Raw genomic sequence first — 144,179 nt, forward strand, 5'->3', positions numbered from 1 at the left:
TGTGGCTTTGAGGGATGGAAACAGCCTAAGCAGCAGAACTTCAATCCGCTCCCATTCATCGTTGCTGCCGTGGCGATGCGGGGACAGACACAACTACCGCAAAACAGGAGACATTAAACTGAACATCTTCAGATTCCTTCTTTTAGACCTAAAATGTTAGGAAAATACAGCCCCGAGTTGAATTTGCCCGGAACTGTCCTTTAAAAATGCACTTTATTCCTTTGGCTTTAACTCTCTTTAACTTTCATGTTCTTATTGTTGTCCACTCGTTTTATTCAGATCACATCACCCCAGTTCTTCAGACCTTACATTGGCTCCCAGTCAGCTACAGAATAGATTTTAAAGTTCTGCTACTGGTTTACAAATCACTGAATGGTTTAGGTCCAGAATACATGAATGACATGTTAGTAGAGTATAAACCCAGTAGAGCTCTGAGATCTACTGACTCAGGTCAGATAGTGGAGCTCAGAGTTCAGACCAGACATGGTGAAGCAGCATTTAGCTGTTATGCTGCACACAAATGGAACAAACTACCAGCAGACCTGAGATCAGCCCCAACTGTCAGCACTTTTAAAGGGATAGTTCACCCTAGAATGATATTTCGCTCATTATCTACTCACCCTCATGTTGACTAAGGGCTGGAAGAATTATCAGAGTCCACCGTCCCTTCTCTGAGTTACAGGGGGTCTCGGCGTAGCAGTGAATTTCAATGCAACGGTTGCAAAGGGACACCGGAGCTCTTCGTAAAAAAACACACACAAAAAAACATCCAAATACCTCCATGATGCTCGTATGTAATGTCCGTCTTGTGCTGAAGCCCCAAATTGCGTAATTGTCCCGAAAAAAATTAAATAAGTCTATATTTTAAGCTTGTTTGTAGCGGAAGCTTCTCGTCTTCTTCTTCTTCTCCTCTTCCTGGTCCGTCCAAATATCGCGTGATTCGCAGTAACCGCAATGACGCCGGCGCAAATCACACGATATTTGGACGGACCAGGAATAGGAGAAGAAGAAGAAGACGAGAAGCTTCCGCTACAAACAAGCTTAAAATATAGACTTATTTAATTTTTTTTCGGGACAATTACGCAATTTGGGGCTTCAGCACAAGACGGACATTACATACGAGCATCATGGAGGTATTTGGATGTTTTTTTGTGTGTGTTTTTTTACGAAGAGCTCTGGTGTCCCTTTGCAACCGTTGCATTGAAATGCCCTGCTACGCCAAGACCCCCTGTAACTCAGAGAAGGGACGGTGGACTCTGACAATTCTTCCAGCCCTTAGTCAACATGAGGGTGAGTAGATAATGAGCGAAATATCATTCTAGGGTGAACTATCCCTTTAAGTCACGGTTAAAAACATATCTCTTTTCACGTGCTTATAGCTGAGAACTTAAAACTTTATCTATTTTCTTTTATTTTACTTTTATTTGCTCTTGCTTTTAACTCTGTTTTAGTGTTTTGTTTGTTTTTATTCTGTTTTATGCTTCTTTTTTTAATGTTTTGTCTTTATGTAAAGCACATTGAGTTGCCTTGGTATGAAATGCACTATATAAATACAGATGCCTTGCCTTTATTACTTTTATCTGGTGTGTTTTTATATTAAGATTGTATTTATTTATTGTATTTATTAAAGCACCTTGGTGAACAATGTGCATGATAAATAAAAAAGACTGAGACTCACGGGTATCCCAGGAAGAGCAGGTTGAGCACCGAGTGGTTCTTGCAGAGGTTGACCAGCGTCCAGCACAGAACCCATCCACACATGGTGAGCAGGCAGAGCCGCGCCGCGATCAGAACCACGTAGCGGAGCAGCGAGCCGCCGCCGCTCTGAGACACCTGGACCACAGAGACCAGAGAGACCGTTACATCACCAGGTCAGATAACACAGGTACAGGTAACAGGATACAGGTGTGTGTGTGTGTGTGTGTTAAAGATGTTATATGTTATTATGAAAATAAGAAGAACAGGTGTCTTCAGTATTTAGTTAATTTTTTCATTTTATTTGGTAAATACTTTATTCATAAGCAAAAGTTTGCAGCCTCCAAACCAACCTTTTCTCATTTTTTAATTGAATTCAATTCTCTCTATAAATCCCTCGCCTTAGTTAAAAATAAAAAGAACACAACTTTTTTAGAAAACTATGAAAAGATATTTATTGTACTTCCTGACATTTAATGGAATTTGTTAACAGTGATTATTACACACCTACTGTATGACAATTTTCACATTTTTGTTTTGTTTTGTTTGTTTAATTTTCTTCATTTTCTATTTATTTGAATGAGATCCTTGCTGTATTTATTTATTTTATTCATTGTCTTTCTGAATATGAAACAGCTCTCGTGTTGTGTTATGTGTCAGTGTTTGACACTTTTTGTACACTTTGAACACTTAAATAAAGATAAAAAAAAAAAAAAAGGGTGGGTGTGTGTGTGTGTGTGTTTACCTCTGACACGATGGTCCACACCAGCCTGCGGGCCAACATGACGGTGATGAAGATGGCCAGGTGGTAGTCCATCAGGTGGAAGTTCTGCACGAGGAAACACACACAGAGAAAAGTTCACATTCAGTTTTACATGAAAAGCTTTTTAACTTTTGAACTCTGCATCTTCCTGCTGGACGTAAAACACACGTTACACAACACGTGATGATGACAACCAGCAGGGTGTATACTGTACAGGAATCTTCAAGTTAATTTTAATAACTTGTTAAGACTTTTTCAAGACCTTCTCAATAGACCTTCTTCAAGCTGTAACCATTTACATCAGTGACACTTTTAACTTAAAGGTGTACAGAAATGGCCGTTTGTCCTGTTTGTCGCGCAGAGTTGTCACGAGCTGCAACACGAGTTTACCCGAGTAAGGAAAACGAATTTGATTGGTCGTTATCGAGCGGGCGGGATATTCAAAGCTTGGGGCGAGACCGAGCTCCGTGTGTGTGTGCGTGTCTCAGACGTTTGAATGACAGATCCAATATCAGTGGCTGGTGAATCGTGTACAGGCTGACGTATAATCCGTGCGCCTGCATTATCCAATGGGGAAAAAAAAAATACACACTTCCATCCCGGATTTACTCAAAAATAGAATTTTGCACAAAGTTTGGCCTACAACGTCTGAAAGATGAGTTATTACACTAATTTTATGACCCAGAGTGGGCTCAAATTCAATTTTCTTTTCTGTACAGCTTTAACGGTTTTAGTTTGTGATAAACCACTATGATACAACAGAATTCAAAATAGGCTGGGATAATAAATCAAAGGCAAGGTTTAGAAGAAAAAAAAAACATGTACCGGTTCATCTTTGTTTTTTAATAAAACAAATAAATTCAGACACTTTAACAATGTTTTTTTAGAACTCAAACTCTTGGACAGCTAATTCAGAAAAAAATACCTTCAAAATTTAAGACTTTATAAAGTCGTAAAAAGACTTTTTAATACTTTTTAAGAGTCTTAATTTTCCCAAAATTGATTTATCAGCTTTCAATACTTTTCAAGACCCCGTGTTACACAACATGTGATGATGAAAACACCAGAACAAGAACAAGAACAAGAACTCCTCAACGTGACCACGAGACAAATATAATACAATAAATACAAATAAACTAGTGCTGTCAAAGTGAACGCGGTCATTTTGGCGATTGAAACATTTAGCGCGAATTAACACAATTAACACCCGTAACCTTTGGTGACGTGTGCAGACAAAGTGATGTACCCGCTGTAGCACTGCTGCTATTCTTCACTTTATTAGGTTTTAATATTTTTTCATGCGAGTGAGGAACCGTTTAGATGACCAACAGGAAGATTATAGAGACTGAACTTCCATCCATGAACTCCAACTCAGAAGCGAGCAGAGAGGATCGTCAAAGACACACAACACGCAGCTCACTCCCTGCTCAAACACAAACACTGCACATACGACTTCAGACACAAACAACCAGACAGCATCATCACACACACATCACGCTTTTTCTATAGCTTCTACAGTCAGACTCTTAGCAAACACAAAATAACCCGGGCACATGGCAACACAACACGCACCTCCCTCAGTAGCACTTTGCACTTTTTACATCTACTTTTATTTCTACACTTTTATTTATATACAGATGTAGATATCTGGTCCTCTTAGAGAATGTTATGTCCTTGTCCTTCTTCTTAATCTCAAGCTCGAACCTTTTTAAAGTGTTTTTCCTTGTGTTTTGTATGTCCTTGTGTCTCTCCACCTGACAACCGCACAGAAGTTTCTACATGTGTATGCACAAATGGCTTGACTTGACAACATGCGGTGAGTTTATCCACATGACGCCTGTTTGGAAGACGACGCTTGTGGGAGACCGTAGCACGGCACCACAGAGGCTGCTGCCCGGTCTGCGTCGTCACCCCGGGGTAAGACAGAGCAGGTTAACTTATACCTGCAGGTCTTTAGAGGTTTACCGCTGCCTGGTTTAAAGGGATAGTTCACCCAAAATTTAAATTTCACTCATTATCTACTCCCCCTCATGTGGACTAAGGGCTGGGAGAAGTTTCAGAGTCCTCCGTGGCTTCTCTGAGTTACAGCGGGGCTCCGTGCAGCACTGCATGTCCATATGACGGTTGTGAATGGGCCTCACTTTTCTTTGTCCAAAAAGACACACCAGAAAGCATCCAAATACCTCCATGCTGCTCGTCTGTAATGTCCCTCTTGTATTGAAGCCCCGACATGAGAAACTGTTCCGAAAAAAATTAAATAAGTCTATGTTTTAAGCTTGTTTGTAGCGGAAGCTCCCAGTGTCTCAGTTCACTGCTCTTCCTGTGTCAGTGCAAATCTCTTGTGATTTGCACTGACCGGCGGAACAATTTCTCATGTCGGGGCTTCAATACAAGAGGGACATTACAGACGAGCAGCATGGAGGTATTTGGATGTTTTTTGGTGTGTCTTTTTGGACGAAGAAAAGTGAGCTCCGTTCTCAACCGTCATATGGACATGCAGTGCTGCACGGAGCCCCGCTGTAACTCAGAGAAGCCACGGAGGACTCTGAAACTTCTCCCAACACTTAGTCCACATGAGGGGGAGGAGATAATGAGAAATGAAATGAAATTTTAATTTTGGGTGAACTATCCCTTTAATTCTTTTTAGGAGATAAATGTTGGCTCTGAGTGCACACAAATCACCACCTATAGATCAATAAATAAAGGTTTTGCAATAAACCGATCGGTCTATAGCTGTTCAATTTACTTTACAGAGGGAAGTTCAGTGATGTGGTTGTTTTTTCGTGCACGTCCGCAGCGCAGAGCTTGGTGGGAAAAAAGGAAACACAAAATATGTTAGTGCATGCGCAGAAGCGGTTTTGATGGTTTTGATATGAAGAGAGGACACAGTCGGTTACAGAGCGACGCCTTCAACCACATCAGCACTATATATAAAACTCTTACGTTATAAAATGTAAGTAGAAGAAACATTTCTTTTACACTTTCAAGAGCTCAATGATCAAAAAGCTGCAAAAACTTTCACAGTCTGTTGCTGCAAAGACATTTCTTGAATCTTAAACAAAAGAAAAATCGATAAATAAATAAAATCTCCAGAGCAACAGCCCCCCAGCTTGGAGTCAAGTATTTTCCCACAGTCGCTGTTCTCTCTCTGTGGTTTATAGTAAAACAGCACGACAACACGCGCCTGTTTCCAATACTAAGTAAAAAGAAAACTGAAAGTGAAAAAATAATACAGCGACTGATTCTGACTCAGCAGCAGTGACTCGGAGAAAAAACCCAGAAGCTTCAGAGAATTCACTCTGCAGGATTAATGGAGGCCAATTTCACTCTGTTTTTACTTGTATAAATCCTAATTATTAAGAAAAAGAATTGATTTAAAGGGGTAGTTCAACATTTTGGAAAATTGGCCCATTGCCATAATCCCTATAGTCATAGCAGTAGGTTCGTTACCTTTAATTGTCGGTGCAAGCTGTTTTTAGAACGGCGGAGCAGAGCTGTGAGCTGCTCAGAGCTACGCTACGGAGGCTAATGGGATTTCTTAGGTTTCCCTAATCAAACTCATCAAATACACAATCCAACAACTCCACAACGCTCTGGTGGACAAGTTGTGACTTGCACATTCACCACGCTATGAGATAATAACACAACGTTACCACACAGAGTTGTTTTAGAGGGAAATTCAGAGACTGTTGATGAAAAACTGTCCCTGAACGCAACGCACATCAGTGGTTTTGCATGAATTTCCCTCTAAAACAACTCTGTCTGGTAACGTTGTGTTATTATCTCATAGTGTGGTGAATGTGCAGCTCACAACTTGTCCACCAGAGCGTTGTGGAGTTGTTGGATTGTGTATTTGATGAGTTTGATGAGTTGAAACCAAGAAATCCCATAATGAGCCTCCGTAGCGTAGCTCTGAGCAGCTCACGGCTCTGCTCCACCGTTCTAAAAATAGCTTTCACCAACAATTAAAGGTAACGAACCTACTGCTATGACTATAGGGGTTATGGCAATGGGCCAATTTACCACAATGTTGAACTATCCCTTTAACCTCTTAATTAAAAAGTAAAGAAACACTGCTCGGTGTGTGTGTAGTGTGTAGTGTGTGTGTTCACCAGCGAGGTGGAGGCGGCCGGGTGGCTGTAGGGATACCACCACACCGTCCTGTAGATGTTGATGTACTGGACGAACAGCGCCACCAGCAGGTAGAGGAAGAGCAGCAGCTCAAACAGCAGGCCGCTGTCCAACGGCAGCTCGGGGATCCTCGAGTGGCGCACCGGCTCCGGCGTGATGAGGGCCGACAGCGGGGGGGCCGACAGACCCACCGAGGTGCTGTTCCTGCAGGACCAACACACACATTAACACTCGGACACACACAAATATGTATATAGTATATATACTGTATATATAGTGTCATGCAACAGTTTGGGCCCCCTGGTCCAAATGTTTGTTACAGTTTATCTCAGTTGTTTAGGCACAAATCCTGGTACTTGAGACACAATGACCTCAACATCTAACTCATGCACCAACTCTGATAAACTAGAAGCACAGTTCAGCTTTACACTCAAACTGCAGCTCTAAAACACACTTTTTTTTCAATTCTCATGAAGAAGATAATGTGGATTAATGAACTTTCTTTTTGCTTAGCGATGGAAAGACTCGCATATACAATCAAACAAAAAAGCCACATTTTTCATGACATGGAATTAATTTATCATATTTTTGGAATCAAGACCTGATTTACTACTAACTCCTTAAATCAAACTCCTTCCAAGTAAGACGGTACCCTTTTAATTTAACTTTATTCATGTTGGTTTTGTATGATTATTTGCTTCTGTTGTCTTTTTAATGTTACATACATAAATACTATCCCTTTCTTTGTTTTACACATATGCATATGTATATTTTGAGTATATGGATGTTTCTCTCTTTTATTTATTTATTCATTTTTCTCTCTCACTCTCGCCTATTTATTTCAGTCGATTATGTAACTACTTTTAACTACAGTAGATGACATGCAGGTGTACTGTATATTGTTTCTGTTTTTCATTTTCCAAAGGATCAAAATATCATTGTTTTCTTAAACTGATGGCTCCAAGTTCAGGGTCGGGCTTGAATGATGTAACAAATATTTTTGGACAAATGATGTACCAAGTTTAAAAATCAACACTGACTCATCACATGGGCAAACACCTGTCACACAGTTTGACAATCAGCAATCAGAGCTTCGGCAAAAAAAGGGAAACATGGTGATGGGATGTGGATGAGGAGCCGTGGCCAGACACAAACACAAGAGAGGATGCAGCATTGTTTGATTTTTACTGTAACTGTACACAGTAAATTCTTCTGTTAGACCACTGTATGTGCAGCTTTGTGTTGGTTGGGTTGTACACCGTGTACATTTAATTGTTTTCAGCGCCGTAAGGTAAGCGTGCGGGGCCCCCCCGCGGGTGTGGGGGGTAGATGGCGGCGATCACACTGCAGAACAAGCCATGGTCACAAAGTCTCTTGAAATATCAAACAAAGAAGAGAACTATGGACTGTGGAATTTTGAATAGACAAAATACAGAAGTTATCATGACGTGAAGCTATGTTGCGGTGTGTAAAAAAAAAAAAAGACCATTGATTCGGTGGAAACCCGGCTTAACGGGCGGGGGCGGGGGCTGCGGGGGTATAGCCTACTTTACGGCCCAGATTGTTTTACAACAAACTTATGTATGCACTGTCTGTAAGTGTAACACTGAACAGAAAAAGGCCAAAGTCTTGGAGAAGAAGTGTTGTGTTTTACATTGAGCACATCAGTGTTAAACTGGTTCTTACAAATGTCTTTTCATATGATGGTTTGTGTTAGCCTGACAAGCCAGACTACATCATTTCTGTTTCTGTAGCACTTTGAGATTACTTTATGAAAAGTGCTTTACAAATAAAATGTATTATTATTATTATTATTATTATTATTATTATTATTATTATTATTATTATTATTATTAATATGTCTAGTCTGGCAACGAGCGGTAGACCTCGGCTCAATCCAGGGGGCGGGATGAAGGCTGTCTTTCAAACTGCCTCTGCACCAATAGGGTAGCGCTACGACCAATCAGAGCAAAGAGCTGGATGACGTTAGCCCGACAAGCCAATTAAAATGTATGTCGTCATGGCGTTATTAAGCCCACCCAACGACTCTCTAAACAGATAGAGCGCTGTGATTGGTCAACACAAACGGTGTTTGAGACTCAAAAAGTTCCTATGGCTCGTTTCTAGACCGATCTACGGAGCAGATAGATTTGCTGCTGCTAGGGGGCAGATAGAGTTCTAGGCTAGGTTTGTGTGTCATTTATAACAAAATACCATTTGGAGAAGAAATAACGTTGTTTTGAATGTAAAGTTTCATTTTGCAGAAGAATTGAGGGGTTTCGCCCATTGGTGTGTGTGAGTGCATGAGGCATGCTTTCAGAAAAGAGTAAGAATATTACTGTAATGTGAACAGTTCATCAAGTGGAAGATGAAATGATCTCCAAAAGACATAAAGTTAAACATGAAACACTCTTTTTCAATATTTTAATCAATATCAGTGTATTATTTTAGTTTTCTACAGTTTCAGAGTGAAAAGGGGAAACAAAGCAGCAGCCTGCAAAAGAACGGGAAACCCAGGAGACTTCTGCTCTCAGAGAACTTTGACCGAGGTATCAGACAAGATATTTACTATTTACACACTGGGATAGTAGCTAGTAGCAGCTCGAAGCTCCTCTTCCCAGTTCGTCCAAATTTGACGAACCGGGAAGAGGAGCTTCGAGAAGCTTCCACTACAAAGCTTGAAATATAGACTTTATTTAATTTTTTTCGGGACAATTTCTCATGTTGGGGCTTCAATACAAGACGGACATTACATACGAGCAGCATGGAGGTATTTGGATGTTTTTTGGTGTGTCTTTTTGTTACGAAGACAGTTGGTATCCATTTGCAACCGTTATAATGGACATGCACTGCTACGCCGAGAACCCCTGTAACTCAGAGAAGCCACGGAGGACGCCCTTAGTGAACATGAGGGTGAGTAGATAATGAGTGAAATTTCAATCTTGGGTGAACTATCCCTTTAAAGGTGGAGTCCTTTACCTCGAGGAATCCCTCCATACTCTACATTTTAAATCCAGTTTCCATTATTAAATATCATCTAAATATAAATATATTTTATCTTTCTACTCCCCAGTCACTTGTTATTGTTGTTTCTGTTCCTTTCATTTTGTCCTAATTGTGATCATGTCGTCGTTTGTACAACTTGTTGTTCAAAACCACAGACGCCACAGTGAATATGATTCATATTGAATATTATATAGTATAATATACTCCTGTTCCTTCTAGGTTGGCATGGTTGCACTTTATTGGCTGTTTTATCTATTTTATTAAAGCAGAAGTAAGCGATATTTTTGTGTTAATATAAGTCTTAAATAATTATATATTCCGACAGCAATCACTTATATAGAGTGTTTGGACCGAAACACGGGTCTGTCAGTCACTCTGCTCTGCTCTGAGCCCAGGAGAAAACTTGTATCCTACAACCTTTATCCAATGAGGAGAGAGAACGGCATAAAGGGGCAGTCCTCTCTGTGTGTGCAGCCAAGGGATGCGCGTGAATGTGGTGACGTAGGGACGAGGACCAATAGATCCATGACGAGGGCGGGGGCTGCTAACTCCATCGGCTGACAAGACGTTATGGTGCGTTCAAGGCAACTCGTAACTCGTGTTTTTCCGACCTGTGAAGTGGTACCAGTTCGATCTGGTACGAGTTCACGGGTCAGAAGTTAAGAGTGGCCGTTATAGTGACTTTCACAGGTAAAACAGGTCGGAGAAACACGAGTGGGTTGCCTGGAACGCTACAAAGTCGTAAGTTGTGACTTGAAGCTGTAATTTACGGTTTCAAAAGCCTGCCTGGAACGCAGCATTAGCCAAAACGACCGGATCGCTTACTTCTGCTTTAACTATTGCTAATTGTTGTCCTGTGTATGTATTTTATTGCTATTTTTTATTATTAGCGTATGTTGTGTCACTGTTGTGCTTTGGTTTTTATTGTTGTCTTATGCTGCTGGCTGCACTACAAATTACCCTCCGGGGACAATAAAGATCTCTTGACTTGACTTGACTATTAAAGTGACACTGTGTCAATATTAAACATCACATACAACTTTGACAGACTGTGACGGTGAGGTCATGATCTTGTGTGTGTGTGTGTGTGTGTGTGTGTGTGTGTGTGTGTACCTGTTCCTGAGGCCGGTGCCATTGCCCAGGTTTCCTCCGACCAGCGTCTGCAGGGACGGCAGCGCAGAGCGACTTAGCTGCTGTCTGCTGGGGCCCCTGCGGCCTCCCGGCATCGTCGCCAGTTACCTTGGCAACCACGGGCGACGCCCACCGACCGACAGCTGCTGGGACTCCTCCCCTTCCCCTCAGTGATGCACCATGAACAAACAGGCCACTGTGGAGCAAACACACACACAGAGAGAGAGAGTTAAAACAACACAACACCTGAGGCCTCATCAACATTTACATCAACAGGTTGAGAACAGTCACAGTTCACTGAAAACATCTGTAAACACCTGGAAACATCTGTAAACACCTGGAAACATCTGTTCACACCTGTCCTCAGGGCCCAGTTGTTCAAAAGTAGACTAATCTGATCGGATTTTGTATAATGGATGAGATCAAATCTTTAAAAGGGGTCGTTTTCAAAACCAAAACCGGATTCTGAGATCAGATTAGATCATGTAATCCAGTTTTGGTTTTCATTAAAACCTCAGTTTGTGTTGTTCAAAACCTTTTAGTAGGATCTGGAAAACTTTGATAAAAAAAACAGGATTATTCTGATCCCAGCAGTCGGGTGGATTCAGGAACAAAATGTGATTTAAATTAAATTCAAACTGGTCAAATAAACAATATTCATAATGTAGTATATATACATGTATTGATTTATATTTTGCACCTAATTTTATACCATAACAGTGATTAGTAAATAAAGTTAACTTTTTAATATTCTACAACTGAAAAACCTTTCCCCAAACTGAATTTAATGAAATTTTGGTACATTGTGTAGGAATTCCTCCCATCTAGTGTTGTGGTTGTATATCTCAAGCAACTCAATCGTATTTTTCATGCTGCATTCACCTGAAATTGGGCAGACGGCAGACGGACGACAGCCGCTGCAGGTAACGGCATAAACAAGCCTCTGTGTAAACAAGTGGTCCGTCAGCACGAGGCAAAACAATACACGTGACAATATGTTGTCATGGCGATGTGGTATTGTTTTACCGGCTTTCTCTGGACTTCTGTGACTAAAATGACATCTGGTTTGTTGGCGACGGCCGTCTGCCCGACTGCAGGTGAATGCAGCATCAGTGTAACGCTCCATTCCTCCTCACTGCGTTACCACATGGCAGCCAGCACCGAGCTTACCCGCTCCATGGAGATATGAATGATATGAACGGCTCATTCAGAGCTGAAAGGAACACTTCACTTTGTTGATGGGGGGGATTACTGGTTAATGAAAAACAGACTTTTTAATCAAATAATCGATTTTCATGAATAGATAACAGGAGAAGTTACACAATGTCCCTTTAAACATTCAATAAAGATCTACTAAAACATTAAAAGGCAATAAAAAGAAACTATAAATAGATCCAATAATCTAAGAATAATAAAATAAAAGGTAAATCTGGACTAGTTTAATTTTTATTTCCACTGCATTTGATGCCAAAATAAAGATAAACAGATGTTTAGTTATATTTAATTAAATGAGTCAGAGGAGTGTGTGATTGATCTGGTGTGACATCTGCTGCCACACACACACACACACACACACACACACACACACACACACACACACACACAAACACACACACACACACACACACAGACGCTGAAGCAGCCCAGACCAACAAACCCACAAACCAGCGCCTGTTTGACTCCATCTTGTTTCCTACTGCAGGTTAAAGACTTGATGTGTCATCATGACCTCTATCACCCCCCCTACACACACACACACACACACACACCCCTACACACACACACACACCCCAGGGACCTGCCAGGTTTCCCTTCAGGAAACGAGTGCACAGGTGTGAAGCTCCGCCCGTGACACCTGCTGTCATGTGATCGTCCAATCAGAGAGGAGCGGATTGAAACCACAACGACAGACACACTCAGACCCACAGAAACACACTTTACTATCTGTGATGTCATAAAGGAGGTTTGTCTTTATTTATCTAAATAATCAATACATAATTATAAGTAAATAATAAACCCCTGTTGGTTTTCTGCTCCGTCTGTCACACTGGACTGAACTGGACTGGACTTGGTTTGGGTTTTAAACAGAAAATCAAAGGTTTTGTTAAAAAGCTTTAAGAAAGACTCCAAATATGTTACTTACTAAAGAGTTAAGGTGGAAATACTAAAGAGAAATACTACAGAATTAAGGTGGAAATATTAAAGAGGTAAGGTGGACATACTACAGAGTTAAGGTGGAAATACTACAGAGTTAAAGGTATAATACGTAGGAATTCCCCCCATCTAGCGGTGCGGTTGCATATCTGAACGTATTCTTGATGTTGCATTCACGTGAAATTGGGCAGACATCAGACAGACAACAGACCAGCACGAGGCAAAACAATACAGGCGTGACAACATGTTGTCATGGTGATGTGGTACTGTTTTACCGTCTTTCTCTGGTGGAGTAAAATGACATCCGGTTGGTTTGCCGACGGCCGTCTGCCTGACTGCACCTGAATGCAACACCAGTGCCTCCGTCCTTCCTCACACTACACAGTGGTGACAGTTTTAACAGGCCGAGCCCACAGCTCCGCTGAGTTTCCGTGGTTACCTACGGTCACGATGCAACATGGCCGCCTCGGTTCGGTGCGTCGCCCACTTATGTCTTTGTAACGACTTGTAACAACTCATTCTAAGGAACCAGAAAGCTTTCATTTGTATGAGGCTGTGATTCACCTTCAGTCAAATACGGATTTATGAAAGACATGTTTGATTTTTGCTGATAAAAAGCCAAATAAGTTACATACTGGGGCTTTAAGGTGGAAATCCTACAGAGTTAAGGTGGAAATCCTACAGAGTTAAGGTGGAAATCCTACAGAGTTAAGGTGGACATACTAAAGAGTTAAGGTGGAAATACTACAGAGTTAAAGTGGAAATATTAAAGAGGTAAGGTGGAAATACTAAAGAGTTAAGGTGGACATACTAAAGAGTTAAGGTGGAAATCCTACAGAGTCAAAGCTACAGTTGGTAAGTTGACGAAAGTGAAAGTAAACTCCGCAAATTAGCCATAAACGCACCCACAGAAGACGTACCGTATCCATAGCAACCGGAGACTCCATAACGATCTCGCCTCTCTCTCACCCAACACAGGGGGAGGGGGGTTGACAGAAGTGAAAAGAGGGAGCTGAAGGTGTATCGTCTTGAAATTTCTGACCAAATCGCGGACTTTACTTTCACTTTCGTCAGCTTACTACGACGTGTACGAGCTGCGATTGGCCGCTCCTCCTGCTCCCTCTACCTGATTGGAGGAGAATCGTTGGTCGCGGTGGATTCTGGCAAATACGATTACAGGCTGTAGGTGGAGCCAGAGGAGTTGGATTTTGCCCTAAATTACCCATTTAATGTCCAACTATCAGAATATAGTGACAGTTCCAGCAAATATGACTGAATAATTGTTACCAACTGAAGCTTTAAGGTGGACATACTAAAGAGTTAAGGTGGACATACTACAGAGTTAAGGTGGAAATCCCACACAGTTCCTCTTTAAAGTCATTAACCAGCCAGGATGAGTCAGTTTGTGCTGCCACATTAGAGAGTCCTCCTGAACACAACAACACAACACAACAACCACAGACCTACACCTGCCCACATTTTCACATTGTGTCTCTCATTTTTTTTCCAAACACACCTGTGGAGGAGTTTAGTTTACACAGAGGTAACGACGACAACAACGACGACTACGACAACTTTCCATTGTGCGTCTGTGTGAAACGATCAGCGATGACGACGTCGTCAGTTGTTTAATTAACAGGTGCTGATCTGATAACAGCAAATATTGAGCTGGTCACATGAGGAACAGCAGCTGTTGAACGCACAACATCAACTCAACCACAACAACACTGATGCAAATGAATGGAAAGAAGCCACATTAACTATGTTATTATTAATTACACACACACACACACACACACAGGGATATAAATAACTGATTAGTGAAGACGATGCATTCATCATTTTCTTGTTTTTCTCTTCCTACAAACCTATTAAACTGTTATTTAGACATAATGTCGATCGGCTGATTTAATTAAAGTTCACTCTTCATATTCAAAGATGCAACTAACAATCTTCGTCACTAACGAGGTATAATTGTAGAGATTCATCATTTAGATAATCAAATCAAATAAATGAAATCTAAAGCTAAGGAGTTCTTTTCCATCTGAATTTCAAAAACAGCAGCAGATTAACAGAAAATGAAAATGAAACTAATTAGCCTATTACTTCCAGCCCTAGAAACACTTAAGTGAAAATTAACCTATAATGATTCGAGATGTAAAAAATGCATGCATTTAAGTGCTGCATCAATACTTTATCAATAATTGTTGGTGGTGACGGTGGTTTTGTGTTTTATCTGAGCCTTCTGCCACAAATTCTAATAATATCTCCGTTTATTAACGTTTATCTGAACGTTCCTTTTGCACATTTGTATCAAATATGATGTAGGATGTAACATAATGTAATATAAACACAATAACACATTATTATAATATAAATATATAGCACAGCTCCTACTGTTCTGAGTCTGGATGCATTAAAATTAACTGTATTTGTTTGTTCATTCTTCATATGATGAGAGTTTTTCTAAGAATTGCAACATCAGCTTTCTTATAGCCTATTATCGCCTGTAGTGTATATTGTAATCTATCACACAGGATGTGGAATGTATCACCAGAATATTATCAATTCGTGGTCATCATAATGACAGTGTGACTCTCTAAAATGATCTTACCGAGGTGAAACGGTACTGTTTCTGTTTGACATCATAATTCTTCAGTGGGCAAAGAATATATGTTATAAAATAAATAAAAAGTAAGTTTGCATCCGTATCCTAAAGCGAAACTCAGATTAATCTCATCATCATCCTCCTCTTCTTCTGCTTTTACACTGATGTGGCTCAGTAGGAAACACGATGGAGATAAAAACCCAACAGTCAACAACAGGCGGCAACAGTCTGCTTATATCAAACAATAATAAAGGTGAATGTTCAACAGGAAACAGACGTTGTCACACACACACACACACACACACACACTCACATGCACACACATAGACACACACACACACACACTGCAGCTGAAAGTCAAAAGTGAAAACAGGAACTGTGAGTTGGAGACATTAATGTGAGCGGAGGGATTGCTGCAGGGCGCTGTTGGGTAATTTTTGTGGAAGTGCAACACGTTTCTTGTTTTTATCTGAAGAGGAAAAAAAACTGAAAAACAAAAAAACAAAAAAAAACTTTTCCTTCTGAAAAGAGAAATGAAGAGATGATGCAGCTGTGCAGACATCCAGACTTCAGCTCTGACTAACTAACTAACACTTTGTAAGGAGGTGTGTGTGTCAATGTGTGTGTCTATGTGTGTGTCTGTGTGTATACTGTGTGTGTGTGTGTGTGTGTGTGTGTGCTCTCAGACTTGCTAAGACTTGCTCTGGAGCTCCTCTCATCAGAGCAGCGCTGTCATTTTGTTCCACAGCGGAAACTTGGAGCCTGACTTCAGCCCCCAAGAGACCCAGATGTTGGAGCCTGAAGCCCGGCTGCAGCTGGAGCCTTGAGCCGCTGCTGCTGCTGCTGGAGCTGCTACTGCTGGAGAGGCTCCATAATAATAAAACACACAAAGCACCATGAAGACTTTAAAAAACAAACAACAACTCACACGACATGGGTAACAGACGGAGGAGTGAGCCGGACCAGGATGCATCAGTCAGTCGGTCTGGAGACGGAGCATTCCTCCCCCCGCTCTGTCTCTCTCTCCCCGCCTCACAGCTTCTCTCTCCCGGGCTTCTCTGCTGCCGCGTCGCGCTGAGAACCGACGGCGCTGGAGGGTTTTTAACGGGGGTTTTTATTATTAAAAAGTAAGTTGTTATTGTTGCCCCCCCTCCTCAACCTCAACCTCAACCGACCAACCACCCGGTGCTGGAGGAGCAGCAGCAGCAGAGTAGCAGCAGGAGCAACAGTGTGGAGGAACCAACGCGTTGCACAGCAGAGACCGACGTGGCAAACCCGAACCTCCTCTCCATGGGACGTCATCAGAGCGCGACTTAAAGCCAGCAGACTGCACAGTCGCAGTTTGACACGACACACACACACACAAACACACAAACACACACAAACTTTTATCAATGAGTAAAGATATCATTCTCACCTATGATGAAAAAAAACGTAAGGGAAAGGAATTGTTTTTTGTTGAATCTTTTTATTTTACAAGGAAAATATTACAACCATAAATGCAAATGGTCATCCCAAAAAACTAATTTTTACAAAATATGAAAGACAGAAAAGCTATAAAAACCTTGGAATATTATAACATATTACAAACAACTATATGATTTAATAATACCTATAATATATAATATTAATACCCCTTATGTGTATTTGTTTGTTTATTTGTTAATTGTCTGTTCATTGTATGTAGCCTATGTATATGTGTATAAAATAAAATAATAATAAAATAAAATATCAGTGAGTAACTTTATTGTTCCTTCATTCATTATTGATTATATGAATTATTGATTGCACTCATTCATCATTTTATCATTAGTGTCTTTAGATATCAATACATTTGATCAGGGATCGTATTATTGATCATCTGAAACCTCAGTTATTAACGTATCACGTGTTCACGAACATATTTACTTGATCAATTATTCTGTTATTGGATATATTCATGCCCAACTATTTTATTAATACATTTGATCGTATTGTGAATCACTTTATTAACAGTATTCATTTAAATTAATGTTTTATATAGACCTAATTGTGTCTGAAATCACATCATCATCGTCATCATCATATTTTATTAATTATTATAGCACCGTGTTTATTCTTGAACATATTATTTTCTTTATCAATTATCAATTATATTGGATATATTCATGATTAATGTCTGTATTAATGATCCTATTGATAACTTTTATCCATCCATCCATCCAGTTTTGGTAAACTTTTATGTTTTGAATATGTGCTATATAAATAAAGTGGATTGGATTGGAAAGTTGAGTTCAGTTGATACCAGAAAATAATTTTGTCATGTAAATGTTTGATTATAACCTGCAGTGTTTCTTTTGTGTTCTGATATGTCCAGTTCTGCTCTAAACTAAAGGCACATACTGGTATTTAAAAGTAAAAATAGAATATTAATCTATTCTGATTGATGACGATTACTCTTAATGACTCGATGTTAAAGCCTTAATCGATTTGTCATGAGACTAATAGCACTGGATAATTAGTTATGACAGAACAATCTGTTCTACCCAAAAGGCAAAAAGTTTATTTTCCACATCACTAATAAACAGACAAACTCAAACTGACTGTACAGTGTAAAAATAGAAGAGAGGGAATAAACACGTAAAAGTATAACTGTATGGGGGTTTGTGGGCGTGGGGGTAAGGGTGGCAGGTTTCCACAGCTGTTCACTGAAAATAATATTATTACATTTTCACATTGTGCTCACAGCTGTAATTAAAAAAGGAGAAAAAAAACAACATCATCTGTAACATTAACATTGCTTCAATGCAAAATACTTTACATGCAGCTTTAAGTGTAAATGCTTCTTCATTTTATGTACAAACCACTAAATCCTAATCTGACACACACACACACACACCTTCAAAACATTAATTAATAACATTAACAAAAATGATAAAAACTACTAGCATTCATAATAATCTGTCATTCATATTCATGTGGGTTTATACATGTAACAGCAAGTGTCATGTGTTTGTTTACGGCCCTGAGATCATTAACAACAGCTTTACTGACTCAACTGAAGATTCACCTGCTGCTGCTGCTGCTGCCAAACTCATCTTCAGCTTCACCTGGAGAAACCGAATCAGTTCCCAAAGCAGCAGAAACTATAATAATCTGTAATCTATAATCTATAAATGGAAGAAATTGGAGGCTTCGAGACCAATTAAATCACCTCTGAACATTTTCACTACACTGTGGAACCAGCAGAGGGCGACAGCTCAGCAGCCTCAGTCAACACTTGTTGGGTTTTCTAAAAGGGATAGTTCAACATTTTTTGGCAAATTGGCCCATTGCCATAATCCCTATAGTCATAGCAGTAGGTTTGTTACCTTTAATTGTCGGTGCAAGCTGTTTTTAGAACGGTGGAGCAGCTACGTTAAGGAGACTCATGGGATTTCTTGGTTTCCCTCATCAAACTCATCAAACAACGCTCTGGTGGACAAGTTGTGAGCTGCACATTCACCACACTATGAGATAATAACACAACGTTACCACACAGAGTTGTTTTAGAGGAAAATACAGAGACTGCTTGATGAAAAACTGTCCCTGAAGGCAACGCACATCAGCGGTTTTACATGAATTTCCCTCTAAAACAACTCTGTGTGGTAACGTTGTGTTATTATCTCATAGCGTGGTGAATGTGCAGGTCACAACTTGTCCACCAGAGCGTTGTGGAGTTGTTGGATTGTGTATTTGATGAGGGAAACCAAGAAATCCCATGAGCCTCCGTAGCGTAGCTCTGAGCAGCTCACAGCTCTGCTCCGCCGTTCTAAAAACAGCTTGCACCGACAATTAAAGGTAACGAACCTACTGCTATGACTATAGGGATTATGGTACTGAACTATCCCTTTAAATCAAAAGGTTTTCACTAATTAAAAGGTAATTTAAAAAAAATTAAAATGAAAAATAAAAATGTTGGCATTTCAAAGTTTACCAGTAGCCAGACAACAGGGCTCCCAGTTCTACTGAGGTGTGCACGTTGTTTGGAACAGGTCGCAGGTCGTTTCTGAGCCGCAGCTGCAGGTTCTGGTTCTGGTTCTGGTTCAGATGACGATGCTGTTGCCGCTGCGGGAGCTCTTGTCCTATGAGAGACAAACTCACTTTAGATTCTTTCGCCTCCATCCGACCTTCCCAGATCCCCAATTCTTCTCCCCATCTTCCTTTTCTCCCAGTGTGTGGAACTACTTTATGCATGATTAATTGATATGGATGAATATCAAAATATAAAGCCCTAAGATTGGGGAGGTCATTTTTTGCTGATGTCATCAGCGTCTGTGTAAGAAACTGCCTGTTCATTTGCATCGTAGCGGAGGAGACCAGAGGTACACTGTAAAACTCAAAATCTTTCAGATTTATTTGTCTTATTTCTCGTCAAAATGTCTCATTTCTAGTCAAAACTAAACTCTTTCCACTTAAAATAAGACTCATCACCTAAAAATGTACTTGTTTTTAGATAATTTTCACTTGTTTCAAACAAATTTTCAATTGAAATAAGTAGAAAAATCTGCCAGTGAAAGCAGGTTTTTTGTGCTCGTAATAAGAAATAAAAACTTGCTCCACTATCAGATTTTTCAACTTAAAATATGCTTGAAAAAAGTTTTTAAAAAAAAGAAGAAAAAAAAAAAGCTACTTTTTAATGTGATGAGTCTTATTTTTAGTATAATTAGATTTGTTTGGACTAGAAATTACATTTTAACTAGAAATAAGACAAATATTCTTGGTAAGATTTTTGTGTTTTTGCAGTGTGGGATGTGGAGTCAGAAATAGATTTGTCAAACATTATTTGTTTCACCATTTCAATCATTTCTTTTTAGATGTGAATCTAAAATGTGAAGTCTGAAAATACATTTGTTCAATTCTGAATAATTTGGGGTATTTTTATTGGGGGGGGGACAATTCATGTTTTTCAGAAATTAGGGGGGACATGTCGGGATCTGCACCCACGTCAGCAGCACAACTGGACTGGACTGACTGTGCGTTCACACCAAAAGCTTACAAAGCGTCAAAACGCCGAAAGTCAATTCATTTTCAATGAGAGCCCGGCGACACTGAGCGTCCAAAGCGTCACCGCGCTTCCAAAGCTTCACCAGATGAGAAGTTGAGCCCTGGTTAACTTTAGGGTAGGTGTTACAGTCAATTTTGTACTGTCTCTATTGTCAATTAATGAGTCATGTTTCTTGGTTTTAACTTGTATTCTTGTTAAATAAACATTTGATCAAAAAATAGGGTAATTAGCTATGACCTGTCAGAATAGAGATGTCCGTCGGCTGCCTTTTTTTTCCTTTTTTTTGTCCTTCGGCTCCCCAATGACCAGCGCAATCAAACTTCAGTCACGTGACGAGCGACCAAAGCGGCTGAAAATATTTGCCGTTTTTGGAAGCTGTCTTGTCTGAAGCGCACGACCCTCGAGCGTTTTTGACGCTTTGGAAGCTTTTGGTGTGAACGCACAGTAAGTCAGAAGCAGCTAAAGCAGCGAGTGTCTTACGTTGTAGCGTTGTTTCTGCCCCGGTTCGTATTCGGTGTAGCTGGGGGGTTTTTCGCCCCAGCCCCCCCCTCCTCTCCTCCCCCCTCCTCCTCCTCCTCCTCCTCTCCGGCTGCTGGCGTCGTCGTCCACCGAGCCCCAGGAGCCTCGGCGGTGGCGGTGCGGGGCGGGGGGCGAGTAGTTTCCTCTGGACCGGCTGTCGAACAGGTCGTCTCTGGACCGGGAGCGCGGCATGCCCCCTCCTCCTCCTCCTCGCGGCCCCCCGCTGTGGTGGCTCCGCGCGTCCAGCGAGTCCTGGCTGTAGCTGCGATACATCCCTCTGGATCTGGCCGGCGAGGGGGGGCGCCTGCGGTCGTCACGGCGACCGACGCCGAAGCCGCTGCGGCTGCTCTCGCTGGAGCTGGGGGGCCGCGTCTTGGGCGCGGGCGGCGGCATCCGGCTCATGTGCTGCTCCTTTATCGGCGGCAGAGTGATGAGGCGACGCTCCACCGGGCCGTCGTCCAGCGCCGAGATCATGCTGGGGGGGCCGGGGGAGAACGGGACGTTGACGGGCATGTGCTGCCCGGGGGGGGGCATCTGCTGCATGTGCTGGGGGGGCATCTGCTGCATGTGCTGGTGGGGCGGAGGTTGGGACTGAGAGGGAGAAAAAACAAAGAAGAACAACACAGATGAAATAAATTCACAACCACACAGGAGCCAATCAGAGCGTCCGTCACTGTCCTGCAAAATAAACACATGAAACTACAAAGTCAAGAGTAAAAACTATATTATACATAATATATTATAACTAGAATATTTCCAAAAATTTTGAGAGGGCCACGGAAGCTATGGCCGGTTTTGCCATCTCTGTCAACATGGGAATCAAACCCACGATCTTAAGGTCAAGACAGAGCTGATCAGACAGACACATGATCATCTTTCTATAAGCACTGATATGGAGGAGCTGTAACCACATTAGGTTACCTGTGTGTGTGTGTGTGTGTGTGTGTGTGTGTGTGTGTGTGTGTGTGTGTGTGTGTGTGTGTGTGTGTGTGTGTGTGTGTGTGTGTGTGTGTGTGTGTGTGTGTGTGTGTGTGACTATGAGCTGCATCCTGTGTCGGTCTGATTTAGCTGTGTGTCTGTGTTTGTAAACATTTAAACGAGCGCCAGGTGGATTGTTTATGAAGTTAACGAGCTCTGGCCTGAGGATCAGACGTTACCACGGCAACTTGAGGTGGTTGCCAATGACGATAGGGCCCCCCCAGGCTGAGACAGACAGAAACGTCGAGAAAAAGAGCAATTTTCTGCCTCTGCACCGGTCTCACATTTAGGCTTACTGTGACAAAACGGTAACTCCTATCAGAAAAAAACACAGATCAACGTTGCTCTAAGGACTTACTGAAAAATTTGGTACGATTTGGTGTTTCTACAGTAAATATTTTGGAGACACTTGCGAGTTTAAAACAGGGGTCCGTTCTGCTTCTCTCAGAAAATCTTTGTATTGGAGTCAATGAGGAGTAGAGACAGACGTGGCCGCACTTAGAGGCTGATAATTCAAATTCTGTAAGTCTCTCTGATATTTTGAGCACATGGTGAGAGACAGAACAAGTTTGTCTACAAATCTTTGAAAAAATGATGTGTGTAGAGTGTAAATTGTGGCCGGGCCGAGTGTGGAAAGAGAAAAAATCTGGAATTTTACTGGGCTTTCTCCCACTCTAACCGATGATGTCACCCACTCTGACACGAACATTCCGTGCAATACACACCCATTATAATCTCATAATTTCTCCAAAAATGATCATGGTCATTGATCAGGGATTGATCAAAAACTATATGACCTATCAAAACGTGGAATAATACGCCAATACACAAGACTTGTGTCTACTGTTTAAAGTTCAAATGAAGTCTCTAGGTGAAAGTATGCCTGAGCAGTAGACGTTTGTAAAACTCCAATGATTGGTCTTTTTCGCTCTTTTTTTTCCCGCCCGTCCCATTGACTTCAATGCAAAATTCGTAAACTGTTGAGAAAAGTAATAGCACACCGATCCCGATCAGGATGCACGTTTTGATCATTTGCGAATCGAAAATCGTCCGAAAGATGAAAAAATAAATAAGTAGGAAAAAATCCACACAATAAGGGCCTCGATATACTTGCTGTAAAGTACGCGTACGCGAGCTGCCGCGCGTATCCTGCGTCCGTTTGATGCGTATCCTGCGACCGAACGCACATATCGACGCGAGGTGACGCGACGCAGGATACGCGCGGCAGCTCGCGTACGCGTACTTTACAGCAAGTATATCTCGGCCCTAACAGTAGTGCCCGGGCTTAAATCCCGCTAATTAATCAAGTATGTAGAGCTGATTCATAACCAATTCATAATAATGCTGATATTTCTGAGTTTTGACAGTTGTACATCCTCATCTAGACACACATCTGTCCCATATTCAACTGACTCTCCAGAGGGAAAAATATGTTTTTCACTAACCCAAAAGATTAATAATAATAAAAAATGCGTGCCTTATTCCAAAAAGATATTGTTGCAGTTGTTCATTTGTTCTGGCTTTGCTCTCACACAAAAAAAAACTATGGGCAGACCGTAACAAATTTATTATCGACTCTTTCACCATAGATTTTTATTTTACTTTGGGAAAATGTTGTTTTTGGTTTCCATAATTACCCTAAGAAAGAAGGAAAATGTTACTTTTTAATAAATCTGTTTTTATTTCTTGCAAAATGTCATATTCATAAAAGTAAATTTTCTAAGAAAACCCCTTGCTTTTATGTTTTTCAAAAAGAAATGGAACTTTACTTTAAGCTAAACACCAAATGAAAAGGCTTTTAAAACCATAGACTTTTGTAATATGTATAACCTTGTTGTATAATGAACATCACCCCTGGCACATGTTCTCTGTATTTTCCTTGTATACTGTTCCCTGTATACTATTTGTGTCTATGTCAACTCCTTTTAAATAAAGCTGTTGAGAAGAAAAAAAAAATCTGTGAGTTTTGGCCTTTTGTTTAAATGAAAACGGAGCTTCGAGTCACCGGAAACGATCGAAGTAGAGATTTGGAAAAACTCTCTGATTGGCTAGTGTGCCTTTACACCGCCTCCTACCGCCCTAACATGCTCAGCTCTTAACGGTTTTAACGGTTCGTGTAAATGAAGAGTTTTTTGAAAGCGATCTGGAAAAGGCAGCTGTGTAGACGTAGTTCGTACCTGCAGCAGAGGACTGGCCATGTCCATCCCCCTCACCTGGCCCTCCAGGTAATCCAGCATGTGATTGGAGGCCGGTATGTGGTTGCCGTGCATACTGGGAGCGGGCATGCTGTAGGCTGAGGACTGAGGCGGGGGGAGGGGCATCGGCTTCATGGGGAAGCTCTTTCCTGAAGCAGATCCTGGAGCAGCAGAAACAGAGTGGATGAAGTGTGAGGGTGTTAAAGGGAAATTGGCCCATTGCCATAATCCCTATAGTCATAGCAGTATAGGTTTGTTAACTTTATTTGTCAGTGCAAGCTATTTTTAGAACGGCGGAGCAGAGCCGTGAGCTGCTCAGAGCTACGCTACAGAGGCTCATGGGATTTCTTTTGTTTTAGAGGGAAATTCATGCAAAACCGCTGATGCACGTTGCCTTCAGGGACAGTTTTTCATCAACAGTCTCTGCATTTCCCTCTAAAACAACTCTGTGTGGTAACGTTGTGTTATTATCTCATAGCGTGGTGAATGTGCAGCTCACAACTTGTCCACCAGAGCGTTGTGGAGTTGTTGGATTGTGTATTTGATGAGTTTGATGAGGGAAACCAAGAAATCCCATGAGCCTCCGTAGCGTAGCTCTGAGCAGCTCACGGCTCTGCTCCGCCGTTCTAAAAACAGCTTGCACCGACAATTAAAGGTAACGAACCTACTGCTATGACTATAGGGATTATGGCCAATTTGCCAAAATGTTGAACTATCCCTTTAAAGCCACATGGTGTGTGTGTGTGTGTGTGTGTGTATGTGTGTTACCTGAGTAGAGCAGCGGGTTCATCTGGGAGGATGCGTTGCTCATGGGTCCGTAGACCGGCTGTCCTCCCATCCAGGGCGCCATGGCCCTCTGAGCCTCCTTCATCATACGATGCTGCATCACGGCTGAAAGACGAGGAAACAACATCATCATCATCATCATCTGGTTAAAGGACAATTCCAGGCGAATTCAACTCTGGGGTGTATTTTCATATCATTTTAGGTCTAAAAGAATGAATCTGAAGATTTTCAGTTTAATTGCTCCTGTTTAGCGGTAGTTGCGTCTGTCCCCGCATCCCCACGGCAACAATGAATGGGAGTGGATGTAAGTTCCGCTGTTTAGGCTGTTTCCATCCCTCAAAGCCGCAATTTTTTTCCACAGACAGCGTCAGATGGCTCCTCAAACATGCACCGAGAAGTTTATTTACTTCAAGCAAGCCGGCATGTTTGTAAAACTAGATCTAATTCAAAGTCTCCCGGAGTCTCGCGCGAGACCCAGTTGCCGTGCTGGTGTATTCAGGCGCAGTGGGAAAAGCTACCGTTTGTGTCATAAACACAGGAATATCAACTCTTGACTTGCTTCAAGTAAAAAAAACTTCTCGGCGCATGTTTGAGTAGCCACCTGACGCTGTCTGTGGAAAAAAATGTACACTTCAAGCAAGTAAAGAGTTGATATTCCTGTGTTTATGACACAAGCGGTAGCTCCTACTACGCCTGAATACACCAGCACTGCAACTTCGGGCTCGCGCGAGACTCCGGGAGACTTTGAATTAGATCTAGTTTTACAAACATGCCGGCTTGCTTGAAGTAAATAAACTTCTCGGTGCATGTTTGAGTCTCCACCTGACGCTGTCTGTGGAAAAAAATTGCGGCTTTGAGGGCTGGAAACAGCCTAAACAGCCTAAACAGCGGAACTTACATCCACTCCCATTCATTGCTGCCGTGGTGACGCGGGGACAGATGCAACTACCGTAAAACAGGAGCAATTAAACTGAAAATCTTCAGATTCATTCTTTTAGACCTAAAATGATAGGATAATACACCCCAGAGTTGAATTCGCCTGGAATTGTCCTTTAATCATGAAGCCTCACTTATTCATATGTATTTGTTATGTCCCAGTTTGGGAAAAATTCTGGAGAGAGGTTTTCCAAACTCTGTCCACAGTTCTCAACCTCGACCTTACACCTCCTGACCCTCTGATCGCTCTCTTTGGCCTAACCAGAAGAGATGATTCTCATTTGACTTCATATAAATCCCATGCATTGTGGTTTGCTTCTCTCCTGGCCAGAAGAAAATCCATTACTCAATCCATAACTCATACAAAAAGGTTTTGAATGTGTGAAGACCTTTCCTCGAACACTTTAAAAGTCTTGCTACACAATAGGATACCATTTGTGCTATCCTATCTACTCTCACATGTCATGTAAATCTCACTCACCTCGACAACTGATGACAGGAAAATTCTTTACTCTTATTCTATCCCTGCTTTCAACCGCTCCCTCTCATGCATGACTCACCCAGATAACTTTGGTGTCATTACAAGTGGTTGTGATGAAATGAGCTCCAGCCGAGAGGCGCGTATATCCGTATAATGGAGTCTACAGGGCAGCAGAATGCAGCCTCTAAATAACACATTATCTGCAGAGAAACTCCTTCATTTCACCAATATTTAGTTCTGATAGGCTAGTGCTATTCCCCTCTGAGTCCGGGGTTAGCTGTTATCAACATCCGGGGTCTGTAGGTTGACCTATTGTGTGTTTGCGACTTGTCAGAACAAAATGAGCAGCTGGATGAAGTTCAGCTTCCACAGGCTTCCTCTCCTCAACCTGGACTCACTAAAGCTCCGGCTAGTTGAGATTAAAATGGACCCGAATGCCGAAGCAGAATGATTATTATCAGAATGAGCCGCGCCACGGCGCTCAGAGATGACATCATCCAGGTCAGAGGTCATTGCACTGCAAAAACTCAAAATCTTTCCAAGAATATTTGTCTTATTTCTAGTCAAAAATAAACTCTTTCCACTTAAAATAAGACTCATCACCTAAAAATGATCTTGTTTTTAGATCATTTTCATTTGTTTCAAACGTATTTCACTTGAAATAAGTAGAAAAATCTGCCAGTGAAAGCAGGTTTTTTCTACTTATTTCAAGTGAAAATATGCTTGAAAGAAGTAAAAAGTGTCTAAAAACAAGCTATTTTTTAATGTGATGAGTCTTATTCTAAGTATAATGAGATTTGTTTTGACTAAAAATAAGACAAATATTCTTGGTAAGATTTTGAGTTTTTGCAGTGTAGGTCAACCTACAGACCCCAGATGTTGATAACAGCTAACCCCGGACTCAGAGGGGAATAGCACTAGCCTATCAGAACTAAATATTGGTGAAATGAAGGAGTTTCTCTGCAGATAATGTGTTATTTAGAGGCTGCATTCTGCTGCCCTGTAGACTCTATTATACGGATATAGTAATTTCGTCGGAAGTTCATCTGGTCACTTATGCGTCTTTTAACAACAACCTGTTTTCTACCTTTCTCTGGACAGCAGCACTGCTGTGGGCAGCAGGGGCAGCGGACGTAGCAGCAGCATTTCTGAGGGCAGCACTGGCAGCAGCAAACGCCCAAGAGGATGATGAGGAGAACGGCTCCGATGACGATGAGCAACACCGTCAACCAGTCTGACAGAGAGAGAGAGAGAGACAGTGAGTGTGTGTGGACGCACTGCAAAAACTCAATATGTTACCAAGAATATAATGTCAAGTGAAAATTAGCTTGGAAGAAGTACAAAGTGTCTAAAAACAAGCTACTTTTAAATGTGATGAGTCTTATTTTAAGTATAATGAGATTTGTTTTGACTAGAAATGACATTTTGACTAGAACCCTGAAAATGAGTTACACTCTGGAAAAATAACCCAAAAATGTAACCCAACAGGTTGGGTTATTCTTTTTTGACCCAACTCTTGGGTTGAATATTCAACCCAAGAGTTGGGTTGTGCTAACTACAACGCTGGGTTATTTTTAAACCCTTAACCCAACAAATGGGTTACTCAGTGGAGCAAGTTTTTCTTTCTTACAAGCACAACTGCCTTCACTGGCAGATTTTTCTACTTATTTCAAGTGAAATAAGTTTGAAACAAATGAAAATGATCTAAAAACAAGTTGATTTTTAGGTGATGAGTCTTATTTTAAGTGAAATGAGTTTAGTTTTGACTAGTAATGAAACATTTTGACAAGAAATAAGACAAATATTCTTGAAAAGATTTGGAGTTTTTGCAGTGCAGAGGGAGAAACTAGAGCTGGAGGAGAATGAATAGGAGAGTAGCTACGTTTGTTTCTTACGGTAGACGATGAGTTTGATTTCTTTGTCCGAGTCGCCGCTTGTGTCTCCTGCAGCGTCCACTTGGCAGAAGTAAACCCCGTTGTCGTCCCACATCAACTCAGTGATCGACAGGTCGGCGTCTACACAAACACACAGACACCACAGGTCAACCACAACCCTCTGGCTTTGTTTAAAACCACCGTCCACTCGGTCTGTTTGGTAGAAAACCAGGGAAACCAGGATCTTGTATATTTCACGTTTGCATGAATGAACTCACTGTTTTCGATGGTGATCCTGCGGTTGCGGTATTCCGCTCCCAGCGACGGCTGGCTGGATCCTCTCTTCTGGATCACTGTGCGAACTCTCCGCTGACGATCCGGACAGTCGTTGGACGGGTCCTGTCCCAGCTGCAGCGCCGACTGGTACGCTGCAGAACCACAGGGAAAGTTTTATTATTAACACCATAAACGATCGTCAGCATCAAACACATGAACTCTCATAGATTGGATTTCTATCCTTCGTGGCTTTAGGTCTGGACGTCAGAGAGCAGCTGCATCAACGTCTCAGTCTGGACCAGTTGTCTGCTGCCTCAGGTATTTATGATGGTGATTTGCATAAACTAAATTCTACTTATGAATTGAATTCCTTTATTGTCATTCATACCCAGGTATAAACGAAATTTAAATGCAAACCTCCATGTGGTTAAAAACATCAATGAAGATAAAAAAAAGAAAGACACACAAGCAACAACAACAGAACAATAATAAAATTCAATATTGCACAGTCCTCTAAAGTGCAGCAGTCAATTTTAAAGTGCAGTCAGTCAGTGTCAGTGTGGGAGGCGTGTGGCAGTTCTATATGTGTGTGAGTTCAGTTGCCTGATGGCGCTGGGGTAGAAGCTGTTGGTCAGTCTGGAGGTGTGGGACTGTGTTGGACTATAGCGCCTCCCAGAGGGCAGCAGTGAGAACAAACAGTGGCCTGGGTGGAAACTGTCCTGGGTTATGTGTTGTGCTCGTTGTTGGCATCTGGTGTGGTATAGTATGTCGGGGAGTGACGGCAGTTGTGTGTGTGTGTGTGTGTGTGTGTCATTTTCTGGGCTGACTTCCTGACTCTGTCCAGAGCTTTTCTGTCAGCTGCAGAGCAACTGTTGAACCACACTATGATGTTGTATGTGATGATGCTTTGTATGGCACAGGTGTAAAATGTCTGGAGCAGTTTCTGGGGCAGATTGGCTTTTCTCATTGCTCTTAAAAAGTACAGGCGCTGTTGACCTTTCTTCACCAGGGCGGTGGTGTTGGTGGACCAGGTGAGGTCACTGGAAATGTGTGTTCCGAGGAACTTAAAGTCACTGACCCTCTCCACTACATCTCCTCTGATGTGGACAGGGGCAGGGTCTGTTCTCTTCCTGCGGAAGTCAATCAGCATTTCCTTGGTTTTGGAGGAGTTGAGGGCCAGGTTGTATGTGGAGCACCAGGTGATGAGTTTTTGGATGTCGTCTCTGTGAGCAGACTCATCATTGTTGTGGATGAGTCCCACTACTGTAGTGTCGTCAGCAAATTTGACAAAGATGTTGTTGTTGTGTGACGGTGTACAGTGTGTAGCCTACAGTAGTGGACTCAGCACACAGCCCTGGGGGCCCCGTGCTGAGTGTGAGGACTGATGAGTGGTGAGGGCCCATCCGCACTGACTGAGGGCGGTCTGTCAGAAAGTCTCTGATCCAGCTGCAGATGTTCTGGTTGATGCCCAGGCTGAGTAACTTGGACACCAGCTGGCTGGGGATGATGCAGTTGAATGCAGAGCTGAAGTCCAAAAACAGCAGTCTTGCGGTTATACTAATGAAGAATGATCAGATGAAAGGCAATAAATTAAATCATTAATCAGAGTGTCTCTTTGCCATGAAAATAAACTTAAGGAGAGAGGTTGATGTCCGTCCAGCTACGGGACCGTCTCCTAGAGTCGATCCAGCACTGCAAAAACTCAAAATCTTTCCAAGAATATTTGTCTTGTTTCTTGTCAAAATGTCTAATTTCTAGTCAAAACTAATCTCTTTCCACTTTAAAGAAGACTCGTCACCTAAAAATGAACTTGTTTTTAGATCATTTTCACTTGTTTCAAACAAATTTTCACTTGAAATAAGTAGAAAAATCTGCCAGTGAAAGGAAGTGTTTTGTGCTTGTAATAAGGAAGAAAAACTTTCAAGTGAAAATCTGCTTGAAAGAAGTAAAAAGTGTTTAAAAACTTTGTATGTATATGTATAAATATACTTATTTTAGGTATAATGATATTTGTTTTGACTAGAAATAAGACAAATATTCTTGGTAAGATATTTGAGTTTTTGCAGTGAGCTCCAGAAGAAGAAGAAGAAGAAGCCTCTTCTCTCCAGGAGAAACATCAGGGACAGACTGATGTTCTGCAGAAGGTCCAGGACTGGACTGTAGAGGACTGGGCTCAGGTCCTTTTCTGATTGTTTGGAGCGTCCAGAGAAGAACAGGTGAGCGTTCCCATCAGTCCTGTTGTCATGCCAACAGTGAAGCATCCTGAGAGCGTTCGTGTGTGGTGGGGAGAGTGAATAAAGAAACGGTAGAAACAGCTTCTCCCAACCGTCCAAGACACTCCATCACCTTCATGTAATTGTCAATAAAAGCCTTCGACACTTATGAAATCCTTGTTATTATACTTCACTATGTCACAGAAACATCTGAGCAAAACGAGGCTCATTCTCATCACATGTCAACATGTTGGTGTTTATCTCACAGCAGCTCTGAGTCAGAATCCGGTGTCAACGCCTTCATCATCCATGCAAATACTTTTAGATTCTAGTTTCAGGAAGTAGCAGCTCAAAGCTCAAAGCTCCTCCACTTTAATGTGTCGCACCAACAACAAAAGATCAGATAAAAAGGTGTCACACCTGCTGGGAAACTACAAAACAATTAAATGGTACGTTTGTTCACACACACACACACACACACACACAACCACAAACATTCAGTGTGGGGGGCAGTGCAGAGGATCCACAGGTAGATAAAGGTGAGTTCACATATATACACAGAGGTTGTGACGTCCTGCTGAGTTTGACCTGAAGCTGAAACTGATCATTAATTAAACAGACGACGTCTTTATTCACAAATGTATCACCATCAACCAAGAGTTGAGTTCACAGTTCTGCCCTACAAAGACAGAGTGCAGTATCTGTAAAAATGCCAAATTGAGAAAAACTGCTTTTTGTGTTTTTCATTGTCATTGTTGTTTGTTTAAGCATCAAATTATGAATAACTACCAAGTATATAATTGATTAGATAAAGGTGGACTGAATTGAATGTATTTTGTAGTTTGTCTTTCTGACCAATTTTGACAGTTTTATGGCAGATACTGCACTTTTGCCTTGGTTTTGGTGCATAATACTGCATTTCTGCTTGGTATTAGCTACAGATACGGCACTTTGCCTTGGTTTTACTCCGATAGAATCATAGAGTAAATTATAGAATATAGGGAGTACAGTTACTCTTTGCCTTGGTTTCACAGTGCTTTTTTGGATGGACAGCAAAATAAAAAAGCCCAATAACTCTGGGAATTTTAGCAGTACCAATATGCCACACTTCTGATTGGTAAAAAAAAAAAAAAAAAAAAAAGACAAAATGCAGATACTGCACTTTGCCTTCGTAGGGCAGAGTTGGTGGGAGGAGATTTAGAGCCTGGAGACAGAAAAACACCATTGAAATGAAATGGGACTCAGTTTAGACGAAGCTCCAGACACCTACCAGCATAGGTGTGTGTGTGTGTGTGTGTGTGTGTGTGTGTGGTCTCTGACCTGTGGAGTAGAACTCCAGCACCGGGTCCTTGCAGAAGGACTTGAACTTCCATGTGACCAGAACATCCTGCAGGTTTGCCGAGGTGCTGTAGTCACATCGGAGAATCACTGAAGCGAAGAGCATCGTCCTTCGCTCCTGCTCAGGGACGATGACCTGGATACACAGGGACACTGTGGAGGGACACACACACACACACACACACACACACTTTGTTACACTGCTGTCTGTATTATAGATAGATAGATAGATAGATAGATAGATAGATAGATAGATAGATAGATAGATAGATAGATAGATAGATAGATAGATAGATAGATAGATAGATAGATACTCTCCGTATCAGCGCAATCTCGTTTACATTACATTAAGTCGACATCAGGAGATGACGCGACGGTAAATTAATGAAAATAAAATGATGATAATGTACAGATATAAATTTATATTGCAAATAAATTATTTAAATGTGACCATTAGTGCCTAATGTGATACATTACATCACTTATACTATGTAGCCCATCTTTTGAAATAAGATTTACTGTACAAAATTTGATGAATAAAACCAATGATCGTAGACTAGACTAGTCTGAAAATGGCATAGGCCTCTGTGCTGTAAGAAAAAGAAAAAGAAATCAAGAATCGAATCGAATCGTGACCCTAAAATCGAAAATCAAATCGAATGGAGGATTTGGAGAATCGTGACACCCCTAATAGATAGATAGATAGATAGATAGATTTACTTTATTAATCCCGAAGGCAATACAGGTGTGGTCAACTGCTCACAGAAGAATCAGCCACACACACATACAATAAGTCACACACACATACAACACATACATACACATTGGGAATGAATGCAACATGGCGGTGGAGCAGCAGAGACACAGTAGCTGTCAGGACTCAGGAGGCGTGAACAGAAGTGGAGGAGGAAGAGCATCGTAAGAATGAAACAGTGTGTGTGTGAGAGGGTTTCAGTCAAACACACAGTTCATTTTCAAAGTGGCAGAACCAGAAAAACAGGTGTGACACAGACAAAGGCAGGGAAATGGCTTCCTGTGAAACCACCAACCAAACACACACACAAACACACACACACTGCTGTGAAACCTGATGAGTTGAACTATCTTGATTTGAAATAAAGACAGAAGCTCTTAGAAATAAACCTTCCAACTAAAAATCAAAATCAAAAAACATCTAAGGTAATGACATCTAGGCAGGTGACCTGAGGTAAAAGAAAAATCATGAAGGTAAAAAAAAAAAAACCACAAAACTAGAACACTTTCTAGCTCCACAGTTGTGTTAACCTGCTGCTGACAGGCTTTAACTGGTGAGCAGAGGATTGTGGGAAAAGTAGAAGACAAGATAAACATCTTAGAGTCACATAAACAAAACCTGTCATGTGACCGAAACCTGCAGCTCAAGCTCCTTCTTCTACCTCTGTTTTTAATTTAAACATTCACACATATAATTTAATTAAATATATAAGCTATAGGGTTATGTGTATGTGACGGTCCTACCTTGAAGCAGCGACAGCAGCAGGAGGGTCGCCGCAGGGAGACCCCGCATCATGACGACACGCTGCAGGAACAAACCGACTAAAACAAAACCAGCAGCAGAACTGAAGGATTTCTTCTTCAAATGAAATAAAATAAAATAAAAAGGTTGGAGGAAAAAATGATATAAAGGGTCCACACGACGACAGCTCTGTGTTTCTGTTTTCACCTGGACCTACACACACACACACACACACCGCGGCTCCTCGTTGTTATCTCTTCTCCAGGTGAAGATGGACTCGAGGCTCGAGACTCGAGACTTGACTGCGCTCACCTGCGGCCACGCGCCACGCCCCGAAACAACCGGTGACGTCAGCAGGTAAAATTCCCCAAAGGTCAGAGATGGCCGGAAATCACCTGTCATAGGCCTAGAACCAGAAACTACTGATTTACATCCTGTTCAATCATTTCACTAAACTTTGTCTGGGAGCTACAGCAGAATGATAAAATGATGAGTCATACCTTTAGCTCAGTTTGTGTTAAAACAAACAAACAAAACGATACTAAATCAAAGATTGTGAATGTGAATGCAATAACTTACAGTTTTTCTCCATTGGTTTGGCTCATTTCTTGAAACCGAAATTACATTATCAAAACAACATGGACAAACCTCCAAAATGTTCACAACAGAATTGTATTTATCATTCATTTCATCAAATTGCAAATGTCTTCGTACATCTTTGTAAATGATTACAGTTTTTCTCAGTCGCTTTGGTGCATTTCTCACATCACTGCCTATTTACATTTGCACAACAGTTAGTGCATTTCTCAAAACAATCAGTACAAACTGCAAAACCTAGTGGATGACCTGCACAAGTGTGTCACTTGCTCCAAATGGATTGTCCATCCCTCAAAAGCAAGTACTCATGTCAATGAAACTGTCAATGTCATCAAAAATGAGAAGTCCTGACACCATCGTTTATGAACAAGACAGTCCAATGGCTTTGTCATGTTTTCATTGTGACAGTTTATTCTCTAAGTGTTTTTCAATGCAAAAAAAGTGACACTGGTGACACAGTTTGGTGACACTACCTGAAATGCTCAGGACAACACTGTACACTACTTGTACAGCCATTTGAAAACTACAGTAAAGTTACACATTAGTGTATTTAGTGATGATAACTGAATACAAGACATTGAGTACGTATATGTTTCACATTTTTACTGGTCATATTGTAACTGAACATATAGAGTACTGTAGTGTACTGTATCCAGGGCCGTTGCTAGGAATTCTGGGCCCCCTTAAAGAATACTAAAGTGGGCCCCTCCCCCTAACTTTTCCTTTTTTTTTCTTAGACTACGTATGTATTATCATTTTTTATTTAGCCTTCTTTGTTTTGATGCTAATGCAGCATTACACTGCAAAAACTCAAGTATCTTAGCAAGAATATTTGTCTTATTTCTAGTCAAAACAAATCTCATTCTACTTAAAATAAGACACATCATATTAAAAGTAGCTTGTTTTTAGACACTTTTTACTTCTTTCAAGCATAGTTTCACTTGGAATAAGTAGAAAAAATCTGATAGTGGAGCAAGTTTTTCTTCCTTATTACAAGCACAAAAAACTTACTTTCACTGGCAGATTTGTCTATTTATTGTGAATTTAAGTGAAAATGATCTAAAAATGATCCAATACTATACTAACCTGTTGTCCCTACGAAATGTTTGAATAATTGAATTTACAGTGATTCTCCCAACATTTAAATTTTGTTTGACAGATTTTGACAACTAGTTCAACAGTTTTGTATGTAATGACTCAAGCAATGAAATGAGGACTATTAGTTTTATAGGGAAGGACTATTCAGCGTTCATAAGTGTAGTTCATTTTGACTGACATGACATAAGAGTCAGAGTCAGTTTATTTGCCATTTGTGGAAGGAGACCACATTGGAAAAGGGTTTGCGAGAGCTCAAAAAAACACTTAAGACAATAGAACAATAGACAACCAATAAGGACAAATTTGCCTCCATGGATAGCAAATGATAATGTTAAAAAAACAGCAGAGAATTGTATGATGTGCACTAATGACTAAATGTTGTGGAGGTTGAACTAATAGTTATGAGAATTTTCATTCTGATCTGAGAAAAGCACCAAAGCGACTGAGAAGAACTGTAAATTGGGATAATACATGAAGTTGCTGCTGTTCGACTCATTCAGTCAGCAGTGAGGTGCAGCTCTGCTCTGACTCCACCAGAGGTCAGTCTGATGTTGTTTCATTCTGTCTGAGCTGCAGCTTCACTCTGAGTTCTGTTCCACAAGTTCACTGAAGTTCAGTAGAAAGAAACGGTCAGAGGAGAAACACCATCAAAGCCCTCGTGTCCCTCGATCCGGACGACTGACGCCTGCATGATCCATCAACCATCTGCATATGAATGTGTTGAGTGTTGAAGAGCTCCAGTCCTTCACATTCTCAGACTGAACTGAACTCAGAAGCCTCTCTCTCTCTCTGCACCTGCAACACCCGCGCTCGGCCTTTTTTTTTTTTCTTTCCTGAAAACACTGAGCCAAGTTCCTCCCTCTGTTTCCCACTCGCTCTCACTTGTATCCTGCACACACACACACACACACACACACACACACACACACACACACACACACACACACACACACACACACACACACACACACACACACACACACACACACACACACACACACACACACACACACACACACACACACCAACACAGCTCAAAGCATGAGACTGTTACATCTTAAAAAAAAAAAGAGGAACTTATACCTTCATATTTTAGAGTAAAACATCAGTTCAGTGGCAAACATTGTGTATGTTATTGTAAGTATATTTCGGTCTAAATTAATACCATCTGGTTAGAAAAAGCTCTGATTGGTCACAGTTTGCTGACAGCTGATTGGTCCACACACAACGTTGATGTTTCCTGGCTGCTGCTCTGTTGTCTCTGTAAAGTCCAGGAGGGAGTTACTCCACTACATTCCTGACATACTCTCAAGCTGCGAGTGGTCACTGTCTTCACCGACCCCTCCCACCACCCACACACACACACACACACACACACACACACACACACACACACCACCCCTGTGAGTATGATATAGACATATTATGGTGCTTTTACATTCATAAATATAGATGTAATGTGTAAGTTGTATTTAACCAGCCTTGATACGGTTGCATAGTGTAACCTGAGGTATTTCATATTAGATGATCCTTCAATTTGTACCACTTCAATGACCCCTGGACAAAATGTAGACATCAGTTACTCCCCAAATATTTGTGATACATATCGGGCTGGGTCTTGACTGAACATGAAAACCACTTTGGACATGGGTTTCAAAATGTTTAACCCCTTCCTGGCCAGTTGTTTTTGCTGCAAAAACACATAATTTCTATAGGGCTCTATGGGGTTTATGGCAGGTGACAGTATTTTAGTGATAAAAAGAGATATCCAAAATCCTCCTCTGTAAAAACTTCTGACTGTTAATATGTCAACAAAATAAAACAAGAATTTTGAAAGTAGCTTTATCCATTGTTCAGATCTCGGTTCTGGATATTAGCGAATTTTTCATTAGATATTGCCTCATTTACATATTTAAATATAAAATTTGACAAAACTTGTAATACAAAAAAAAATTGTCTTAATGTGAGTAATAGACTTGGGAAGTTTCATGGTGATATCTGTTAGTTAAAAATTTTCACTTTAAAATACATTAAAAAACCCATAGGAGGTGGAAATTTTCCACTTGAAGGGTCATGGATGTTGTAAAAAAGCATTACGAGCCCAAAAAATGGACTTTCATTCTGAAACTCGGGACATCCAGAGTTTACCCAAAGATAAACCTCCTTGCCAAAAATCAGACCCCAGTGACCTTTCATTTGACCTGGGGGGGAGGTGGGAAAGTGTGAGAGGTGGACAAAAATGTCCAGGGGTAACATCAAGTCAATAAAGGTTTATTCCTCTGAAGTATAAAGAGGCAGAAGAGACAAACAGCAACTCCTGGACGTCATGATTACTTAAACCTGGATCATTAAAACCAGGCTTTAGAATAAAATAAAAATAAAGTTCAAATAAATTAAAACCTGCAGGTTCATGTTTTTCCACACAAGTTTATTTACTGAGAAAATGTGCAAACAGTTGGTCTGACTACTCTTCATTTTCCATGTTAATAATAAACAGATACTTTAGACTCTTAATGGACAGAAGCGCTGCAGCAGACGGAGCAGATTCCTGAGCTCAGACTGATCTGTGAGTTGTGACACGGCTGTGGAGAGAAGACTGAAGGCTGCGGCCACAACAATGAACAAAGACGTGACTCATACTCAATTACACATTGTCTCCTTTACAGAAAAGTCAAGAGTCATCTCTTTCTCTATATATAGGCTACACAACTGATAGATGTGTGTGTGTTGACACATTAGTAGGTGACTGTGTGTGGCTGCTGCTGGATCAGTCATGAAGGTGTTGGTTCAGCTGATAAGAAAAAGGCTGAATGACACAGTTATCGAATCAAAGAGCTTCATCTCTTGTTCACAGCGGTGGAGGAGTGTGTAGACAAACATCATCATTTACACATTACAACACAACTCACACATCAACAGACTGAGTTCATATAGAAAAACCTCTTCATTTCAATTTCAATTTTAATTTATTTAAAAGGGACAGTGTACAGTTCAAACAAAAATGTTGCCATTTGATGCACTATACCAGATTATAGCTTTAAAGGGATAGTTCACCCAAAATTCAAGTCCTCCGTGGCTTCTCTGAGTTACAGGGGGGGGTTCGCGCAGCAGTATTTGTCCATATAATGGTTGTGAATGGATACCAACTTTCTTCGTCCAAAAAGACACACCAAAAAACATCCAAATACCTCCATAGTGCTCGTCTGTAATGTCCCTCTTGTATTGAAGCCCCGACATGAGAAATTGTTCTGAAAAAAATTAAATAAGTCTATATTTTAAGCTTGTTTGTAGCGGAAGCTCCCAGTGTCTCAGTTCACTGCTTTGCCTCTGACCGGCGGAACAATTTCTCATGTTGGGGCTTCAATACAAGAGGGACATTACAGACGAGCAGCATGGAGGTATTTGGATGTTTTTTGGTGTGTCTTTTTGGACGAAGAAAAGTGAGCTCCGTTCTCAACCGTCATATGGACATGCACTGCTACGCCGAGACCCCCTGTAACTCAGAGAAGCCACGGAGGACTCTGAAACTTCTCCCAGCCCTTAGTCCACATGAGGGGGAGTAGATAATGAGTGAAATTTGAATTTTGGGTGAACTATCCCTTTAAGCTAATTTGCATCTGTAGTCCCTACTGCAGCACTTTGAATTGATAACTTAAATGTTTATTTAAAAAAATACAAAATGTAACCAGGTTACTTTGTGCAAATAGTTTTAATGGAAGAAAAGCTGTTACAGCTTTAACTTTACAGCTCCACTGTGTAAACACTGCAGCTTCTGATCAGTGGCGAGTTAACAGAGTTAGTGGACGACCTGCTGCTCTGACGTAGAAATATATACATCATCAGGATTTTTAACATTACACATTTAAAACAACATTTCAAACTGACTTTGGCATCAGTGCAGTTTGACAGCAGGTTTTAAACCTGTTACATGAAGGCAGAAGAACAACTCAACTTATTATCACTTTGTCAGTGTGTTATGGTAAATGCATTAAACACAAATGTTTCTGAGGGATTTAAAACCAATGTTTGTTTGTTTTTAAGTGTTTTAGTTTCTCAACGTGTCCATCACCTGTTGTAGGTTTAATGGATCGTATTAGTTTCTATCTGCTGATGAGAAAACTGTGCTGTAAAAGAAAAACAATGAGCTGAAAGACATATTATCATTATTACATCATCAACAGGGCTCCAGTCTGCCCTTAAATTTTGAGACAGTGCAAGTAAATCTTTCATCTACTTGCGCATGTGCAACCAGTAAATTTGACCTTTTTTTGTGTTTTTTTTTTGGTGAAACATTAAAGGAACGACTCACAGAATATCAAATCGGTCATTACAGGTGTCAGGAACAATGTGTGTGAGGATCATGAATGAAAAGGAAATGTGAACATTTGCTTTGCAAGTCGATTTTCTGCTTGTGCTCCGAACAGTTTAAGTTAAGGGCCGCTGTGCTCCTAGTTAAAGAGTTAGTCTGGATCCCTGATTAATATAAAAATCAATGGTTGAAGCTGCTTGGGGCTAATGCTAATGCTAATGCTAATGCTATTTCATTTCCAGGAGGTTCTGCAGCTTTAAGAGTTCCTGTCTTTCTCCACGAGGCGTCCACATTATTCTGTCCACTGACACACTGCAAAATCTTACCAAGAATATTTGTCTTATTTCTAGTTAAAATGTCATTTCTAGTCAAAACAAATCTCATTATACTTAAAATAAGACTCATCACATAAAAAGTAGCTTGTTTTTTAGACACTTTTTACTTTTTTCAAGTATATTTTAACTTAAAATAAGTAGAAAAATCTGATAGTGGAGCAAGTTTTTCTTTCTTTTTACAAGCACAAAAAACTTGCTTTCACTGGCAGATTTTTCTACTTATTTCAATTGCAAAAAGGGGGCTGCCGCTTCAGATATAGATATCAAAAGTGTCCAAACTGAAGAAAAAGATCTCCGCACACTTGGATCTATGCAATTTCACTTTATTGAAGGCTAACTGTGCGTTCACACCGAAAGCGATTAAATCGCCTGTATTCGCCCTGGCCGCTCCTATCGCGTCGCTTGCCAGCTCTAGCAGGCCCTTGCACCAAGCGACCAAAGGGGCGGGACTTTCAAGCTGTGCTGCAGATGTGTCCATTCAGGCTCTCTCAATTTCTCCGGCTGTGAGAATCCCAGTCCGCTATTGGCTGTCGCCGCGGTCGCGCCGCTGCTCATTTGCATAAAGTTCAATCTCTCCCAACTTTCATCGCTCGCGTCGCGTCGCTCCCATCTCGTCGCTCGCGTCGCTCCCGCCGCCGGTCGCTCCTCGTCGCTCCTTGTCGCCAGTGTACATTGAAAATGAATGGCAGCTGGTCGCCGAGGTCGCTCCGGTCGCTTTTGGTGTGAACGCCCCTTAAGCTTTCGGTCTCAGACGACCTTCATCAAAGCCTACTTATTTCAATTGAAAGTTTGTTTGAAACAAGTGAAAATTGTCTAAAAACAAGTTAATTTTTAGGCGATAAGCCTTATTTTAAGAGAAAAGAGATTAGTTTTGACTAAAATTAAGACATTTTGACAAGAAATAAGACAAATATTCTTGGAAAGATTTTGAGTTTTTACAGTGCAAACATCATACCAACTGGCTCAGACTTCTTTGACATTAAAAACCTTCTGAGTGAGATTCTTTAGTCCCTGAATGTGTGACTGAACGACACAGTGTGTGTGTGTGTGTGTGTGTGTGTGTGTGTGTGTGTGTGTGTGTGTGTGTGTGTGTGTGTGTGTGTGTGTGTGTGTGTGTGTGTGTGTGTGTGTCTGTGTGTATGTGTGTGTTGTTGCTTTATAATTGTGGTGTTTGTCTTGAACCATCGACTCTGCTGCTGAGTTTTCTAAATGCACATATCTCATCACATGGACATGAATGCACTCATTGTGCTGGAAGAGTAAAGTGAGTCTCCCTGCACCAGGAGCTTTAATAAAAGAGGAGGGAAGGGGGGGTAAGTCCAGGTCATAGACCCGGTCCACATCAGTTCAGTTCAGTCTTATAGTCCCACTGAGACGAGCGTGAGGCAGCCGGCGACAGAGCGCTGCATGGTGATGACCTCATCGCTCCGTGACATCACAGTGACAGTCTCCACAGTCCGAGTCAAGTGTCTGTCTGTTGTTTATTTGTCCACTCGGCTGATCCGGATTCAGCTCCTTGTGCTCTCGGTCTCTCAGACTCTCAGCCGTCGAGCTCTGAGCGCGGCCTCTCTCTCGCTCCGTCTCAGCTCCCGTGCACGTCGGGTCTGAGTGTGAGTGGATCAAACGATGAGCGAGTCCCGGCTGAGCAGCGTGTTCTGGAGGAGACGACAGGGACAGGCTGAGTGACCCAAACAACAACAACAACAACAACAACAGAGTTCACACTGACACTGATGAGCAAACTGTGTTGAGTGGAGTGAGAGAGGACGGACGGCGTTAGACAAACAGGGTTGTTACAGTGGGACAAACTGAACTTCAACTTTTCATTTTCAAATGATTTGCTCCTGTTTGAGGCCACAGAGCTGACTCTGGTTTTTATTATTACCGTAAATTCTCAAATGTTAGAATAAATCTGTATATACTTATATATTAGAGAGATAAAGATTAGTGATGATGTATTAGAAAAAATCCAGCTAGATAAACTCATAAATTAACTTATTGTATAGATTATAATGACAAGAAAGCTTGATAGCTAGTTTATGAATAAGGGGTGGGAGTAAATACGTTTTACTTCTTCCCACTCCTTTTTGGATATGAACAAAAAACAAACAAATTATCTTTATTTTCAATTATTTTATTTTTGTTCATGTGCTGTCTTTGCAAAGTATTTATTTGTTATGTCTGTCCATTACTGTATTATGTTTTATTTCTTTTAACATGTCCGAAATGAACTTTAACTAACTAACTACGAGCATTAATTCTTGGCAAGGAGAAGAAAAAAGGCCTGTGTATGTTTTCGACCTGAACCGAAGCAAATAAAATAAAATAAAATAAAATAAAATAAAATAACATAAAATACTGCAAAAACCCCAAATCTTTCCAAGAATATTTGTCCTATTTCTTGTCAAAATGTCTCATTTCTACTCAATACAAACCTCTTTCCACTTAAAATAAGACTCATCACCTACAAATTAACTTGTTTTTAGATAATTTTCACTTGTTTCAAACAAATTTTCACTTGAAATAAGTAAAAGTTTTTTGTGCTTGTAATAAGGAAGAAAAACTTGCTTTAATGTGATGAGTCTTATTTTAAGTAAAATGAGATTTGTTTTGACTAGAAATAAGACAAATGTTCTTGGTAAGAGTTTGAGTTTTTGCAGTGAAGCCCGGGCTCCTATTTGTGAATTTACGGTATTATTTAGGATATAATTCTTTTTTACAGGAAGTCTTTGATGTTGAACCAGTTTGACCCAGGTTTGTCAGGGGGGAGAAGCCAGTCCAGACTGTTACAGAGTAGTGGGAGACAGAACAGATCTCTCTACCTAGTGTTCACCCTGGTTCCATCTGAACCTGACCTGTCAAAGTACAACAACAACACTTACTGACGGCCTACACAACAACCACACACCTGCACCTGCATTACATAAATGTTCTTCATATCATTTTAAATTACAGGTTAGAAATGTATAAGCTTCTCTGTATGAGCCAATCAGAGCTGTGTGTGCTATAATCCGGTTCACATGACTCATGAACAGTTTGGGGCCTAAAAAAAAAAAAAAAAAAAAAAAAGTTTTCACAGCATAGTTTCCCTCACATGATCTCTGAAATGATTTTGATTTAAATTCCTTTGCACCTTCATGGAAAGATGAAACACTGACTGGAGAAGAGTTTGTATCTGTAAACAACATCCAAGGAGCTTAAAGGGATAGTTCAACATTTTAGCAAATTGGCCCATCGCCATAATCCCTATAGTCATAGCAGTAGGTTTGTTACCTTTAATTGTCGGTGCAAGCTATTTTTGAGATAATAACAGAACGTTACCAGACAGAGTTGTTTTAGAGGTAAATACAGAGACTGCTTGATGAAAAACTGTCCCTGAAGGCAACGCGCATCAGTGGTTTTGCATGAATTTCTAGAACAACTCTGTGTGGTAACGTTGTGTTATTATCTCATAGCGTGGTGAATGTGCAGCTCACAACTTGTCCACCAGAGCGTTTTGGAGTTGTTGGATTGTGTATTTGATGAGTTTGATGAGGGAAACCAAGAAATCCCATAATGAGCCTCTGTAGCGTAGCTCTGAACAGCTCACGGCTCTGCTCCGCCGTTCTAAAAATAGCTTGCACCGACAATTAAAGGTAACGAACCTACTGCTATGACTATAGGGATTATGGCAATGGGCCAATTTGCCAAAATGTTGAACTATCCCTTTAAAGCAGCAGTTTGATTGGTCAGTAGAAGATGAAGAAGAGATCTTCTTCTTTGATCTCTGTGCATGTTTAAGCTTGTGTTGACTGATGAGCTTCAACTTCCTGAGTGTCCACAGAGTCGAGCCCAGTCCTGTCTGACCTGCTGTTCACTTTGCTCTCACATCACTGCTCCCTCTCTCCCTCTCTCTCTCTGTTATGTTACCTCTCTTGACCCATCACACTCTCAGGAAGGAATATATAATATCTTTTAATCTTACAAAACATTACAAGAATTGTCTGATCCGTTCCCTCATTATTAGGGCCACGGGGCAAACTCACCGAGGCTCTATCGTTATTCTGTGGATTTCTTCTTCTTCTTTTTCAATTTTCAATTCACAACTTGACTTGTAAATCAAAACGTGCAGTTTGATCAAGATCGGTCTGCTATTACTGTTTTCTACAGAATATGATTTTTTTTGCTACGTAAGTTGCAATAAACTGTGAAGAAACTGTTGATAGAGAATGAATAGGAGGGGGTAGAAAAACGGACAAATTATTGGACTTTTTCAAACGTCTACTACTCCGGCATACTTTCACCTAGAGACTCCATTTAAATTTTAAAATGTAGACACAAGTCTCATCTATTGATCTGGTTCTCCACGTTTTGATAAGATTTTTATTTTTTGATTAATCACTGTTCAATGACCATGATCATTTTAGGAGAAATTATGAGATTATAATGGGTGTGTATTGCGCGGAATGTTCGGGCCAGAGTGGGTGACATCATCAGCTAGAGTGGGAGGAGTTGTCTGAAATTGTCTGAAACTTTTCTCTTTCCACGCTGCTCCCGGTCACAAATTACACTCTACGCTCATGATTTTTTCCACATGTGTAGACAAATTTGTCCTCTCTCTAACAAGCTGTTCAACAAAGCAGAGAGACTTACAGAATTTAAACTGTGAGCCTCTCAGTGCGGCCAGGTCCCTCCCCGCTCCTCATTGACTCGAGGCGGGGTGAGTGCGAGTGAGTGAGTGATGCTGCAAACTAGACTCTGAACGCTGGATGTCACGGTTTTATCAACATTTAATAGAACAAATCGTCTTGTTGTTTACAACTACTTCTGGGTAGAAAAACAGCACGTAATTTTAATGAGAACAGAACGAGAGTTTAGCTATATATCACATTTTTCACCTAACCCTATCACCGTTTAGACAAATCTGAAATGATTGAAGAAACATTACCATTTGTGTGTGTGTTTTGTGTTTCTATGTGTTGTTTTTATTCAGTTTGGGGGAATCACAGTGTCTAGAAAGCATCAGTGGCTCAGCTGACAGGGACAGCTAACGGCGGTAGCTAAGCTAACGGCGGTAGGCAGCTAAGCTAGCACCAGGATGTCAGCTGTTAAAACCCTCCCGTTGTGGGACACGACATGAAACTACTCCAGTTAGCTCAAACATGTTGTAACTAAGATATCTGTGGGAAAAACTATTTTTTCATGGACCGTTTATTGAGTCACTGAGTTATTAAAGTTAAACAGGTAGCTAACCGTTAGCCCGGCTAATCTATGATAACCATGACTAATTACAAAAACGTACACACAGAAATAGTAATGTTTGTCCAATCATTGGTTTTATAAACCTGACAAACATCAGATTAGTCTAAACGGCGATATAGTGACGAGATAGCGAAACTCTCGTCTGTCACTATTGTTCTCATGCTGGTTTTCTACCCGGAAGTAGTTGTAAAGAACAAGGCGATTCGTTCTATGCACTGGACCTTTAAAACTCGCAAGGGTTTCAAAGTATTTACTGCAGAAACACCAAAATCATCGTCCTATCAAAAGCAGGGAACACAACTTTCAGTGTTAAATGCTCCAGTTAGCCTCATGTTAACACTCTTCTCATCAACATTTTCATCATTTACGAACCAACGACCAGAGAAGATAAATGTGACTCACCACTTTGCGTGATTTGTCTCTGGGCTCGTCTCTCTGGACTCGGCCGGGCGGCGTGTGGACCGGCGGCTGAGAGGAGCGGGTGACGTTGGTGGTGTGGGGGTGCGGCGGCGGCCGAGGAGACGGTCGATCAGTTCTGTTTCTCTCTGAGTCTGAGTACGGAGACAGCGACTCGGCCTCGGGCCTGCTGGTGCTGCAGGGCGAGCGGCTGCAGTGTCGACTCGACTCCCCGCTGCTCTTTTTGGAGCTGCCCTTCGAGGGCGTGTCCGAGTCGTCCTCGCCACGGCCGCCGCCGCCGCCACCGCCACCGCCACCGCCGCTGCTCTTCCCCGGGCTCGCCCCACGCAGCTTGGCCTTGCGCTCCAGCAGGCTGCTCAGGAACGTGCCGTCGTAGTCTTTCTCCTGAGAGGACGTCGACGGAGGACTGAGTCTGGGCGGCGGCGGACCGGGACGATCGCTGTCCCACGTGCCACGCCTCTTTTTGGGGGAGGGAAGCGGGCTGATGCTCCGTCCGTTCTTCTTGTTCCACCTGTGATGATCGTCAGAGTCAGAGTCAATTTATTTGCCATTTGTGGAGACCACATTGGAAAAGGGTTTTGCGAGAGCTCAAAAAAACACTTAAAGGGATAGTAGCATTTTTTTAAAGTGGGGTTGTATGATCTACAAATAGCCCCTAAGTACTTTAATTGCAGTAGAAGACTCTCTGCACTCCTCCCGTTAGCAACACCAGCCCATAATAGCCCTGCCCAGAGATTTACAACATACAGTGTTGTGAACAGACCCAAAGAAACGGCCTATTTTCACGGCCTAAAAGAGGTTTTACCTGAAAAAAATACACAGTTCCATTGTTCGCTATAATATTATTTTTTCCAGCCCTTCAAAGTGCAGGAAAAACACAGTTTTTATTTGGACCTAACCAACTGCTGATCGGCGGGCGCTAACCCTGGGCGGAGGGATACGTGAGTTGGTTAGGTCCAAATAAAAACTGTGTTTTTCCTGCACTTTGAAGGGCTGGAAAAAAATATATTACAGCGAACAATGGAACTGTGTATTTTTTTTTTCAGGTAAAACCTCTTTTAGGCCGCGAAAATAGGCCGTTTCTTTGGGTCTGTTCACAACACTGTATGTTGTAAATCTCTGGGCAGGGCTATTATGGGCTGGCGTTGCTAACGGGAGGAGTGCAGAGAGTCTTCTACTGCAATTAAAGTACTTAGGGGCTATCTGTAGATCATACAACCCCACTTTAAAAAAAATGCTACTATCCCTTTAAAGCAGAAGTAAGTGATATATTTGTGTTAATATAAGTCTTAAATAGTTATATCTTCCGACAGCAATCACTTACATAGAGTGTTTGGACTGAAACACGGGTCTGTCAGTCACTCTGCTCTGCTCTGAGCCGAAGAGAAAACATTTATTGTATCCTACAGTTTTTATCCAATGAGGAGAGAGAACGGCATGCAGGGCTGTGTGTGCAGCCAAGGAACGCCGTGAATGTGGCGACGTAGGGACGAGGACTGTTATGGTGCGTTCAAGGAAACTCGTATTTTTCCGACCGTGAAGTGGTACCAGTTCGATCTGGTACGAGTTCACCGGTCGGAAGTTACGAGTGGCCGTTATAGTGACTTTCACCGGTAAAACAGGTCGGAAAAACACGAGTGGGTTGCCTGGAACGCTACAAAGTCGTAAGTTGTGACTTGAAGCTGTAATTTACGATTTCAAAAGCCTGCCTGGAACGCAGCATTAGCGAAAACGACCGGACCACTCACTTCTGCTTTAAGTTTGCGCAGAAAAAAAGCCGTTGAAGAGATTTTTTAACAATGATGCTGGTGTTGAGATGCCAGCTGAGATCATTGGTAATAGTAACACCAAGAAATGTAAAATTACTCACCATCTCGACCTCTACACTATTAATAGTGAGAGGGAGATGAGACACCTTTTTCCTACGAAAATCAAACACAATTTCCTTTGTTTTGGAGGCATTTAAAATTAAATGATTGTTCTCACTCCACTTGATTAAGTTTTGTACCTGTCTCTGTCTCTGTCTCTGTCCCTGTCGTCTTCCAGCTCCTTCTCATCGCCGTGGTAATGCTGCGGCGGCCCGTTGCGGTAGGACGGATACCGACTGAACTCCAGGAAGTCCATCTCATAGTCTCCGAGGTCTTCGTCCCTCCTCTCCGCTCCTCTGCCTCCTCCTCCTCCTCCTCCTCGCTGCTTGTAGGCGGCGGCGAACTCCTGCAGCTCGTCCTGGGAGCGGTACGTCTTCCTGTGCAGATGCTCTGACCGCGGGTTCCACCTGCAACACACAGAGTAAAGACTGTGTAGTAGTAGTAGTAGTCAAGCTTCCATAATACAACCATTATAGTTCAACTAGTTCATAAATAGATCGAAAAGGTGTAGGTGTATCTCGCTTATAAATGCCTAGGCTACCCTTTAATTCATTATTTCAGTAAATCCATTAGAGCTCTTCATGGTTCATTGGAGTCATAGAAAGAAACAAGTATCCAATAATTAACAAGTGTAGCCAAAAAATAAAAGAAATAAATCATTTAACAGTATTACAGTTGCGATCAACACCCAATTGATCAATCCTGTTTATAGCTTTCTATCATACGATGTTTTAATCTATTTCTAAATTGTGTTATGTTTTTGCTTTGTTTGAGATCCTCTGTCAAGCTATTCCACAGTTTTACTCCCGCCACAGAGATACACATGCTTTTTAATGTAGTATTTATTCTTGGTTGTTTTAAGTTAAGTTTCCCTCTTAGCTCATACACTGCAAAAACTCAAAATCTTTCCAAGAATATTTGTCTTATTTCTTGTCAAAATGTCTAATTTCTAATCAAAACTAATCTCTTTCTACTTAAAATAAGACTCATCATCTAAAAATTAACGTGTTTTTATATAATTTTCACTTGTTTCAAACTAATTTTCACTTGATATAAGTAGAAAAATCTGCCAGTGAAGGAAGAAAAACTTGCTCCACTATCAGATTTTTCTTTTTATTTCAAGTGAAAATATGCTTGAAAGAAGTAAAAAGTGTCTAAAAACAAGTTACTTTTCATGTGATGAGTCTTATTTTAAGTATAATGAGATTTGTTTTGACTAGAAATAAGACAAATATTCTTGGTAAGATATTGAGTTTTTGCAGTTTATCTCCCCTCTCTTTTCTTGCACATTTTTTTAATATTATTAGGAAGTAAATTATTCCTGGCTTTGTATATTATCTGTGCAGTTTTAATTTTTTACTAAGTCAGCAAACTTTAATACTCTCCATTTGATAAACAGATGATTGGTGTGGTGGTTTGTATCCATGATTTACTATCCTTACACTGCAAAAACTCAAAATCTTACCAAGAATATTTGTCTTATTTCTAGTAAAAATGTAATTTCTAGTAAAAAAAAAAAATCTAATTATACTTAAAATAAGACTCATCACATAAAAAGTAGCTTGTTTTTAGACACTTTTTACTTCTTTCAAGCAGATTTTCACTTGAAATAAGTAGAAAAATCTGATAGTGGAGCAAGTTTTTCTAGATTTTTCTACTTATTTCAAGTGAAAATTTGTTTGAAACAAGTGAAAATTATTTAAAAACAAGTTAATTTTTAGGTGATGAGTCTTATTTTAAAGCAATACTTACCGATCTGGCATTTCACTCAGCACAGCACAAACATTTGAAAATCAACAGCTCCACCTCCCTCACAAGTCCCACCCACCTCTCCCTCCTGCAGCACCTCCACAAGCCCCCTCCCTCCCTGCTGCATGCGTTGGCATGGCAACGGTAAACAGAACAGGAACGCGAGTGAAACGGGAACAACACAAACAAACACAACACCGGAGTTTTAAACCGTATAAACGGACTCAGTGATGATGACTGATGAGTTTTATAATAAACTGTTGTTAGCCTACTGCTACTGGAGACGCAGGGGAAGTGATTGTTACAGATTACAGTTCTCAACGAGCCGGGCTGGCGGCCGGACCAGCGCCACCTGATGCGCTGTCCGAGTGGAGCCGCGCCGGTCCGGAGTTCAACCGGGTCCGGACCGTTGAGAACTCACAGAGCTAACAGTAGCCTAGCCCCCTAGCCGTTAGCACAGAGCTAACAGTAGCCTAGCCGTTAGCACAGAGCTAACAGTAGCCTAGCCCCTAGCCGTTAGCACTGGATGCTTTATAGACACATGTGACTTCCTGTGTTTACGTATCACTCGGGGCTGATCACTATCAACGTTACAATATCAGACATGAAACTCCGCGACCAGCTGCGGCTGCAGTTATTGGTCTTTTAAAAAACTATTTATTTCCAAAAACCTTCTTTCTTGTGTGTTGTGACTCTAGTCTCCTCTGCTCATGTCCTGCTACTGCTCTGTCAATAAGCGTTCTTCCTGGTCGGGAGGGGGGAGAGGAGGAGAGGGGTGCACAAAGTGCTTACATATTAAGTAGGTTCGGTCGCTCGTCAAATCTTATTAATCGGACCGAATAATATTATTGGTCAGACTTTTCTCAGAATTATATGAGAATGAAAAAATGATGAGTTTTTAACCCTGTTGGGTTTCTCTTACATTTTAATGTATCATCAGATTATTAATAGCATTTTAACTTAGACAAAGAAATGTGCAAAAGTTCCAGAAAGGTAAGTATTGCTTTAAGTGGAAAGAGATTAGTTTTGACTAGAAATGAGACAAATATTCTTGGAAAGATTTTGAGTTTTTGCAGTGTATGGCCCTTTTTTGCATAATGTAAATAGGTTGGAAGTTGTTTAGTGTAGTGTAGTGTGTGTGTGTGTGTGTGTGTGTGTGTGTGTGTGTGTGTGTGTGTGTGTGTGTGTGTGTGTGTGTGTGTGTGTGTGTGTGTGTGTGTGTGTGTGTGTACCTGGTGTGTTTGTCCTCATCGCTGTGGTTCTGCTGCTGCTGTTGATGATGATTACGTCCGAACCTGCGTGACTGTGAGGATGACGAGGGCGGCGCGTCGTCGCTGTATCGTCTCTGAGGAGGAAGAGGAGGAGGAGGAGGCTCGCCGTCCGCTTCATCACGATGACGCTGGGGCGACGATGGGCTGTCACGGTAACGCTGCGGCTCCGGGCTGCGGTTGTCACGGTAGCGCTGAGGTTCAGGCAGAGGGTCGTGGTCGTGGTCGGGGATGGCGGGCAGAGCTTTCATCTGAACGTTGCGGTACGTTTGGCGGAAGCCGGTCTCTCCCTCGTGGAGCGAGCTGAGCTCAGACACACTACAGGCTGCACACAGCAACACAACATCATCAACCACTGAGACCACTTAACCACTTAGAATCAAACAAGTTAGGAGAAAATGTTTCCCTAAAGGAAGAAACTGCAGATGATTAAAGTCAGATAGGGCCGAGAGAGAGATTACACTGCAAAAACTCAAAATCTTTCCAAGAGTATTTGTCTTATTTCTTGTATAAATGTCTAATTTCTAGTCAAAACTAATCTCTTTCCACTTAAAATAAGACACAGTGGCAGATTTTTCTACTTATTTCAAGTGAAAATTCGTTTGAAACAAGTGAAAATGATCTAAAAACAAATTAATTTTTAAATGTGATGAGTCTTATTTTAAGTAGAATGAGATTTGTTTTGACTAGAAATTAGACATTTTGACTAGAAATAAGACAAATATTCTTGGAAAGATTTTGAGTTTTTGCAGTGTACACAATGTTTAAAGGGAGAATCGTTAAAATTAATTCAGTAACTCTTCAATTTACAGGCTGTTAATTACATAATAATGTCAAGAAATAGCCAACAAATAACAAGTAATTGAGTCATAATGTCTAGAAATAGTCCAGAAACTAAGGACTTGGTGGAGAAAAATTCTGGCCTTTCCCAAAAAATTCAAAGCATGTGTAATCTTCAGCCTTTATGAAAAACATGACATTACTATGAAACCGACCGTTGTTTCTAGGCTATTTCTTGACATTATCACGTAATTAGTGGCCTGTAAATTAAAGGGATAGTTCAACATTTTGGAAATTGGCCCATTGCCATAATCCCTATAGTCATAGCAGTAGGTTCGTTACCTTTAATTGTTGGTGCAAGCTATTTTTAGAACGGCGGAGCAGAGCCGTGAGCTGCTCAGAGCTACGCTACGGAGGCTCATTATGGGATTTCTTTGGTTTCCCTCATCAAACTCATCAAATACACAATCCAACAACTCCACAACGCTCTGGTGGACAAGTTGTGACCTGCACATTCACCACGCTATGAGATAATAACACAACGTTACCACACAGAGTTGTTTTAGAGGGAAATTCATGCAAAACCGCTGATGCGCGTTGCCTTCAGGGACAGTTTTTCATCAACAGTCTCTGTATTTCCCTCTAAAACAACTCTGTGTGGTAACGTTGTGTTATTATCTCATAGCGTGGTGAATGTGCAGGTCACAACTTGTCCACCAGAGCGTTGGGGAGTTGTCGGATTGTGTATTTGATGAGTTTGATGAGGGAAACCTAAGAAATCCCATAATGAGCCTCCGTAGCGTAGCTCTGAGCAGCTCACGGCTCTGCTCCGCCGTTCTAAAAACAGCTTGCACCGACAATTAAAGGTAACAAACCTACTGCTATGACTATAGGGATTATGGCAATGGGTGAATTTGAGTGCATGCACACCTGCTACTGTATCACATCTGATCAACTGGAAGCTCAACATGCAGACAGCCTGAGAGCAGAGAGACATGCAGAGACATAACAAGCTCTAGAGACACACAGAGACCAGCAGCAGCAGAGGAGACAGAGCAGCATGCAGTCACACGGCGTCGTCGTGACAGATCTTTTGACAGATGTCGTAGCGAGCAGAGCTGCAGGACGGGACAGGAGCTCAGGAGCTCGGAGCTTACACTGGTGGCTGGTGGAGCGGGCCGAGGCCGGGTTGAAGTGAGCCAGCTGCTTCTCTACATACTGAAGCACCCGGAGCGAGTCCTGATCCGGAGGCGAAGGCACGCGGTAGGGGATCCCTACAGCCTGCATCGGCACTGATAGAGATACACACTGGACCCATCAGCACAGCAAACCCCTGTTTGTCTTTGTGTGTGTGTGTGTGTGTGTGTGTGTTCATTGTGCTCTACACTGCAAAAACTCAAAATCTTACCAAGAATATTTGTCTTATTTCTAGTCAAAATGTCATTTCTAGTCAAAATAAATCTCATTATACCTAAAATATGTATAGTTATACATAAAAAGTAGCTTGCTTTTGGACACTTTTTACTTATTTCTAGTCTATTTTCAGTTGAAAAGTAGAAAAATCTGATAGTGGAGCAAGTTTTTCTTTCTTATTACAAAACTTGCTTTCACTGGCAGATTTTTCTGCTTATTTCAAGTGAAAATTAGTTTGAAACAAGCGAAAATTATCTAAAAACAAGTTAATTTTTAGGTGATGAGTCTTATTTAAAGTGGAAAGAGATTAGTTTTAGACTAGAAATGAGACATTTTGACAAGAAATAAGACAAATATTCTTGGAAAGATTTTGAGTTTTTGCAGTGTAGGGACCACTGCCGTTTCAGTTCACTATTTTATTTTGACAATTCCAGGCAAATTCAACCTGGGGCTCTAGTTTCCTAATATTTTAGGTCTAAAAGAATGAATCTGCAGATTTTCTTTTTAATTTTAAAGACACCAAAAAATGTTAGGATGAATTTTAGAGCAGCGTCTAAAATGATGCACCAGACATCTCAGATATTTCCTCTAAATTGAACAAACAAGGAGCTGGAAAACGCTGATACAGAATACATACTACAAGCTAACCCCATAGGAAAGAGGAAGTTATGAGATATAATAAGAATCGCAATTCTCATTTAATACGATTCAGAATCGATGTCCGAAAATCGATTTAAAAAAATTAAAAAATTAAACAAATCTGCGGGCTGTCGGCCTCCATTTCCTTAGAATTTAAAAGGCAGCATGTTTAACTGCACTATTTTGTTTAATAAAGAAAAGAGGCACTATTAATTTTGTTACTTAAGCAATATGTGATATTGCTTTTATGCAACAGTTTCAACAATTCCATCTAAGCATGGATAAATGTTTAAAACTCAATAAATGTGAAAAAGACACTTTAGTCATTCTGTCTTGCAAAGCAGACAGAGAAAAATAGAAGTACGGAAATGTATTCAAAAGGGAACAAACCCTTGTCCCCCAGGCGTACCTTTTTAGAGACAATTTTGTACCATTCTGGAACATTTACGTGCCTTTTTTACCCCCAAAAGGTACCCATAGGTCCTCTAGAGTACAATAATTGGCCCTATAGGCTACAGTAGGACAGAACTGTACCTTTAAGTACAGAAATGTCCCTCTTCTGTACCCCTATTTTTCTCTAGATCATGAGGATCCTTTGCACACCGACAGACTGAAGTAGAAATCATTATGAATCAAATCGTTTTGAATCGAAAATCGATTTTGAATCGAATTGTAGCCCCAAAAATCAGAATCAAATCTAATTGTGAGATAGTAAAAGATTCCCACCTCTAGACAGAAATACTGCAGAACAGGAGACAGTAAAAATCCTTCTTTTAGACCTAAAATATTAGAAACTAGAGCCCCGGGTTGGATTTGACTGGAATTGTCCTTTAACTTTTCCAACAAGCTGTGAGAGCTCACCTGCTGTGAGTATGCTGCCGTCTGAGGCGGGGACAGAAGACATCTTGTCCACCAGGGAGGGGGGCGCGATGGGGACCATGGTGGGAACCCCGGTGACGAAGTAGGGAGGGTAGACAGGAGACTGGGGGGTGGAGCTGCCCCCCGTCTTTATGCCTTTACCCGCCTCGTACACTAACAACACAACACAACACAACACAACACAACACAACACACAACACACACAGTTAGGGATGTCACAATTACAGATTTTCTAGGTACGATTACAGTCAGAGAAATAATCACAGTATTACGATTATCATGATTATTATGCATCAATTAATTTCAAACACTATTAATCTGTAAAATTAAATATAGTCAAAATATAATTACATTACTAATTATTTCCACAAAGTATCTATTAAAATATGACGAATTATTAAAGTGTTTGATTGATTGATTGATTGATTGTATTTATTTCAAACCAAACAAAAATGATATCTCACATACAACAACAAAAACATCCTCGGCCACGGGACACCATATAACCAAATATCGAACAGGACAAACAACAACAACAACAACAATAACAACAACTTTCACTGTTTGAAATGGGGATGGAAGAAGCAGAGCTTATCAGTTTCCAACCCCAGACAACACACATACAACATTAACACAACCAAAACACAAAGTCTCTCTCCAAAGCCCCTCCCCCCCACAGTCATCACATCAGTTTACATCATTTATCTCTCCTCCTCTCTGTTATACATTTCAAACACTCCTTTTCTAAACTTACTTTTAAATTGATTAACACTTTTGCTGCGTTTAATCTCTACATCCAAGCTATTCCATAGAATAACTCCTCCGACAGAAATACACATACTTTTAAGAGTCTATATCTTACACTTTGCTGTTGCAGTTTGAGTTTTCCTCTTAAGTCATATCTTTTACAACCTTCCCTCTCATGAAATAATTTTTGGATTATACAAGGAAGAAGATTATTTTTTGCTTTATACATGATTAATGCAGTTTTAATTTTTACCAAGTCAAAAAATGTTAATGCAGATGCCTTAAAAAAAGTGGCTTAGTGTGATCATTGAACCTAACATTAAAAACTGTTCTTATGGCTCGTTTTTGTAATATGTACAGAGGCAACAGGTTGGTTTTATACGTCGTATAAGGTTGGTAATATATAAGTCATTAACTGTCATCTATACCAAATGTTTAAGTTAATTTTAAATTGTTTTTTTATTATTACAAATGACACTCTAGCATTTAAATTCCTACCAATTCAATGTTACGTGTGGACCAGTATCTGAGCATTTACCTTTATGTTGGTGCACATCTACCAATACGGTTCAGACATAATCTTTTTTTGGAAAGTGACGGTATTTAAGAATCTTTACGATCAATTAATTGTGGCGCTTAATACCGCGATTAATTGTGAAAACAAGTTGTTTTGTGTGTGTGTGTGTGTGTGTGTGTGTGTGTGTGTGTGTGTGTGTGTGTGTGTGTGTGTGTGTGTGTGTGTGTGTGTGTGTGTGTGTGTGTGTACTCACGGTGCCGGGGGCAGCAGCAGGTGTCGGGGCAGCACCAGCAGCTGACGTAGCAGCAGCAGGAGTGAGGACAACACTGACACCAACACACACCGACCAGCAGCAGGAACAACACACTGCCCAGAGCCACGGCCGCAACAAACACCCACTCTGGAAAACACACACACACACAGAGAAAACACACACATTAATCAATCAACACCAAGACCTGATCATGTTTGAACTTAATTAACATTGACACCAACAACAGTCAGACTTGTTTGATGCTTCATTGTCAGATTTAAATGTTCAGACCTAAATGAAGCTGCAGATTTCACATAATCCTTCTGTAAATACACTATGATGCATAAAATCACCTGTTTTCTTATAAATCTTTGTGTATAGTACGTCTCTGTGTAACACTGATTTGTGTTATCTGTATAATTAGTTACCTGACGTAGTTACGAGGTTATTTAGACAAGCGGTGGAGTCTTGAAGGGTCGTGGATTTGTAAAATACTGAATTATAAATTGATAAACCTCATGATCTAAATTCAACATTTTGTCAAACTGGCCCATTGCCATAATCCCTATAGTCATAGCAGTAGGTTCGTTACCTTTAATTGTCGGTGCAAGCTGTTTTTAGAACGGCGGAGCAGAGCCGTGAGCTGCTCAGAGCTACGCTACAGAGGCTCATTATGGGATTTCTTGGTTTCCCTCATCAAACTCATCAAATACACAATCCAACAACTCCACAACGCTCTGGTGGACAAGTTGTGACCTGCACATTCACCACGCTATGAGATAATAACACAACGTTACCAGACAGAGTTGTTTTAGAGGGAAATACAGAGACTGCTTGATGAAAAACTGTCCCTGAAGGCAACGCGCATCAGAGGTTTTGCATGAATTTCCCTCTAAAACAACTCTGTGTGGTAACGTTGTGTTATTATCTCATAGCGTGGTGAATGTGCAGCTCACAACCTGTCACCGTTCTAAAAACAGCTTGCACTGACAAATAAAGGTAACAAACCTACTGCTATGACTATAGGGATTATGGCAATGGGCCAATTTGCCAAAAATGTTGAACTATCCCTCTAAGTTAAAACAACATTTAATTTGCTTTAAGGTCGAGAGAAAAAACCGCTGAGGTGAAATGAAGATAATTAACGCTTTGTTATCTAAATGACATCCTGTCTTCCTTAATGTGAGGAGACCAGTAACATGGGACACAGACGGACTGTCTTCTATCACTGGGACGTTTTATTCTCTTGTTTGTTTCTGTAACAATCAGAACAAATAAAATCTGAACCAGAATGAAAGTGACAATAAAAAACCACGAACGGTGCAGATTAGAGTTGATACTGTGAGAACAACAGATGGACTAGTACATGTATCTGTCTGTCTGTCTGCAGGGACAAGGCTACGGGAAAGGGAAGGACAGAGAGAGCAGATAAGGAAATCTTTTAACAATTTAAGACCAAGGACGGTATTGTCTCTCACACACAGACACACATGGACACCAAAAACAAACACTCACACTCAGGAAACTTGTTTCTGCTACAGGAAGGAAAGGGACAGTTTATGCTGCTGCAGTCAGATCTGGCTGCTCCTCCAAAACCAGCTTGTAATGTGAACTCCTTTGCAGCCATTATCACACACACACATAGAAACACACTGACAGGAGAGATAAGCTGACGGTAATTACTCTGACTGTGGAGTGAATCATGTTTTATTTTCTAAAGCTTCACAGTGACACAGCGAGAGAGCGATGTTACTACTGACGGGACATAAACAGCAGAAAGCTCCTCCCACCCTGCTGATTGCTGGGTGTTAGCGTCCAAATGATGTGTGATGATGATGACACATTAACCACAAGCATAAATAACTACATAATGACCATAATAGCTGTTATTTTTTTCCCAGCACAGCTCATCTCAGTGGGAGTAACAGCAGCCAGCAGAAGATTATGACGTCTCAACCACAAACACCTGTTGTTGTCACCATTTAAAGGAGAATTCTGGTCTTCTGGTTTTGACCCCTAAATCGTTGTTCTGCATGGTCACCCAGTGTGGGGGGGGGGGGGGGGGGGGGGGGGGGGGGGGAAGCAAAAAACGTGACTACACTGCAAAAACTCAAAATCTTTCCAAGAATATTTGTCTTATTTCTAGTCAAAATGTCATTTCTAGTCAAAACAAATCTAATTATACTTAAAATAAGACTCATCACATAGAAAAGTAGCTTGTTTTTAGACACTTTTTACTTCTTTCAAGCTGATTTTCACTTGAAATAAGTAGAAAAATCTGACAGTGGAGCAAGTTTTTCTTTCTTATTACAAGCACAAAAAACTTGCTTTCACTGGCTGATTTTTCTACTTATTTTTTTTAAAAATGATCTAAAAACGAGTTAAATTTGAGGTGATGAGTCTTATTTAAAGTGGAAAGAGATTAGTTTGTGACTAGAAATGAGATATTTTGACAAGAAATAAGACAAATATTCTTGGAAAGATTTTGAGTTTTTACAGTGTAAAATTGATGCAGGCAAACCAGAGTTACACCATGGCTACCCGGCGCTAGGGACAGCCACAACGCTAACCCATTGGGGCCATTCTTTCAACCACAACAAACACTTAGAAAACAATCAAATATCTCTGGTACATGACTGGAATCCTTAGAGACACCACTGAACTCATATAGTGTAGAGTAGAAACAGTATAAACTTTGTGTTTTTGCATGTACACTGCAAAAACTCAAAACCTTCCCAAGAATATTTGTCTTATTTCTTGTCAAAATGTCTCATTTCTAGTCAAAACTAATCTCTTTCCACTTAAAATAAGACTCATCACCTAAAAATTAACTTGTTTTTAGATAATTTTCTCTTGTTTCAAACAAATATTCACGTGAAATAAGTAGAAAAATCTGCCAGTGAAAGCAGGTTTTTTTTGTGCTTGTAATAAGAAAGAAAAACTTGCTCCACTGTCAGATTTTTTAAAGAAGTAAAAAGTGTCTAAAAAACAAGCTACTTTTAATGTGATGAGTCTTATTTTAAGTAGAATGAGATTTGTTTTGACTAGAAATGAGACAAATATTCTTGGTAAGATTTAGTTTTTGCAGTGTGGCCACTAAAATAAACGGTCAGAGATATTTTGGACATTACCACTGCTCTTCTCCACCGTTTATTTTAGTAAAGAAATCATCACAACAAGGACAAAGTGTTAGTTTCTGTGGCGGGGAGAGCAGGCGCTCTGTGATGGGATAGTAATGTCTTTCTGGGATGTTTCAGAGTTGGGCTATCTGAGGTGAGTGGCTACATGCAGAAACACAAAGTTTCTACTGTTTCTACTCTACACTATATGAGTTCAGTGGTGTCTCTAAGGATTCTAGTCATGTACCAGAGATATCTGATTGTTTTCTGAGTGTTTGTTGTGGTTGAAAGAATTGCCCCCATGAGTTAGCGTTGTTGCTATCCCTAGCGCCGGGTAGCCATGGTAACTCTGGTTTGCCTGCATCAATTTTAGTCACGTTTTTTGCTCCAAACAACACTGGGTGACCATCAGGACAACGATTTAGGGGTCAAAAATGACCGGAATTCTCCTTTAAATCAGTTACATCATTTTCATTCATGTGTCTTTATCAAACTCTTCTTCTAACCTACATAGAGGCATCATGCAAAACCCCCAAACCCCGTTCAAATGTGTGTTAATGTGAACAGTTCATCAAGTGGAAGATGAAATGATCTCCAAAAGACATAAAGTTAAACATGAAACACTCTTTTTATCAATATTTTAATCAATATCAGTGTATTATTTTAGTTTTCTACAGTTTCAGAGTGAAAAAGCGAAACAAAGCAGCAGCCTGCAAAAGAATAGGAAACCCAGGAGACTTGAGCTCTCAGAGAACTTTGACCAAGGTATCAGACAAGATATTTACTATTTACACACTGTGATAGTTTCTAAAGAGGGAGGGGCTACTAGCTACTAACTAAAACTGTATCTGTTATATTATCTACAGAGAGAATAGTCTGCACCATCCTAATGGTTCCTACAGCCATGTCTGGGGTCAGTAGGGTTAGTACAGTATGAGTGAAGAGAGGGAAGCAGGTGAGGGGGGAGGACACATTATGCCCCTACCTGGCATAATCTTCAAATCAAAGTCTGGCAGCAGATCTTCAGGCACACCTGAGAAACCTGGAGAGAGACAGAACAAAGGTGAAGAGGAGGAGAAGGAGAAGGGAAGAGAGGAGGAGGAAGAGGAAGAGGAAGAGTTTGATGATATAAACTGGAATGATCAGATTGAGAGAAGCTGCTGCACATGCACAGAGAGACGAGGAGGAAGACTGATATGCAGACAGAGACAGAAACAGCAGCAGCAACATGCACCAGACGACGTTTTGACCTTGTTCCAGTCAGTCTCCCACATCAGAGCAGCCGATCGATCATGTGATTGATCTGATCTGATTGATAAAAAGCAGTCAGTCATGTTATCTGACAGAGGAAAACTGACTGGAACGTGAGCAACAGGCCGGAGCTGTGAGTTTTGTTACAGAGCAGAGCTGCAAAAATCACAGGTGGGAACAGTCGAAACAGACATTTCACTCCTGAAACTCTTCATTGACTTGACTAAAATAAAAAGATGAATTATTGTTGTCTCAGAGTAAAAGGTTTAAGCTCGAAGACTTCTAGACCCAAATGTGAGTTTCAGTAAAAGAAGAGAGAAACGTCACCACACCAGGTCAGCCCAGCAGGCGTTGGAGTGAAGCGTTACATTACGATGGCAGATGAGGTTTATTGTATACTTTAGAATTACATTACTGAATGTATATTTGACTGATTGAAACATGTTTATTTAATGACTAATGCACTTTACTGTTATCCAGAATCAAACCCACGAACTTAAGGTCAAGACAGAGCTGATGTGTGTTTGTGTGTGTGTGTAACTGTAATCACATGAAGCTACCTGTGTGTGTTAGTGTTTGTGGCTCCAGGTGGATTGTTTATAAACATGTTAACGAGCTCCAGGTGGATTGTTTATAAAGTTAACGAGCTCTGGCCTGAGGCTCAGAGGTTACCACGGCAATTTGAGGTGGTTGTCAATGACGATAGGGGCCCCCCAGGCTGAGGCAGACAGAAACATGGAGAAAAAGAGCGATTTTCTGCCTCTGCTCTGTCTTACGTTTGGCCTTATTCTGACAAAACGGTAGCTCCTATCAGAAAAAAACACAGACCGTGAGTATCACAAGGACTCCCTGAACGCTTTGGTGTGATTTTGGTGTTTCTACAGTAAATATTTTGCAGAAACGTGTGATTTTAAAACAGGGGTCCGTTCTGCTTCTCTCAGAAAATCTTTGTATTGGAGTCAATGAGGAGCATAGACAGACGTGGCCGCACTTAGAGGCTGATAATTCAAATTCTGTAAGTCTCTCAGATATTTTGAGCACATTGTGAGAGACAGAACAAGTTTGTCTATAAATTTCGAAAAAATCATGTGTGTAGAGTGTAAATTTTGTCCGGGAGGAGTGTGGAAAGAGAAAAGTTTCAGAAGATTTCAGACAACTTCTCCCACTCAAAGCGATGATGTCACGCACTCTGACACGAACATTCCGTGCAATACACACCCATTATAATCTCATAATTTCTCCAAAAATGATCATGGTCATTGATCAGTGATTGATCAAAATCTATAATACCTATCGAAACGTGGAATAATACACCAATACACAAGACTTGTGTCTACTGTTTAAAGTTTAAATGGAGTCTCTAGGTGAAAGTATGCCTGAGCAGTAGACGTTTATAAAACTCCAATGATTGTTCTTTTTCGCTCTTTTTTTTTCGCCCATCCCATTGACTTCAATGCGAAATTTACGTCAACTTTACGTCGTGAAAAATTCGGATTCTGTTGCCCCAAGCACTGGCCCCTGCAGCTATTTCATAGCTGTAGGGGCCAGTACAGTGCTCGGTGCGATTTCCCAGTGGCCCTAATTAGCCCATGGCTATACAATCTGGCATGTTTGCACACGGTGATGTCCATGAACTTGCACTGTACCTTCAGTGTGTCACAGGCTGGTGCAGAAATGTGGATGAACGAATGTGTTCTGTTTTGTTTGGGTGCATATTTCCACAAGACCTTGTTGAAGCTGAAGCTTTGTGTGAGAAGTGAAAAGGATCCTGGTGTTTCACTGCTGATTATGGAGGAGAGACAGAGAGAGAGAGAGAACATGGAGCACTAGCAGGTTGACTGTCTTGGCCCGACTCTGGCTGACTGTGCACATACCTCACTTCTCTCTCTCTCTCTGGGAGGCTTAACAACATGGTCTTTGCATGATTTGAAAGCACAGAGAAACCTTTATTAAATTCACAAGAATCACCACCTGAACTCAAAAAGCAAACCAGCTCTGTGCTGAAATCTGCTTTAGGTGCATTTACACATGTGAAACCCGTCTGGTTCAGTGTAATCTGTTGTTTTGACGTCTGTGCTGCTCGAGCCGCTGACGTGACGTTTCCTCCCACGCATGAATTTGCCTGCAGGCCGGTGATTCACCAAGGTTTACTTTCAAATATGTTGGGACTGCTTGTTTTACCCGATAGGGCACTCCAAGCGGGTGGTGTCTGGAGAGCATTGAACTTTAATTAAGTTTTCAAAACAACAGTAAAAAAAAACTGTTGTCCTAGTTACATGTGCTCTTTACAGATGACTTACTTTTACTCTATTATATTTTTATCAATGACTCTCTGCTTTGCCCTGTCACAGGAGGACAGATGGAGCTGCACTGTTCATACTCAGACTTTAATGCAGGAAGTGAGACATTTAATGTCAAGGAGCTTCATTTTTCTCTCTCTATCTTTTATGATTGATCAGTAAACAATGGATCTTTTCATTCACTCTGCCAACAATCTACACTCTGTGAAAAAGACGACTCACACCGTCAATTTATTCTGACAGGAGCTGGAAACATGGAGGTTTTTAAAAGTAAACTGAAAACCTTTTTATTCTGGCTTGTATGTAGTGAAACATCCTATGGTTTATAGTTGTTTTTAGTTTTAATCCTTTATTCTTGCTGCTGTGCTTGCTTTTATGACTTTTATTGTCATTTCTATTTCTATTGAAGCCCCAAAATGCGAAATTGTCCCGATAAAAATTAAATAAGTCTATATTTCAAGCTTGTTTTGTAGCGTTAGCTTCTCGAAGCTCCTCTTCCCGGTTCGTCAAATTTGGACGAACTGGGAAGAGGACAGACCCTGGTTCGACGGACATTACATACGAGCAGCATGGAGGTATTTGGATGTTTTTTGGTGTGTCTATTTGTTACGAAGACAGTTGGTATCCATTTGCAACCGTTATATGGACATGCATTGTTATTTCAATTTTGGGTGAACTATCCCTTTAACATCAGTATTTATTCCTGACTTATTCCATGTTCTCTGCACTTCTGTGTGTTTTTCCACTGAAGTTGAAACCACACATGAAAATCTAAGCGACTAACTCTGTGATTTGGATTATTATGAAGATGATACAGGAACTTGACGACAGACTGAAATCATATTTTTTTCCTCCCATCAGTCTCACACGGTGTCATCCTCCATCTTTTGTGTCACCGTGTCGTGCCGTCCCTCCCCCCGCGTCATTAAATCTTCCCTGTCGTCTTTTCTGTGAAGCCGTTCGCTGAAAAGACAAAGGAGCCCCCCCCTCCCCCTCCGGTCCACTCGCTGTGGCCCCAACTGTTGTTATGGAAACACGTCAAGCGCCTCACATGCTATATATATATATATATATATCAGCTGAACCGAAGGTGGAGGCCTCAGCGCAGACAGCACACCATGCTGCAGGAAAACCAAGATATCAAGATCCTCCCATCGTCTGAACACACAAACTGTAAAAGCCTATTGTCCAGTACTGGTGTGTGTGTGTGTGTGTATTTATGAGTGTGAATGTGTGTCTTTTTGTGCACACAAACACACACAAACACACACACATAAGTCTCTGAGTGCCAGCCAAACAAAAGTTCAGCCCTCAGAGTGAATTAGGGCACCAGAGAGCCACATAGCCTCTCAGCCGTTGCCATGGTAACATTTGTTGGACAAAAAAAGTACACTGTCACTGTAACACACACACACACACACACTCATTAGGTAATACAACATGAGAGAACAGAACGCACACACACACACAGTCTGAGGTAAGAGGTAATTATTCAGAAGTTGTTAAACTCTGCAGTGATTTACCTTCTTCTATATAGCCTATTAACATTCAGTACGATTCTTCTATACATTAATGCACCGTACGATTCTTCTATAGGCCTACATTAACGTACGGTACGATTCTTCTATACTTTAACATTCGGTACGATTCTTCTATACATTAACGTACGATACGATTCTTCTATACATGAACGTACAATACGATTCTTCTACACATTAACATTCGGTACGATTCTTCTATACTTTCACATTCAGTATGATTCTTCTATACATTAACATACATACAGTATGAGACAGTTCAGTTGTCACTCTAACCCACTGTGTGTAATGAATGGACTCATTAATGAGCTGGTGTTGTGTTGTGGCTGATGAATAGGTCGGTTTATAAAGACACCGTTATGTAGGAATCAGTTTACAGTGAATAATGACGTGTGTGGTCACTGGTCAGTGTCAGTCTGATACTGTAGCTACAACACCGTGACACTGCTGGGATCAATGAACCAATAACAAATCAGTTATATGATATTTACAGAGAATAAAGTGATAATATAATGTATAAGGCTTTTTGTTTCAGGTGTGTGAACAGGGAGGTTTGTAGTGTGTTCTTCTCACCCAGAACCAGCAGCTCCACCGAGGCTTTGTTCGGTCCCTCCAGATCATCAGCTATAATCACGTTACAGGTGTAGACGCCACTGTCGCCCCACTTGACCTCTCCTATCCTCAGGTCCGCTTCTGCATCAGCACACACACACACACACACACACAGTGGACAAGGTTAAAACGAAGAGAGAAACTCACTGGTTTGAGCTGCTAGAAGTGAGAAATACACAAACCACCACAGAAAACAGGGAAACAGGGAAACATGAAAACGAATTAGTCTCTAAAGGATCTAATTTACATTCATGAGAGTGTACTATACTACACCACACTATACTCTACTATATAAGACTATAACTGCATTGCACGACTACACTACACTGTTGTAGTGGATGTCAAAGTACGAGATCTCTAAAGACAAGTTAAAGCTGAACTCGCTGAACTATGTTGTTGTAAAGTTGTCTTTTAACGTTGTTTGCGTACTGGGGTCGTTTATACAGGAGGTCATATTATGTTTCCTAGACCAAGAACTAATGCCATGAAAAAAAAACAGTCATGTTTAGAGCCATTTCTGAGTGGAATAAGTTGCCATTAATTACAACTCAAGCAACAAGTAAAGAACGTTTAAAAAAAAACAGCTAAAAAGGTTATTCTTGGGTAAAGGCCTGAAAACTCTGTGACCTGTTTTTGCTGATTTCTGATTTTCTTTTTTCTTTTTATGAAATGTTACCTCTGTTTTTGGTAACTTGTTATAAATTTGATTGTTGGCGGGTGCTGTGTGTGTGTGCTTGTATGTGTGGGTGTGAGTGTGAGCATGTGTAGTTGGGAAATTAAGTGTTGAAACTGTATTCATGTAAAATATTATTGTTATTTGGATTTATATTCATGTTTTAACATGGACCCCAGGAAGAGTAGCTGTTGCAGGAGTAACAGCTAATGGGGATCCAAATAAACAAATATACAGTGTGTTGCATTCGTTTTTATGGGACTTGTAGTTTTTCCCATGTGCCATATCATGCTTACTCTTGCACTTTGACGGTGGACTGTAGGAAGTTAATTGCCCTAAAGGCTACAGGGATTAATACAGTTATGTGTATGTTTATCTGTATGTGATACACTGCAAAAACTCAAAATCATTCCAAGAATATTTGTCTTATTTCTTGTCAAAATGTCTCATTTCTAGTCAAAACTAATCTCTTTCCACTTAGAATAAGACTCATCACCTAAAAATTAACTTGTTTTTAGATCATTTTCACTTGTTTCAAACTAATTTTCACTTGAAATAAGTAGAAAAATCTCCCAGTGAAAGCAGGTTTTTTGTGCTGGTAATAAGAAAGAAAAACTTGCTCCACTATCAGATTTTTCTACTTATTTCAAATGAAAATAGACTTGAAACAAGTAAAAAGTGTCTAAAAACAAGCTACTTTTTATGTATAACTATAAACATACATATTTTAGGTATAGTAATGAGATTTGTTTTGACTAGAAATGACATTTTGACTAGAAATAAGACAATATTCTAGGTAAGATTTTGAGTTTTTGCAGTGTACTACACAACTACAGACCATAATAGTAGGCCTACATTTGTGTACTCTGTATTACATTTCACTGCATTAGAACTTTTTCATTTATATATGGAAGCAGGATCTCCGGCAGTGAGCTCTGGTCTGACCCACACTAACACAACACAACACAATGCCTGGCTGCTGCTGCTGCTGGCTCCATTGTGAGAGCGTCAGACATATAAAAAAAAAACACACAGCAGACAGGAAGTGGGTTGTGTAATTCCCTGTGTTTTCCTGTTAGCCAAGGAAGAGGGAGGAGAGACGGGCCGAGACCGACCAGGCTCAGTGCCACCGACCAACACACTGACTGGTTTCATCTGAAGACACCTTGTTATAAAACCATCCCGTTGTCTTGTAGTTTCACTTTGATCCACTCAGCTGTTTAAAGTGGAAGTCAGTGTGTTGGTGTGTGTCTGTGTTCACCATGTGATTAAGATAGAACACCAACCCCATGCCAACTAAGTGAAATGCATGCTGGGACAGACTCGAACCCCGAGGAGGATTACATGGGTATGGATGACTGGGCGCCGCTCTGCAGGAGACACAGTTTAAAGGGATAGTTCAACATTTTGGCAAATTGGCCCATTGCCATAATCCCTATAGTCTTAGCAGTAGGTTTGTTACCTTTAATTGTCGGCGTAAGCTGTTTTTAGAACGGTGGAGCGGAGCCGTGAGCTGCTCAGAGCTACGCTACGGAGGCTAAAGGAATTTCTTGGTTTCCCTCATCAAACTCATCAAATACAAAATCCAAAAACTCCAAAACGCTTTCGTGGACAAGTTGTGAGCTGCACATTCACCACGCTATGAGATAATAACGGAACGTTACGAAACGGAGCCGTTTTCGAGGTAAATACAGAGTCTGCTTGATGAAAAACTGTCCCTGAGGGCAACACACATCAGCGGTTTTGCATGAATTTCCCTCTAAAACAACTCTGTGTGGTAACGTTGTGTTATTATCTCATAGCGTGGTGAATGTGCAGCTACCAACTTGTCCACCAGAGCGTTGTGGAGTTGTTGGATTGTGTATTTGATGAGTTTGATGAGGGAAACCAAGAAATCCCATAATGAGCCTCCGTAGCGTAGCTCTGAGCAGCTCACGGCTCTGCTCCGCCGTTCTAAAAATAGCTTGCACCGACAATTAAAGGTAAGAACCTACTGCTATGACTATAGGGATTATGGCAATGGGACAATTTGCCAAAATGTTGAACTATCCCTTTAACAACACCAACCCCATGCCAACTAAGTGAAATGCATGCTGGGACAGACTCGAACCCTGAGGAGGGTTACATGGGTATGGATGACTGGCCGCCGCTCTGCAGGAGACACGGTTTAAAGCTTTCACCTTTTTGTTCATGTACAACACGAGGAGGAGGTGGAGACACCAGGACAGACCGGACACTGAGAGGGGAATGAGTGTGTGTGTGTGGCCGGACGGACGGTGGGAGAAAAAAAAAAAAAAAAAAAAAAGCGGGACACTGAAGTAGATCAGAGAGGAAGAAGTGAGAGGTCAGGATGAATGAGAGGACGGCGTGAAACTGCTTCTTTTGTCTGTGTCCCTGGCTGCTGAAGAGAAGCCCGATTCTTCAGCCAGAGTTAGAGCTTCATAAATCTGAGGCTGCAAACAAGGCGCCACACACACACACACACACACACACACACACACACACACACACACACACACACACACACACACACACACACAGTAGAGACCCTCAGATGATCCTTGAACGCCACGATGCTGCGACTGTAGAATTCCTGTGGTTAATCTGTTGGAAACTGTTGGAAACTCTTTCTCATCATAACAGATTTAATTAACAACAACGATGATAAACTTTACTTTATTGCCGTGTGGGCGAAGCTGCTGCCGGAGTTTCAGACAAATAAGAATCAATAATATGATGATGATATATTGGCCGGTATTTGTAACATTTCTGGAGGATTCCCTAACTTCACCGAATGTAGATTAAAGGGATAGTTCACCCTAGAATGATATTTCGCTCATTATCTACTCACCCTCATGTTGACTAAGGGCTGGAAGAATTTGCAGAGTCCACCGTCCCTTCTCTGAGTTACAGGGGGTCTCGGCGTAGCAGTGCATTTCAATGCAACGGTTGCAAAGGGACACCAGAGCTCTTCGTAAAAAAACACACACAAAAAAACATCCAAATACCTCCATGATGCTTGTATGTAATGTCCGTCTTGTGCTGAAGCCCCAAATTGCGTAATTGTCCCGAAAAAAATTAAATAAGTCTATATTTTAAGCTTGTTTGTAGCGGAAGCTTCTCGTCTTCTTCTTCTTCTCCTCTTCCTGGTCCGTCCAAATATCGCGTGATTTGCGCCGGCGTCAGTGCGGTTACTGCGAATCATGCGAGATTTGGACGGACCAGGAAGAGGAGCTTCCAGAAGCTTCCGCTACAAACAAGCTTAAAATATAGACTTATTTAATTTTTTTCGGGACAATTACGCAATTTGGGGCTTCAGCACAAGACGGACATTACATACGAGCATCATGGAGGTATTTGGATGTTTTTTTGTGTGTGTTTTTTTACGAAGAGCTCCGGTGTCCCTTTGCAACCGTTGCATTGAAATTCACTGCTACGCCAAGACCCCCTGTAACTCAGAGAAGGGACGGTGGACTCTGATAATTCTTCCAGCCCTTAGTCAACATGAGGGTGAGTAGATAATGAGCGAAATATCATTCTAGGGTGAACTATCCCTTTAATGATTATTCCCTATATGTGATGGGTGGATGAACTGCACAGAGCTACAAGCCTCATTCACACGAACACACACGAAAACACACTGTATATTAGGACGGGGGCTTTTAAAGAAGAAGAAAGATTTTCCCATTCATATCGATCTTCATTTGAAAGATCTGATATTGATTCATAAAAATTGTCTTTTAAAGGGATAGTTCAAAATTTTGGCAAATTGGCCCTTTGCCGTTCATAAGTAGGTTTGTTACCTTTAATTGTCGGTGCAAGCTATTTTTAGAACGGCGGAGCAGAGCCGTGAGCTGCTCAGAGCTACGCTACAGAGGCTCATTATGGGATTTCTTGGTTTCCCTCATCAAACTCATCAAATACACAATCCAACAACTCCACAACGCTCTGGTGGACAAGTTGTGACCTGCACATTCACCACGCTATGAGATAATAACACAACGTTACCAGACAGAGTTGTTTTAGAGGGAAATTTGTGCAAAACCGCTGATGCACGTTGCCTTCAGGGACAGTTTTTCATCAACAGTCTCTGTATTTCCCTCTAAAACAACTCTGTCTGGTAACGTTCTGTTATTATCTCATAGTGTTGCACCGTTAACTTCTGGAGTGGGTCATGTTAGACAAATGTGCATTAATGTTGCTGCTTTTGGGTCAATTTTTAATGTAAACATTATAGTTAATATTTTCAATGATGCACCAGATTAGAGAGTTTAATCTTTGTACAATTTGCAGCATTGGTTCTGTGAAAATCTCTTTCATATCTAAGCAACATTGGTATTGAAACTGAAAGATCTCTAGATTAATCAATATTGAAACAGAATCGAGTCGGTTCAGTGAATCAGTAGCGACACCCAGCAATAGGCCCAACATGGCATCAGTTTATATCACTTCAATGGTGCAATGGTGCAAAAAGCTTCATGACCTAAAAGTTGAATTCCAGCTCCACATCTCAGGCCAAACCAGTGGTGGTTATCTAATCATTTCTTTTGGGTGATATAACCTGACTGTGGTGAAACCTCCTCTACATGTGAACTGAAGCTCTCTGACTCTCTGACTGTGTTTGTTCCATCAGGAATGTGTGTGAAGAGAAAGGCCAATGTCCTGATTTACAGTTTCCATCAAACCAGCAGAGCTCGGCAGGAGAAGAAGAGAAAGAGCAACAGTTTGGATCAATAAGAGAAGGTGCTTTTACTTTAGCTGCTGGGAGTTTGTGTTCCTGTTTTTTTTTTTTTTTTAATCCATATTTCTGCATCATGTTTGTAAAGCTGGCTGTGATTTGGCTTCAGAGCTGCAGCTAACCCTGAACATGTTTGCCAAATTAAATTCCATCTTAAAGGTGGACCTTATTTCTAGCATAAAATCCGATAATTTCCTCCCCCAGATAACTTTGGTGTCATTACAAGTGGTTGTGATGAAATGAGCTCCAGCCGAGAGCCGCGTATATCCATATAATGGAGTCTACAGGGCAGCAGAATGCAGCCTCTAAATAACACATTATCTGCAGAGAAACTCCTTCATTTCACCAATATTTAGTTCTGATAGGCTAGTGCTATTCCCCTCTGAGTCCGGGGTTAGCTGTTATCAACATCCGGGGTCTGTAGGTTGACCTACTGACCTCTGACCTGGATGATGTCATCTCTGAGTGCTGCGCGGTGCGGCTTGTTGCTACCGCTAATGCTACGGTTTGTTTCTGCGTGTTTCCGACTTGTCAGAACAAAATGAGCAGCTGGATGAAGTTCAGCTTCCACAGGCTTCCTCTCCTCAACCTGGACTCACTAAAGCTCCGGCTAGTTGAGATAAAAATGGACCCGAATGCCGAAGCAGAATGATTATTATCAGAATGAGCCGGGCGGCGCTCAGAGATGACATCATCCAGGTCAGAGGTCAGTAGGTCAACCTACAGACCCCGGATGTTGATAACAGCTAACCCCGGACTCAGAGGGGAATAGCACTAGCCTATCAGAACTAAATATTGGTGAAATGAAGGAGTTTCTCTGCAGATAATGTGTTATTTAGAGGCTGCATTCTGCTGCCCTGTAGACTCCATTATACGGATATACGCGCCTCTCGGCTGGAGCTCATTTCATCACAACCACTTGTAATGACACCAAAGTTATCTGGGGGAGGAAATGATCAGATTTTATGCTAGAAATAAGGTCCAGATTGTAAAAAAAAACAGCAATTCCCCTTTAAGCTGGTGAACTAAAGTTTTAAAGGTCTGCAACACTGAAGAAGTGTGTTGTTGTGTTGTTGTGTTGTGACTCACTGTTGATGATGGAGATGTCTCTGTTCTTGTAGTACTCCGACAGCGTGACCGCCGAGCCGGAGATGGACGCCACGGTCCGGACCGTCCGGCTGTTGTCGGAGCAGTCCAGGTAGTTCGGCGTCATCCCCGTGTCGTACCCTCCTCCTCCTCCTCCTCCTCCTATCAGCCCTCCTCCTCCTCCTCCTCCTCCTCCTCCTCCTCCTCCTCCCAGGCCGCCGCTCATGCTGTCGGGGAAGCTGAAGGAGTCGCGCGTGCGGTCGCGGCAGTACGACCTGTAGATCCACTGCACCACGGGCGTCTGCGTGGACACGCTGCTGTACTGACACGGCAGAACCACGGACTGGAACAGGACCGTGTACCTCCTCTCATCCCGCACTGACACATGGACGCCACGGCAGCAGGGAGGGAGGATACCTGAGGAAGAGGAAGAGGAGGAGGAGGAGGAGGAGGAGGAGGAGGAGATGATGAGGAAGGATCAGTGAAGGGTGAAAGAATGTAAAGTTAAAGGGATAGTTGAACATTTTGTCAAATTGGCCGATTGCCATAATCCCTATAGTCATAGCAGCAGGTTCGTTACCTTTAATTGTCGGTGCAAGCTATTTTTAGAACATCGCTCATTATGGGATTTCTTGGTTTCCTTCATCAAACTCATCAAATACACAATCCAACAACTCCACAACGCTCTGGTGGACAAGTTGTGAGCTGCATTCACAACTTGCATTCACCACGCTATGAGATAATAACACAACGTTACCACACAGAGTTGTTTTAGAGGTTAACACAGAGACTGCTTGATGAAAAACTGTCCCTGAAGGCAACGCACATCAGCAGTTTTACATGAATTTCCCTCTAAAACAACTCTGTGTGGTAACGTTGTGTTATTATCTCATAGCGTGGTGAATGTGCAGGTAAAAACAGCTTGCACCGACAATTAAAGGTAACGAACCTACTGCTATGACTATAGGGATTATGATAATGGGCCAATTTGCCATAATGTTGAACTATCCCTTTGAACACACAGGGGTTGAGAAGTCTTTGTTTTATCAGGTTTATAGAGTTGAGGGGGAGGCAGGTTTATATCTGCTGTGACTCTGGCCTCGATGCTCAGTTCTGATTTGTTGCCTATAACCGATTTATTTTATTCCTCCGTCTGTTCACATGTTCTATTGAAGTGAACCCATATCTGATACCTGCACCTGTTTTACACCGTCAATATGACCTACGACTCGCTCTGCCAGGGAAGATCCAATCTGTTTAGACTGCAGATGCATTGGCCGATATCCAATTATCTGATTTATTCCCAGATATAACAGAGCCTGAATCCGATCTGACAACATCTGATATCAGGTGTTTTTCCTGTTTACACGTTCATGTTCCAGATCTGATCTGAGCCACTTGAACCTTGTAGTGTAAAGACAGATGCCAATACCTGCACTTGTTTCCGTTAGGGATGGGTATCATCTAGATTTGATCAATACTGGTATTGATACCAATATGATATTTCTCATTACATTTTCATTTAATTTAGTTAAAGGGATAGTTCAACATTTTGGGCAAATTGGCCCATTGCCATAATCCCTATAGTCATAGCAGTAGGTTCGTTATCTTTAATTGTCGGTGCAAGCTATTTTTTAGAACGGCGGAGCAGAGCCGTGAGCTGCTCAGAGCTACGCTACGGAGGCTCATTATGGGATTTCTTGGTTTCCCTCATCAAACTCATCAAATACACAATCCAACAACTCCACAACGCTCTGGTGGACAAGTTGTGAGCTGCACATTCACCACGCTATGAGATAATAACACAACGTTACCACACAGAGTTGTTTTAGAGGGAAATACAGAGACTGTTGATGAAAAACTGTCCCTGAAGGCAACGTGCATCAGCGGTTTTGCATGAACATGAACCAGAGCCAGAACCAGAACCCAGCGTGGTGTGAAGCTCCAGCAGCCAGAGCAGGTTTCAGTAATAACTGGGAAAGTCTGACTGATCGACTGATCACAAAATGTCTTTTTACTCCAAGACATTTAAATAAATATTTTAATGTACAAGTTTATTATTATTATTATTATTATTAATCAACATGAAGCTGCTGTGTTTAACTCTGACTCAGCTCAGTCGACCTCAGATTGTTTTTGAACTTGTGAAGCTGCAGCGAGTCGAGGTCACATGACGACCAGGAGCTGCAGCTCAGCATCAATACACACACTGACACTGGAGAGATAAAACACACACACACACACACACACACACACACACACCCCAAAACATCTGTGCTGCTGCTGCTGCTGCTGTGTGTGAGTGAGTATGTGTGTGTGTTTCACACTAAACAGTGGGAGGTGTGACTGAACTGGACCAGTGAGCAGGGATGAGGTAGCCTAAGGTTGTTTTTAAAAAGCCTGTGGATATTATTACTGTTCATACTTTCATTTAGCCGACCAATCAATAACGTTATCGGCTTTTTAGGTTTTGGGGGGAAAAAAAACACACACAGCTTCTTTTTTTTGGGGCCAAGTTGAATAAAATTGACTCCAACATAAATTCCTGAAGGAGAAGTTTGACTCTAACTTCTAAGATCTGGAACAATAACAAAAAAAACCCATGCAGGAGGTTGGTCTTGGTCTTGGTCTTCCTGGGATCACAGGCTGCAGGGGGATCTGGCCTTTATTAGTTTTCCGAGGAAACCACCTCCAGAGCAGAAAATGAAAGCAGGAGGAGGAGGAGGAGGAGGAGGGGGAGGAGGAGGAGGAGAGAGAGGGAGCAGCTAACAGAGGAATTTTACTTTGAATGTTTGTAGATCAACATGAATGTAGAATAAATGTTCACTGTGTTGGTATTTCAGAAAATAAAAACATTTTCTAGGTAAACTGAGTTCACTATGTTGTGTCTTCTCTTTTTTTTGAGCATGATTATTGCACCGCCTCTGTGGTTTCTGCATAACAAACAAATTATGTGTCCATAAATAATAGGCTACCATAATAAAACTCACAACAATGAGTAGGACATGATTAATCACTGTGTGCATGTTTTAAAAAGTTGTAAAAAAATATATATGCACATCCCTAACCCCCTAACCCTTGCTTGGGGTGCTGGGCCAAGGGGAAAACAGAAAAGAGAAGAAATAGCCCGCCAACAACCTCGTTTTGCTCCAGATATTTTACTGACATTGTCTTTGGCTGTAAAATATCTGGAGCAAAACGAGGTTGTGTGGGCTATTTCTTCTCTTTCATGTTTTAAAAAGTCACATTTATGCATTTTTTTCTTTTCATCTCAAACAGGAACAGAGTCAGGTTGAATTCCAGTCAGGTTCATGTACATTTTAATTGGTTGAATCAATCACGTACTTCTGTTAGTTTTCTCTTATCCCAAATCAATTCACATGCATCTGTTGCTTTTTTCTAGTCCTACTTTTACTTTTTGATGTGTTTTCAGTCTATTATTATCATCAGTGTGGTATTTTGAATGTATAATTATAGGCTATAAACTGTAGTTTCTGTTAAACTTGTGTGAAGTTAAAACCTAACTCCTAATCCAACACCACCCCCAGAGCTGCTTCTGGTCGGATCATTCACACATGACTAAACTCAGAGTAACAGTTTGACTGCAGCAGCTCAGCGGAGCCACGAAACAACACAAATGTTGAATTACTGCGCCTGTCCTAGATTACTATTATTACACATAATATTATTACTAACCCTGTGAGAGGAGAAAAAGTTAAATCGTTTTAAATCCAACACCGTTACTCCGGACTCTGAACAACCTGTTAACTCCGTCTCTTCAGTATCTTCTCTTACCTGCCAGACAAATGAGGAGAATCCACCTGTGTGACGTCAGAACGCGCTCCCAGGTCCCACAGGTGAGTTGTAGTTGTAGTTGTAGTTTCCTGCAGGTTTTCCTCTGCTGAGCGGAGTCTTCTCCTCCTTTAGGCTCCATCACTCCGCGGTGGTTCAGACTCAGACTGTCGAAGTCACACACACACTGACCGACTGTGTGTGAACTGAACTGGCACATAACGGGACCAGCGTCAAGCTCGTCACAATAAAACTCACGTCTTCCGGTCACCGTTTTCTTTTTTCAAAATAAAATCATCGTTAAAGGAGCCGATAATAATAATTAAAAAATTAAAAAAAACATAATAATAATAATAATAATAATAATAATAATAATAAGAAGAAGAAGAAGAAGAAGAAGAAGAAGAAGAAGAAGAAGAAGAAGAAGAAGAAGAAGAAGAAGAATAAAAACAACCATAATAATAATAATAATAAAACGACGGAGTATTAGAGCCACATTGATAGAAAAAAACAGACTTAGAGAAAAAAGTCATAACATTATGAGAATAAAGTTGTAAATTTACGAGAATAAAGTCGTACATTTCATACGAGAAAAAAGTCATAACATTATGAGAATAAAATCGACTTCATTCTCGAGGTTTGTGCTTTTTTTATTTGTCAATGTGGCCCTAATACTCCGTCATATAATAATAATAATATATATATATTTTGTTGTTGTTGTTGTTATGTAGGTATAACAGCAAGTTTTTTTTCCCAAGTGAATGCCTACACTTCTGGAAAAATTACACACACAAAAAAAAACTACTCAGAATTTTTTTTTCCCCAAGTAAATGCAATAGGCCTCCATAGTTAGGCTAATGACATGGCCTGCTTATATTTAGGGCTGCTTGATAATAATGTCCCAACAAGCTATATGCCAGCTTAGCATTAGCCTGTCCCCAGAAACACTTCTGTTGTGTTGTGAGTTTTTGAATGATGTTTGTGGTGTTTCAGGTGTTTGTTTTTTACGTTATTGCAGATCAGAGTTACCTGAACCCTATTAACCCCATCAGATAAACCTTTGTGAAATTATTAAACTAGATCTAAATTTAGAGCTACAGGAATCACAGGATGCATCTTTTTTTTTTTTTTATTATTAAGACATATAGGCTACATACATACATACAAACAATAAATATACAATAAACTAATAAACAAAAAATATATACATAGAAAGGGGTATTGATATTATATTATATAGGTATATATTATAGGTATTATTAAATCATAGTTGTTTGTAATCATTTATAATATTCCAAGGTTTTTGTAGCCTTTCTGTCTTTCATATTTTGTAGTAGCTGCATATAATATCTGATTTCTATTTTAAACTCATAAAAATGTGTTTTTTTGGATGACAATTTACATTTATGGGTGTAATATTTTCCTTGTAAAATAAAAAGATTCAACAAAAACAATTCCTATCATAAGTGAGAATTATATCTTTTTTTTTTTTTTTTAAGTTGAATCTTGATGCCTGTCAAAAATGTAAACATGTCTATTAGTTCTATCCAAAACAAATAGGTATAACGACATTCAAAAAAAAAAAAAGGTGACAGATTCAGGCTATTTTCCTCCTCCTGTTCACAAAAAGTACAGTTGACATTAATATCTTTCAATCTGGAGATGGCCTGATTGACAGACAGGATAAATTAAATGCATGCTTTTGAAAGAAACTTCCTTTATCTTGTTTGTGACACAGTATATATGGATGCATCTGAGCTTTAGGGGATTTTACCTGCTGACGTCACCGGTTGTTTCGGGGCGTGGCCGCAGGTGAGCGCAGTGAAGTCTCAACCAGTCTTCACCTGGAGAAGAGATACCAACTCAACCGAGCCGGTCGGAACGACGAGTGTGTGTGTGTGTGTGTGTGTGTGTGTGTGTGTGTGTGTGTGTGTGTGTGTGTGTGTGTGTGTGTGTGTGTGTGTGTGTGTGTGTGTAGGTCCAGGTGAAAACACAGCAACTTTTATTTTTTCCTCCAACTTCTTTATTTTTTTGTTTTAATATTATTCATCTTTCTTTATTCTTTAATAACAGAAATCCTTCAGTTCTGCTGCTGGTTTTGTTTTTGTGGGTTTGTTCCTGCTGCTGTCGCTGCTTAAAGGTAGGCTATAGTAGGACCGTCACTCCGGCTCTTCACAGGTGGACAGAGTACTCAACCCCAGTACTTGAGTAAGAGTACAAATACTACTGGTCAAAATTTACTCCATTACAAGTAAAAGTAGCTCAGTCGACATGTTACTCCAGTAAGAGTAAAAAAGGTACTTGCTTTTAAAGGTACTTAAGTATCCAAAAGTACATGCTTTTAAATTGACTTTAAGTAAAAGTAAGAGTACATTTCTTATTTTTCACATCAATGAATTAAAGCAGAAGTAAGCGATCCGGTGGTTTTGGCTAATGCTGCGTTCCAGGCAGGCTTTTGAAACCGTAAATTACAGCTTCAAGTCACAACTTACGACTTTGTAGCGTTCCAGGCAACCCACTCGTGTTTCTCCGACCTGTTTTACCTGTGAAAGTCACTATAACGGCCACTCGTAACTTCCGACCGGTGAACTCGTACCAGATTGAACTGGTACAACTTCACAGGTCGGAAAAACACGAGTTACGAGTTGCCCTGAACGCACCATAACAGTCCTCGTCCCTACGTCACCACATTCAGGCGCATCCCTTGGCTGCACACACAGAGAGGACTGCCCCTTTATGCCGTTCTCTCTCCTCATTGGATAAAACTTGTAGGATACAAGAAAAGTTTTCTCCTCGGCTCAGAGCAGAGCAGAGTGACTGACAGACCCGTGTTTCGGTCCAAACACTCTATGTAAGTGATTGCTGTTGGAATATAGAACTATTTAAGACTTATATTAACACAAATATATCACTTACTTCTGCTTTAATATAATTTTTTCTAAATGAATTTAAGGAGCTTTTAACTCTTGTTTCTGAGAATTAACATCACAGTATCCAAAAAGTGTCCCTCTGTCCACACACTGACTGTCTCTCTCGTCCACAGAGCGTCCATCGACAGAATAATGTGGACACCTCATGGAGAAGGAAAGGAACTCTTCAAGCTGCAGCACATCATGGAAATCAAACTGGATGTGTAAATAAATACACATTTGTGTTTAATGCATTTACCACAACACACTGCACTGCAAAAACTCAAAATCTTTCCAAGAATATTTGTCTTATTTCTTGTCAAAATGTCTCAATTTTAGTCAAGACTAATCTATATCCGCATAAAATAAGACTCATCACCTAAAAATGAACTTGTTTTGAGATAATTCTCATTTGTTTCAAACAAATTTTCACTTGAAATAAGTAGAAAAATCTGCCAGTGAAAGCAAGTTTTTTGTGCTTGTAATAAGAAAGAAAAACTTGCTCCACTATCAGATTTTTCTACTTATTTCAAGTGGAAAATTAGCTTGAAAAAAGTAAAAGGTGTCTAAAAACAAGCTACTTTTTAATGTAATGAGTCTTATTTTAAGTATAATTAGATTTATTTTGACTAGAAATGACATTTTGACTAGAAATAAGACAAATATTCTTGGTAAGATTACAGGTGTAACAGGTTTAAAACCTGCTGTCAAACTGCACTGATGACCAAAGTCAGTTTGAGATGTTGTTTTAAATGTGTAATGTTAAAGATCCTGATGATTTATATATTTCTACGTCAGAGCAGCAGGTTGTCCACTAACTCTGTTAACTCGCCACTGATCAGAAGCTGCAGTGTTTACACAGTGGAGCTGTAAAGTTAAAGCAGCAACAGCTTTTCTTCTTCTATTAAAACTATTTACACAAAGTAACCTGGTTACATTTTGTATTTTTTTTTTTAGTTTAATAGGTTTATTTGTATCAGGGACAATGTACAAAATAACATTCAGTCTCGAAATGAGAAGAGATGCCTTGTACCGGATTTAGCTTATTACTAGCTACTTTCCATCCGTAGTCCCTGGGCAGGTGAATACAATAATTAACATTATAATTAACAAATAAACATTTAAGTTATCGATTCAAAGTGCAGCATGAAGAGGTTTTTCTATATGAACTCAGTCTGTTGATGTGTGAGTTGTGTTGTTATGTGTAAATGATGATGTTTGTCTACACTCCTCCACCGCTGTGAACAAGAGATGAAGCTCTTTGATCTGATAACTGTGTCATTCAGCCTTTTTCTTATCAGCTGAACCAACACCTTCATGACTGATCCAGCAGCAGCCACACACAGTCACCTACTAATGTGTCAACATACACACACACATCTATCAGTTGTATATATATAGAGAAAGAGATGACTCTTGACTTTTCTGTAAAGGAGACAATGTGTAATTGAGTATGAGTCAGGTCTTTGTTCATTGTTGTGGCTGCAGCCTTCAGTCTTCTCTCCACAGCCGTGTCACAACTCACAGATCAGTCTGAGCTCAGGAATCTGCTCCGTCTGCTGCAGCGCTTCTGTCCATTAAGAGTCTAAAGTATCTCTTTATTATTAACATGGAAGATGAAGAGTAGTCAGACAAACTGTTTGCACATTTTCTCAGTAAATAAACTTGTGTGGAAAAACATGAACCTGCAGGTTTTAATTTATTTGAGCTTTGTTTTTATTTTATTCTAAAGCCTGGTTTTAATGATCCAGGTTTAAGAAATCATGACGTACAGGAGTTGCTGTTTGTCTCGTCTGCCCCTTTATACCTCAGAGGAATAAACCTTTATTGACTTGTACTCCATGCGCTTGATTTTTAAAATAATATCTAAGATAGATAGATAGATTGTAGGCCTGCACAATTAATCATAATTTAATCATGATTAAAACTGAAATATACATATACTGTATATATATATTTATAAAGGTATGTCTCAACATTGTTGTGTTGCTATAGAGACGGTACATTGTGCATAGTTGCATGTTTTTTTTTTTAATAGGTTAAGCCATACTTATATTACAGCCCTGCAGCTACATCGTTTTATTTTGAAATCCAAATGACCTCATATCCGGTACCAATTATGCAACTTTGCGCTGCAGTGTTGTCTCTGTCTTAAGACAGAAGACAATGGCCGGTAATGGAGGGAAACGGAAAGGTGAAGCCAGAAACAAGGTCAGTAGAACACTTTTAAACACAAGAAAATACAGAATATAAGTTTAAGTTATTTCCAAACCAACAATAATAAAGAAGTTAATATTAATAGCACAACACAATGTGACAACTAAGTTGCTCAGTTGGAGGTTTGCTGCCATCTAGTGTTCAGGACTCAGTGTTGCTTCAGTTTAATCACTTTTATTTTACAGAATATTTTAAAATGGAATATAATGCCACAATTATGAAAAATCAGGTAACATCATTATTGCTGAAATAAAAAATAAAGCATGTAGACGGTCATACTCCATTGCATTTCAACAGAAATAGAAAAAAAACATGTTTGAAGGTGACATGGTAAAAATGAGGTTATGTACTATGTATATTAAAAGTTGTGACATATCAAAATCATGATTTTCATTTAAAAAGGAGTAAAAAACGTGTCAGATCTGTGGAAGCATTATTAATCAGAAACAAAGAGCAGAAGTTCTAGTTCTAGTTTCTATGAAATCGTGGTTTAAAAGGAAGAAAAAGAAAAATAGAGAAACTGAAACCACTCAGCAGAACGGACGATATGGACGCCCCAGTTCCTCTGTTTCTACACTAAATATAAATATAAGATACGCCTGGCTAACTAACTCAGTAAACAGATATACAGTTAAGTGTAAAAGACAAAAGCGTCCTTTCCTTTAAAGTTACCAAAACACCAGTTACAGCAAAGAGCAGAAACCATCAAGACAAGACACAAAGCTTTGCATTCATTTGTAACATTAACAATATCCCTTGTTTAAAGTCTAAAATTACACATTATCCTGCTAACACACACATCTATCTTCCACACATCAGACAGCAAACGTTTGTCTCGACTTCAGAATGTGACCAAACCTGACTGAATAACTGCAGTGAACTTGTATTTACACGGCCGACATCAAACAGTCAAACTAAACGTAAGCGTCCCGTTCTGTCATCACAGAAAAGTGTGATTTAGTTTTTTAAAAATGGTGGAAAAACATTCATCTTCACTCAGGAAATTAAAATACAACACACATATACATTAAAAAAAGATTGATATTAGAGCCGTTGTTCTGTTATTGTCCTACTGAATTAGATTTTTTACTTTGGACCCCTCAACCTACCTAAGTGTATCTTTTGCCTGCACATTTGGGGATTTGTGAAATGTTTGTTAAGTTCCAAATCTTTGTATGTTTTGAGTTTAAGGTATAGATTTTCACCCAGGTGGATTATAATCTGACTACACCCACCTACTTCCTGTTAAAACAAAAAAAAACAGAGCGAGAGACTTTGTGGCCACTGCTTTGGTTACCTGCCCCTCCCCCGCCGATCCTCCCAGGTTTGTTTTTTCCTGTAGCTAGTGATAAACAACCTCACCGCTTAAAACTGTTCCACCTCTCAAACATGTAAAGGCAGATTATTCTTAAAGGGATAGTTCAATATTTTGGCAAATTGGCCCATTGCCATAATCCCTATAGTCATAGCAGTAGGTTCGTTACCTTTAATTGCCGGTGCAAGCCATTTTTAAGAACGGCGGAGCAGAGCCGTGAGTTGCTCAGAGCTATGCTACGGAGGCTCATTATGGGATTTCTTGGTTTCCCTCATCAAACTCATCAAATACACAATCCAACAACTCCAAAACGCTCTGGTGGACAAGTTGTGACCTGCACATTCACCACGCTATGAGATAATAACACAACGTTACCAGACAGAGTTGTTTTAGAGGTAAATGCAGAGACTGTTGATGAAAAACTGTCCCTGAAGGCAACGCGCATCAGCGGTTTTACATGTATTTCCCTCTAAAACAACTCTGTGTGGTAACGTTGTGTTATTATCTCATAGCGTGGTGAATGTGCAGGTCACAACTTGTCCACCAGAGCGTTGTGGAGTTGTTGGATTGTGTATTTGATGAGTTTGATGAGGGAAACCAAGAAATCCCAGAACGAGCCTCCGTAGCGTAGCTCTGAGCAGCTCATGGCTCTGCTCCGCCGTTCTAAAAACAGCTTGCACCGACAATTAAAGGTAACGAACCTACTGCTATGACTACAGGGATTATGGCAATGGGCCAATTTGACAAAATGTTGAACTATCCCTTTAACTCCAGCATAAGAATAGCTGTTTTCTTTTATTTTTTACCAATTATGTCTCAGCTAAAGTCCATTGAAGCAAAATGCTGACTGAGCCAACCAGAAGTAACCGGCAGCTAGCTGGAAAAAGTCAATGGAAATTAAATTCAAGCTGGAGGACACTTGGTGCGGGCCGGACGTCTTAGTCGTCATAGTCTCTCCTTGGCGGCTTATTGCTTGGCACCGGCGGTCTGTCGTCATACGGCTCGTCGTAGCGGTCGTCATCCCTGCCGCGGTCTCTGCGGTCGTTGTAGCGGCGGTCGTCGTCGTCGTAGCGCTCGTTGCGATCGCTGTACTTGTCGCGGCGGTCGTCGTAGTCGCTACGTCGGTCGTCGTAGTCGCTGCGCCGGTCGTCGTAGTCGGCGCGGCGATCGTTGTAGTCGCTGCGCCGGTCGTCGTAGTCGCTGCGCCGGTCGTTGTAGTCGCTGCGGCGGTCGTCGTAGTCACTGCGCCGGTCGTCCTGGCCGCGCTCGCTCCGTTCCTCGTAGCGGTCGCGGCGGTCAATGGTTGCAGCGTCTTCCCCGTCAGGTCGGCCGTTGTCTCTCGCCGGCTCTTTGTCGTGGAACTCTTCTTCCCCACGCGCTCTGAAAGGTGACACACAAAAACAGTCAGACGGTGAGATATGATATCAGGAGTTTTTGTGTTTTCAGCCATGACGAAAATAGTTTGTACCGGCTAGCTAGCGTAGCAACAACTAAATGCTAATTCATAGCCTCATCAGGTGTGCTGTCTCCTCTGGTCTGAGTGCCGCCTCCCGAAGGTATAGAGACACTATTTAGAAATAGCAAATTTTCGTGTCTTGCCTCACTCCCGAGTCCATGACCAGCAGATAGACACCATCCTTTCGACTGTGCGTGCAGTAACAAGGGAGATACGAGCAGAGCTGGCGCACCGCTAATTAGCTTAGCTCAAACACTGGAAGTGTATAGGTAGTGTTAGCCTGCCTCCTGCCCAAGCCGAAATCAGCAGTCAGAAGCTGATTTCATTTTAGCTCTAAACTCTGTAAATATATCACTTTATCGACATTTCAAACATTTTTAGGCGAGAAAGTAGCCGTTTAGATCAGCAGTGTGTCGTTAATTTGTCTAAAGCACTTTACAATTTTGTTCGGACGAATTCGGCGCTAATCAAGCTAGCCGTTGTGACCAACGCACTCCCGGTTACTTTCACAAAATAAAATACCCGTTGCCCTTTACATACAGAAAACCATGAGGATAGGATTTGTGCTTTTACTTTGAAATAGGAAGCTAACCTACCCTCGATGTAGCTAGCTTGAACCAAAATAAAGCGTCTTTGCTTGAACCCTCCGTTTTGACCGATCTCGTCCCGTTAGCGGCATTTGACCGCTCAAGATGCCTTACCGGAGAGTTTTGTCAGCTCTGAGACGAAGATCGGCCCGCCGGTTTCCGTTTAGAGTTGCTGAAGAGTTTCTCTGATGACTTTAGGTGGAGGCAGGCTAACACTACCCATACACTTCCAGTGTTTGAGCTAAGCTAATTAGCGGTGCACCAGCTCTGCCCGTATCTCCCTTGTTACTGCACGCACAGTGGAAAGGATGGCGTCTATCTGCTGGTCATGGACTCGGGAGTGAGGCAAGACACGGAAAAAAAATTGTTGGCGTATCTTTTTAGACAGGCTTGCTACTGATGTTGATGTTCTGGGGCCTCTGTGACGTTACCTGTATTTGTGCCGTTATGTGTGTTTTGTTGTGATCTCTGTATTTTATTGCATTTTATTCTTGTTGTAAAGCACTTTGTGATTTTATCTATGATTTATCTATCTACATCTTCATGTACAACCACTTGTTCCTTATGCACAAAATATTTGTACTGGAAGACTGAAGCCTCTACTTATGCATGTGCAACCAGTAAATTGGCCTTTTTTGGGGGTGAAATGTAGAAAGGCGACTCAAAGACTCCGAAATCTGTCATTACAGGTATCTGGCCAATGTGTGTGAAGATCATGACTGAAAAGGAAATGTGAATATTTGCTTTGCAAGTCAATTTACGGTGTGCGCCCCTACATTTTCTGCTTGCGCTCTTAAAACTTTAAGTTCGGACCCACTGTGTAGCCTAAGTAAGTTTAGTCTGGGAAGAAGCATTACCCCATGGCATATTCCTCCTCTTTGTTCTTCTTGCGACGGCAGCAGCAGTAGATGACGATGACGAGTAGGATCAAAGCGGCGACAACACCACCGATGATTCCTGCAGTGGCGCCGCTCATGAGGGTGGCTGCAGAAGAACACATGCATGGATATTGAAATCAATCAATAACTGCTAAAGACACGTTTAAATTGAAATGAGAATCTTGATCATGGAAAAACAGAAGGTTCATCTCACGTGGCATGACGGCGAGGGTGACGTTGCAGGTAGCAGAGCGGATCTTGTTGCTGGAGGTGCAGATGTAATACCCCGACGTCTCTTGGGAGATGTTGTAGAGGGACAGAACACCTTTATCTGAAAGACAAAGAGTCAAGTCACATCAGTGCTGACACGACTTTATTGCCATGTGCATCTTCTGGAACGTGCAAGGAGCCACTGTTTGAAGGTTTTATTGTACGTTTCTGTGACACAAAGAGGACTTTCTTCCAGGATCAATAGTTTTGTGATAAGCTGAACATTAATAATACTTACTGATGGCATTTCTGGAGGGGAAACTTCGAGGCACATTCTGAGTGCTATGACTCTCCCACTTGTACTGGGGCGTTGGAGAGCCTTCCTCAGAGTGACAGGTCAGGTTGATGTTCTGACCGTACTCCTTCGTACCCTCAATCTTACAGATGGGCTTGGATGGAGCCACTAGAAAAATAAGGTATTAGTATTTATTTATTTGCACCATAATAAAATACAATTACAAAAAACAGAAATGAAACAAGAATAGTAAGTGCGGGAGAGGTTAAAAAACCCTATATGGGCTTATAAAAAGCACCTCCCCAAGAAATATACATACATTCAGAAGATAAATCAACACCAAAAAAGAAAGCAATACAAGTACCATTTTATAGCACACACTCAAAGAAGTCAGAAATAAAAACATGGGTATGTATAAATGTAAAATAATTGTATTTAACTGAGTGAGTGTATGAGCATGTAAAGAGATAATGATCCAATGACAAATATACTGGAAAAGAAACTATTAGGAACCTTGATTTAACAGGTTTAAGCTTTTAGTCTTAACTTAAAAGTGTTGAGGGATGAAGATAATTTAACTACATGAAGATGAGAATTCCAAAGTATGGAGCCTCTGTAAGCAAAAGAAAACTGAGTGTGTGTAGTGCGGCAAAAAGGAGGATGAAGTTTATCAGTGTGTCTTGTGTTATAAGAATGGAGCTGAGAGTTAACTGTAAAGAATTCATGAAAGGATTTGGGCAGCAAGTGGGAAAGATGAATATTTATAAATAAATATGCATGATTGAAGTATATTAATATCGTATACTGACATTATGTGAAGATTCTTAAACAGAGGGGCACACTGCAAAAACTCAAAATCTTACCAAGAACATTTGTCTCATTTCTAGTCAAAACAGGTCTCATTCTACTTAAAATAAGACTCATCACATTAAAAAGTAGCTAGCTTGTTTTTAGACACTTTTTTTTACTTCTTTCAAGCAGATTTTCACTTGAAATAAGTAGAAAAATCTGACAGTGGAGCAAGTTTTTCTTTCTTATTACAAGCACAAAAAACTTTCTTTGACTGGCAGATTTTTCTACTTATTTCAAGTGAAAGTTTGTTTTAAACAAGTGAAAATGATCTAAAAACAAGTTAATTTTTAGGTGATGAGTCTTATTTTAAGTGGAAAGAGTTTAGTTTTGACTAGAAATGAGACATTTTGACAAGAAATAAGACAAATATTCTTGGAAAGATTTTGAGTTTTTGCAGTGCAGATGGAGACAAATAATTAGAGAAGGTGGCTAAGTGGCTAAAAGCTGTCGTATCGATCATAATAATTATAAAAGAATTGATCTCAAATGACAAAAAGCCTCTTTCGTTAACAAACTCAACTTTACCTAAAACCACCAGACGAGCGGTGTCGGCCGGCTTCCCCTCGTCGTCTCCTGGGATCTGCACACGACACTCAAAAACTTTGTTGTCAGCGAGTGCGATGGAGGACAGCTTGAGGTTGGCCTTTCCAGCTTTGACGTCCACGTCCAGGGACACTCGGCCTTCGTATATCGACTTGATGTCGGTACTGGGAGGTGACGAGTAGTGGGTGAGGATCAGGATCTGTTACACAACAAGGAAGATTAAAAGAGGAAGACAACAAGTTCTGCAATCAATTTTTGGATCTAGATAGATAGATAGATGGATGGATGGATGGATGGATGGATGGATGGATGGATGGATGGATGGATGGATGGATGGATGGATGGATGGATGGATGGATAGATAGATAGATGGATAGATAGATAGATGGATAGATAGATACACTGCAAAAACTCAAAATCTTACCAAGAATATTTGTCTTATTTCTAGTCAAAATATCATTTCTAGTCAAAACAAATCTCATTATACTTAAAATAAGACTCCTCACATAAAAAGCAGCTTGTTTTTAGACACTTTTTACTTCTTTCAAGCTGATTTTCACTTGAAATAAGTAGAAAAATCTGACAGTGTAGCAAGTTTTTCTTTCTTATTACATGCACAGAAAACTTCCTTTCACTGGCAGATTTTTCTACTTATTTCAAGTGAAAATTAGTTTGAAACAAGTGAAAATGATCTAAAAACAAGGTCATTTTTAGGTGATGACTCTTATTTTAAATGGAAAGAGATTAGTTTTGACTAGAAATTAGACATTTTGACAAGAAATAAGACAAATATTCTTGGGAAGATTTTGAGGTTTTGCAGTTTAGACAGATTAGGATAGATAGATAGATAGATAGATAGATAGATAGATAGATAGATAGATAGATAGATAGATAGATAGATAGATAGATAGATAGATAGATAGATAGATAGATACTGACCTCTTTAGCACCTGCTTCTACACCCTCAAGAGACCATGAGATGATAACCAGCGCAGCCGTGGCTAGTTTTGTACTTTCAAAGGTACAAGGCAGCGTGATGTTGTCGCCCCGGGCGTGTTCATATATCTCCTGGGGGATGTTCACTTTGAGGGCTCCAACACCACACACCAACACTGTCAAAGATGGAATCACACGGATGAGCCTTTAAAGGGATAGTATCTTTTTTTTTTTTTAAGTGGGGTTGTATGATCTACAAATAGCCCCTAAGCACTTTAATTGCAGTAGAAGACTCTCTGCACTCCTCCCGTTAGCAACGCCAGCCCATAATAGCCCTGCCCAGAGATTTACAACATACAGTGTTGTGAATGGACCCAAAGAAACGGCCTATTTTCACGGCCGAAAAGAGGTTTTACCTGAAAAAACCAACTAACCAACTGCTGATCGGCGGGCGCTAACCCTGGGCGGAGGGATACGTGAGTTGGTTAGGTCCAAATAAAAACTGTGTTTTTCCTGCACTTTGAAGGGCTGGAAAAAATTATATTATAGCGAACAATGGAACTGTGTTTTTTTTTTTTCAGGTAAAACCTGAAAATAGGTCGTTTCTTTGGGTCCATTCACAACACTGTATGTTGTAAATCTCTGGGCAGGGCTATTATGGGCTGGCGTTGCTAACGGGAGGAGTGCAAAGAGTCTTCTACTGCAATTAAAGTACTTAGGGGCTATTTGTAGATCATACAACCCCAATTTAAAAAAAATGATACTATCCCTTTAATGTGAATGATTCAGCAGGTGAACTTTACCGACTCATCACCCCCGCCCCCACAAACACACACAGTCGGCTACAGACAGACAGCAACAGGTTGAGTTCTAGGTTTCATTTAATTTCCCCTTACATCAGATGAAATGCCATAATAATAAACTGGTTTACAGCCAACAATTTACAAATCAAAAATCCATAACCTTTTTTTTTTTATTACATTTTTGCTTATAGCTACATCTTAAACTGAAAAATATTTGTACAGCTTGTTTTCTTCGACTGTTAAGGAATTCCATATTTTAACAGCACTGCAAAAACTCAAAATCTTACCAAGAATATTTGTCTTATTTCTAGTCAAAACAAATCTCATTATATCTAAAATAAGTATATTTATACATGTACATACAAAGTATTTAAACACTTTTTACTTATTTCAAGCCCATTTTCACTTGAAATAAGTAGAAAAATCGTGATAGTGGAGTAAGTTTTTCTTCCTTATTACACGCACAAAAAACTTGCTTTCACTGGCAGATTTTTCTACTTATTTCAAGTGAAAATTGGTTTCAAACAAGTGAAAATTATCTAAAAACAAGTTCATTTTTAGGCTTAGCTTATTTTAAGTGGAAAGAGATTAGTTTGACTAGAAATGAGACAAATATTCTTGGAAAGATTTTGAGTTTTTGCAGTGAGGTTATTTCTGTGTTTTTCTTTCGACATCTGAAGGAGACTGAATAATATCTTTGGATTTGTCCAAACAAACAAACAAACATGTGATCTTATAATCGTTGCTTATATAGCCTACTCAAAAAAAATGAGGCCTAATTGCTAGTTGTAACCAATCACAGAGTTTTATATCCGCCATTAGAAACCAAGCCCCGGTGGGTTTTTCGATTCATCTGTATGTCTGGTTGGATTGACAATAAAAACCTTGAACCTACTGTGAGGTTACTAAAGTTAAAGAAACCCGTACAGATCAACATATTAACATGATTTAAAGATAATATAAAGTTTTAAATTTTAACACCAAAGCAAAGCGACAGTTCACCTGTGAACAGGTTAACGAGGCCTGATCCTGAAGCTGCACAAACAGGTGTGGCAGCTGCAGCTGAGAACACAGAAATGTCAGAAACCAGAGGGAAACTCACCCAGACAGAGACTCACACCGAACATCCTTCCCTCCATAACTCAGACCTTCTTCTTCTCGCACCAGTCCTAAATGATTCTTCCGTATGTGTGGTTGTTTTTTCGGAACAGAAACAGGGGAACCGGAGACGCCCGGTGCGCGGTTGCATCGAAACCCGACAGCGCCTGTGCGTGTGTGTGTGTATTGTGTGTGTGTGTGTGTGATGAGCCCTCTGGGTGTGACCGCCGCCTCTGAATGACTGACAGCGCTCTCGGCCAATCAGCTGCGCTCCTGCTCTCCAGGTAACATTCTTGCTGCGCCTTCCTTGACGTGTCTGGGCCCGTGCGCTCCTCCACCAGCTCCTCCACAGTCCGACCTTTACATCAAAACTGTTGAGAAAGAGTTTTCTCACGAGTGAAGAGCCCGCGGATCGATTTCCCAACAGGTTCTGTCACGGTCTATAATTAAATACTATTTAAACATCACAGCCTGTTTCAAAATCACACATATATAGGCTGCTCTGAACTCTACAGCTTTATACATTTTAAACTGATCTCCATGAAGCGTCATGTTGCAGCAGCTAAGAGATTAAAGGTGAGAAGCGTTTTAGGCCAAAACACTTCACACACAGTGTTTCTTTCTGGTTCAGAGGGAAGCTGATGTGTGCTGCTGGTGGAACAAAAGAAGCATTTGGTCCTGTCAGACTGGTTTGACGAGGATTCACCACCTAAGGCACAACACAACACACACACACACACACACACACACACACACACACACACACACACACATGCAAAGTAGGAAAAGGAGGGAAGTATATACAGTAGGGCTCCATCTTGTTGCACTCCCTTTTTTAGTCACAACTGAAGCTCAGAGCACGTGGAGATATTTTTTTGGTGCAGTTCAAACTCTGCATGTGCTTTAGCTTAGCTTAGTGCCAACATTTCTCTATGTGTACTATGTATATATATATATTATAGTATTATATTATACATATTATAAAACTGTTGCACACATCTGGGTAGTAGGCCTATGTCTGGGTGTTTGGGCTCAGCTGCAAATGAATCGTAGTTTGCTTTATTTGGGTCCACACAGCATATTCTTAGTGTGGCATATGATATATTATAAACATATTATGATTGATGAAACTTATTTTTATTCACGCAAACACATGCATATGGTTTAACCTGTAACATATGTAAGGCTGATCAAGGCTCATGGTTAGAATTTTGTGTCTCTGTGCTGCGATATAGTGCCACTTAGTGGATGGAAAGAATACACAACAACACTGTATCTGGTGCTGCTGCAAAGACGAACCAGCAAAACCAACTCTCATGACAGTCAACACACCAATCAACACCAGAAAGTCACAAATATCAGTTCTCAGTATGAAGCATAAATGTCAATACAACAAAAAGGCCTTTGTACTGTATCATCAAAATATACATATGTTGTAAAGATGTAAACATTAAAAAAGTTATTACTCTAAACTAGCCCATTATTTCAAAATAACTTACTTCATAAAGACTGGTGGTGTTGAATAAAATTTAAGTTTGTTTGACTTTTGTTGCTATAAAAACCTGTGGTGCATTTGTGTCTGTCGTGTAGAGAGGTAGTAGTTTTTGTCGTCTTAATTTCATGTAAGGCAAGGCAAGGCAAGTTTATTTGTATAGCACATTTCCGCAACAAGAACATAAAAAGCAAAGAATTAAAACAGATATAAAAAGCAGTAAAACAGAAAGGGAGACAGAACAACTAAAACATAGTAAAAAAGATATAAAATAACAGAATAATGTTACAGTGCAGTTAATGAAAGGCGTCAGCAAACATGTAAGTCTTCAATGTTGATTTAAAGGCACTGAGAGTTCTGGCAGACCTGCAAGTTTCTGGGAGTTTGTTCCAGATAGTGGGTGCATAGAAACTAAATGCTGTAATGACTCTAGGTATAGATAGAAGACCAGTACCAGATGATCTGAGAGGTCAGAGATGTATTTTGGCCCTAAACCATTTAATGCTTTGTAAACCATCAGCAGTATTTTGAAATCTATTCTGTGAGAAACTGGAAGCCAGTGCAGTGATCTGAGGACTGGGGTGATATGGTCCACTTTCTTGGTGTTATTGAGGACTCGAGCGGCAGCGTTTTGAAATGTAGTCTGAATTAGATCTGTCACACTCTCTAAAATTTAAATATTTGGTTAATTCTGTGTCTGTAATAACAATATATATGATTTTATAAGGGCACAGGGGTCAGTTCAGTTTTGAATGGTTCCCTAGACATCAGAATGTGTCAGTTTGTTTTCTATTGTTTCATATCATCAGAGTTAAAGACAGTTGTGATGGCATATATGCAAATTGTGTTTGAACACAACAGGCCAGTTTAATTTTTTAAAATTATTATTTATTTTATTATCATCTTGGTTATATACTGGCAGCAGAACATCCAGGTTTTTCCCTCCAGTCATTGTTAGAGAACAAAAACAGAGCTGTGAGCGTGGGACTGTTGTCACTTTTATTCATCAGATGGACAGAAATAAACACTAATAATTCTGCTCCAACAAGTAATTATTTCCATTAGAAGAGGAGGTAGAAAGGCTTTTGATGCTGAGGTTTTTACAGTACGACTGGAAACGATGAGTGTTTGTCTAATGGCCTGTTCTGCCGTACGCTGAGTGCTGTGGTCTAAAACCAAATTCACCCAAACATGTTTCACAGGAAGTGCATTATTTATATTCCATTTGATTTGGAGCAAGTGTTGAAACATGAAGATGCTGATTGATTGGTGAACAGCAACGTTAAAACAGTCTCTTGGCACAGTAAATAGGCTACAGCAGCTCCCACTAACATTTGAATTTTAAACACAATAAATGAGCTTTCACTTCTCTTATACCTTAAATATCTAAATGCAATTCACTTTTGATGATGAATGCAAAGACAGAAACATGCTGAAGCAGGTTGTTCTTCACAGAAATTATGTGTTCAGTTTGATACCCAAGACAACAAATCATCCAGAGTCGGCCACTTTAACACCATGGCTGCAGGATCGAAGGAGATGGGAAAAGGAGAACAGGTGAGTGGACAATATTAAAACAAATCGTTGCAAAGAAAAATGGTATTTATCGGGATTGCTACATTTCTAGATCGTTGATGAAAATGGAAGTTTTTACTCACGTGGCCTGACTGCGAGGGTGATGTTGCAGGATGCAGAGCCGACCTTGTTGGCAGAGGTGCAGATGTAATATCCTGCTGTGTGGATGGAGATATCGTGGAGAGACAGGACTCCTCCCCCTGAAACAAACACATCTACATCTTCATCTGCTGTACATCTACATCTACTATTACCACAGTGTTACTGCTCAGAAAGATCCAAGTGGAGCTGCGGGAAAGTGCAAGGTGCCTCATGAATGATTCCTGCTGGTTATCTGTGGAGCTTCTCAGTCATGGTTGTCATCAAGTGCAACGAAGCCGGTGAGAAATCAATCCATGGAGCGGTGGATAAGGTTATTTATCATCTACCATGTGTATATCTGTGTAGTCTTATCTGTCATCAACAAGAGATTACGGGTTACGGGTTAGCGCGTTACGTTTGTGTGGCGGTGTCGCCATGGAGACGAGAGCTGGGACACCGGGTTGGAGGCTCTGCTCTTACAAGGTTGGTTTTCAGCCAAGAGACGCTCCATTCTCCCTGGAACTAGTTACTAGTCATTGATTTCAGTGGTTCTCAAAGTGGTCCGGGGACCTCCAGGGATCCCCAACTGTTTCTTGAAATTTTACCTATCTTTATTTTTTTACTTTATTTTTTTTTGAGAAATTTTACCAGTTTCTTCCAAAAAAATTTTAAAACTTTTGAAAAATGTTACCACTTTTTTCTAGAATAAAAAAAAAAACTTTTTTGAGATTTTTTTCACTTTTTTTTAGAAAATATTTTACTTTTTTATTTTTTTTTAGAAATCTTACCACTTTTTTCTATGTTTTTTTTTTTTTCCTTTAGATTTTTTTTAAATCATAAAAAAAAAAAAGGCTTTTTTCCAGACTTTTATCGAAAATATTTCCACAAATTCACGCCACTGGCCCTAATTTGAAAGTATACATTGACTTCAAAGGTAATGTTCCTCAGTCTCAGAACAAATATTTGTGTGGTGGTGCCGCAGAGACGAGAGCTGGGACACCGGGTCGGAAGCTCTGATCTTACAAGGTTGGTTTTCAGCCAAGAGACGCTAGGTGGAAGGCAGAGAGCCTCCATTCTCCCTGGAACTAGTTACAAGTCATTGATTTAACCAGCACTAGGACTCTGGAGCTGGTTAATTAAGGTACAAATGTAATAGACTTATGGTAAAAATCCTTCATAGTTCCGCCTTTTACGTCTTCAGTTCTTTCAGACGTTTCACTTTACTGAAGGTTAGATACCTGGGAGTCCCAGGTACAGTCATTACCCTGCCTGACGCCTGGACAAGCAAATGTTGCTCCATACAACAAAGTCAAATTTTATAATCTGGTCTCATATGCATTCTTGTCTGAATGTTGATGATCCTAATGAAATGATATGGAGTGTTTGTTAAAGGGATACGCCAACATTTCTTTTCGTGTCTTGCCTCACTCCCGAGTCCATGAGCAGCAGATAAACACCATCCTTTCGACTGTGCGTGCAGTAACAAGGGAGATAGAGCCGGATCACCCATAATTAGCTTAGCTCAAACACTGGAAGTGTATGGGTAGTGTTAGCCTGCCTCCTACCCGAGCTGAAATCAGCAGTCAGAAGCTGATTTCATTTTAGCTCTAAACTCTGTAAATATATGACTTTATCCACATTTCAAACATGTTTAGGAGAGAAAGTAGCCGTTTAGATCAGCAGTGTGTCGTTAATTTGTCTAAATACCAGCTGTTTACAATTTTGTTGGGACGAATTCGGCGCTACTCAAGCTAGCCGTTGTGACCAACGCACTTCCGGTTACTTTCACAAAATAAAACACCCGTTACCCTTTACATAGAGAAAACCATGACGATAGAATTTGTGCTTTTACTTTGAAACAGGAAGCTAACCTACCCTCGATGTAGCTAGCTTGAACCAAAATAAAGCATCTTTGCTTGAACCCTCCGTTTTGACCGACCTCGTCCCGTTACCGGCATTTGACCGCTCAAGATGCCTTACCGGAGAGTTTTGTCAGTGTCATAGAATGGTGTTTTTGTGAACAGTATAACGAACAGGTAAATGATGGCAAATATGAGTGTGATGTTTGATTTGTTTGTGTGTAGTGATTCTTCTCTCTTATGTTTATATGTTTTGAATATTTTATTATGCTCATGATGGTGTTGCCTACTTACCTGTTTTGAACTGTTCCGTGAACACATCAGACTCTGACGCAAAAGCGGTGCGCCGCTAATCAGCGGGCTCGCTCGCCAGCTGTGCGCTGGCAACCTAATAAGGAGAACGCCATGGTGGAGAGAAGAGACAGAGAGCCGGTCGGACGCGTCGGGGTTGGAGCAGCCTCTCACATCACCTGTCCTCCTTCCTGAAAAGAGAGAGCTCCTGCCAGCGAGACCAGGGGGACGGATCCGACCTGTGATGATGATTATGATGGGCCTACAACTTACCTGCTAAAGGGAAGTGACCACACTTATGTGTGTATGTGTGTGTGTGTGTGGGAGTTCTAATGTGCGACTAGGCTGGCACTGATTTGCGCCTCCTCTTCACCCTACAGTGGACGGACGACGTCGTGGGTTCCGACGCTGGATCTCTGGGCCAGCCGCAGTGGATTAAGACTTTTCCGGGAGTCCGAAAATCACAGCTGGACGATTAAGCGGACATAACTCGACTGGACTTTTATGGTGATATCGCCCACTTCTGGTTGGATAAAAAGAAAAGAAAAACTGTTTCATTGCTTTTATCTTTCAGTTCTCAAGTTGACTTTGACTCTTTTAATAAAAAGAGAACTGATTTTAATTTATTCATCTTGTTGTCTGTGTTGGTGTGGCCGGGGAATCCGAACCTGTTTTAACAGTTAGAATAAGTAATACTGTTACATCAGCTCTGAGACGAAGATCGGCCTGCCGGTTTCCGTTTAGAGTTGCTGAAGAGTTTCTCTGATGACTTTAGGTGGAGGCAGGCTAACACTACCCATACAATCCGGAATACAATCCGGAATCCGAACCTGTTTTAACAGTTAGAATAAGTAATACTGTTACATAAGTGGCGTTGTCGGCAGGATTCCCTTTTCCACACCACACAGTATGGCTGATGAACAGGTAATGCAACTTGAAGGTGGGGGACATGGTGAAGAGAGAGAAAATGTGACCAGAGTTGAAAATCCTGTTGTGAGTCCACCAGTAATAAATGCAATGATGATGCCTTGGTTTATGGGGGTCCCCTGGATCCCAAAATTTGATGGAGATCAAAGTAAATTGAGTTTTGTAGAATGGGATGGCCAGGTTCAGGCAATGCTGAGGGCACAGGGCTTGAATGAGGAACAGAAAATTGACTTTATTTTTGGGGCTCTTGAGGGGGAAGCAAAAAGAGAAATGCGGTTATTGGACCCAGTCAAACGCTCAACCAGCACCGCTATTCTTGAAGAATTAAAGAGACTGTATGGACGTGTCGTCCCGGTAGCACAGCTTCGGGCAAGATTTTTTAAATGTCACCAACAGGAACAAGAAAATGTTGCAGCTTATGTTCTCAGGCTCCGTGAACTGTTCTCATCATGGCGAGAACATGAACCAGCTGGATCTGCCCAGGATGAGATGACTGTGCGAGACCAGCTTGTCCTGGGTTTGAGGCCAGGAACGGTGCAACAAGAGCTCCAACGACAGGTGCGTAGAAACCCTACAATGTCTTTTGGTGAGGTGACCAGGGAGGCTAAAGCCTTGGAAACTGAAATGAAGACAGAACTTGCTTGTACCTCACGTGTTACAGTACCACAATCACGACAGACTACAGCAACACCTAGCTTGGAAGAATGGAGACAAACAATAAGAGCTGAACTTAAGAAAGAAATGCAAGATCAATTGTCTGTTATAACAGAGACTCTTAAAGAAGAGATTAAACGCCAGTTCTCTCCACACAGTACCCCTTTTGTGCAAGATTTGACCTCACGCCCTAGAGGTAGAGTCCAAGATGGCCGCTATAACCCTTCTCCTAGACCATATCAGAAATTTGAATGGGATCAACAGGGCCAACCCATTTGTAGGGGCTGTGGAAAAGCCGGCCATATCCAGAGGCGCTGCCCCCAGGGAGGGAGGCAGTTAAACTGACTGCCCCGGCCACTGAGAGCCAAGTGGTTGGGGAAGGGGCCCAAGGAAACGGAACTGATAAACCATCTCTGGTTGGAGAGTGTCCAGGGGTGGAAATATTAGTTGAAGGAGTGAAGGTGCCCTGTTTGCTCGATACTGGCTCACAAGTAACACTGTTTAGTGAAACTTTCTTCCAGAAATGGCTGAGTGGAGTACAGAAGCGGAGTCCAGAAGATCTGCATTGGCTTACCTTAAAGGCGGCCAACGGACTGCAGATTCCCTATATCGGCTATGCCATTTTGGACTTCTCAGTGGGAGGTATAACTATACCAGGTAAAGGAGTCATTATTGTCAAAGATGAATGTCTTAATGCAGAGAGAGGTATCCTTGGAATGAATGTAATTTCACACTGTTGGAAAGAATTGTTCCAGGGAATTCACCCTGGACTGACTGCATTTGGCGCCACCATGTCCTCACAGGCTAAGGGACAGTGGGAACGTGCTTTTGCTGTGTGCCAAAAGGTGGGACAGACTGAACCATCAGATAAACTGATTGGAGTGGCTCGGTTGACCCGCCAAGATGCAGTCTATGTACCCCCAAACAGCGAGATGGTGCTGTGGACACACCTGCATGGGGCAGAGACCACATCTGATTTTTGTGCCTTGGTGGAGGGACCAGAAAGAGATGATGAATGGCAAGTGGCACGGTCTGTCGCCTGGGTGACGAAGGGACGTCTCCCCATAAGGGTATGTAATTTGAATCCTTATCCCATCCTCATACCTCAGCGACGCCCCCTTGCTAGTGTTTTCCAGGTTGATCCAAACCAGATCCGGGGGGAAAAAGATCTGGTGTTGAAACCCTCGAAACCAGGCGTAGTAGAGGTGGATGTCCAGGTAAACCGAATCACCTCAACAGACCAACACCCAGTTAATCTGCTGACGGGAGAAGGGTTGTCAACTGAACAACAACAAAAGATGGATGCCCTGTTACAAAGATGGAGAGGGATCTTTGCAGCAGGAGAAGAGGATTTTGGACAGACTAGTGCTGTACTCCATTCAATCCCCACTGGCTCTGCCCCACCCAGCAGGGAGCGCTATAGGCCAATTCCACCCAGCCTTTACCCTGAGTTGAGAGGACTCCTTAAAAAGATGCTAGACAATGAAGTCATCAAAGAGAGCTCTAGCCCTTGGGCTGCCCCCATTGTCCTTGTGAAAAAGAAGGACGGTTCCTGGCGCTTCTGTGTAGATTACAGGAAGCTTAATGCCCTCACCCACAAAGACGCTTATCCTCTGCCCAGAATTGAAGAATCTCTAACCAGCCTAAAACAAGCATCTTGGTATTCTACCCTCGACTTAGCCAGTGGATACTGGCAGGTAGAAATGGATCCAAAGGATCGAGAAAAGACGGCGTTCACCACTCCTATGGGCCTCTACGAGTTTCAAAGGATGCCCTTTGGCCTCTGCAACGCCCCGGCAACATTCCAGCGTTTAATGCAGCGTTGCCTGGGTAACCAGGTGAATGATTCTCTCCTGATTTACCTGGACGACGTTATTGTGTATTCCCCTGACTTCGACACGCACATTCAACATCTGGAACAAGTTTTTGAGAAACTGGCAGACCACGGCCTGAAGCTGCAACCCCATAAATGTAACCTGTTCCGGAGAAAAGTCACTTACCTGGGTCACGTCATCTCCAGGGACGGCATATCCACAGACCCTGAAAAGACTGCTGTCGTACGGGACTGGCCAATCCCTTCAACAATCAAACAGGTACGATCATTTCTTGGGTTTGTCGGATATTATAGAAGGTTCATTAAAGGTTTTGCCAAAGTTGCAGCACCTTTAAATGCTCTCTTAGTAGGCACGGCTGTACAGAAGGGGAAGAGCGCCATCCACTGGACCACAGAATGCCAGATGGCATTTGACACTTTGAAGACTACATTGGTGAGTGCCCCAATTTTAGCCTATGCTGATTTTTCAAAGCCATTCCACCTTTATACTGATGCTAGTCTCGGAGGGTTGGGGGCTGTGCTGGCACAGCAGCAAGATGGTCGAGAGAGAGTCATTGCTTATGCCAGCAGGAGCTTGCATCCCAATGAGAAGAATGATCAAAACTATAGTTCTTTCAAACTGGAGTTTCTGGCTCTCAAGTGGGCTGTTACTGAAAAGTTTAAAGATTATTTGTGGGGCAACAAATTTGTGGCTTTTACAGATAATAACCCACTTGTCCACTTGGACACAGCCCACCTAGGGGCCACTGAACAGCGTTGGGTGGCCCAGTTGGCAAATTTTGACTTTGAGCTTAAGTATCGCCCTGGTATTACCAACCGTAATGCTGATGTCTTGTCCAGATTACCCCAGGAAATTGGACCCCCCCGACAAACCCAGGCAGAGACGACATCAGTGGAGCTGGAAGTTGCACTTGATCCTGTAGACCATTGGAAAGAACGACAGGAAAAAGACCCAACTCTAAGTCAGGTGAGAGACTGGGTAACAGGAGGCCGCCTTCCAAGAGCTGAAATCAGGAAAACTAGTCCACCTACAGTAAGGCGCCTCCTTCGAGAATGGAACCGGCTACACATCCAAGGGGGGGTGTTGAAACGAAAAGCCCAGGAACGCCACACTGGGTTAAACCTCAACCAGATTATCGTACCAACCAACTGGACCCATGAGTTATGGGAGAAGTATCACATCATGTCTGGTCACATGAGCGGAGTAAAAGTTGAGGCCCTACTGAGAAAAACCTTCTTCTGGCCAGGCATGAGTACTGATCTGCAGTCCTGGACATCAACATGTATGATCTGTACCCAGCAGAAGAGAGGCCCGGAGGTAAGAGCTCCTTTGGTACCTATTTTAACATCCTACCCCTTGGAAATTGTTTCAATTGATTACCTATCACTTGGTCGTCAGGGTGACACATATTCCTATCTGTTGGTTATGACTGATCTTTTTTCCAAGTTTGGCTGGGCCATCCCTACAAAAGACCAGACGGCAGCCACCACAGCACGTGTCCTCTGGCGTCACCTTATCCAGCAATGGGGGTGCCCGGAACGAATCCTTTCTGACCAAGGCCCAGCATTTGAGTCAGCTACAGTAGCACAGTTGTGCAGCATGTATGGGTGTTCTAAAATTCGAACCACACCCTACAGGCCCCAAGGAAATGGGGCCTGTGAAAGACTTAACAAGACTCTTCTGTCTCTTTTAGGCACATTAAGCCAGGAAGATCAAGCACGCTGGCCAGAACATTTACCCACCTTGCTCCAGATGTACAACAACACCCCTCACGGGACCACAGGACTGACGCCACACTTTGTCATGTTTGGCCGGCACGCCCGCCTGCCCATTGAAACAGTGGTTGACGCACCACCACTGACACAAAGACTTGACCTAGAAGGGTGGGTTCGTCATCACCATCAGACTCTGCAAAAAGTTTATAAACAAGTGGAAACAAAGACCAGAGAAAGTCGGATGAAGGACAAGAACAGGTATGATCAGAGACAAAAACATCTCCCCTTGCTACCTGGAGAGCGTGTGCTTCTGCGAAATTTCCGACGCAGAGACCAAAGCAAGCTGGCACCTTATTGGCAGCCCCAGCCATATGTTATCTTGGCTCAAGTGCGCCCAGGTCTACCAGTTTTCCAGATCAGGCCAGAAGGAAAGGAAGGCCCCATCAGACACATCCACCGAAACCATCTCCGCCCCTGTCCTTTTGACCCCCCTGCAGCGCCACCACCAGCCCCTGAAGCAACCACAAACCCTATTGTTCCCTCTGCCCACCACCCTTGGCCCATACTGTTACCTCTGCCCCTTGTGCCCCAAGCTGCTGCTCCTTCTGAGGCCCCTGTAGATAATACAGTAGCGCCTCCAATAGCACCACCAGCGAGACCAGGCCCAATTAATGGGTCCCCTTTGCGAAGATCACAGAGACTAAATAGGGGTAACCCTCCAGACAGGTATGGGTATTAAAATCTTGTCGGGACGACAAGTGTTAAAGGGGGGAGGAGTGTCATAGAATGGTGTTTTTGTGAACAGTATAACGAACAGGTAAATGATGGCAAATATGAGTGTGATGTTTGATTTGTTTGTGTGTAGTGATTCTTCTCTCTTATGTTTATATGTTTTGAATATTTTATTATGCTCATGATGGTGTTGCCTACTTACCTGTTTTGAACTGTTCCGTGAACACATCAGACTCTGACGCAAAAGCGGTGCGCCGCTAATCAGCGGGCTCGCTCGCCAGCTGTGCGCTGGCAACCTAATAAGGAGAACGCCATGGTGGAGAGAAGAGACAGAGAGCCGGTCGGACGCGTCGGGGTTGGAGCAGCCTCTCACATCACCTGTCCTCCTTCCTGAAAAGAGAGAGCTCCTGCCAGCGAGACCAGGGGGACGGATCCGACCTGTGATGATGATTATGATGGGCCTACAACTTACCTGCTAAAGGGAAGTGACCACACTTATGTGTGTATGTGTGTGTGTGTGTGGGAGTTCTAATGTGCGACTAGGCTGGCACTGATTTGCGCCTCCTCTTCACCCTACAGTGGACGGACGACGTCGTGGGTTCCGACGCTGGATCTCTGGGCCAGCCGCAGTGGATTAAGACTTTTCCGGGAGTCCGAAAATCACAGCTGGACGATTAAGCGGACATAACTCGACTGGACTTTTATGGTGATATCGCCCACTTCTGGTTGGATAAAAAGAAAAGAAAAACTGTTTCATTGCTTTTATCTTTCAGTTCTCAAGTTGACTTTGACTCTTTTAATAAAAAGAGAACTGATTTTAATTTATTCATCTTGTTGTCTGTGTTGGTGTGGCCGGGGAATCCGAACCTGTTTTAACAGTTAGAATAAGTAATACTGTTACATCAGCTCTGAGACGAAGATCGGCCTGCCGGTTTCCGTTTAGAGTTGCTGAAGAGTTTCTCTGATGACTTTAGGTGGAGGCAGGCTAACACTACCCATACACTTCCAGTGTTTGAGCTAAGCTAATTAGTGACTTTAGGTAGGAGGCAGGCTAACACTACCCATACACTTCCAGTGTTTGAGCTAAGCTAATTAGTGACTTTAGGTAGGAGGCAGGCTAACACTACCTATACACTTCCAGAGTTTGAGCTAAGCTAATTACGGCGATACGACTCTATCTCCCTTGTTACTGCACGCACAGTGGAAAGGATGGTGTCTATCTGCTGGTTATGGACTCGGGAGTGAGGCAAGACACGTAAAAAAAAAAAAAAAAGTTGGCGTATCCCTTTAAGGCAGTAAATAAGTGATTCTGTTTTTTTTTTCAACTCCCAAATATGAAAACAAATATTAGTCTCAAACCTTTCAAAACCCACACACCAGCTTTACTGTAAACATCTACCCCTTGAGGGATGAGTTCGGTCAGTCGTAAATAAACACATTTTTATGCTGACCTGTGTTTTTCCACTGTTTGTCCCACTGAAACTTACTCTGAGTGGCTCTGGGGTCCAGAACACGAGCTTCATTCTGTGCATCACGAGTTTCCCACCTGTAAGTGGGTCGTGGCCAGCCGCCCTCAGAAACACAGGTCAGGTTGATGTTCTGCTGGTACTCTGCCACGCCCTGGATCTCACAGACGGGCGTGGATGGAGCCCCTGGAAACAAAAAGAGAAACAGAAAGCAAGTGTGAGTGTTTGTCCTTAAAAGTGACAATGAAAGAATTTATCTTGTGACCCCAGTTTCTTTAGTGTCAAATTCAACATTACCTAGAATCGCCAGACGAGTAGTGTCGGCCGGGTTTCCCTCGTCATCTCCTATGATCATAATGCGACACTCGTAAACCATGTTGTCGCTGACTGAGACAGAGGACAGTTTGAGGTTGGCCTTTCCAGAGAGGATGTCAACGTCTACTGATGCTCGGCCTTTATATTTTGATCTGATGTCAGTAAAACCAGGAGTAGAGTAGTGGGTGAGGATCAGAGTCTGTAACACAACAGGAGCAGCAGAGGAACATTAAGGGGGTAGGCAGGTAGGTAGTACCTGCATACATTCCTGCCTACCTATCTACCGCTATGGAGATAGGTAGGCAGGCAGATAAGTAAGTAGTTAGGTAGGTAGGAATAAAGGAAGGTTAAGTAAGTAGGTAGGTAGGTAGGTAGGTAGGTAGGTAGGTAGGTAGGTAGGTAGGTAGGTAGGTAGGTAGGTAGGTAGGTAGGTAGGAAGGAAGGATGTTAGGTAGGTAGGAAGGTAAGAATAGGTAGGTAATTAGGAACATACTGTAGGTAGATGGGTAGGAAGGTAGGAATAGGTCAGTAGTTAGGTAGGAAAGTAGGAACATAAGTAGTTAGGAACGAAGGAAAGAAGGTAGGTATAAGTAGCTAGGTAGAAGGTAGGTAGGCAGGTACATAGGACAATGGGAAGCATGTTAGGTAGGAAGGAAGGTAGGAAGGATGTTGGGTGGGTAGGTAGGTAGGAAGGTAGGTAGGTAATTAGGAACATAGGTAGATGGGTAGGTAGGTAGGAAGGTAGAAGGTAGGGAGGTAGTTAGGTAGGAAGGTAGGTAGGTAGGTAAGAATAGGTAGGTAATTAGGAACATAGGTAGATGGGTAGGTAGATAGAAGGTAGGGAGGTAGGAAGGTAGAAGGTAGGGAGATAAGAATAGGTAGGTAGGTAGGAACATAGGTAGATGGGTAGGTAGGTAGGTAGGTAGAGGTAGGTAGGTAGGAACATAGGTAGATGGGTAGGTAGGTAGGTAGGTAGGTAGGTAGGTAGGTAGGTAGGTAGGTAGGTAGGTAGGTAGGTAGGTAGGTAGGTAGGTAGGTAGGTAGAAGGTAGGTAGGTAGGTAGGTAAGAATAGGTAGGTAATTAGGAACATAGGTAGATGGGTAGGTAGGTAGAAGGTAGGGAGGTAGGTAGGTAGGAAGGTAGAAGGTAGGGAGATAAGAATAGGTAGGTAGGTAGGAACATAGGTAGATGGGTAGGTAGGTAGGTAGGTAGGTAGGTAGGTAGGAAGGTGGAAGGTAGGTAGGTAGGTAAGAATAGGTAGGTAATTAGGAACATAGGTAGATGGGTAGGTAGGTAGAAGGTAGGGAGGTAGGTAGGTAGGTAAGAATAGGTAGGTACATAGGTAGATGGGTAGGTAGGTAGAAGGTAGGGAGGTAGGAAGGTAGGTAGGTAGGTAAGAATAGGTAGGTACATAGGTAGATGGGTAGGAAGGTAGTTAGGTAGGAAAGTAGGAACATAGGTAGGTAGGAACGAAGGAAAGAAGGTAAGTAGGTAGGTACATAGGACAATGGGAAGCACGTTAGGTAGGAAGGTAGGTCGGTCGGGCAGTAGGGAGGTAGGAAGGATGTTAGGTAGGTAGGTAGGTAGGAAAGTAGGAACGCAGGTAGGTAGGAAGGTAGGTAGGTAGGTACATAGGACGATGGGAAGCACGTTGGGTAGGAAGGAAGGTCGGTCAGTTAGCAGGCAGGTACATAGGAAGGTAGGTCGGTCGGTCAACAGGGAGGTAAGTAGGTAGGTAGGTAGGTAGGTAGGTAGGTAGGTAGGTAGGTAGGTAGGTAGGTAGGTAGGTAGGTAGGTACTGACCTCTTCAGTGTCAGTCACAGTGGACCACGAGATGATGACTAGTGAGCGAGGGGTTAGGGGTCTGGCAGGTGTAAACTTGCAGGGCAGCGTGACGTTGTCGCCCTCTAAATGCTCGTACAGCTCCTGTGGTATTTTCACTTGTAATGCACCAACTCCAGGCAACGCTGTCAATGATTCAATCATATCGATTATATAATTAGAATGTATCTTGTGACCACAGCGTCTTAAAAGAATAGTTCACCCAAAAATCCAATTGCACTCATTATCTCCTCCCCCTCATGTGGACTAAGGGCTGGGAGAAGTTTCAGAGTCCTCTGTGGCTTCTCTGAGTTACAGGGGGTCTCGGCGTAGCAGTGCATGTCCGTATAACGGTTGCAAATAGATACCAACTGTCTTCGTAACAAAAAGACACACCAAAAAACATCCAAATACCTCCATGCTGCTCGTCTGTAATGTCCGTCTTGTATTGAAGCCCCGAAATGCGAAATTTTTCCGTAAAAAATTAAATAAGTCTATATTTCAAACTCGTTTGTAACGGCAGCTCCTCTTCCTGGTCCGTCCAAATCTCGCGAGATTTGACGCCGGCGTTACAAACAAGCTTAAAATATAGACTTATTTAATTTTATTCGGAACAATTTCGCATTGCGGGGCTTCAATACAAGACGGACATTACATACGAGCAGCATGGAGGTATTTGGATGTTTTTTGGTGTGTCTTTTTGTTACGAAGACAGTTGGTATCCATTTGCAACCATTATATTGCAGCCCTTAGTCGACATGAGGGTGAGTAGATAATGAGTGAAATTTCAATTTTGAGTGAACTATTCCTTTAAGTGTCAAATTCAACATTACCTCGAACCACCAGACGAGCAGTATCGGCCGGTTTACCCTCGTCATCTCCTGGGATCTGGACACGACACTCATAAACCATGTTGTCGCTGACTGAGACAGAGGACAGTTTGAGGTTGGCCTTTCCAGAGCGGATGTCAACGTCTATTGATGCTCGGCCTTCATATGTTGATTTGATGTCAGTAACACCAGGAGTAGAGTAGTGCATGAGGATCAGAGTCTGTAACACAACAGGAACATTAAAATAGGAGGAGAACAAAGAGCTGCTGTCGATGTTTGAGCATTAAATTGATCTCGGTATGTGGCTAGGTGGGTGGGTACTGACCTCTTTAGTGTCAGTCACAGTGGACCACGAGATGATGACTAATGGGGCCGTCCGGGATCTGGTAGTAAACTCGCAGGGCAGTGTGACGGTGTCGCCCTCTAAATGCTCATACAGCTCCTGAGGTATTCTCACATGTATTGCATCAACTCCACGCAACACTGTCAGTGATTCAATCATATTGATTATTACCATAAGTTTTTCTACCATATAAAAACAATCAACTGTGATTTGAGGATTTCTGTTGAAAGGTAGTCGCAGTATTAAAAGATAATTACTGTTTTTTACAATCTGGCCGTTATTTCTAGCATAAAATACGATCATTTCCTCCCCCAGATAACTTTGGTGTCATTACGAGTCGTTGTGATGAAATGAGCTCCAGCCGAGAGCAGCGTATCCGTATAATGGAGTCTACAGGGCAGCAGAATGCAGCCTCTAAATAACACATTATCTGCAGAGAAACTCCTTCATTTCACCAATATTTAGTTCTGATAGGCTAGTGCTATTCCCCTCTGAGTCCGGGGTTAGCTGTTATCAACATCCGGGGTCTGTAGGTTGACCTACTGACCTCTGACCTGGATGATGTCATCTCTGAGCGCCGTGCAGCGCGGCTTGTTGCTAGCGCTAATGCTACGGTTCGTTTCTGCGTGTTTCTGACTTGTCAGAACAAAATGAGCAGCTGGATGAAGTTCAGCTTCCACAGGCTTCCTCTCCTCAACCTGGACTCACTAAAGCTCCGGCTAGTTGAGATAAAAATGGACCTGAATGCCGAAGCAGAATGATTATTATCAGAATGAGCCGTAGGTCAACCTACAGACCCTGGATGTTGATAACAGCTAACCCCGGACTCAGAGGGGAATAGCACTAGCCTATCAGAACTAAATATTGGTGAAATGAAGGAGTTTCTCTGCAGATAATGTGTTATTTAGAGGCTGCATTCTGCTGCCCTGTAGACTCCATTATATGGCTATACGCGGCTCTCGGCTGGAGCTCATTTCATCAGAATGACTTGTAATGACTAATGAGTTATCTGGGTGAGAAAATTATCGTATTTTATGCTAGAAATAAGGTCCAGATTGTAAAAAAAACGGTAATTATGATTTAAAGAAAATAAGAGGTAGATAATGAAAATAATTGTTGGTTGTAACTGCAGATTTTCATTTTCATTACAAACAACAAACTGTAATTTCAAGACAATATGCAGGCTTCTCTACTTTTTCTTATTTAAATATTTTACTTTTGGGAACCTGAAGTTGCACAAACAGGAGCAACGTCATGTATCAGAGGAATACTCACCCAGACACAGCAGAGTCAACGCATAAATCCTTCCCTCCATCACTAAGACTTTCATTTTCTCCAGTCATCAAGGATTCTCCCAAGTGTAGTTGATGTTGTTTTTCCTGTGTCTGTCAGCAGCGTTGATGCCAGACGCAGAGCTAATGTAGTTCAGTGGCTCTGTTTACACAGTCGGGTACACAGGCTTTTACAGGACGGTGCAGCAGACCAGGACCAAAACATGAGGGGGAAACGTCCAAAGTCTGAAAATGAGTCAGTCTAAATACTGGTAAATGTACAATCAATAGAAAAAAAACACAAAATGTGGCAACATAATGCACACTAGACTGGGTGAAGAGGATCTATGATTTATTGAGCAACGCTGCCGTGTTTCGCAAAAGGCTTCTTCAGGCTTTGGAAGAATTTTCTTTGGATTTTAAAATGAACTCTGAGAAATCCAGTAGTAGTTCTGAAGGGACATCACACATTGTTGTTCAAGGTAACGTGTCAGAGCATTAACCCCTCGTCATGTGGTATGTTGCTGTATAAGCTTTCAACGTCAAATGAAACCAGATGTGCTTCTTTAGGTATGATGGGAGAGTTTTTACAATGTCTTTTAGAAAATAATCCACAAATTGACTTAAGGGCTCTGATATGGAGTTGTTACGGGGGCTGATTGAGCCGTTTATGAACTTTGGGTAGCAAGTAGAACAGTGGGGTGGATGGATGATAAACCTTGAAGAATTCATATTGTTTTTGGGTTTTTATTGTTCTTCAGTGCTTTGTCCAGAATCTCATCTCTTTTGTCTTTGAAGAGTTTTCTAGGATCTGTTGACAGTGGCTGATAGACTGTGTCCTTATTTAGCTGCTTTATTGCTTCAGCCACATAATCATATGTATTTTGAACAACAATGGAGCCACCTAATGATTATTTTTGGGTCGAACACAGTTCGTTGAGAGCTTGTCTTTCGGTGAAACTAATGTTCTGAGTTGTATTGCCCGTGTTCTTTTTTTTTTTTTTACCAGTTTTGCAAGATCGTTCTCTAAAAAAGTGTTTCTCTTCGAGTGGGAGGAAGACGTGCTCGAGCGGTGTGGTTTCGCCTCCTAGATTGGTTGGAATTTATTGGTCTCCGCACTCTTCTCTCTCTGGTCCAATCATACACAGTTCCCGTTCTGTAATCATTTGCGTCATTTGTTCAATTACCTATGTAAATTGATTGACTGAGTACCGTTTCCTGCTTTAAATCCCATGACTTCCTGGTCTCAAAGAAGCCTTTTGTGAAACGCGTTGCTCAATAAATCATAGATCCTCTTCACCCAGTCTAGTGTGCAGTATGTTGCCACATTTTGTGTTTTTTTTTTCTATTGATTGTACTCTTACGCCACACTATACCAGCACCTCGACTGTCGCTGTGCACGGGCATTTTCCTATTTTTGATACTGGTAAAGGTTAAAGAAACAGATACCAAGTCCCTGTTGTTAGTTTTTGTTGTTTGTTTCATGTCCATTGACATATTCTATTCGTCCATACCGGTAGTTCCTTATGAGGTCTTATGTGACATGTTTGAATATAATAGAATATATTGTTTTGCTGTGACCACAGGAAACAGGAAACTCTTCTCAAAAGCACCTGAGCAGACAAAACATGAGAAGAATTATTCCTCAATAACATCAGCTGCATCACATCATCACTTTTGTAAACATATTTCTCATATACGAAAAGACTTGTATGTTATAAAAAGCATGCAGAATATGTATCAAATCAGGATTGTATGTATTGTAACAGAACAGACAAACAAACTACACACTAAAAACAGTTGGGTTAAAAAATAACCCAATTTTTACCCAACTGCTGGTTCAAATAAGGACGAACCCCTTTTTTTGGGTTAATTTTAACCCAACAGGTTGGGTTATTCTTTGTTGACCCAACTCTTGGGTTGAATATTCAACCCAAGAGTTGGGTTATGCTAACTACAACGTTGGGTTATTCTTTGTTGACCCAACTCTTGGGTTGAATATTCAACCCAAGAGTTGGGTTATGCTAACTACAACGTTGGGTTATTTTTACACCCTTAACCCAACGAATGGGTTACTCACTGAAAAATAACCCAATTATTTGAACAACCCAGGAATTGGGTTAAATTCATAGCCTATAACCCTGAAAATGAGTTACATTCTGGAAAAATAACCCAAAAGTTTAACACCACACCAATAACTCAGAAATTGGGTTACAGAGATAACCCAACATTTTTTTAGTGTGTAATAAAGAAATGTAGATTTTCATTATGTTTGATGAAGTGAATCTCATTTTCTACAAAGGGACACGTTCTTAATCAAATCTAAAGCCAAGTGTTGGAGGCTCTGAAGGTTTATTCTTTTTATTTGTCAGTGGGACTCACAGTGTTTTTGTGGCGACTGCTGTAAAAAACCTGTTAAACTCTTGTTTCTCCTTTGTGCAACAGAACAGCTTCACTGTGGCCTTTTCAGGCAGGGGAGGGCAAACAAAGGATAATTAACCTGTCTGTTCCTGCTGTGCGCTCATTATCATACACTCCCGAGTCGACTCGAGTATCGATCACAGCTGGTGTCGCCACATCTGGAGTTTGGCTTGATATTTCTGTGACATTTCAGACCCGAGAAACCTTTTTCCTTGTCTGAATGATGAACTTCCTTTTATTGTATTTTCACAAAGCCAGTAGCTCTTAGAAAGGGTAAAAATAAAGGATTAGTGTTTGCTTGCATGCATTCACCTGTGTTGTTGTGTTGTGCTTTTACCACGCTCTGTTTCTCTGTCCCTCATCCTCTCCTCTCGCTCTGTACTTAACACTATAACCAATTTCATCCCCTGTGCTCTCAGCAGTCTTATCTCACCTGCACACAATAACTCCAGACCGCAGGACATCTTTCATTTGCTACCTCACACAATTAAAGCACGGGAAGAGTCTGGCAGCTCACGGAGATCAGCGAGGGATTAGAGATGTTCTGTCTCCACGGCCTATTACATCCTGCTGGATTTGACCGGTCATCGTTGTTTCTATACCTTTGTTTCGGGCTTCAACCATGGATCATTTCTCTCTGCTAATGGCTTGTTAGCGCCTTCTCATCTCTGGTAGGCTACCTGTGATGCCTTGTTATCCTGAGAGTCAGCAGACGCCTCAGTCTCTGCAGAAACTCTCTGGGTATCAGGTAAATTACAGCAGTCAGACGGAGAAAACACTTCCATCATGCCATCGCCCCCAATGACATTTCATCATGACTCACTCTCAGATGCTTTTTTTTGCAGCATGAGGTTGGCACTCTGCTTCACAATAACATTCAGCTTCATAGGTGATAAGAGTGGTGTTAACATCAAGAGTCTCTAAACAATTATATGAATTCAAAAGCCACAGCATCTGTCATGACGATCAACACCACAAACACATTAAAGCAGATATCAGCTTCACGGCCGTTTCGGCTAATGCTGCGTTCAAGGCAGGCTTTTGAAACCGTAAGTTACAGCTTCAAGTCACAACTACGACTTGGTAGCGTTCCAGGTAACCCGTAGCTCGTGTTTTTACCATCCTGTTGTCTGTGAAAGTTCCCTATAACGGCCACTCGTAACTTCCGACCCGTGAACTCGTACCAGATCGAACTGGTATGACTTCACAGGAAGGAAAAACACAAAGTACGAGTTTCTTTGAACGCACCATGAGTTAGCAGCCCCCGCCCTTGTCAGGCATCAATTGGTCCTCGTGCTACGTCACCACATTCACGCGCATCCCTTGGCTGCACACACAGCCCTTCATGCCGTTCTCTCTCCTCATTGGATAACACTTGTATCCCACAAGGAAAATTTTCTCCTCGGGTTACAGCAGAGCAGAGTGACGGAGAGACTCGTGTTTAGGCTGAAATACTTCATGTAAGTGATTGCTGACGGAAAATAGGACTATTTAGGACTTATATTAACAAAAACATTCCACTGATATCTGCTTTAATGACACGCTGTAATAATAACTCAGATGAGCCTTTAACTTTCCCTCTGGCACCATCGTGTGGTCAAACCTGGTTCAACACTTTTATCACCAAACACCTGCAGAACCACCACTTACTCTCATTCTCACCATGAATCTATTGAATCCGTTCACTTTTACAGTACAAGATGAGAGTCGATGTGAGGGGCAGAGGATGTTTTTATACCGGCATTGTCTTTTACACTGTAAAAACTCAAAATCTTTCCAAGAATATTTGTTCTTATTTCTTGTCAAAATGTCTCAATTTTAGTCAAAACTAATCTCTTTCCACTTAAAATAAGACTCATCACCTAAGGATTAACTTGTTTTTAGATCATTTTCACTTGTTTCAAACTAATTTTCAATTGAAATAAGTGGAATAATCTGCCAGTGAAAGCAAGGTTTTTGTGCTTGTAATAAGAAAGAAAAACTTGCTCCACTATCAGATTTTTTTTTGCTTTAAAAAAGTAAAAAGTGTCTAAAAAAAAAACAAGCTACTTTTTAATGTGATGAGTCTTATTTTTAGTATAATTAGATTTGTTTTGACTAGAAATGACATTTTAACAAAAATATATTTTTGGTAAGATTTTGAATTTTTGCAGTGTAGTTTTATACGGTTTTAATTTGCTTTACTCTTTTATATTGTATGATGTAAAGGCCTTTGTAACCCTGTTTTGAAACGTGCTATGTAAATAATGTTTATTATTATATATCATCTTAACCATGTGCAATATTACGGGGTAAGTACTCCAATATGTAGGCTACAATATTGTAAATATTCGAAAACTGTCAACTTGTGTGTTGTAAGTCCATAAACTAAACATACCTCTGTGCTGTTCAGTGATGTTTTATTTTATAGTTTTCACTGCTGTGTGTTGTTTTACAGTCAGGATTAACAGATTATTTTTTGTTGTATTATTGTATTGATAAAAATGTATTGTAAATTCTCATTAGCAAAAACTTAGTAGTGATGTTATTTTATGGACCTCCAACTTCCTGTCTGTTCTAGTCACATGACACCGGCCTAATGACCATGTGAATATATAGACAATAAATATACAGATATAAATATTAACACAACTATATAAAAGAATCTACTACTAAAAAAAATAGATCAATTAAAATCTCAACAGTCACAACATTACACTTGCCAAACATTAGCATTGAGTCGATATACTGTACAGTCGATGCTGTGGAGAACTCACCACTTAACCCCCCCACCACACACACACACACACACACACACACACACACACACACACACACACACACACACACCTATATTCAGTATTCTCACCATGGCAACCACTCAGATATCTATGCAGCAGAGAAAACAACAACAACAACAACAACAGCAGCTTCTTTACATTCTGGTGGTTTAACGCCCTCTGACCTCACAGGAAGTTCAGGTCCTGTGCATTCGGGTGAACAAAACAAAACAACAACTGATCTGTTGGAGTTTGTTGTAAATTCAGCTTTTTGTGAAGTGAGTGTAATAATTAACAAGGTTTATTGTTAAAATCTGAATATACTACCCATGAATAAAAGTGTATAATCACTATAGAATAAAATCTGTTTGGTTTTCATAGCCTCATAATTATTCTTTTATATACATGGCCTAAAGGGAAAATCCAGCCAGTCAGAGAGCACGTTTCAAGAGTTTCACGTTCATAAATAAACCAAGGAAGAAGGAGGAGGATGCAACAGGTGCAATTAGACTTCCAATACAGAGACTCAGTAGGCTATGAAGGAACATAACTCAAAAACTTACATTATCAATTACTTCATTTTTATTTGTTCCATGTATGCACATTTTCAAGTCATACATCACTGACAAAAATGATAACAGATTATAATTTACACATTCCATGCAGGATGAAGAAAACTTTTCTCCTCTTTTTCCTGCCCCCTAATCAATTCATTTTGAAATTAGAACTAGAAGGCAAGGCAGTTTTATTTGTATAGCCCATTTTTCCAAGCAGTTTGTCTCAAGAAAGTCCTTCACAGGGAATCATTTATTGTGCTTGCCTTTCTTGTTCATCTGTCCTAAACAGCCAACAGCGCGTATCACTGCTCTTGGCGGTTATATTAGTAAATTATAATCTTAAGGGTCTCAGGTATGTACAGTAATGTCTATTTACGTTCTTATCTTTCACCTCCGACCCTCCATGATCTCCAATTCTTCTCCACATCTTCCTTTTCTCCCAATGTGTGGGACTAGTTTATGCATGATTAATTGATATGGATGAATATCAAAATATGAAGCCCTAAGATTGGGGAGGTCATTTTTTTTAAAGCCTGCTGATGTCATCAGTGTCTGTGTAAGAAACTACCCGTTCATTTGCATCGTACTGAAGGAGACCAGAGATGGAATATGGAGTCAGAAATACATTTGTCAAACATTATGTTCCACCATTTCAATCATTTCTTTTTAGATGTGAATCTAAAATGTGAAAAATGTGAAATCTGAAAATACATTTGTTCAATTTTTAATAATGATCTGCAGCCATGGTCTCCAAGGGCTTTAGCTACATGTCATCATAACAAGAAAACAAGCAACTCAATTATGGCCAATAACTTCCTAAATAAAATGTGATTTTGATCATTATGATTTTCTGAAAACCAAATCAGAGACAAATATTGATGTTGTTTAGTTACAGGCAGAGCTCCTGTGCAGGACACACACACACACACACACACACACACACACACACACACACACACACACACACACACACACACACACTCGGCTGCTCTGAAGTCGCTCAGCAGTAGTTTTTTTGTCTCCCACATCGTTGTCCCAGTTATTTTAGAACTTTTATTTTGAAAAACTGAACTCCTGTCTCTCAGATAGTCCGTTAATCCGCCAGTCAGTCAGTGAATCAGTCAGTCCGTCAGTCAGTGAGTCCGTCTGTCCGTGTGTCCGTCGGTGGATGTGATGGAGCATCTGCAGCCCAACGCGTCGTCGCGCAGCGTCACAGCTCCTCTCCAAACCTCGGCGGCTCAGGCGCAGCGGACGATGTGGCTGAGCGGCGTGGCCATCGCCTCGGTCTACGGGCTGATCAGCGTGCTGGGGCTGGTGGGAAACATCACGCTCATCAAGACGTTTTGTTCCGCCAAGTCCAGCCGCAACGTGCCCAACCTGTTCATGTCCAGCCTGGCGCTGGGGGACGTGCTGCTGCTGCTGACCTGCGCTCCGGTGGACGCCAGCCGGTACCTGTCCGAGGAGTGGCTGTTCGGCCGCGCGGGATGTAAGGTCATCCCCTTCATCCAGCTCACCTCGGTCGGAGTGTCCGTGTTCACACTCACCGCGCTCTCTGCGGACAGGTAGGACACTAGACCAGACTTCTTCTGTTTATTTTATTTAATTTAACCAGGAATAATCCCATTGAGATTTGAGTTTGAGTTTATTTCGATCAGCAAAAAACATAAATAGAACCACAAAAAAACAGTTACACATCCCTCTAAAAGCAGGGCTGCATGGCTGATGGAAAGGGTCAGCAGGGCCGGCCCTAGCATTTTGGTGGCCCCCTAAACAAGATTTTTGTTTGTGGCCCTGCACTCTAAGCGCAAACACCAAATCACTGGTTAAAACTGAATACAGACGTGTTTATGCCCTCTGAGGTTTGAGGCCATTTTCTCGACTTTTACATATTTTCTTAAATTTATCTTGTGTAACAATACTCAAGTGTTTTATGTCTAAATATTAGAACCTCCACTCTAAGTACACTGAGGCCAATTTGTCCTAGAACACTGTATAAAGAAATTAATTATTTCTTTAACCCAAATGCTGGAAATTTGAGGTCTGCTTTATGAAAAATTTCAAATCCCTTGTGAAAACACTCCTTCAGTCATGAGAATGAACTGTTTTGGTGCTTGAAATAGGATATGAATACAGTAATATATAAGTGTAGAAAACAAGTCTAAAATGAAATTTTGTAAAATCGCTTTTTGAGCATAAATGTTGTCATTCTGCCGTTCTATTTTCACCAAATGTCTCAAATGTGAGATAAAAGAAGCTGAATATTGACTTTAAATTACATATAAAGCTCATAGCGTGCACGTGCAGACCTCAGGATGTTTAAATGACTTGAATGAACCCCGGTACCTTTCTGATCATGTGGCCCCCCACCTAACGGCTGTGGCCCTAAACAACCGCATAGAGTGTCTGTGCCAGCGGCCACCGGCCCTGAGGGTCAGGGCTGAAGCTACAAGCTTATAGATGCCCTAACCTTTACACCATACATGTAAATATATGTATATACAGTACCTTTACATAAACAAACAATAGAATAGAATAGAATAGAATAGAATAGAATAGAATAGGTACTTTATTGTCATTCAAAATACACAGTGTGCATAGAACAAAATTTCGTTTCACTGACTCTTGGCACAAACAGAAATATATGTGTATATATATATATATAAATAAATAAAAAAACAAGACAAGTGAGGTTGATCGGTCAGTAAAGTGCTCTATGTGCATATGTGCAAAAAGAATACTATTTTATATTTAAAAGGATCACAGTTAAAATGTTAAAAATGTTAAAAGGATCACAGTTAAAATGTTAAACATGTTAAAAGTGGCATGTGCAAAAGTTAAGAATTCAGCCGTATTGGAGGTTCAGCAGTCTTATGGCCTGGGGGATGAAACTGTTGCAGAACCTGGTTGTTCTGCTCCTCATGCTGCGATACCTCCTCCCAGAGTTCAGCAGTGAGAACAGTTAGCATACATGTATGCAATCTACACACATATACACACACCTACATGTACATACTCAGCAAATACCAAGCAAAAAATAGACATTTAACATTTGTCAAATCATTTCTACCTACATTTACAGTAAATCATTCCCCACCTTCAACACTGTATCTTTCCAAAATGAACATTTTTAACTTATTTTTTAAATTGCACCAGATTTTTACTTTTTTTTTTTTTTTTATCTCATCAATTAACTTGTTCCACAGCTTCACCCCACAGACAGATACACACATGCTTTTCAGAGTAGTGTGAACAATTGGTTGTTTAAAAAGAGATTCAGAATCTCTTTTGCAAGGGGGTCCTGCATGGCCAAGAAAGCAGCACAGTACATCCATATTAAAAAGTACACATTTGGACAATATCAATCAACAAAACAAACATAAAAACAGCTAAAACAGTGACAGCAAATCACATCATTACAGTATAATTACCAGCTGCGTTCGGTGAGAGAACATGTGCATGCAGCAGTCAAATAGTCCTTGATCCTATAGCTTTAACATCTTCCATACTTGGGAGATAATCCAATTTAAGATGACTCTGTGATTTATACCAGGACGAGGGTGCGAATGCTTTGAAGGCACTTTCCCCAAAGACAAAGACAACCTGAAGAAAAAGGAGGAAAATTCTCCAAAACATCCAGATGTAGTCGTCCTGACGCAGCACAGACTACTAGAGCTCCAGGCCACGTGGAGCCACGGACACAACAGATGTTTTTTTGTTTTTTTTTATCACTGAAATTTTAATAACCTGCAAATATTTGATCATGGATCGATCATGAGAGTAAAAAGCTGCTGCAGGGACAGACAGAGCTGTGGCACCAGGCCAGAATCAATCATCTCTTATTGGTTGTCAATGAACGACTTCAAACCTTTGACATTAAGATTCATTTAATCCATGTGGATGATAATTCATTTTTTTAACACACATGTCAAACACCTGCACCATGTGTGTGTGTTTCAGCTCTGCACTGAGTCCTCATTAACCGCTGTCACTTCCAGCTTTCCTACTTTTTTTTTACTGTGGCATCCTCTTGGTCTAAGAAACCTGATGAAAAGAAAATGAGAAGGAAACAGAACTTTGAGTTTTAATTGACTTCATCCTCATCACAGTGAAGGTGCACGATTTATATTAAAGGACTAAAAAAAGTCTGTCTCTATTTCCACACACAGTCATTTTCTTTCTTTCTTTCATTTTCTTTTCTTTTTTTCAGCATCGGCTAATTGGTCAGTTCAAATAAAACTCTTCTACTAGACCTGTGAATAATGTGTGAACCATGTAAGTTCTGGTACACTATATTTTCTGCTGTACCCGCTGTACATAAATATTGAATATATTTAAGGTTTGCAATGCATCACATAGTATATTAGAAATGCGTAACTATAATGCATAAGTGCAGGTTATACGTGTAAACTGTAAATGTGCACAGCTGCAACAAACTTGTGAATATCCTGTACTCAAATTTCACATACATTTGCAGTTATAATTTGAATGTTCTTTGAGAGTTACACAAGGTTAATGAGATAGATGCATGTATGTATAAGTACAATTATTTATTCATTATAATTGCTAAAGTAATTCATTAATTAAATGTGTACAATGAGAGCAAATAATTAGAGAAAGAACTCAAAAACTAGATCAGATTCAGATTCAAGAGGGGAAGGAGTGACAAACGTCACTGGCCATGCTTTTATTTTGAAAGTGGAAGTACAGGTGTAACAGGATGACCTTTCACTTCCAGGTCAACGTGAACAGGTGAGGTTCTGATCTCAGTTTGTCCCCTGTGGATTAATAATAATATAATAAGTCCATATAGTTATATTAAGGTTTAAATACTACAATACCCATGAGTCTTTGTGGCCGTTGTCATGCAGAAGAGGCCACAAATATAAAACTATTATTCTTTGCAGTTGAACTCTTCCAGAATCTAAAAGTGAATTGAACCAGCAATTTAGTTAATTTCCCAAAATGCAACAGGGAGTTGTTATTTTGAATTATGGGTTATTTGAACTATCGGACACACACAGACACACACACACACACACACACTGGCTTTAGATGTGTTTTTATAATCAGCTCCAACTGAACTTAACACTGTGCAGAATTACAAAAAAAACCCAATTAGTTTCAGCTTCACAGCTTCTCCGACTCTTCACAGTTCACGCCATGAAAACCAAACTAAATCAAAAACAACACCACCGGCGTCATGCTACAACTGCAGACACTGTGACATTTCTTTGTATTTTGGGATGTTGTACCGTATAGTTTCTGGTGGATCGGTTCAGCCACAGGAGTGACACAGTTGGAAGAAAGAAGGAGAAACCATTTGCACATGAGCTCGTTCCTGCTACAGTCAGTCTGCAGCTGTATTTCCCACTTAAAGGTGCTGACAGTTTTTTCCACATTACGAATTAATGAATGTGTGTGTGTGTGCGTGTGTGTGGGATGGAGGGGGGGGGGACTTTATTCAGTTGGATGAGCTTCTCTGTCTATTATCAATCAATAAGTTTAATTGCGCAGCTGCAGCAGAAGGACGCTCTTCTAAAGGTTGGGCAGAGTTGATGCATTAGAAGTGAAGCACCGTCTGAAGGAGTGAGTGTTGATGGGTTTTCACTTACATTCATTTCACTTCAATAATTCCAGCTGTGTCTCTCGGCTCTGCATAAACGCTTCAATCTTCTTCTTCTTAAAAAAAAGAAAAAGAAAATCAGTGTATTTGTCACAAGTGGGAGAAAATTACAAATGTTTTGCTTTTTGCACATCACCACCTTCTGTCACCTTCTCCAAAAACACCAGAGACAAACATCCCAGTGTAAACAGAACAGCTCTCACAACACCATGATTGTTGTTATTATTTTTTTATGCACACCTTCAAATCGCTCTGTTTGCTTTTTAGATGCTGTTTCTCTATAGTTGCTCTATTTTTAGATGCACTGTCATTGTTAGTGACATTCAACAACATAACAACATAAACATCCTGTGCAGTAGCGTGCACGGGGGGGCCCTCGTGGCCCAATTGTTGAAAAATGCTTGCTAAAGTGCCCTCTTGGAAGCCAAAACACGTGTTAAAACAGGCCAAATCTACGTTTTTTTAGTCTTAAGGTATCAATATTAAAACAGGCCAAATCTACGTTTTTTTAGTCTTAAGGTATCGATATTAAAACAGGCCAAATCTACGTTTTTTTAGTCTTAAGGTATCGATATTAAAACAGTCGCTACGGTCTCACTCTTGTCATTTTCTGAAACTTCGCAGCCCTGAAAGTGCCCTCTAGGAGCCACATCTGGGAGCCAAAACATGTGCTAAAGTGGCCTCTTGGGAGCCAAAACGTGTGCTAAAGTGCCCTCAGGGGAGCCAAAACATGTGCTAAAGTGCCCTCTTCAGTGGCGAGGACGCGCTATTATGTGCCCTTTTTTTTCCTTTTCGCCCCTGCGAAAAAGTCTGTGCGCGCCACTGATCCTGTGTATTATAGAGTTTAGCTACACACGGGTAAAACTAATCCACTAATTCAATAGTAGGCTAACTGAGACCTTTATGGTTATTTTGGATGCTATAGGTATGACGCCACAAATGTGTTAGAGAAAAAGGACATTTGTAATATATATATATAGCTCTAGAAAAAATAAAGAGACCACCACTCCAAAATGTTCTTAATAAATCAGCTTCTACATGTATGGCAGCCATCGATTCCAGTGTCTATTGAACTCCAACACAAGCACACATCACTCTACTTAGCTGATCACTGAACCAAATCAGATTTAATGAGGAAGAAAGATTATAAATACTTTTTTTTTTTTTAAACTGCTGCGATTAAAAATTGGGATTATTCCACCAATGTTGATTTCTAAACTCTTTCTAAGTTTAAAAAGTAGTGTTGTTTTAAAATGAATATGAACTTGTTTTCTTTGCATTATACGGTAAGGTCTGAAAACACCGGCACTTTTTTGTTATTTTGACCTGTTGCCATTTTCTGCAAATAAATGCTCTAAATGACAATATTTTTATTTCCAATTTGGGAGAAATTTTGTCAGTAGGTTATAGAATGAAGCAAAAGCGTTCATTTTACTCAAACACATAGCTATGAATAGTAACCAGAGGAACTGATCATTTTGAATTGGTGTCTTTATTTTTTTCCAGAGCTATCTGAAACATTTGGGGCCCAACACTGACCCCTGGGGGACACCACAAGCAATGTACAAACATATATTTTGTGCACCTCATTTACTATTGAGTAGATTCAGTGTTAAATTGAATTGAATTGAATTGAATTGAATTGAATTGAATTGAATTGAATTGAATTGAAGATTTGTGTAGTTTTTCTGCAATTCCCAAATAACATTATTTTTGTTCTGCTCAGATTTAATGATAACCAATTTATATCAAACCATGACTTTAATTTGCTAATTTCTGAGTGAATCAGTTCTAATATAGTACTTAAACATGACCTGAACAGAAGATACTTGTATCATCTGCAAACAAACATGTTTTAAAACATCTGAAGTGTTACATATGGGGCCCAGCATCGACCCCTGGGGGACACCACAAGCAATGTCCAAACTTGTAGAGCAGCAATCTCCTAATCTGTCAAACTATTTCCATTTACCAAAGTAACTAATAACCCAGTTCGCAACAACCTGCCTGATACCATAAAGGTAATGTTGTTTTTTTTATTAATATTTTATGATATTTTGTGTCGAGGGCACATTTAGATTTAATATTAAAGGGACAACGAGGAGTTTCTGTTCGGTTATAAAAAAGTCTCACGTTAATGTGGATGAATCTCCGCTACCCACACTTGTTAATGGGCCCATTTTCGATAAATATATCGTTCTGTCTCTATCGTTATTTTGTTATTATTAGTGGTGGCGGAGATGCTGGTCGAGCCGACCAGCGTTTTTTACTTTCGGTTTCGCAACGAGTCATGAGAATAACGCCGCCGAATCGCCGTTTATGGTGGGAACTACGACGGTATGTGATCGTCTTCCAACCTCTGACTTTAATTCTTGATGAATGAAAACATGAGTCCGTCTTGCGCCGGTCAAAAGAATTTTACGATGCGCGCGGAGGCTCATAAATGTAATGTGAAAACGCTTTGCTTTTCCAAAACTCCTCGTTGTCCCTTTAAATATATAATCCTGTGTTCATATCCATAGAAGAGAAGTGGAGCGAAGTGCAACAGGTTTTCTATGTGGGAAGCTGTATTGGTATGTGTTGTATTGTTGTGTTGAAGATGTTATCCATTTAGGAGGACAACTTCTTCAAATAAATGTCCATGAATCAGCAGGTAATCAGTCGATGAAAGGAAAATAAAACACTTTAAAAGCTGAAGGTTTTCCTCAAGTTAAAACACTAGCCCAGTGATGAACAGGTTCGCCTGCAGCTCCAACAAACTGTCCTTCAATCAAATGTGCTTTATACAGACTAATTATAATTAATTAATAACTACAGACAAGAGAAGAAAGATGAGGACTCTGCTTTAACAGGATGAAATTAAATAGACTAACATGGAAGTGAATGGAACAAGGACAACAGCAATTTACTGCCTTTTGTCAAAACCTTTTTGTTGCTTTTGAACAGGATTAAACCTGACCACCAGCTTCTTATTCTCTGCTTTAGTTCCTCATAACTTCACCTGGTCTGACACTTTTACCGCTTCATACTTAGATCAATGATAAGACAACGTTAAACTTGCTTTAGCTAGACACTTGATTTTACTCAAATGGAAATCTCAAACTCCTCCTTCGCATACGGTATGGATAAGAGAAGTGCTTCATTTCATCCAACTACAAAATGAAGCTGTGACATGTCAGATCTGGGACTGATCAACAGATTTCACCCATTTCTTCAGCATTTTTTCTTTTACTTTTTAAATGTATTTTATACCGATATTATTCACACATCTTTACAATGCTATCTTATAGAGCTTGTTTTCGTTGGTTTTGTTCTTTCGTTGTAGTTTTTTTCCTCTCTTGGTTCTTTTTTTGGTCTTTTCTGTTTTTATCCTGTCTGCCACTTGCCACTTTGTTCTATTTGAAAATATCATAGATATAGATATTGGGAAACAGATGTGGGAAAAAAATGCTTTAGCTACTTTGTCCTTTTAGCTCTAACTGGTAATGACACAGGACGACTGGAACTTATTAACATTTAAAGGGATAGTTCAACATTTTGGCGAATTGGCCCATTGCCATAATCCCTATAGTCATAGCAGTAGGTTTGTTACCTTTAATTGTCGGTGCAAGCTATTTTTAGAACGGCGGAGCAGAGCCGTGAGCTGCTCAGAGCTACGCTACGGAGGCTCATGGAATTTCTTGGTTTCCCTCATCAAACTCATCAAATACACAATCCAACAACTCCAAAACGCTCTGGTGGACAAGTTGTGACCTGCACATTCACCACGCTATGAGATAATAACACAACGTTACCACACAGAGTTGTTTTAGAGGGAAATACAGAGACTGCTTGATGAAAAACTGTCCCTGAAGGCAACGAGCATCAGCACTTTTGCATGAATTTCCCTCTAAAACAACTCTGTGTGGTAACGTTGTGTTATTATCTCATAGCGTGGTGAATGTGCAGCTCACAACTTGTCCACCAGAGCGTTGTGGAGTTGTTGGATTGTGTATTTGATGAATTTGATGAGGGAAACCAAGAAATTCCATGAGCCTCCGTAACGTAGCTCTCAGCAGCTCGCCGCTCTGCTCGCACCGACAATTAAAGGTAACGAACCTACTGCTATGACTATAGCGATTATGGCAACGGGACAATTTGCCAAAATGTTGAACTATCCCTTTAACATTTAATTAGACAAAATGAAGTGATGAAAAACTATAATTCCGTCTCACATCCTCTGTCATATCAGGTACAAGGCCATCGTGAAGCCGCTGGACATCCAGACCTCGAGCAGCACCAGCAGCATCGTCCTGCGGGCGGCGCTCATCTGGCTCTTCTCCCTGGTGCTGGCCGTCCCCGAGGCCGTCTTCTCCGACCTGCACACCTTCAACGTCACCTCCACCAACGAGAGCTTCGTCACCTGTGCGCCGTACCCCCACGCCGGGGAGCTGCACCCCAAGATCCACTCCATGGCCTCCTTCCTCATCTTCTACGTCATCCCCCTGCTGGTCATCTCCGTGTACTACACCTTCATCGCCCGGAGCCTGATGAGGAGCGCCTCCGACCTGCCTGTCGAGGGCAACGTGCACGCAAGACGACAGGTCAGAGCTACTGTGACGCTCTCACAGTCTTTATGAATAAATACTGAGGTTATTTCATTCATTAATTAGTCAGTTATCTGTAATTTATTTGGTTAAATAAACGGATACGCCAACATTTTTTTTCCGTGTCTTGCCTCACTCCCGAGTCCATGACCAGCAGATAGACACCATCCTTTCGACTGTGCGTGCAGTAACAAGGGAGATACGAGCAGAGCTGGCGCACCGCTAATTAGCTTAGCTCAAACACTGGAAGTGTATAGGTAGTGTTAGCCTGCCTCCACCTAAAGTCACTAATTAGCTTAGCTCAAACACTGGAAGTGTATGGGTAGTGTTAGCCTGCCTCCACCTAAAGTCATCAGAGAAACTCTTCAGCAACTCTAAACGGAAACCGGCGGGCCGATCTTCGTCTCAGAGCTGACAAAACTCTCCGGTAAGGCATCTTGAGCGGTCAAATGCCGGTAACGGGACCAGATCGGTCAAAACGGAGGGTTCAAGCAAAGACGGTTTATTTTGGTTCAAGCTAGCTACATCGAGGGTAGGTTAGCTTCCTGTTTCAAAGTAAAAACACAAATTCTATCATCTTTCTGTATGTAAAGGGCAACGGGTGTTTTATTTTGTGAAAGTAACCGGAAGTGCGTTGGTCACAACGGCTAGCTTGAGTAGCGCCAAATTTGTCCGAACAAAATTGTAAACAGCTGGTATTTAGACAAATTAACGACACACATGCTGATCTAAACGGCTACTTTCTCGCTAAACATGTTTGAAATGTCGATAAAGTGATATATTTACAGAGTTTAGAGCTAAAATGAAATCAGCTTCTGACTCGGGTAGGAGGCAGGCTAACACTACCTATACACTTCCAGCGTTTGAGCTAAGCTAATTACGGGCGATACGGCTCTATCTCCCTTGTTACTGCACGCACAGTCGAAAGGATGGTGTCTATCTGCTGGTCATGGACTCGGGAGTGAGGCAAGACACGAAAAAAAATGTTGGCGTATCCCTTTAAAGGCAACCAGGAGCTAGTTTAAATCTTTTCTGACACTTGGAAATACAGATTTATTAGCCAAGTTTCTATTTAGAAATGAAGACTTCATTAATTTTGCATATAGCCCCCAAAGTTTCCAGACACATCACCAATGACATGATGACCCCAGTGACCTCAGCCGTCGCTACAGCCTTGATCACTACTCATATTTTTCACAGTTAATGCTGCAGAAATATAAAATGACATCTTTAATGTCACTTTACAGTAATTCTTTTTGTAATAACCCACAGGTTGAGTCCAGGAAGCGCTTGGCGAAGACCGTGCTGGTGTTTGTTGGTCTCTTTGCAGTGTGTTGGCTTCCCAGTCACATCATCTACTTATACCGCTCCTACCACTACTCCCAGGTAGATGAGATAAATACTGTTCATCTGTGAGTCTAATGCAGATTTATGGTCTGTTTTTCCTTATTTCACACACAACTATTTGCATTTTTATTCTACTTACTGTTATTTACTCTTTTATTAGCTTGTGTTATTTTACCTAGCTGACTTTTATTTATTTTCATGTCTGTGTAACACACTTTGGTCAACTTGGTTGTTTTTAAATGTGCTCTATTTGTTTTTAAATGTGTAGACTTCATTTATTGCATTTCATTGGTTCTTTAATTGCTGTTTATGACCACGTACCAATACCAATCAAATCGGTTATTATGTAAATGACTTAGACTTAGATTTAGACTTTCTTTATTGTCATTGCACAAAGAAACACAACAGTGATTTTTGGCAACGAAATGTCGTTGCTTGGCTTCCGAAAGGACACAGAAATAGACAATTTAAATAGATCTGTAAACAATACAAAAATATAAATATAAATATCATCTATATAATTGGTGCAAGTAAAAAAGAGCTGAATAATAATAAAATAATAATAGAGGTGTAAAAAATAAAAATGTATTAAGAACATTAGCAGCTGGGTGGAGATTATTGCACATCAAATGAGTGTTAAAGGGACAACGAGGAGTTTTGGAAAAGCGAAGCGTTTTCACACTACATTTATGAGCCTCCGCACCGTGAAATTCTTTGACCGGCGCAAGACAGACTCATGTTTTCATTCATCAAGAATTAAAGTCAGAGGTTCAAAGAGGTTCACATACCGTCGTAGTTCCCACCATAAACGGCGATTTGGCAGAGTTATTCTCATGACTCGCCACAAAACCGAAAGTAAAGAAACGCTGGTCGGCTCGCCCAGCATTTCCACCACCACTAATAATAACAAAATAACCATAGAGACAAAACCATAGATTTATAGAAAATGGACCATTAACAAGTGGTAACGGAGATTCATCCACATTAATATGAGACTTTTTTATAACCAAATAGAAACTCCTCGTTGTCCCTTTAAATGTCAGATTTTGCAGATTCAAAGTGTCCTATAAAATAATAACTCACTGAGACATGTTTCAGCTGGAAATAAAACATCTGGAGGAACATAACAGTCAGATGTTTTTTGTCTCTCTGCAGGTGGACACGTCGCTGGTTCACTTCGTGTGCAGCGTGGTCGCTCGTATCTTGGCCTTCACCAACTCCTGCCTGAACCCGTTCGCCCTGTACCTGCTGAGCAAGAGCTTCAAGAAGCAGTTCAACCAGCAGCTGTGTTGCTGCTGTCGCCTGCTGCTGCGCCGCTCCTCGCACAGCCCCACGCACTACAACACACACGTCACCTCTGTCCGCAGCACGCACTACTCCATGGCCAGTCTGACCGTCATCAACGGCAAACAGATCTGTCAGGAGGACTGTGTGTGAGTCTGTGTGTGTGTGTGTGAGTCTCTGTGTGTGTTGATGATGGTAATGCACTGCTGTGAGAAAAAAACAACTGTGCAGTAAACACTGAGTCTTATTTCTGTTATGTTGTTATGTTAAAATGTCTTATAAGTAATATTTGACTCTTTATCGTGAGCATTATGTGATTATGTGAAAATCTATGCAGTTGTTTTCGCTTCAGTTTCAAGTCACATCTGGAAATATAATCATGCAAAGTAAAAAAAAAAAAAAAATTCATACATAACATTTTGATACTATGACCACTGAAACACAGAGCTTTGCGGTAAAAGCTGAAGTTGCTAATACGAGCTGCATGCTGATCCTGAGCAGGTTTGTTTTGACCCTGTGTCAGCAAGTTAAAGGGATAGTTCAACATTTTGGCAAATTGGCCCATAAACCCTATAGTCATAGCAGTAGGTTCGTTACCTTTAATTGTCGGTGCAAGCTGTTTTTAGAACGGCGGAGCAGAGCCGTGAGCTGCTCAGAGCTACGCTACGGAGGCTCATGGGATTTCTTGGTTTCCCTCATCAAACTCATCAAATACACAATCCAACAACTTCACAACGCTCTGGTGGACAAGTTGTGACCTGCACATTCACCACGCTATGAGATAATAACACAACGTTACCAGACAGAGTTGTTTTAGAGGGAAATACAGAGACTGCTTGATGAAAAACTGTCCCTGAAGGCAACGTGCATCAGCAGTTTTGCATGAATTTCCCTCTAAAACAACTCTGTGTGGTAACGTTGTGTTATTATCTCATAGCGTGGTGAATGTGCAGGTCACAACTTGTCCACCAGAGCGTTGTGGAGTTGTTGGATTGTGTATTTGATGAGTTTGATGACGGAAACCAAGAAATCCCATAATGAGCCTCCGTAGCGTAGCTCTGAGCAGCTCACGGCTCTGCTCCACCGTTCTAAAAATAGCTTGCACCGACAATTAAAGGTAACAAACCTACTGCTATGATGACTATAGGGATTATGGCAATGGGCCAATTTGCTACTATCCCTTTAACATTTACTGATTAACACTACACACAAAGAGCAGCTGAGGCTGATGGGAATGTTGTGTCTGCAGATATTTGACCATAAACCAAAGTATTTTACAAACAGAGATTTTGACTCGAGAGGATAATTGGTAAATATCAAACCTCTGATGGCAGCACAATACTTGTGAATACATTTACATGCCAGACTCATAACAATGCTTGTGAAACAATCTGTAAAAAAAAGAATATATAGCATGTATGGAAAAGATTTATATTTGTAAAAAAGAAAAATAGTGAACTATGTAAACATCAGAGCTAAAACCTGTTCAGTGTCAGTGTTGAATGATCTCACAGTGAAATCAGAGATTACAACTAAACATTTGTTTAGTAAGTGTTTGTGAATTTATTGAGATTTATTATAAAGGTGTTTGTTTCCTGGGAGCTGAAGTTTCTGTGATGTGGTTAAAATCTCAGTGTTTTTTATTTGTTTTATTAAGTGATGTTGATTTATCTGACACTAAACCCAGGAAAAAGGTTTGTACAGAGGCAGATCCAGCGAGTTCAATGTCATATTCAGAGCTTTTCCTGGTCTCTGTTCAAAAGACTGTCCTGCCATTATTCTTCATTTTTGAAAAAGTTAAATCCATCCCTGAGGTCTCCATCCTGTCTTTGTATCTCAGCTTCAAATCTAAGATAGATCATTTATCTTTAAAAACAGATCAGGCTCAGACTATTCAATTTGGAAAATGCTCGGTAATTTCCTAAACAGCGCTGTCACAGTCATTGGGGATCTCCCTCTCTGCCTGTGTGCTGCGTTCAAGGTTGATAAGACTGCAGGGTGTCCACATGATGCAGCTTTAAACTGGGCATGAAACATCAACCAAAGAAAAGAGAGAGAAAGGTATGAAAAGAGCAAAACAGCAAGTGAATGAAAGTGGAAATGGAGTCAAGACAGAGGGGAAGAGGCATTGGCAGAAGGAGTAATTGTAATTGTGGTTTTATTTGTACAGCAGGATGTTATCAATTATAAACCAGTTATGAAGCTCAGGCTGAGGTAACTATGAGACATTATGGGATGAAGTGTCACTTTAGAAGTTTAGATTTCGTTCTGGGTGCAGAGTTCACTGACGACAATTACATTTTCCTTCTCTGAACATTAATCACTGCTAATAGAAACCAGTGTCAGTGTTTGGACAGAGAGAAACATCCCTGAAACTGTACAGAACCAGATGAAACCGGATTCTATGTTTTATATGGTGTTCATATGTGCTGTTTGTTCATATTGTTTATATACTGTATTGCTGGATATTTTACTGTGTGTGATATTTTGCCTACATCATGTTGCTGTTGCAGTGTTAACTGTGAAACTTACAGAGCCGTACTGTGATCTGTTGTCGAGCTAATTGTGTGAAAAATAAACAGTGGATGTGAATGTTTGAGTTAGAAATAATGTGTGTAATGTAATGCTGGTTTTTACTACATGTTCCTATGTCTACACTGCAAAAACTCAAAATCTTTCCAAGAATATTTGTCTTATTTCTTGTAAAAATATCTGGTAACACTTTACAATAAGGGTCCCTTAATTAACGTTAGTTAGTACATTATTAAGCATTAATTAAGTGTTTACAGATATATTAACAATCATTATTATGTATTACTTACACATTAATTAATGTAGCCTATTAGTAAGCAGTTAATTAATGTTTACTACTCAAAGTTAGTTAATACATTTTAAAGTTGAATAAGGTAATTAGTTATCATTATGTATGCATTACTCAGCATTAATTAAAGCAGAAGTAAGCGATCCGGTCGTTTTCGCTAATGCTGCGTTCCAGGCAGGCTTTTGAAATCGTAAATTACAGATTCAAGTCACAATTTACGACTTTGTAGCGTTCCAGGCAACCCACTCGTGTTTCTCCGACCTGTTTTACCGGTGAAAGTCACTATAACGGCCACTCGTAACTTCCGACCGGTGAACTCGTACCAGATCGAACTGGTACCACTTCACAGGTCGGAAAAACACAAGTTTCCTTGAACGCACCATAACAGTCCTCGTCGCTACGTCACCACATTCACGGCGTTCCTTGGCTGCACACACAGCCCTGCATGCCGTTCTCTCTCCTCATTGGATAAAAACTGTAGGATACGATAAATGTTTTCTCCTCGACTCAGAGCAGAGCAGAGGGACTGAGAGACCCGTGTTTCGGTCCAAACACTCTATGTAAGTGATTGCTGTCGGAAGATATAACTATTTAAGACTTATATTAACACAAATATATCACTCACTTCTGCTTTAACACATTAGTTTATATATGAATGCTTAATAATGTACTAACTAACGTTAATTAAGGGACCCTTATTGTAAAGTGTTACCAAATATCTTATTTCTAGTCAAAACTAATCTCTTTCCTCTTAAAATAAGACTCATTAACTAAAAATGTACTTGTTTTTAGATCATTTTCACTTGTTTCAAGCACATTTTCACTTGAAATTAGTAGAAAAATCTGCCAGTGAAAGCAAGTTTTTTGTGCTTGGAATAAGAAAGAAAAACTTGCTCCACTGTCAGATTTTTCTACTTATTTCAAGTGAAAATAGGCTTGAAAAAGGTAGAAAAGTGTCAAAAACAAGCTACTTTTTATGTGATGAGTCTTACTTTAAGTATAATTACATTTGTTTTGACAAGAAATTACATTTTGACTAGAAATAAGACAAATATTCTTTGTAAGATTTTGAATTTTTGCAGTGTATGTTCATTTTCATGCATTTCTCCTAAACGGACAGAAAGTTCAGTGTTTGTGTTTCATCTCACCAGCTCGAGACAAATCATAAAAAAAATCAATAAAAATGGCAGATTAGTGTGAATCACTCTCTGTATTGCACACTGCACAGCGATCCTCATGTGTTTATGGTCTCAGTTGTGTTGACTGTGTACACACACACACACCACATAGTTTCTGCACCGCTGTGTTCGCTGCTTGTGATTATTCTGCACTGTCACATGCCAGATTTACAGTTGCCATATCACACAAACACAATGTCCTAATTTGGTGCTTCACAGAGGGAGAGCACGGTGCCCAGGTTGCAGCGAGCTGGTGTATAATTCAGCCTGGATAATGTTTGTTTAATTGTGGTGCGAGTGCCTTGTCAAATCTCCGTCCTGCTCGGCCTCAACCCTCTACTTAACATGTCGTCTTTATGGTCGGGCTCATTCTGTGGGAAGGCTGGAATGTAAATATGGATTAGTTATTATCTTCTCAGTTTAAGGAATGATAGAAACACAAGTTAAGATGAAGAGAAAAGCACTTTTTTTAAAAGATAAATGTTTAAAATTCCTTTGCAGAGTTTCTGCAGGAACTCTGGAAGGTCGCTTTGAAAGACTTTTTAAGGCCAGGAATGGATCCTGTAAGAATTCAGCATAAATCCTGTAAGAAGATCAATCTCACCTCCTGCAGGAATTCAGGAGGAATGTTTGCTGCAGTGCATTTTCTGTGATGCATTTTTCTGGTATAAGGGACAAAACAAGTACATTGTTGTGGAGCATTATCACAGTTATATATCTGTGCTCTGAAATAGGCAACTTTTGATTTTCACATCAAAATTTAGACACACAAAACCTTAACAGGTCTTAAAGGTGTACAGAAAAGAAAATTGAATTTGAGCCCACTCTGGGTCATAAAATTAGTGTAATAACTCATCTATCAGACGATGGAGGCCAAACTTTGTGCAAAATTCTATTTTTGAGTAAATCCAGGATGAAAGTGTGTTTTTTTTTTTCGCATTGGATAATGCAGGCGCACGGATTATACGTCAGCCTGTACACGATTCACCAGCCACTGATATTGGATCCGTCATTCAAACGTCTGAGACAACACACACACACACACACCGAGCTCGGGCTCACCCCAAGCTTTGAATATCGGGGAGCATACGTCAGTCCGACTGCCCAAAAGTCCGACGGCTCATTTCTCCGACTACCCATTCTACAGTGTTAAGGTTAGGTTTAGGGTAAGGCTAAGAGTTAGGGCTACTTAAAGCAGAAGTGAGTGATATATTTGTGTTAATATAAGTCTTAAATAGTTATATCTTCCGACAGCAATCACTTACATAGAGTGTTTGGTCTGAAACACGGGTCTGTCAGTCCCTCTGCTCTGCTCTGAGCCGAAGAGAAAACATTTATCGTATCCTACAGTTTTTATCCAATGAGGAGAGAGAACGGCATGCAGGGCTGTGTGTGCAGCCAAGGAACGCTGTGAATGTGGTGACATAGCGACGAGGACTGTTATGGTGCGTTCAAGGAAACTCATATTTTTCCGACCGTGAAGTGGTACCAGTTCGATCTGGTACGAGTTCACCGGTCGGAAGTTACGAGTGGCCGTTATAGTGACTTTCACCGGTAAAACAGGTCGGAAAAACACGAGTGGGTTGCCTGGAACGCTACAAAGTCGTAAGCCGTGACTTGAAGCTGTAATTTACGATTTCAAAAGCCTGCCTGGAACGCAGCATTAGCCAAAACGACCGGATCACTCACTTCTGCTTTAAGTAGGAGAAATGGGAGGTCGGACTAATGGACGCAAAAATAAAGAAATGTATGGTCGGAGAAATGGGTAGTCGGACAGACGTCATGTGCCCTTGAATATCCCGCCCGTTTGATAACGACCAATCAAATTCCTTTCCTTACTCGGGTAAACTCGTGTTGCAGCTCGTGACAACTCGGCGCGACAAACAGGACAAACGGCCATTTCTGTACACCTTTAAATAAATAGTCAAATATGGTTCAAAAGTAAAACCAACTGTAAACAACCATTGCATAAAGAAATGTCATTTCTCATACCATCTCTATAATGTCAGACAATCTACCACCAATCATTGACTTTAAAAAACTTGTCATCATGCCATAAGTAAGATGAACCACATTCATGAAGAATGTTTCTGACTGTGGAAATCCATTTAGACTTTATAGACTTTAGATTTTAACAGCACAATGTCACATCATGTATGATGAGGTCATGAAATGTTCAAATGTGGTTATCAGGTTGGTTTTCATTTCTCTGCTTACATCATTTATAATACTTATGTTAGAATTATATGCAGATAGATTCAACTGCAGAACACTGTCTCTGTCCTCACAGTGAACTGGACATGTCAGATACACATTAAAGGGACAACGAGGAGTTTTGGAAAAGCGAAGTGTTTTCACACTACATTTATGAGCCTCCGCACCGTGAAATTCTTTGACCGGCGCAAGACAGACTCATGTTTTCATTCATCAAGAATTAAAGTCAGAGGTTGGAAGACGATCACATACCGTCGTAGTTCCCACCATAAACGGCGATTCGGCGGCGTTATTCTCATGACTCGCCACGAAACCGAAAGTAAAGAAACGCTGGTCGGCTCGACCAGCATTTCCACCACCACTAATAATAACAAAATAACCATAGAGACAAAACCATAGATTTATAGAAAATTAAGCAATATTACCCGAGAGGGTGTGCTTTAACGTCATTTGAGCACGACGGTGATGCGGTCAGGACCGAGGCGCTTGCGCCGAGGTCCGCAAGCATCACCGAAGTGCTCAAATTACGTTTAAGCACACCCTCGAGGGTAATATTGCGATTATACAACAATTACCAACAAAATAAAGCGTATAATTAAATAAATATTCATGTTGATGGACATTTTGCTCTCAAAATTTAAAGTTTTTTGCGAGTGTGCTTCCCGTTTCCATGGAAATAAATGGGGTCTGACTAATAACTGAAACACAATCAGTCACGTCAGTAGACTCCTATGTGTAATGGAACCTAGTTCACCTCTACAGCAAATAGTCCGAACCTTAGTAACGACCTAGCAACAGAAATGATTTTCTAGTCCCAGATGAGTGAACTCTGAGCTGACGTTCATGTTTTAACGCGGTCTCGGACTTTCCCGAACTAAATCAACACTGCACACACTCGCCCAAGTTATAACAAAGATGCCGTTTTTTTCATTTCACATATGTAGCTTCTACAACCGCAAACTCTGCATGTAAATGAAGTTATAGCGCCGTGTCGCCGACACAGCTGATAGAGAAAGCCAAACGATTACTCCAGATTATTTAAAAGCCCCAAAGGCGCAAGCAAGAGAGAGGGATGAAACATACAGGTAATCACCTCCGTTTTATCCAATGAAATATTCAGCTCCAGGCCATATTTAAAAAAAAAAAAACATATTCACCGCGATCACAACAAGTGTCTCTCCGACTTTGTAACGTTACACATGGGAGGGAGACAATCCTCTCGGCTGCAATGGGGAAGTTTACAATATATTAACAAAAAATAAAATAACAGAATTGTTCTATAAATGTGACTTTGGCAGCTGACAGGAACAACCTACAGGAGGTCAGTGTAGTTTGAGATTTATTTTCACGAGTAATAAATGACGTTTCTGAAAATAAAAGGGGAAAAATCCATGTTGCCATGGAGATGTGTAAACAACATGACATGGCGAAGTAATATTTTCAGTGATGAGTCAGCCGTGCTGTAATGCTGATTTGAGCACGTTCTAAATGTCTTATTGACCAATCAGATTGCTTGGTCGGAACTACTTGTTGTATAATGGACCATTAACAAGTGGTAACGTAGATTCATCCACATTAACGTGAGACTTTTTTATAACCAAATAGAAACTCCTCGTTGTCCCTTTAAAAGGTAAAACACGACACTTCTCACCTTCAATGGTCGCCATCTTGGTTTTGTAGCAGAAAAGACCGCAGCATTTCAAAGCTGTTATGATGATGATGATGATGACGATCAAGGAAAGAGGACGTGCGTCAGAGCTGACGGCGCCTGATGACAGAGGGAGAAAAAACCAACACTCATTAGAAGTAAAGAAGCCGATAATCACTAATCAATCACTAATCTGTGCAACACCTGAGTGAACTGACACATGCAGGGTTTTGTTATTTCCACTGGTGTAATGAATCAAAGAGGAAGAAGTTCATGAATGTCTCAACATTGAAACAAGAAAATCACAAAACTACATTAAGACTGTAAGAGCCATTATTTTTATCATTGACCTTTATTTTACCAGACAGATTGCTTGAGATAAAAAAAAAAATCTCTTTTCCAAGAAAGGCCTGGCCAAGAAGGCAGCAAACAAGATACATGCATACAAAGAACAAATGACAAAAAAATAATAATAAATAAACGTCCAGAGCCCTACACTGCAAAACTCAAAATCTTACCAAGAAAATTTGTCTTATTTCTAGTTAAAATGTAATTTCTAGTCAAAACAAAATCTAATTATACTAAAAATAAGACTCATCACATAAAAAGTAGCTTGTTTTTTGGACACTTTTTTACTTCTTTCAAGCATATTTTCACTTGAAATAAGTAGAAAAATCTGATAGTGGAGCAAGTTTTTCTTTCCTATTACAAGCACAAAAAACCTGCTTCCACTGGCAGGCTTATTTCAAGTGAAAATTTGTTTGAAATGAGTGAAAACTGTCTAAAAACAAGTTAATTTTTAGGTGACGAGTCTTATTTTAAGTGGAAAGAGATTATTTTTGATGAAAATTGAGACATTTTGACAGGAAATAAGACAAATATTCTTGGAAAGATTTTGAGTTTTTACAGTGTATGTCATACAGTCCAGTGGGGATATGGGGGGAAGAGAAAGAGGAAGAGAAGGCTGTGTGGTACAAGGGGAGGCTGTACCAAGGGATCCTGAGGGAAGAGCGATTATGTTGAATAAAACAAAATAGAACAGAACAATGCACAACAAACGATACACACTAAAAGAACACTAATCCAGTGATGCTAAAATACAATACAGTAAAACATTTACACACTCCATTAAAAAGCCGTTAAGTCTGGTTTTAAAATCAGAAATGGTGATAAATGCCTGTAGTTTCAGTGTTTTTTGGAGATTGTTCCAGCCAGAGGGAGCTTACAGCCGGTAATGTATCTTAAAGCACAATGATAAATGGCAGCCATCCAGCATATGCAAAGAGGTAGAGCAGGCATTCATGTACAGTACATCACCATAATCCAACAAAGGAATAAAAGTAGCAGCAACTAGCCTTTTTTTTTTTTTAGAGACAAAAGAAAAACAAGATTTACTTCTGAAATAAAAGCCCAATCTCACCTTTAGCTTCTTTGTTAGGTTTAATCTGGGGTTTAAAAGACAGATTGTCATCAAGGAGGTATTAAAATGGGTACCTTGAGATGTATATACAGTAAGTCGACAATTAGTTTTGTCTCCAGATTTAGTTAAGATCATCATTTTAGTTTTATCTGCATTAAGCACCAATTTCAAGAACAGGAGTTGGGCTTCTATTTCTTTAAAAGCAGCTTGCAAGTGGTCTACAGCCGTCAACACAGTGCATCCAGAACAATAAATCACAGTATCATCGGCATAAAAATTGAGATTTTCAGTTTCAACATTTTTCCCCAATTCATTTATATAAATTGTAAACAGCAGAGGACCCAATATAGAGCCTTGTGGCACTCCCTTGTGGACAGCCAGGGTATCAGAGGAGCAACCATCAACTTGAACACATTGAGCCCCTGTCTGACAGATAGTTAGAAAACCAACTAACAGCAGAAACAGAGAGTCCTATATTAGCAGTAATACATTATGGTCCACTGTATCAAAGGCCTTAGAAAAATCAATGAAAAGGGAAATAAAATCTGGGGAAAATGTCGGGAAATCTTCAAGGTCTTTTACAGTAATGGACCTAAATCTATTTCTTAAAATTTTGATTCAATAGCCTAATAGAACAAAAATGGCGGCCACCCACATGTAGTTTTCAGTTTTTGGATAATTATCTTACGCCTGATGATGCCGAGGAATTGAAATGTTTCAATCAGAGTCTCTTCATCGAGGGTCAGAGGGAGCGGTGGGTTTTCTGTGTGAGGAACAAAAACAACAAAGACGGAAATATGTCGGCGGCTGTAAAAAAAAATAAAAATAAAAAAAAAACATTAACATTTCTTTTTAATTTTTAGGTGAAAAAGTTCAGAATCTTTTAAACACATTGGTTTTTTAATCTTCAAGCAAACATTCAGTATCTTCAGCGTTAGCGTCCTTTACTAATGTAAAAGTTGAAGCCTTTACTGTTCTTTCTGTCACCTGTTGCCACGGTGACACCATCTATCATCATCCTCATAGGGAGATGGGCAGAGAGCGCCGCAGCAGTAACAAAACACTTCCAGCCCTGCTGAGCCCCTCAGTGGCTTTAAAGGTCAGTGTGTGTGTGTGTGTGTGTGTGTGTGTGTGTGTGTGTGTGTGTGTGTGTGTGTGTGTGTGTGTGTGTGTGTGTGTGTGTGTGTGTGTGTGTGTGTGTCTTCACCGTGCAGTGTATCGATCCACATGTGGTCGCTGTCCTCCTTTTCAGGGGAAGCGACCAGATGGAAAGTGTCGGAGCGATCATCAGAGCTCATCAGACGAGTGAAATGTCACCGTCCTCCACTGGTGACGTCAGCGGCGTCTCGGGGGGGAAACGTGTGACTTCCACACGGGTTCTGATTATCGCTCTGTAACCACTGTTCACTCCAGCTTTGTGTAACTTCCTGAACAATTGGCTTTATGCACAGCTCCACTACTTCCTGAACTTAAAGCAGAAGTAAGCGATCCGGTGGTTTTGGCTACTTCCTGTCAGCAGATGGAGTTAGCAGTCCCCGCCCTCGTCCCTACGTCACCACATTCAGGCGCATCCCTTGGCTGCACACATAGAGAGGACTGCCCCTTTATGCCGTTCTCTCTCCTCATTGGATAAAGGTTGTAGGATACAAGGAAAGTTTTCTCCTCGGCTCAGAGCAGAGCAGAGTGACTGACAGACCCGTGTTTCAGACCAAACACTCTATGTAAGTGATTGCTGTCGGAAGATATAACTATTTAAGACTTATATTAACACAAACATTCACCTTACTTCTGCTTTGAACAAGCTCCTTTATTTCCTGTCTTACATTATTGGACAAACTGATTCATTTACAGTTTACAGGTTACGGGGTGCGTTACGTTTGTGTGGCGGTGTCGCCATGGAGACGAGAGCTGGGACACCGGGTCGGAGGCTCTGATCTTACAAGGTTGGTTTTCAGCCAAGAGACGCTCCACTCTCCCTGGAACTAGTTACAAGTCAATACAAGTCACACAGGTCGAGTTAAGGTGGAAATCCTCCCATCTACACAGCAAAATCAGCAGAGTCAAATTAACTCTATGGGAGTTAATTTTAACACTATTCCTGGTGTCCTATACGATCCACACCAGAAAGTGTTAATTTAACACTTAGTAAGAGAGTTGGCATTTTTACACCAGGTTTGGAGTTAAGTATTGACTATGTGGGGAGTTGGGATTTAACACTTATGGATACTTGCTTTACACCCACCAGGTGTTTCTCAACACCAATGCAGTGTCACTTAATTTAACTTAACTTAACTTAACTTTTAACTCTCAAGCAGGGGTTAGTCGATGACTCTTGCAGGTGTTGATAATAACTAGTACAATAAAAATGAAGGCATTTGACTTAAGTTATTTTTATTTTAAAAAATACATTAACAATTTGACAAACAAAACAGGACCAGTGACTCAAATAGTCAACTTTTTTCAACACAATAAAAGCTGTGGAGCATGTCGTCGTAGATGAGCCCAAAGACATAATGAGCCTTGAATAACTCATCAAAGGCTGCCACGGCGGTCTGGCCTTTGCAGGGGATCTCCTTTTGATCCAGGACGATGAAGAACCTGTGACAGAAATAACCATTACTAAAATTGAAGATATCAAGCCATAGTTTCATGTTCCACCACGGGCACTTTGCACTCGTAAAACATTTTCTCTACACACTACACACCTTTGGATCTTGTTTTTTTTTGGCTGTCCAAGAGCAAGGAGGAAGGATTGTCTGGTTTGCGCTCCCATCCCATCAGTCCTCCCAGGTAGGAAGGTTGAAAGACTGGCTCCTTCCTGTTGGCAATTGAATGTTATGTTAGTGATTGTTTGTTAAAGGTATTCCTTTTTTTTTACTTTTACAGACTGCAACTTTTTACTGAGCAAGACAAAAGTTATTTTTGTTTTATCATAAGGCACCACAGGATAAACACATAGCTACCTGAAGATATCTCACAACACAATGGTGATCAAGAGGTTGGGGGGAGGAGGTGCAGACATCAGCATCCCATCCTAAAGACAAGGTCATATTTGGACATGCACATAATGAAATGTATGACAGCAATAATATTTACAATACAATACTCTGTTGGCCACAGACAATAGTCAATTTAACTATCACATAATGGAAGACAATAACAGTACAATACAACAGAAAAGGCTGCTGTCCATAACAGACCTATGTTGGCTTAGCTTCTGACACCTATCCTCAACATGCTCAGTCTCCTTCACAAACTAAACTCTGAGGTGCACCTGCATCAAAATGCCGGTTAATGCTAACAGCTACAAATTGAAATGTGCTAGTTACCGGACATAGGCTAAGTGTTAAAATTCACCAGTCTCCTGCCGTGTTTAGACGAGCGACTGTTTAAAGTTACAAATTAAATTTGACATTGGTTGTGTTCGATAATATGGTTTAAAGAAATAATGTTAAACTTCAAAACCACAAAAGAAGTTTGCCCTTTGCCAGCTAGCTAGCTCACAAGCAGCCCTGCTGAACAAAGCTAAAATTTATCATGAATTCCATTACAAATATGATTGAGTTGGTGGATTATTTAGATCCCGAATTTACCCTGACACTTTACAGTTTGATGAGGCACATTAAAATAATATATTAATACTTACCAAAGGGTCTTGGTGCACACCGGGCGATGCGACCTCCACCTTCTGTCCTTTTTCGAGTGTGGCGCGAAAGGAGAACAATGAACAAGGGCCGCCCCCTTGCACGGGTTTACCTGGGCTGAAACGCAAGGGCAGGGACCCATGTGCTATTTTTTAACACCCATCCAGAGTTGATTTGCAGAAAATGACACTCACACATTTGACACCCAACTCTATCACCATCAAGACACTGGACAGAGTGTTACAATAAACAGATAAGACACTACATGGTGTTGAATTGACTCCAATGAGTAACACTTTATACTCCCAACACACTGACACCGAAAAATCAACTCTGCTGGTTTTGCTGTGTAGCGTTGCGGTTGTATATCTCAAGCAACTCAGTCGTGTTTTTCATGTTGCATTCACCTGAAATCGGGCAGACGGCAGACGGACGACAGCCGCTGCACGTAGCGGCATAAACAAGCCTCTATGTAAACAAGTGGTCCGTCAGCACGAGGCAAAACAATACACGTGACAATATGTTGTCATGGCGATGTGGTATTGTTTTACCGTCTTTCTCTGGACTTCTGTGACTAAAATGACATCTGGTTTGTTAGCGACGGCCGTCTGCCCGACTGCAGGTGAATGCAGCATCAGTGTAACGCTCCATTCCTCCTCACTGCGTTACCGCGGTGACTTTTCACAGACGCCACCTCCACCTGAGCCGACAGCTCCGGTGTCTCCGCTGAGTTTCCGTGGTTTCCTACCGTCACGCTGCCACTGAACGTAAAAACATGGCGACACCACATGGCAGCAGCACCGAGCTTACCCGCTCCATGGAGATATGAATGATATGAACGGCTCATTCAGAGCTGAAAGGAACACTTCACTTTGTTGATGGGGGGATTACTGGTTAATGAAAAACAGACTGAAGAACCAAATAATCGATTTTCATGAATAGAGAACAGGAGAAGTTACACAATGTCCCTTTAAACACATCAAAAACATTCACAACGTTTTCATTTCATTTTTCATTGAAGAAAATATCGTAGCTGTGTGTGTGTTTGTGTGTAGTGTGTAGTGAGCAGGTTGTGACAGTTTGGTCCCTGAACGCATCAGGTGTGAAATCAACAATGACAGACTCAACCACATGTTGATTACTGTATCCATGACGACCAGGTGTGGCAGGTCTGGAGGGAACCAGAATAAATGAACCATGTTGGACTTTGATTGTTGTGACTTTGTGACTTGAAATCTTCTGTCGCTGGACTTGTTTTTATTGACCGTGCAGCGACACGGACACATCGTTTTCTGTGTTGTGTCACACCCATGTTGTTATGATGGGATGTAAAGCCCTTTGAGACAAACTGTTTGTAAAAACGGGATATAGCTACAAATAAAATTGCCTGCCTGCCACTGGGCTCCACTGGGGAAAATGACATAGTATTTCTGCTGTGATTCTGCAGCTGCAGAGTCCTGACAGGAAAAACTGAGAAATGCTGTTTTTTCTTTGTCACCGTGGAGAAAATGATTGACGGCCCAGGTCTGAAGACACAAATCTTTCCTTTGGGCAGTTTAGTTTGATTATGTAATTCACAGCCATGTGTCAAGTATTAAAACTATTGTGGCGTTTTCGGCCTGCACTGCAAAAACTCAAAATATCTCCAAGAATATTTGTCTTATTTCTTGTCAAAATGTCTCATTTCTAGTCAAAACTAATCTCTTTCCACTTTAAATAAGACTCATCACCTAAAAAATAACTTGTTTTTAGATAATTTTCACTTGTTTCAAACTAATTTTCACTTGAAATAAGTAGAAAAATCTGCCAGTGAAAGCAAGTTTTTTGTGCTTGTAATAAGAAAGAAAAACTTGCTCCACTATCAGATTTTTCTTCTTATTTAAAGTGGAAAATCTGCTTGAAAGAAGTAAAAAGTGTATGAAAACAAGCTACTTTTTAAATGTGATGAGTCTTATTTTAAGTATAATTAGATTTATTTTGACTAGAAATGACATTTTGACTAGAAATATAAGACAAATATTCTTAGTAAGATTTTGAATTTTTGCAGTGTGGTGGTTCTTTAGACGATGCTCAGCTCCAAACGTTTTGGCCTCGTCCTTTTTCCAACTTGACAAAGTTTTGACTCCTTGACTTTGTCCATTAGCGACTCATTCGCTTCAGGTTAAGGTCATTATTAAAGCCCTGACATCACAGACCTTTAAACTCCCCTTCATCACACCCAGGCCCAAATGAATTTGCAGAGGTGACTGTGTTCTCTCAGTCCTGACCTCCAGACTGTATTTACCCTCTGATCCGTCGTCCATTCAGCTCAGCTCAAAAAACATTTTGGTTCATCAGGGTTTGAGCCAGGAAAGCTTCTTCTTCTCCTTCTTCTCTGCTTTGTGCTGTTTTATTGTCTGTTCATACACATAGCTACTACACATTATTAGCACAGATAGTAAACACACTCTATAGCAAGGCCGTAACCATGGAGTCAACATTGGAGGGGACCAAATCTATCTCTTTCTATACTGTATACATACCGTTCTTTCCGGACTATAAGCCGCTACTTTTTCCCCCGCCCCGGTGTCCCAGCTCTCATCTCTGCACACTGCAACACAAACGCGCTCCGTAACCCGTAATCTCTTGTTTATGACGGTTACACTGCAAAAACTCAAAATCTTTCCAAGTGTATTTGTCTTATTTCTTGTCAAAATGTCTAATTTGTGGTCAAAACTAATCTCTTTCCACTTAAAATAAGACTCATCACCTAAAAATGAACTTGTTTTTAGATCATTTTCACTTGTTTCAAACTAATTTTCACTTGAAATAAGTAGAAAAATCTGACAGTGAAAGCAAGTTTTTTGTGCTTGTAATAAGAAAGAAAAACTTGCTCCACTATCAAATTATTTCAAGTGAAAATCTGCTTGAAAGAAATAAAAAGTGTCTAAAAACTAGGTACTTTTTATGTGATGAGTCTTATTTTAAGTATAATGAGATTTGTTTTGACTAGAAATAAAACAAATGTTCTTGGTAAGATCTTGAGTTTTTGCAGTGTAATACTACACAAACACACACGGCGTAACATCATAGATGTTATGTCACGGCCACTGCTTCATTTATTGATTTTTCGCCGGCTTCGTTGTCAACAGATGCACATGGAGGAGAGGAGCGTAACCAGAACAGTGGAAAAGCGAGTGGACTTTAGCTGGTGCAGCCTATACTCAGGTGCGCTCTATAGACCGGAAAGTACGGTAAATTCGCTAACACATGGGATACTTTTTAATTTTTTAATCAGCTAGCTACATATTGGGGGGGACATTTTGAGCATATCTGAATATTGGGGGGGATGTGTGTCCCCCCAATGAATATGGTAATTACGGCCTTGCTCTATAGCCTACTGTAAACTGTAAAATAGCTACAAAAGTACAAGAGTTCATAAACTCAGCATCAAAATAAAAGAGTTTCACTTCGGTTCAAAGTCATTTATTTAACCAGCACTGGTTCTCTGAAGCTGTTTCATTAAAGCAGATATCAGCTTCACGGCCGTTTCGGCTAATGCTGCGTTCAAGGCAGGCTTTTGAAACCGTAAGTTACAGCTTCAAGTCACAACTACGACTTGGTAGCGTTCCAGGTAACCCGTAGCTCGTGTTTTTACCATCCTGTTGTCTGTGAAAGTTCCCTATAACGGCCACTCGTAACTTCCGACCCGTGAACTCGTACCAGATCGAACTGGTATGACTTCACAGGAAGGAAAAACACAAAGTACGAGTTTCTTTGAACGCACCATGAGTTAGCAGCCCCCGCCCTTGTCAGGCATCAATTGGTCCTCGTGCTACGTCACCACATTCACGCGCATCCCTTGGCTGCACACACAGCCCTTCATGCCGTTCTCTCTCCTCATTGGATAACACTTGTATCCCACAAGGAAAATTTTCTCCTCGGGTTACAGCAGAGCAGAGTGACGGAGAGACTCGTGTTTAGGCTGAAATACTTCATGTAAGTGATTGCTGACGGAAAATAGGACTATTTAGGACTTATATTAACAAAAACATTCCACTGATATCTGCTTTAAGGTGGAAATCCTGCATAGTTCCTCTTTAAATTAATTACTTCTTGTGTCTTTATGAGCCAATTTAAACGATTTTAACCAAGAAATATAAAGTTGCACGTGTTTTAACCATCACATGTGTGTCCTTTAAACTCAGTCACAACACATTAGCCTACACCTCTAGTATACCTCAGTGTTAAAGTCAACACTTCACTCCTGAATACACACATGTTGATGTTTTCCATCTCCGTGATGATGCCTGTGTTTTCTCTGGTTGTCTGAGTGCTGTGTCCTGTAAATACATAGATTTGATTTGACGAACAAGGTGAGTTTTAAATGTCAAATCTCAGAGTTTGACCAGCAGAGCTCTGCGCTGGATCTGAGTCTGAGTCTGACCTCGTTTACCACATAGGTCCAATGCCGTTCCGTGCAAAACAGTTTCTTGGCTGGAAATAATGAGACTCAAGGCCAAGAAATCATTCTGCACAAAGGCCTTTTGTAAAAACCACAATGTGTGGATGCTGCAGCCCCGATCTCCATCTCTTTAAATGACCGGGTACTGTAGAAGTGAAAGGAACTCGTCAATAGGGAGTGAAAATGTATAGCCGCCTTTCATAAAGGTGAAAATAGAGAAATATCGAGCTGAACCTGAAGTTTGTGACTCATCGTCGTTGTCGTCCTCGTCCTCGTCGTCCCCCGTTGGGAGCTGTGAGTCTGGGATGACTCACAAGGAGGTATCACCTTCACTTCGATCTCTAGATTTCTGTGAATTCTTTATTTCAGGGCAAATTAGAATTAAAAACTGTTTGTCTTTGTAAATATGATTTGACTAAATTGATGCTGAGTTGTTTATTTCCCTGGTTTATTGTCATGGTTTATATAACCATATTATATATCTGAATATGGAGACACAGGTCAACACAAAAATGCGCCAACAGAACAATACGAATCTGCTCATATCATACACATAGGCTACTGTAGATCACCACTTACAAGCATTTTATCTTATATAACCTGCCATATCTGTTTCTTTATCATCTTTTAACCTACCTCATTCTTTGTTTTATATTGATTAGCATTTTTCGGTTTCATGTGTGAAAAGACGTGAAAATAACACACAAAAAAACAGTGAAAATAAAGGCATCTTATCTTACACTGTAAAAACTCAAAATCTTTCCAATAATATGTGTCTTATTTCTTGTCTTTCTCCTTAAAATGCGGCTCATCACCTAAAAATTAACTTGTTTTTAGATCATTTTCACTTGTTTGAAACAAATTTTCACTTGAAATAAGTAGAAAAATCTGCCAGTGAAAGCAAGTTTTTTGTGTGCATATAATAAGAAAGAAAAACTTACTCCACTATCAGATTTTTCTACTTATTTCAAATGAAAATATGTTTGAAAGAAGTAAAAAGTGTCTAAAAACAAGCTACTTTTTATGCGATGAGTCTTATTTTAGGTATAATGAGATTTGTTTTGACTAGAAATGACATTTTTATTAGAAATAAGACAAACATTCTTGGTAAGATATTTGAGTTTTTGCAGTGTATCTAATCTTATCTTATCTTATGTGACTATTCCTGTTTTTCTTCAGCTGTAACAGGAGCTTAATGCTTTGGACGGGGATTTGGAAAGTGAGTTATAAACACAGGTGTTGAATGTTCTTCTTCTTAATATTGTTTGGAGGACACGACACAATGAGAGCAGCAAGATGGAGGCAGAACTCTGTGTAACTTCACCTGCAGTAAGATGCATTATAATAATAATAATAAAGCATCACACATCATATACACTGCAAAAACTCAAAATCTTACCAAGAATATTTGTCTTATTTCTAGTCAAAACAAATCTCATTATACTTAAAATAAGACTCATCACATTAAAAAGTAGCCTGTTTTTGACACGTTGTACTTCTTTCAAGCAGATTTTCACTTGAAATCATTCTTTCTTATTACAAACACAAAAAACCTGCTTTCACTGGCAGATTTTTCTACTTATTTCAAGTGAAAGTTTGTTTGAAACAAGTGAAAATGATCTAAAAACAAGTTCATTTTTAGGTGATGAGTCTTATTTTAAGTGGAAAGAGATTAGTTCTGACTAGAAATGAGACATTTTCACAAGAAATAAGACAAATATTCTTGGTAAGATTTTGCAGTTTTTGCAGTGTAATGACGACTTCATGTTCTCCTGTATAACGACTATAAAAGGTGACGGTGTGTTCACGGCCTGTCCGTTTCACAGCCGCCGACCCTTTTTATCCTGACCTCGGTGTCGACCTTTACGGTTCCCTACATGCGGCGTTGATGCCGTCTAATGATGCGAGCGGCGACATGAGGGCCAGTCTCCATCACAGAAACCATCATTAATGCTTCCTCTGCAGCTCTATTAAAAAGAACATTCATGCTGCTGTACATCTAACCATTATATGAAGGTGAATCCACTCTGATGCCAACAAGGACATATATACAGTATAGTCCTTTAATGTTTGTAGTTTATAGACTGGGAGCAGCAGCACAG

The 144,179-nt window shown here is 40.8% G+C and overlaps 6 protein-coding genes across 7 annotated transcripts in view; 1 reads left to right on the forward strand and 5 right to left on the reverse strand.

Annotated features, from left to right (window-relative positions):
• The window catches only part of tmem39a (transmembrane protein 39A), a 24,441-nt gene extending 7,725 nt beyond the window's left edge, over window positions 1-16,716 (reverse strand). Inside the window, exons 1-5 of the mRNA XM_083996991.1 lie at window positions 16,417-16,716; window positions 10,709-10,922; window positions 6,571-6,793; window positions 2,441-2,524; window positions 1,679-1,833 (exon numbers count right to left, since the gene is read on the reverse strand). Coding sequence (XP_083853117.1) covers window positions 1,679-1,833; window positions 2,441-2,524; window positions 6,571-6,793; window positions 10,709-10,821 — 575 coding nt within the window. The 5' untranslated portion in view covers window positions 10,822-10,922; window positions 16,417-16,716. The remainder of the gene's footprint in view (window positions 1-1,678; window positions 1,834-2,440; window positions 2,525-6,570; window positions 6,794-10,708; window positions 10,923-16,416) is intronic.
• A 2,836-nt stretch (window positions 16,717-19,552) lies between these two features.
• On the reverse strand, window positions 19,553-33,656 carry ildr1a (immunoglobulin-like domain containing receptor 1a; the record flags this gene model as incomplete). The annotated part of the gene is made up of 9 exons (XM_083994842.1): window positions 19,553-19,591; window positions 20,995-21,600; window positions 24,189-24,367; window positions 24,975-25,097; window positions 27,497-27,643; window positions 28,305-28,424; window positions 28,562-28,711; window positions 32,093-32,263; window positions 33,608-33,656. 9 exons carry the CDS (start codon window positions 33,654-33,656, stop codon window positions 19,553-19,555), a joined length of 1,584 nt encoding a protein of 527 aa, XP_083850968.1.
• Window positions 33,657-41,503: 7,847 nt separating this feature from the next.
• Window positions 41,504-74,982, reverse strand: LOC311004702 (uncharacterized protein). The gene is made up of 10 exons (XM_083996874.1): window positions 74,828-74,982; window positions 71,036-71,449; window positions 64,497-64,616; window positions 55,716-55,862; window positions 54,181-54,351; window positions 52,425-52,559; window positions 50,452-50,812; window positions 47,611-47,877; window positions 45,588-46,113; window positions 41,504-41,599 (listed from the first exon to the last, which is right to left on the reverse strand). Exons 1-10 carry the CDS (start codon window positions 74,964-74,966, stop codon window positions 41,564-41,566), a joined length of 2,316 nt encoding a protein of 771 aa, XP_083853000.1. The 5' UTR covers window positions 74,967-74,982; the 3' UTR covers window positions 41,504-41,563.
• Window positions 74,983-81,954: 6,972 nt separating this feature from the next.
• Window positions 81,955-88,952, reverse strand: gpa33a (glycoprotein A33 (transmembrane), paralog a; the record flags this gene model as incomplete). The annotated part of the gene is made up of 7 exons (XM_084001498.1): window positions 81,955-82,645; window positions 84,166-84,292; window positions 84,401-84,517; window positions 84,695-84,859; window positions 86,069-86,285; window positions 87,026-87,198; window positions 88,928-88,952. The coding sequence occupies 7 exons, from the start codon at window positions 88,950-88,952 to the stop codon at window positions 82,204-82,206; spliced, it is 1,266 nt and encodes a 421-aa protein (XP_083857624.1). The 3' UTR covers window positions 81,955-82,203.
• A 2,329-nt stretch (window positions 88,953-91,281) lies between these two features.
• Window positions 91,282-108,097, reverse strand: LOC311004940 (cell surface A33 antigen-like). Of its 2 annotated transcripts, none has more exons than XM_083997176.1 (8): window positions 106,136-108,097; window positions 104,843-105,000; window positions 104,557-104,737; window positions 103,670-103,833; window positions 101,848-102,064; window positions 101,572-101,736; window positions 92,074-92,190; window positions 91,282-91,937 (listed from the first exon to the last, which is right to left on the reverse strand). In XM_083997176.1, the coding sequence occupies exons 1-8, from the start codon at window positions 106,188-106,190 to the stop codon at window positions 91,882-91,884; spliced, it is 1,113 nt and encodes a 370-aa protein (XP_083853302.1). In that variant the 5' UTR covers window positions 106,191-108,097; the 3' UTR covers window positions 91,282-91,881. The 2 variants fall into 2 exon arrangements, with proteins under 2 accessions (XP_083853302.1, XP_083853301.1); XM_083997175.1 differs by having other exon boundaries at window positions 104,521-104,737.
• A 5,025-nt stretch (window positions 108,098-113,122) lies between these two features.
• Window positions 113,123-124,861, forward strand: LOC311004998 (gastrin-releasing peptide receptor-like; the record flags this gene model as incomplete). Its single annotated transcript, XM_083997265.1, has 4 exons — window positions 113,123-113,430; window positions 121,723-122,074; window positions 123,350-123,463; window positions 124,580-124,861. 4 exons carry the CDS (start codon window positions 113,123-113,125, stop codon window positions 124,859-124,861), a joined length of 1,056 nt encoding a protein of 351 aa, XP_083853391.1.
• Between the last annotated feature and the right edge of the window lie 19,318 nt (window positions 124,862-144,179).

Source organism: Trachurus trachurus (genome assembly GCF_905171665.1).
Source record: "Trachurus trachurus genome assembly, chromosome: 3".
Lineage (NCBI taxonomy): Eukaryota > Metazoa > Chordata > Actinopteri > Carangiformes > Carangidae > Trachurus > Trachurus trachurus.

Excerpts from the sequence above, each read along its gene's own strand:
- LOC311004702 (XM_083996874.1), bottom strand. The coding sequence starts at position 74,966 with ATGGAGCCTAAAGGAGGAGAAGACTCCGCTCAGCAGAGGAAAACCTGC. Across the intron at positions 64,617-71,035 it reads AGACATCTCCATCATCAACA|AAGCGGACCTGAGGATAGGA; the intron begins GTGAGTCACAAC and ends GTGCTGATGCAG. Across the intron at positions 41,600-45,587 it reads GAGACAAATCACGCAAAGTG|AACACGCTGCTCAGCCGGGA; the intron begins GTGAGTCACATT and ends CGTCTCCTCCAG.
- LOC311004940 (XM_083997175.1), bottom strand. The coding sequence starts at position 106,190 with ATGAAAGTCTTAGTGATGGAGGGAAGGATTTATGCGTTGACTCTGCTG. Across the intron at positions 102,065-103,669 it reads CTGTGACTGACACTGAAGAG|ACTCTGATCCTCACCCACTA; the intron begins GTCAGTACCTAC and ends GTTGTGTTACAG. Across the intron at positions 101,737-101,847 it reads TACTCGTCTGGCGATTCTAG|GGGCTCCATCCACGCCCGTC; the intron begins GTAATGTTGAAT and ends TTTTGTTTCCAG.